At 42.1% G+C, this 144179-nt stretch overlaps 2 protein-coding genes across 2 annotated transcripts; one reads left to right on the forward strand and one right to left on the reverse strand.

Moving 5' to 3' along the window:
* The first annotated feature begins 18092 nt into the window (after positions 1-18092).
* On the forward strand, positions 18093-56076 carry FRMD7 (FERM domain containing 7). Its single transcript, XM_078064886.1, has 12 exons — positions 18093-18158; positions 33861-33965; positions 34767-34809; positions 37612-37645; positions 40509-40606; positions 48092-48206; positions 48397-48544; positions 51054-51149; positions 52495-52658; positions 53672-53740; positions 53860-53935; positions 54994-56076. The coding sequence occupies exons 1-12, from the start codon at positions 18093-18095 to the stop codon at positions 56074-56076; spliced, it is 2097 nt and encodes a 698-aa protein (XP_077921012.1).
* Positions 56077-57980: 1904 nt separating this feature from the next.
* STK26 (serine/threonine kinase 26) lies at positions 57981-110048 on the reverse strand. Its single transcript, XM_036123053.2, has 12 exons — positions 109886-110048; positions 109630-109780; positions 79471-79701; positions 70687-70743; positions 66241-66349; positions 65999-66156; positions 64604-64789; positions 63305-63453; positions 61921-62014; positions 61418-61480; positions 61199-61335; positions 57981-59793 (listed from the first exon to the last, which is right to left on the reverse strand). Exons 2-12 carry the CDS (start codon positions 109669-109671, stop codon positions 59769-59771), a joined length of 1251 nt encoding a protein of 416 aa, XP_035978946.1. The 5' UTR covers positions 109672-109780; positions 109886-110048; the 3' UTR covers positions 57981-59768.
* Positions 110049-144179: the final 34131 nt, after the last annotated feature.

Here is a 144179-nt window from a genome sequence, read left to right on the forward strand (position 1 = left end):
CATCATACTCAATAGTTAATGTTTGAAAGTTTTTCCTCTAAGATCAAGAACAAGACAAGTGGGGATGCCTGGGTGGCTCAGTCGTTAAGCATCTGCTTTCAGCTCAGGTCATGATCTCAGGGTCCTGGGATTGAGCCCCTGCATCAGGCTCCCTGCTCAGCGGGGAGCCTGCTTCTCCCTCTCCCACTCCCCCTGCTTGTGTTCCCTCTCTCACTGTCTCTATCTCTGTCAAATAAATAAATAAAATATTTTTTTAAAAAAAGAACAAGACAAGTGGTCCACTCTCATATTCTTAGTCAAAATCATACTGGAAGTCCCAGCCAGAGCAATCAGGCAAGAAAAAGGAATAAAGTGTCCAAATCAGAATGGAAAAAGTAAAATTGTCACTCTTTGCAGATGATATGATCTTATATTGAGAACTCCTAAAGACTCCAAAAAACTATTCAAACTAATGAACAAATTCAGTAAAGTTGCAAAATAGGAACTCAACATACAAAAAAAGTTGCATTTCGATACACTAACAATAAAATATCTAAAAAAAGAATAAAGAAAACAGTCACATTCACAATAGCACCTAAAACAATAAAATACTTAGGAATAAATTTAATAAGGAGGTGAATGCTCTATAAACATAAAACTATAAGACATTGAATAAAGAAATTGAAGAGGAAATTAATGGAAACATAGCCCATGTTCATGGATTAGAAGAATTAATATTGTTAAAATATCCATACTACCCCAAGCCATCTATAGATTCCATGCAATCCCTTTCAAAATTCCAATGGCATTTTTCCCAGAAAAAGAAAAAATAATCCTAAAATTTATATGGAACTACAAATGACCCTGAATAACACAAAGCAAGAGGCATCCCACTTCTTTACTTTAACTATACTGCAAAGTTATGGTGATCAAAGCAGTGTGATACTGGCATAAAAACAGACACATAAACCAATAAAACAGAATCAAAAGCCCAGAAATAATCTCTTGCCTGTAGAGTCAACTAATATTTGACAAAGGAGTTAAGAATACTCAATAGGGAAAGGATACCTTCTTTGATGGTGTTGTGAAAATTAGACAATCACATGCACAAGAATGAAATTGACCTTTATCCTACACCACTTATGAAAATTAACTTTAAATGGATTCAGGAATCAGGGGCACCTGGGTGCCTCAGTTGGTTGAGCATTCAACTCTTGAATTCTGCTCAGGTCATGATCTCAGGGTCCTGGGATCGAGCCTCACGTTGGGCTCCATGCTCAGCGGGAAGTCTGTTTGGGATTCTCTCTTACCCTCTCCCCTGCCCCTCCCCACACTTGTGCTGTCTCTCTAAGATAAATAAATTTTTTTAAAAAATAAAAAAAAATGGACTCAGGAATTAAAGACTGAAGCCATAAAACTCCTAGGAGAAAACATAGGGAAAAAGCTATTTGACATAGATCTTAGCAATGATTTTTTGCATATGACACCAAAAGCACAAACAAGACCAAAATAAATAAGTGAAACTACATCAAACTATAAAGTTCATACAGAGCAAAAGAAACAATTAACAAAACAAACAGACAACCTATGGAATGGAAGAAAATATTTATAAATCATATATCTGATAAGGGGTTGATATACAAACTATATAAGGAATTCATACAACTCGATAGCAAAACCCCTCCACTACACACACACACACACACACACACACACACACACACCAAAACAATTCAATTAAAAAATGGGCAAAGGAACTGAGTAGACATATTTCCAAATAAGATTTACGAATGGTCAACAGGTACATAAAAATATGCTTAATATCACTAGTCATCAGGGAAATGCACATCAAACCCACAGTGAGATATTATCCCACACTTATTAGAATGGTTATTATCAAAAAGACAAGAGATAAGTGTTGGTAGAAATGTGGGAAAAAGGGGAATCCTGATGCACTACTGGTGGAAATGTAAATCGGTACAGGCACTATGGAAAACAGTATGGTGGTTCCTCAAAAAATGAAAAGTAGACCTACCATATGGTCCAGCAATTCCATTTCTGGGTATATATCCAAAGGAAATGAAATCAATATCTCAAAGAGACACAGCACCTCCATGTTCACTGCAGCGTTATTCCTAATAGCCAAGTTATGGCTATACCAGTCTACAGATGGATGGGTAAAGAAGCTGTGTTTGTATATATATAATGGAATATTATTCAGCCATGGGAAAGAAGGAAATCCTGCCATTTGAGATAACTTGGATGGACATTGAGGACACTTTGCTAAGTGAAATAAGCCAGACAGAGAACGACGAATACTGTATAATATGGCTTATGTGTAGAATCTAAAAAAGCCAAATTCCCAGAAACAGAACAGAATGGTAGTTCCGAGGGGCTGGGGGGCACGGAGAATGGAGAGATGTTGGTCAAAAGGTACAAACCTCCAATTAAAAAATGATTAAGTTCTGGAAATCCAATGTACAGCATGGTGATTACAGCTAACAATGCTGTATTGTATACTTGAAAGTTACTAAGAGAGTGGATTTTAAATGTTCTCATTACAAAAAAATAAATGGTTATTAAGTGAGGTAATGGAGGTGTTAAATAAGGCTACTGAGGTAATCATTTCACAATATATAAGTGTATCAAATCATCACGTTGTACACCTTAAACTTACACAGTGGTAAATGTCAATTATATCTCAATAAACCTGGGAAAAAATAAGGGACTCCTGAAGAAGAATAACTTAACCCAAAAGAAATAAGGCACTAATGATGAAATGACAGGAACTGGGGCCATAATTTTGGTCAGAACTCTTAACTTTTATCCCTTAAGTTATGCCACAGATCACTGTTTGGATCTTAGGAGAAAACAGTTGGGTGGTGCTTTTTATTTTCGGTTTTGGTTTATTCTCGTTATTTCAACACGATAATGGTAAAAGCTACATCGTATAGTCTTCGATTTCCATCCTAGCTCACAAACCCTGGAGTCCATTCCCCAATCTCCGTTTGCTCCTATTCTGGCGCCCTGCCCAGCGTTCCCTCTCCCCCTCCCTATGTGTGGAGGAACTAAGTGAAGACAGACTGGCCAGGCTAATTTTTCCAAGGGTGAGCTCAATTTTGGATTTTTACTTTAAAGTAGAATCTGAAAATTTCCTTTAGGACAGTTTCCTGTTTTGGATCACAGTCTATTAGTAACACGTTGCCAGCAATAACTGAAGAAATCAAGTCTAGGTGGAAAAAGAGAGGAAAAGACAGAACTCCTTCTTCATTTACCATTTGAAACTTCAGCAAAGAGGATTTATTCATATTTATTTCCTTAATATTCACTCACTCAGCAAACATTTGTTGAGTGCCAACTGTGTACCAGGCACTTTCTCACAACCCTATGGATTAGAACTGGCACCTTATTTTATAGGTTAGGAAATTGAGGTGCAGGGAGCGGAAGTGACCTGCCTTGGGTCACATTGCTGGTAAGATTTAAAATAGATTCTTTGGTCACAAAGCTACTGCTTTTTCCACCAGCCTTGCAGCTGCCTCCCTACTTGGAGCTGTTGTCGAGGCTGTGCTGTGAGCTGTCAAAGTATTACCAAAGTTATATACTCTTGTCCATCAGATGACGGCTTTTCATTGGTCTACTTTTACCAGCCTATTTATTTAGTGACATCGGATAAGTTAGTTCAATATAGACAAAGGGTGGTGTTTTTGGGCTTCTTGCCTGATCAGGTTGAAATGTATGCTTTTAAATGTCTCCTTCAAAAGCCAGTGTTTTACCTAATGAGGAAACACTGGGAGCATTCCCACTGAAGTCAGGAGAAAGAAAAGGATGCTCACTATTGTCGCTACGATTTCACATTTCACTGGAGCTATTAGCCAATCCAATTAGAGAAAAGAAAGAAATTAATGTTGTAAGAATTGGAAAGGAAGAGGTAAACCATTTCTGTTCACATATAATTGTCTGATACCTTTTTTTAAATAAGATTGTATTTATTTGCCAGAGAGAGTGTGTGTACAAGCAGGGGGAGGGGCAGGCAGAGGGAGAGGGGAGAAGCAGACTCCCCACTGAGCAGGGAAGTTTAAAATTCAGTTAAACTTGAATTTTATTCTATTTTTTAAAAGATTTTATTTATTTATTTATTTGACAGAGAGAGCACAAGGAAGGGGAGAGGGAGAAGCAGGCTCCCCGCTGAGCGGGGAGCCCGATGCGGGGCTCGATCCCAGGACCCTGGGACCATGACCTGAGCCGAAGGCAGTCGCTTAACTGACTGAGCCACCCAGGTGTCCCTAATTGTCTGATATCTGAAAACTCAAGAATCAGATGAAAAACTACTACAAAGGTTTAAGAAAGTTCAGTATGTTAGCAAGATAGAAAATTCATATATAAAAATACCCTTCATATGTGCCAACAGCTTCCAGTTAGAAGATGGAACAGAAGAGAAGACCTCCATTTTAAAAAGCAACCACAAAGTGTAAATACCTAGGAGTGAATGTATAAGAAATGCACAAAACCTATGTGAGGAATGCTTTCAAACACTTGGATGTTCATTACTTAAACCCACTAATCAATCCTAGTCTCACTAGAAACGACCAGACATATGCCTTTCGATGAAGTACACAGTATCCACTATGAAGTCCTCTTACGAGGACAATTTGGATGTGAATCTCATCAAGCACTTATAGCTACCTTCCATTTATAAGGAATATGAGGAGTAGGGTGACAAATAAAATGACAACACAATGAAGCAAGCAGACAGATCCAGAACGTGGAACATTCCGTAGGACAATTGGCTAAGTTTCTTCAATCAAAGGCATTGAATGGGAGCAAGGGTACTGCTATAGATGAAAAGAAAATTAATAGATGTAACAACTAAATACAGCATACGGAACTTGTTTGGATCCTGATTCAAACCAACCAACTGTTAAAAAAAAAATTGAAACAATTGGGGAAATTTGAACATGGACTAGGTATAATATGACAACAAGAAAATTTTCTTAGTTGTGATAATGGTCTTGGGGTTATACAAGAAGATGCCCATATTTTTAAGAGATCAATAGTAAGCATATGAAGGGAGTGAAATGATATGACGTGATATCTGGGATTTGCTTTAAAATAATTCCTAAGAGAAGAGCCTGGCTGGCTCAGTGGGTAGAACATGTGACTCTTGATCTCAGGGTTGTGAGTTTAAGCCCTAGGTTGGGTATAGAGAGTACTTAAAAATAAAATCTTTAAAAAAAAGATTAACAATAATAATAATAATAATTCCTGGGAGGTAGAGAGAGAGAGAAAGAAATGGCAAAATCTTAATACTGTTTGTATTAGTTTTCTAGGGCTGCCATAAAAAAAATACCACAACGTAGGTGGCATAAACAACAGAAATTTATTTCTTACACTTCTCGGGGCTAGAAATCCAAGAGCAAGGTGTCAACAAGTTTGGTTTCTTCTGAGGCCTCTCTCTTTGGCTTGCAGATGGCTGCCCTCTCGTTATGTCCTCAAATAGTCTTTCTTCTGTGCATGCACATCTCTGGTACATGTGTGTAAAAATTTCCTTTTTTTATAAGGACACCAGTCAGATTGGATTAAGACCCACCCTAAAGGCCCAATTCTAACTTCACTATCTTTAAAGGCCCTATCTTCAAATACAGTCACATTCTGAGGAACCAGAGGTTAGAGCTTCAATATATGAATTGTGGAAGAATACAATTCATCTCATAACAATATTTAATCTGGATGATGAGTGTATGGGAGTTTATTGTACTAAAATTTTGGTTTTGTGTATGTTTGAGAAAATGTTTACTAAGTACAACATTCCAGAAGAGAAGGACATAAAAGTACAGTTGAGCAAATTGATATACATGCCCCATGAATAAGAAGACTCACCATCTGAGACAAACCAACTTTCCATAAGTAAATTTATCATTTTAACACATTTTACAAGCTTGTATAGAAAAATAAGTAAACAAGAAAAGCCAGGAAAACTCTGTAAATGAAGATCAATGTGGTGTGGAACACCCTTACTAGATATTAAAACATACTCTAGAAGGGCACCTGGTTGGCTCAGTTGGTAGAGTGTGTGACTCTTGGTCTCAGGGTCTGGAGTTCGAGCCCCAAGTTGGGTGTAGAGATTACTTAAAAATAAATTAATTAATTTAAAAAATTTTAAAAATAAAATAAAAATAAAATACACTCTAGAGCCTCAAAAATTAAAACAATGTGAAAAACATTAAAACAGTGTGGAATTGGTACATGAATAGAAGAGAATAAAAATCCCAAAACAGACCCAAATGCATATGGAAATTTAATATATGATAAAGGCATGGGGCACCTGGGTGGCACAGTCAGTTAAATATCCGACTCTTGATTTGGGCTCAGGTCCTGATATTAGGGGCTCGAGGTCAAGCCCCACGTCAAACTCCATGCTCAGCGCTGAGTCTGCTCCAGATTGTCTCTCCCTCTCCCTCTCTGCCCCTCCCTTTGTGCACTCTCTTTCTCTCTCAAATAAATAAATAAATAAATCTTTAAAAAATGTAGGATAAAGGCAGCTTCTCGCATCAATGGGTAGAAACGAACTTTCTAGTCAATGACATCAGGACAACTAGGTGTCCATTCGGAAAAAAGGTGAAAATTGATCCATAGGTCACATCATATATCAAGATAAAATGAAACCATAAAAGTACTAAAAGAAAACCTTGAAGTGAGGAAGACCTTTCTAACTATGATTCAAAGTCTAGAGGCCATTTAGAAAATGATAGACAAATTTCAGAACACAAAAATCAAAAACTTGCCATGGCAAATGACACCACACCTACACCATAAGCAAAGTTGAAAGACAAAGGACAAATAGGGGATAATATTTGTAACTCATATCATGGACAAAGTGCTAGTGTTAAAATAGTTGCTCGAGACTGAAGAGAAAAGGACAATAACCAATATTTTAAAGAGGGGCTGTGGAACATGAATATAGAGTTCACCAAAAAGAAATCTAAATGGCCCTTAAGCATCTGAAAAGATGCTGGACTTCTCTCATAAAATGAAAAATTAAAATTCAGACTTAGGACTGCGCTGAGAGGGGCACCTGGGTGGCTCAGTCAGTTGAGCATCCAGCTCATGATCTCAGCTCAGGTCTCGATCTCAGGGTTGTGAGTTCAAGCCCCATGTTGGGCTCTGCGCTGGGCATGGATCCTACTTAGAAAAAAACAAAACAAAAAAAGAACTGGACTGAGATTCTTTTTCTCACTTATCATTTTGACAGAAAGCCCAAAGTTTGACACCACACTCTGTCAGTGAGCCTGGAGAAAATAGGCCCTGTCATACATTGTTGGTGGGACTGCGCCCTGGTACAACACTTGTACTAGTCTGGTAGGTCTTCCGTCAGAGACAGGGTGGCTTACAACAACAGAAATTTATTTTCTCACAATCCCTGGAGGCTTGAAGTCTGAGATCGAGGTGCTGGCAGGGTTGGTTCCTTCTGAGGCCTCTCTCGTTGGCTCGTAGGTGGACGTCTTCTCTTCCCCGTGTCTTTACATGGTCTCCCTGTGCGTGTCTGTGTCTTCATCTTCCCTACTTAGAAGGACACCAGTCTTATTGGATTAGGGCCCACCCTAATGGCCTCATTTCAGTTCAATTATCTCTTTATAGACCCTATCTCCAAATACAGCCACATTCCAAGAAACTGGGGGTTAGGACTTCAACACATGAATTGGGGGGGGACACAATTCAACCCATAACAAGCTTTATGGAGGAAAACTTTGAAATCGCTATAAAATTACCAACATGTAACTCTTGGCCAGCAATCCTACTTCCAGAAATCTATCCGACTGCTAGGGCTGCACACATATAAGGTGACATACGGATGAGGATATTCATTTCAACCTTGTTTATAATAGCCAAAGGTTGGAAACAACCCACGTCCACCAATAGGGAACCACTTGAGCAAACTGTTTTACCTCCACGGTGCAAAATCACAGAGCTGCCAAAAGAAATGAGGAAGCATTCCATGCACAGCCAAAGTGATATACGAAGAAAAGGAAGGCATGAAACAGGGAAATAGCATGCTACCTGCATAAGAGAAATATGTTTGGATGTGCTCGTACAGTATTTGCTTAAAGAAACACTGAAGGCTAAATAACTAACAGCAACAGAACCCTAATAAAACTGGTACTGATAGGGGTGCATGGGGATCCCCCAGAACAGAGGGGGGCAAGCAAAAGTGAAGCTTTTCCTTATATTCCTTTTTACATAGTTTTCATTTCTAGATCATGTAAATTCAAAACAATTAAAATCATCCTACATAAAGCTTCCTAGTTCGGCCATGAGATTTCCAGTGCCATATGAGACTAATATGAGTACCTAATCCCTTTACTTTGGAGAAGAGCTGTTCTCAGTTTATCCAAGCTTCATCTCGGGATTTCAAATTGTGCTCTTGTGAAATAAAGAAAATCCCCAGAGGTTGCGAATGCTTTCTCTCTTTTTCTTTTCCTTTGAAGAAAGGAACTGGTTTAAGAGGGCTAGAGAGAGTCCAGTTGGATTTGACGTTGACCAAATAGGAGATTGGCCAGATGCTATTGATCACCAGCGCCGCGCAGCACAAACGCCCTGCTGAAGTGTGCCCTGCTGGGATGGGGGGGGCTGGGTGGGGGTGGGGGCCCCCAAGCGCACGGCATCCAGCTGGAGAAAGCCCCTCTTCCTGTCACAGCTCCCACAGCACTCCAAGCCTGCTTGCAGCCCAACGGCCTCTCCGAGAATGCTACATTTAAAAGTGCAGTTTTTGGATGATTCCCAGAAGATTTTTGTGGTTGATGTAAGTGGAAATCACATTGCTATTATTCCTTTATTATTCATTCAATAGTGGTCATTTGTGGACAGCCCATTAGCTGGCGATGTTATGTCTTCTTTAGGACCAAATGAAGGAGGGACTGTGGTTTTTAGCTTTGGAAAAAGAAATCTGTACTTAATATCACAGTGTAGCTCGTGTTTTCACGTTAACCTTTCTTCTAGAACAGGTTCTCTTTCCTCAAGGGACAACAAGAGCGAGTTTGGAAGAGACGCTAAATATTTGTAAAAAAACAAAGCAGCAGTAACTTATTCGTCCTACCCAGAAAGGTATTAGTGTTCATTGAAATAATTTGTGAGTCTCACCCCATGAACATTTGTGGGGAGAAAAGTATGGTTGTGAGGGAATGGAGAAGGGGAAGGCTACCCTCCTTTTCTGAAGGAAATCTGGGGTTTCGGCAAGGGGGTAGAATTACGCAGTCGTAATGAGAACTTGAGGAAGTAATGACAAGTATGAAGAGAAAAATAGGATAAGAGACTATTTAGTCTGATTTAGTACTTATAGCTCAGGGTTCTTAATATAATTCCTAGCTACGAGATGATTGCGTACAATTATACCTCATCTCTTCAAGGAAGAACAAATGTATTAAGCACATCATTTGGGGCTCATTTTCCAGAATCTTAAGATATGTACATTTTGATGTAAGGATTTATGTAGGAGCCGTTTTGAAATGTTCTATGATTTTATTGGAACAAAAGATGCTATTTGCTCTGATGTTTATATTAGCTACCAACAAGGAACAAGTAGTTCATGTTCTATGAAATTCATACAAAATGCTGGTTGTTTTCTTTTATACACAAACTAACAACGGCCGTTGGGTGTGTGGGTAACCCATTTTTCAAATGAGTATTTCATTTTTATTTGAATCATGTGCTTTGTGGGCGATGACTTCATGGCTTCAGCGGCTGTTTTGCTGTCTCTTTCTTTCACTTGTGATTTGCAAAAGGCATTTCTAGGTCCACGGACCTGAATGATTTGTTTTTGCAGCAAATAGCTTCCATTAGAGGTATGAGGCATTTCCTATTCTTTCTTGGAACTCTATTTAAAGGGTGGAAAATATCTTTTGAGTAGTTTATCCATTTGCAGGCGGGTGGTGTAGGCTCACAGTGCTCCGGTACCTGAATGAGTGAGCTGGGTATTCAAAAGACACTGCTTTAGGCTAAGTTTTAATAGAGAGTTCAAGCAACTCAAAGAGAAATCTTTGACCAAAAGTGACAGAAGAGCTTTCTGAATGTGTAGCTTAAACGCAGATCCAATTAAATGGTGGTGGTGGGGGGGGGAGGCAGAGCACCAGAGCTGTGTAAGATTCACCTTCTGAGGAGTCAGCTTGAAGCCAGCCTGATTTCGCTTCGAGTCGGTTTGTCTCTTTCCAGCTGCCGCGCATTGTGTTCCTTGGGAAGATAATGGGAGAGATCTGACACCCAGCAATTCGGGTGTCACAGCATCTGATCCCTTTTGCCCTGGGAAGTCTGCTCCGTAAGTAGCAATTGTGGTGTCACCCAGAGTGGGCAAGCGCACTGACGGCAACCCCCTGGGCAGCTTCGCCCCGAGGGGCGTGGGACCATAACTTAGCATCCATTCGTCCAACAGGATCTTCTCCTTAACGACAGGAGACTGACGAGGAAGAGGGCTCATGATGATGAAGATGATGGTGATGATGACAAGCAATAGCACGGAGTCACCAAGGGCTAACTATTTATTATTTTTTTTAAGGGCTAACGCTTTAAAATGGACAAAGCAAGCTCACATCCACTGGTTCCTTTGACCCTGCATTCCACTCTGTGAGGGAAGGGAGGGAAAAGGTTAATCTTTGCCCATTTTGCAAATTAAGAGGTAAAGGCTCAGGGAGCTGAAGTGACTTGTGCAACATTACGCAGCAGATCATTGCAGAGCTGGGACTTCCAATCCAGAAGTCTTCCCCACTGGGCCATGTACGACCGTATCCGGAAGACGCATCTGTCAGTAGCCTTCTAGTCCTGTATTATTGCTCATGCACATTATTTTCTGTTGCTCTCAAAGGGCATAGAATTTGGCATACAGTGAGCCTTTGATGACAATTGTAAACCAATTAGTAGATCCTTTCTTCCTTACCCATATGTGAGGAGCTATTAGACTGTGGTTTCTAGAGGCCAGGGAGACCCTGGTGTGAATTCTTTCATTGATTCAGAAGCTTAAAAAGGTCCCTCAGGGGGCACCTGGCTGGCTCAGTCGGTGGAGCGTGCGACTCTTGATCTCGGGGTTTTGAGTTCGAGCCCACATTAGATGTAGAGATTACTTAAAAATAAAATCTTAAAAAAAAAAATAAAGTCCCTCAGCCCTATTAATAATTCCTTAAAATGCACCCCAGCACCATACTTTGGGGGACTTTGAATGGGGAAAGGGAAAAAAAAGCAACCTAAACATCCTCTTCCATTAGTACTAATATCATTTTTTAAAAGATTTTATTTATTAATTTGAGAGAGAGAGTGCACGTGTGAGTGGGGGGCAGAGGGAGAGAAGCGGACTCCCCGCTGAGCGCAGATACCCCCCCAAGATCATGACCTGAGTGCAAATCAAGAGTTGGAGGCTTAGCAGTCTGAGCCCCCCCAGGTGCCCCCATTAGTACTAATATCTTAAACGGGATGAAGAAACGCTTGGACCCATAGCGAAGAGAACCATTAACAGTGACAAAAAGCCACACGGAAGGGCTTTTAATAGCAAAGTTGACTGAAGTCTCAAGAGGCATGGATCAGTCCTGGGGAGAATTGTTCTTTAAGATAAAATTTAAGGAAAGCATTGGCTGCACGGGGAGAAATAATGGAGTCTTGGGCATTGGTGTTGATTTTACAGAAAGTACGGTAGTAGAAATACCAAAAGGACACACGCTCAGATAGAATAATGTCTCCTGGGTGAGACTAATTGACATCCAGAACCCTCTGTATTTCCTGACTCAGGGCTCCAGACTCAGAAGGCTGATTTGTCAGCACTTCACAAGAACTGGAGTCAGAGACTGATATTTACAATCGGGATGCTAGTGGCACCATTTACAGTGGGACTGGGGACGCTAGGGGCCTCCCCTCAGTTACATCGGATGCCAAGTGTCAGAAGAGTCTGATTTAAAGGAATTAGACCCATGATGCTAATATTTGATGGGCTGATAATGCAGCCATTTCCACAAAGACCCTGTCACTGAGACCATCCAGTCACCCATTCATTCATTTAGTCTCTCTTCTGGGCACAGTAGACTCTACCATAGGGGGAAGTAAAGTTCTTGACCAAGGGCACACTCTCCCCTGGGCAGTGCTGGCTGGGAGCTACCAACTTGGGCTTCATTGATTCCTTTCACTCCCCCTGTATGATTGACAAACTCCCTCTGTTATTGACCTGTCTTTGACTTGTTAATGCCTTCAGTTAGCTTGCTGGGAAAAGTGGCTGGCCCGGGAGACATCCTGGCTCTTTGAAGTTTCTTTGCATATCTATACTCAGAGAGTCTATGTGTTGATTTTATAGATGAACTCTGAGTTCAGCCTTTTCCTTTATGCATTTCCAAGAGTATTTGGGGGATGCAGGGTAGACACGGGACATCAGAATGGCTGGGATATACCTACTAAATGTAGTCCAATGAGGAAAATGTGTTTAGTGAAAAAAAAAAACCTCATCTTACTTTTCAAGCTGTCATATTTATTGAACAAAATTGATCATTGTCCAATATCAACACCATCCCTAGTGTTGCACTGATCCTGGGCTGCATCCTTAAAAAACAGAGAAGGACTCTATCTACAGAATGATGATAGGAGTGGACAGGCAAGAGGAGAAATGAAATAAGGTCATTACTTTTTAAAAATAATTGCAGGGATGCCTGGGTGGCTCAGTCAGTTAAGTGTCTGCCTTCAGCTCAGGTCATGATCCCAGGGTCCTGGGATCGAGTCCCGCATCAGGCTCCCCGCCTGCTTTTCCCTCTGCCTGCTGCCCACCCCCCCGCTTGTGCTCTTTCTCTCTCTCTCTCTCTCCCCCTCTCTCTGACAAATAAATAAATACAATCTTTAAAAATAATAATAGTAATAATTGCAGATTTTAGTGTAAGTTCAGTTTTGCCTCTTCAGCATGAGGACCGGGACTCTTCGTGAGAGAAAAAGGGAGGATGAGACCAAAGCTAAGGCCTTCTGAGCTCTCAGAAAGAGTAGAGGCTCGAGGCTGAATCCTCCCAACACCCACAGGTGCCAGGAGCAGTTGTGTCCCTGGAGGGTGACCTTCCTTTAAGCCTAAACTGTTTGTTTATCTCCAGGTTAGACGGAGGTTTATCTCCAGGTTAGACGGAGAGTTTCAAGGCAATAATCCCATCACTATATCCGACACAGTTCTGTCTGCTACCCACCCCACAACCTGACACAGTTCTGCCTTGGTAGAAGCGTGACAGAGGGGAAGAGAAGCTCTTGGTGGTCAATTTCCAAAAGCACACTTCGTTTCGATGGTTTCTAGAGCCCAAAGTCAAAAGAAGAGGTTTGAAACCTCTCAGATCTTACATTTTACCTGATTGCTAAGTGACAGCATTGGCCACTGCAGTGGGTACCTCGTGGCTTACCCAGCGAGAGAACGTAATGAGTCAGCTCACCTCTTTCCCTTGGGAAGCCCTCAAAAGGCCACTGGGCCTCATTCTCTGCAAGAGTCACAAGGGAGGCGGTGCCAGGACTGAGCACTATTCAAGCTAAATAAGAAAGCAAAGAACTGCCCAGGGATTTTTTTTTGGGGGGGGGTAGTGGTATTTACCTTTGGGATGTTTGTCTAGGAGCTGGTTTTTCAATTTATAATGATGAGGGATCTTTTGTACCTCTGTCAACAGTGAAATAGAGATCCACCCCTTCATAAGGCAAAGGTTTTCAAACTCCAATGAGATGGAATTATTCAGGTAAAAGTAGAATGTACCTGGATTTAGGGCTACAAAAACTACATCGTTTTAGCTGTGTAAATCTTGCCAGTCACTTAACCCTTTAGCTCCCTGAGTTGTTGTGAGGTGTCATATAAATGATATAATGTGCATTTGGAATCTCATAAAGCAGGGTAAATTGGACTCTGCCACTTATAAGCTGTGTGGCCTTGGGCAAGCCACTTGGCCTGAGACTGAGTTCTGTCACCTCAAAAAACTTGGACTGGGGGGGCACCTGGGTGGCTCAGTCGGTTAAGCGTCTGCCTTCAGCTCAGGTCATGATCTCAGGGTCCTGGGATCCCGCCCTATGTTGGGCTGCCTGCTCAGTGGGGAGTCTGCTTCTCTCTCCCCCCTCCCTCTGCCCTTCCCCCCAATTGTGCTCGCTCTCTACGTGCCGGAGGTGCCAGGCAGAGTCTGGATGATAGTTTCAAGTTCAGTGGTGCCATTGTGAGATAGTCAGCCTCTCTCCTAACCCATGCTCCCCACTGTCAGTATTCCAGCCTGATAGGGAATGGTGGAGACAGGAAGGATGGATACAGAGATGCCAATGAGGTAGACTTTCTAGAAGCAATTGATGCTGGTCTGGATATGGAAGATGAGTGAGAAAGCTTCCAGATGACCCTCAAATTCCGGCCTTAGGTGACCGGTTGGGTGGTGGCCCCCATTCATCAAGACGGAGAACAGAATGAAAGGAGCACGTTTAGGGTGGGCAATAACGAGTTCTGTTTGGATTTATCGATGGGGTTATGGAGAGAGTTCTGGTCCCAGCCCTGGCAGTCTTAAGCAGGGGAACCTCAGGTGAATCCCCTCAGCTCTCTGAGCCTGTGCCCGTATCACTAAAATCGGGATAATCATAGCACCTACCTCATGAAGTCGCTGTGAAGATGAATGAAATGACCAGATTCCTGACCCAAAGTAGGTAGTCAAAGCATGTTAATTCCCTTCCCCCTTGCTTACAGACCTCTTTACTTCTACACTTGGCAAATCATCTTTCACCCTTAACTTGGAGTTTCTTTGGATCAACCCTGATTTTGCAGCCCACCTCCAGGCAAAGAGCTCTTTCCCCAGGTCTGCTTCCTCTGGGGCTTCCTGGGGTTAATTTATCCTGCCTTTCTAGCGGTTTGCCCTTTGCTTAGTCAGCAGCCCCGGGGGGATTTTGCTCTTCCCCCTGGAGCCATTAATCCTGGGAGGGTCCGTAACCGCCTAGAGTTACCTAAAATAATGCTGGGCTTCCTTTAAGGAAGCAGAGGGAAATGGCCAAACCCTTTGTGTTTACCTACATTTTAAATTAGTCTGTGGTAACTACTCATAGTAATGCTAAGGTAGTTAATAATAATGATAACAGTACCACTGACTAATAACCACAGATCGGATTTATCGACAGCCGATGTTATAGGTGTATTTTACTTGGACTATTGCGTGTAATTTTCACACAAATCAAAGAAGTAGCCCTGTCTAGGATAGTTACATAAGCTCTCTGTGCGGTGGGTTTTTTTCAGCTGTAAAAGGAGGAGAACATTAGTAGCCACTCCATAGGATTGCTACAAAGGTTGGATGAGTTAATATACATAAAACACTTAGAACAGCACCAGTAAGTGGTATAAAAGCGTTTGCCACACCGATGCCTTATGGAATCTGGCTCCAAATTTAGATGGTGAACACATGTCCTGATATTTACGTCCAAGCAGCAGCAAGGCCTGGAAGGAGGATGAGGCCTGGACTATTACTATAAAAATAATAAAAATCTCGAATTTACAAGCATGTAAAGTGAGGTGCAGAGAAGTCAACTTACCCAAGGTCACAGTGCTATTTAAGTTAATGGGTGAGCCGGGGTTCAAGCCCTGGTCTGTGTAGCTTGCAAACCTTGGCTGGTCATTCTTTCTTTAGGTGGCACGTTTACGGCTCAAGTGGGGTCGCAGTATGTGTGCATTATGGCTTAAGTGGGGTTGCTGTACATGTCGTGAAGCTTCCTGGTTTTCCAGAACCTCATGATGTACCCTCTAGTTCCGAGCAGCCTGCCCCACGCTAGGTGCTCCATCAGCGTCGGATGACAGACAGCCCATCTCAACCCATACCACCCCCTGCCTGTGCAAAGAACTCCGAGAAGGAGCTTCTAAACCACGTCCGAAAAAGCATCCTGCAATCGTCGTAGCATCCCAGTCTAGCCAATGGAGGCCGTTTCTTTGCCAGGGATTTATTTGTCATTGCAGGGGGCCCCAGCTGCCTGATGAATGCCTTTGTTTAAACTATTGAGTTTGCTTTGCCCCTCATAGCCTAAGGTTTGTTGGTTCAGAGAATAAATTGAACTGAAAAAGAAAGAAAGTGCTTGTGCTTTGTCTGGCCCGGGGCCAGGCTGAGCAGCAGGCCAAGTGTGGTTTAGGTGCTGCCCGGCCCACTCCTTTAGGGGTCCCGGACCTTCTGCTGTCACCTGGCTGCCAGCCTGCCCTCCGGATGCTCCATCTCAGAGGAGAGGCCCGGACTCAAGCCTTCCCACCCCCGCAGCTCCCCTGCCCCTCTCCCCCCATCCCTGCAGCTGAAAGGAGGAGGGAACCTGAACTCCAGAACATTGGAGGCGCTGGGGGTGGGAACAGGGAACTGTCTCTGGAGCTGGGTGGGTGGTGGTTAGGTGTTCGTTCAAGTCTGCACTCGTGGGAATCTCTGCAAAGAGTTTCAGTGAGTTGGGGCTTTGCCACCCCTTTACCTTTCATCAGGTGTAGAGCCCCAGCCCGCCGTCTGCCCCCTCAGCGCCCCCCGCGCCCCCCCCAGCTAAAGCCCTCCTCTGAGTGCAACTGGCTAAAGGGCAAGATTCCCCTGAATTCTATAGGATTTTCTCTCTTTCTTTCAAATGCCTTTACCCCGCAGTTGCATCATGGGCCTGTCACAAATAGGAACCCATCACACGAATAAGAGCTCAGTCCCCACTGATGCTTTAAGACAAGGCCGTTGTCAATTGCACCCTGGAGCCAGCGCGAGAAATTCTTCAAACTGAGCCGTTCGCCGTCTGGGGATCAAAAGGGGATGGCCTGAGGGGCAGAATCACCGGGGAGGTGGCCCGACTGAGCCAGCAATTTCCTAAAAGGACCCGGGGGCCTGCCATCCCAGCTGCTGAGAGCAGTGCTGGCCTTTGTGAGACCAGGTGCCACGAAGCACTTTTGTGCCAGACCATCAGAACTGGAAGAACATTCGGTGAGACCGGTTCTACCGCGGAGAGATCCACCCTTAACAGATCATTTGCACCTCAGGAGGTAGTGGGGGATTGGCCAATGAAGTGCCCAGGCGAGGCACCGAGGCGCACCGCAGGGAAGATCTGCAAAGCTCAGGAAGAATGGAAGGTGACAGGCATTCAGGGGGGCACTTCTCTGGGGGCTGTGGAACTCTCTGATGTAGAACTTGTCTGTTCTAAACACAGCTGCTCCACAGAAGCTGCAATTAGTTACCCCCACAGAATCTTATCCCAGCCCCCTTTGCTCTATTCCCTCTCTTCTCCTTTACCCACTTCCTCCTTCTCTTCTGGGTCCAAGGTGTGGGGCCAGAGAGGGGAGGTCTGTCTGGGTGAGCTGACCCCAGGCCCTGGAAGCATTTAGGCATGGCGCCTCACCACTAATCGTTGGGCTTAGCTGTCTTAAACAAAAGGTCCTTTGTCCTCTGCGATTCGTTCTATGATGACGAAATTCACCTTTCGACAGACTTCAGCAAAGACAAAGGTTCTCCAGAATTTTGCACCAGAACATTTTAAGTGATTGCAAGAGATCCGTCCCAAAGATACTGTCAACTGCCTTTAGTGCTCCGAGATACCATTTCCTGACCTGTGTTCCAGGAATTTCCACTTCCATTATGTCATTCAATTGTGAGTTAATAAGTGTGGTAAATAGGTATGATTACACGACTTCGTTCATTCATCAGTCAGTTGACAAGTTCTGGGGAGCCTTCCCTGCGTCCACGCGCCGTGTTGGCTACTGAGGATGAAGAGAAAAATAAGAAATAGTGCCTGACCTCCAAGACTCGTGGAAGAACCAGAAATGTACACTGCAGTGTAACACGGGCAAATGACAGCAGCTAGGATAGTTTTTAATGGCACAAAGAAGAGGGGCAACTAACCCGGACTGAAGCGTGCGTGTTGAGGGGTTGGTCAGAAAGCTTTCCTTAAGGGAGATGATGTCTATCTTAAGCCCTAATGATCAGTACTAATTACTGAGCTACAGGGAGGGAGTTGGACTAGAGTTTGAAGGTTGGGCCAGACCAAGGGAGAAACACAGGGAAAGGCCCGGGGAGTAGCTCTGTCTGACTGGATCTTGCAGTTGAGGGCAGAGGGTTCTCTGAGAGCCGTGAGAGACAGAGATGAGATAGGAGAGACAAGCATGGGCCAAGTCATAAAAAGGGATGTTTCATATGAAGAAACTAAGGTTCAACAAGGTTAAAAATGAGCCCAAGGTCATACAACTGCAAGTAAGTACTTGAGCCAGGAATTGAAGTCCATGTGTTGACTGCAGAGCCCGCCCCCCCCCTTCCCCTACTGCCTGCTGCCTCCAGACTTCCCAGGCCCAGCAGGAAGTCTGGGTTCACAAAGTGCTTTCACCGCTTTACCAAGCAAGGGCAATCCCTGCCATGAATCTTTTTCACGCTTTGTATTTGTATTTCGGTATTTAATTAAAATTTGACACAGAAGTTAAACTTTTTAGTATTTCATTAAAAGTCTCAGACAAAAATAAGACAACCAGCCAACAATGCAACCTAAATAAGCCAATAAGCTAATAACAATGCAACCTAAATAAGCCAGTAATAAATAAGCTAATAATGCTGGAGAAATGTCTCCTAAGGTAATGATTAAGGTTGATGTGCCAAGATGGGTGCACATCTTTGTGTGCTAAGAAGATGTCTATCTTCATGGTGTTTGCAATAGCTAAAAGGAGAAAACAAGGTATGTGTCCATCATGCAGGTGGTTTCCTATACAGTAACTAATGATGGTATTTTTTAAGATTTTATTTTTAAATAATCTCTACACCCAACGTGGGGCTCGAATTTACAACGCAGAGATCAAAAGTTGCCTGCTCTACTGAGCGAGCCAGCCAGGTGTCCCTACTAATGATGATATTTATAATATAATGCTACCTTTTTATTTTTATATATTTTTTAAAGATTTTATTTATTTATTTGACAGAGAGAGGGACAGCGAGAGAGGGAACACAAGCAGGGGGAGTGGGAGAGGGAGAAGCAGGCTTCCCGCGGAGCAGGGAGCCTGACGCGGGGCTTGATCCCAGGACCCTGGGATCATGACCTGAGCTGAAGGCAGCCACTTAACCGACTGAGCCACCCAGGCGCCCCATAATGCTAACTTTTTAAAAAGCTGGTCACCAGAAAGTGTTATTGTATCACATGCATTGAGAATTATCTGGAAAGCTGTACCCTAAGGTCCTCATACTGTCTGTCTTTTGATGGATGAGATTATAAACACTTTATTTCTTCCTCTTGCTTTTCTGCTTTTTACCCTGATTTTTTTAATGAGCATATTTTGCTTTCTGAATGGGGGGGGGGAAGCCTCAAAAACAATGAAAGAGGGACGCCTGGGTGGCTCAGTCAGTTAAGTGTCCGACTCTTGATCTCAGCTCAGGTCTCGATCTCAGGGTGGTGAGTTCAAGCCCCACGTTGGGCAGGGCATGGAGCCCACTTAAAAACAAAACAATGAAAGAAACGTCATTTCTATAATAGTGGTTGCTGTATAAGTTCCATTTCCTGCATAAGCAATCAAATTAGGGGACTCCTCTCAAAATGGCTGGGCCACGTGTTCCAATCTGCTCACACCCACACCTGCCTCCAAATATCAACCCCATTGTCACTAGCCCACAATTACTACTCAATTCCTTTCTGATCTAGAAAGTAGTGATGATAGCTAATATATATCACAGGAATGTTTATTACGTACTAGGTGCTAGTTATCAGTATTTTCCGTGTATTAGCTCATTGAAATCCTCAGTGAAGTAGGTTCTATTAATATCCCCATTTGACAGATGAGCAATCTGGGCAGAGAAGTGTAGCGAGTGGTTGAAACAGGATTTGCACGGGACCCTCTGGGTTAAGAACTCATTTAGTTGACCACCATATCCACTCTCAGACAGCTTGTCTTTCAAGAGTCACTGTGTTGGCGTTATCTTGGTATTGACATTCTCAGCAGTTAGGGCTTGTGTGTGTGTTCCGAGTGATGATGCAGAAAACCAGGTCAGCAGTTTCAGGGGAAACTGACTTGGGCTGAGCAGGACCTGACATAGCCATGAAGGGGCTTTCATGGGACAGATGGACAATGGAAATGGTTCAGACAAATGGACAGGGTTGGAGAGACAAGGTTTATGGTGTCTGAGAATTGCATGAGGCCAATAAGGATAGGTCATTCTTTGGGGCTCAATGGTGTGTGTGGGGGGGTATGCATCCAAAAGGGTACAGTGAGTTCTCTTAATTTGGTGAAGTCCGGGACTGTCCGGGGTATATAGTCAGCACTTTCCCAGAAACATAGTAGATGCTCAATAACTAGCTATTGAAGCAATGAAAGAATGAATTCTCTCCTTGTTCTCAGCTGCCAAGCAGGTCAAGTCTTAAGTTAGGGGAGATGTGGCACAAACATTTCATGGATTACAGTAACAAAATTTCCCTGGACCAAACCTGCACCCAGGTAAAACCGTGTGCTCACAGGAAACCCTCGATGACTGCCAGAGATGAGAAATACGTGACTCAGGCTCCCCCAAAGTTCAACAAAGGAGAGGTCATCTGTTCTCCTGATAGCCTACAAAGGCTCCCCAAGTCTGTTTGGAGATGCCACCGTGAACGTGTCTGTTCGATTCCGCATTTGTAGGAATGTAGGGTAGCGCCTCCTCAGCTGGGACAAGCAATTGTCAAATTCAACATTCAGAAGGGAGGAATATTTTTGGTTTTGATTTATAAACATGAATGAGTCAGCTTCGCCAGATCCTTCTGCACAGATAATTGCACCTAAGAAGTTAGGAGCAAGATATGGGGGTGTGGGATCTGGGAGTATGCAACTAATTTTAAGACCCAAAGGTTAGTATCTCTTGGGACCCCTGTTTCCCACTGAAGATTGCTAGGAAGTAACAATTCCTGCCACTACTCCCTTCCAATTCTGCATTTTGCAAGTGAAACCATGCTTTGTCTTTCTTTCCTGAATGCTAGAATTTTCGAGGTACAGTATTTAAAAATCCACATGAATACAAATTGTTTTGGGCTTGGCTGTGCTTGGCCCTGAGTACAGGAAGAGAATCCCAGACAACCGCTTTGAGTTACGCTGCACATCCTGACAATAGATCTGCCATATTGAAATAGCCTGGAGGAGGGAGGATGGCAGAGGTCTGCGAACCTGGTATTAGCCCCAGACTAAGCCAGACTGAGAAGAATATGTAACCACCAGGCTTTGGGGTGTTAGAGCCCAGGTCACCCAAGGCCCACCTGTGTGAGTCAGCACTCAGGACTTGGCTGGCTCTACTCAGGGTGGACTAGGAGGAAAGGGGCAGAATGCTGCCAGCAGGCCCCGGAGTTCGGCGATACTGCTAAGCCACACGCTCGGCAAATCTCACCTGTGTGGGAGACACAGGTGAAGATCAATCAAGAGGAGAGCAGAGCCTGGGGGAACCTAGCCAGCTGCTACTGTGAGAGCCAGAAGCGCACGGCAGGAGCCTAAGTAAAAAAACCAGGTGAATAAGGGTCAGGCACTCAGACAGATGTCTAGGTAGGGAAAGAGGAACAAAAGAATAGGTCCTTAGTGACTTCTTCAAGGGTGGAGCTTGGCAAGAAGCCAAGTTGGGTCTGAGTCAGGAGCCCCTTATAGGTTCCTTGCTGCGGGGCAGAGCTGGTCCCTTGGTGTAGTCTGCAGGTGTCGACAAGCCGGCACACCTGGCTAACGTGGGGGTGTTGACAGGATGCGGGAATGAGACACTTGGTGACAGGGAAATTAGCCTGAGTGATAGCTCACATGACCTCGCGTCTTGCTAATCAGTTAGAAGACCTTAGAAGTTCATTATTATTTTTCAATTTTCACATCCAGCTTTAATACGTGATAGCACATACATTCATTACGGAAAGATTAGAAAATTCTGGCAACAAAAAGAAAAAAGTAAAATGCAAATAAAATCCCATCGCCTAGATTTTAACATGTTGGTGTATATTTTATACACTGATATACTACGTTCTCATGGATCCCCAAACTTCACATGTGCCTCCCCCACTCCATTTAGTTTGGCAGAGTTTTCTGAATATATTTTAAAAAGATTCTCTGTTCAGTCAACACAGCTTCTCCACAGTAACCCTAATACGTTGTGTTTCATGGCCTCTTATTAAGTAGATGTTTTAAAAGGCATTATTCTTTAATGGCTTCTTTATAGAGTTTCTGTGAAATTCACAACCTGTCAGAACAGAGTGGCTTCCAACCAGCTCAGAGCCCCGCTGGGCAACATACTGAGCACTCCTTCTAAAGGCAATAAAACTAATTCTAGGAAGGAAGAGACAGGAATGGAGAGACATTGGAGTTGTAAGCAGCAAAGAAATAGAAGTCAACAGTACAGTCAAAAGGTGAGAAAAGATAGGGAAAAACAGAGTGACAATGAAAGGGAAGGGTGCTTCAAAGGAACGAGTTTTAGGTGTTTATCTTTCTTGCCCTTCATATACCTGGACGTCAGTTTTCTCTTTATATTCAAGGACAGCCTGGTGTACTGAAATGGGCTCAGTCCCGGCTCTGCTTTTATTATTCTTTTTTAAGATTTTATTTATTTACTTGAGAGAGAGAGCACAAGCAGGGGGAGCAGCAGAGGAAGAGGGAGAAGCAGGCTCCCCCCTGAGCAGGGAGCCCGATGCGGGGTTCGATCCCAGGACCCTGGGATCATGACCTGAGCTGAAGGCAGATGCTTAACAGACTGAGCCACCCAGGCGCCCCCTGCCCCAGCTCTGTTTTTAACCTGCTGAAAGCCTTTGGGGGAGTCTCTTCCTTGCACTGGATCCATATCTCCTCACTTATAAAATGAAGGGGCCGGACTACATGACATCTAATGGTCTCTCTTGTGTCCTGAGTGTCGCGTATTGCTAGATACATACAAAATGTTTTATCGACTTCAGGTTTAAAAGAAAACTCCAGCTACCATTTGGAATCTGGTTGTGCATCATGCACACCACATGGATTTAGTGCTAAAGCATTACACGGAAACAAACAATGATCATTGTTTTAATTACCCAGAGTAGCTAGCAATTTCGACAAGACTTGGGAGCACTGTCTTGAAAATGCTATTATTACCCTGTCACTTTTCAACAGCCTTTCCAATATAGGCATGGTAATTTCAGTGTCCCAGGAGTGGGGGCAAGATTGCTATTAGGGTGGTACTCTTGGGGTTTTTTTTCTTTTTACTCCTTTAGGATGAAGGGTAACTCTGAGCAATGAGACACCATCCAGCAAAGAGTGTGAATCAGATGCAACTTGTCTAGATCATCGCCAGGCCTCCATAAGGCCATCAATTCCCTTGTAGCCTCAAAAAGGTGTCTGCCAGAAAGTATCATCTATCAGGTACTAGACTAGGTCTCTGATTCCAGAGTTCTCTTCCGAACTTAGTTTGGTCAGTATCAATATGGCAGTCAGGCAGCTGCTCAGTTTGATTCTCCCGGACCGGGCCCTCCCCCCTCCCCCCACCCTCTCCCTCCTTCCCCCCCCCCACCCCGCCACTCCCCAGGACAGCCACGTGGGCTGGAAATCTTTCTGAGCAGTTAATCCTAAGCAACTTTAAGCCTCCCATCTATCACACACACAGTACTTTGAACTGCTTTGTGTTTTCAGAAATAAAATAAAAACCAGTTGTAACTTGGTGTGAATGTCACACATGCACAAGCAAATACAAGGGCTGTTCTCTCCACTTAGCTCCACCAGGAAATCTTAAGTACCCAGTTAAACTGTGCTTCCCTCCAGGGTTTATTGCTGAGCCTGTGAGCTCCTTGGAAAGGGCCTTAGTTGACTTCCTACTTATTCTTTGTTCTTTGATGTGTCTAACTGCACCTTGCTCTCCACCAGATGCTAAAAGACCAGACTGCCTGCAGAGATGGCTCCATTTTAGAATGAACTGCTGCTACCTGGTAATCAGCCTCTCAGTTGTTCTTTCTTTTTACAAGTTCAGCCCCCCAGAAGGGTTACAGCTTGGCCAATGATTTCTTCTGCCTTGCCCCGAAGGACCTCCATTTCCTAGGTTCCTGGGTGGTTTACCCAGTGCATACTCTGAAATCATGCTCAATTTCTTTCTTAGAAAACTAGTTGCGTCTGATTCCATTGGTAAATGTGTGAGACATGGGCCTATTTTTTTTTGCAATGTCAGGTTATTTGCATTTTTTAAAAAGGTTTTACTTATTTGACAGAGAGATAGAGAGCACAAGCGGGGGAACGGCAGGCAGAGGGAGAGGGAGCCAGACGGTGGGGGGGCTCCATCCCAGGACCCTGGGATCATGACCTGAGCTGAAGGCAGATGCTTAACCAACTGAGCCACCCAAGCGCCCCAGGATACTTGCATTTTTGGAAAGATTTTATTTATTTATTTGACAGAGAGAGACACAGCGAGAGAGGAAACACAAGCAGGGGGAGTGGGAGAGGGAGAAGCAGGCTTCCCTGCCGAGCAGGGAGCTCGAGGTGGGGCTCGATCCCAGGACCCTGGGATCATGACCTGAGCCGAAGGCAGACGCTTAACGACTGAGCCACCCAGGCGCCGCAGGATATTTGCATTTTTAATGAAAAGTGAAACAGCCTTTTAAAAGGGGCAGTCCCAGGGTTTAATCCCTAAGAGGTTCTGAGATTTCTGGATTTAGCCTGTGGATGACAGGGAAGCAAAAAGACTTACCTCCGGAGGGGTCCAAACTCTCTCTAAATGAGGTGTATGCCTGTTGCTGTTTATAAACAAAGAGCTAGACTGAGGTGAAGAAGGGTAGACCAAGAAGTAGAACAAGATTTTCCTACATGATTGAAATTAAATCAGCGTCACCGAAAACATTCTAACCCTGGAACTGTACCGAAGGGTTCCAAAATGCAGAAATACCTCCAGACTCTATTCTACTCAGAACAAATCAGATACTCTCACTAGAGTGCCCTTCATGGTTCTGGGTTCTGAAATGCCATTCGGAGTTCAGTATATGAAGACGGAAAGGAGAGATGGAAATTAGCCATCAGGTTGGCCAGAAGGAACTAGCTCACAGTCATCTACATAAAGATGCTGAGTGGCGATGTGCTTATACTATCCTGGACGGAACTGATTCTCGGCCAGTTCCAGAGTGGGTGACTGGGGCAAGTTGCAAATGGGATAATACACAGGAAAGCTCTCAGGGGCACCATAAAAGACCAGAAAGAATTCCAAGTGGGTGACTTTTAGAAGGAATCTGTGAGCAGATCAGAGACAGAGTGTCAGGGGCGCCTGGGTGGCTCATCCGTTAATCGTGTACCTTCGGCTCACGTCATGATCCCGGGGTCCTGGGATCGAGGCCCGTGTCAGGCTCACTGCTCCGCGGGAAGCCTGCTTCTCCCTCTCCCTCTGTCTGCCGCTCCCCGCTGCTTGTGCTCTCTCTCTCTCTCTGTCAAATAAATAAATATTAAGTCTTTAAAAAAGAGAGAGAGACGAAGCGTCAAGAAGATATTTTGTAAGTGTATGTCGGCAGAAAGTTTTTGATATGACAAGCCATGATTTTCTTTCCAGACTGACGCAAAGGGTAGGGAGTGTCTGAGGAGGGGCTCAAGTACGTGCAGACATTGGTGAGGAATGTTCCAAGCATCCCCACTCTCAGATAGGTGGGTATGGGAAGAATTCGAGAGCAAAGAGTGGTGGGAAGTGAGGGAGGCAAGCTGCCGGGGTAGCCCCTTATTGTACCTGTGGTCGGTGGGCCAACTGGTGAAGAAACAGATGTTGAGGATGAGCAGGGCGATGCAGAAGGGTGAATAAAAGGCAGCGGAATGTAGCCTAAGCTCGGCCGTGGTGGATGCAAGCCCCGGCCCTGGCCGAAAGCAAAAGCGGGGCAAGCGAAGGGGACACCAGGCCCTCCAGGCCTCTCACTCTCCCGTACCTGCCCCAGCCCCCTTGCACCGGCCATGGAGACGTGTCTCACACCTCACCTCCTCGTCTGCCAAAGTCCACGCCACCACCTGTCTTCTCTCCCCCAAGCTGCGAAGGAGCCTCACCTGCTCCACCTGTCGCCTATTTTGCCCCTGCTCCTTCTGTTCCTCACACCCTTGTCCCGCAAGGTGTAGGTGGCAAACCAGCAGCCAGACCAGTCTCACCTGGGAGCTTGCGAGAAATGCCAATTCTCAGGCCCCACCTCCCACCCAGCGAATCGGAATCTGTATTTTCACAAGATCTCCAGGTGATTCATATGCACTTTACAGTTTGGGAGCCTCTGCCCCAACCACTGCCCGGACGGCGCGCCTGAAACCCAGCTCGGACCAAGTCAATTCCCACTTAACATCATTCAGCGATCCCTACCTCAAACCCTGCCTTCAGGCTTATGGCCTCCCGTCTTGGTAAGGCTCCCGCCCACTTTTCCAGTCCCTGTATCTCATTTGCTTCCTTAGGAACACCTCATGGCAGTGTCGTTCACACCAGGCTCTCTAATCTCCGCCTCTGACATCCTTCTCTTAGCCTCCTCTTCACCTGGCTAACTCCAACTCTTGCTTCCTGTCTCGGGTTAGGTGTCCCCCGCCCCCCGCCCAAGCTGGAATCCATTGCACTATGCCCTTTCCCATCTTTCTGGGTTTGGGGCCCGTTGGATGTGATCTCATATTACCCCCTGCTTGCATGCTTCCACAAGAGCACTTAGCCCCAGCTACTGTGGTTACCTGTTGATGCACCTGCTTGGCCTGCCAGCCTGCTACATATTCCTTCATGGTAATGCCTGTGTCCAGTTCACTCCAGTAACCCTGGAGCCCGGGAAAGTACCTGGCACAGAGCACGTGCTCGGTAATGTGTATTGCATCAAAGAGAAGGGAGAAAGGTCACAGAAGAGTAAAGGCATACATAGAAGGACAAAGGCAAGGGCATCAGAAGTAAGCCCGGAGTTTGGGCCAGGGGAAGGGGGGGGTGGATTGCAATAGAAAAACAAAAAGAATTGGGTAAAGAGAATAAAGAATGGAGAAAAACATGCTAAAGGGGAGGTGAGGGATTAGCTTTTAAATGGTTTATTAAGGAGAAGGCTAAGACTGATGAAGGCGTTTTCCTGGTTTTTTTGTGTGTGGCTCTTAAATGTGGAGAGTGACCTACGAAAAAGTGGAGTCAGAGTGTTAACACGCCCCAAAGGCAACTCATTCACTTGCCAATGAAGGACTGATCCACACACACTGGTTTCTATGAGGGGACACTTACACTTATGTGTGTGATCCTTAATATTCCAGATCTTGAATATTCAAGTGAATGTTGCCCTCGTCCAAACAGACCCCTTGGGTGATCCGGATGCTAACAGCTAGATGACCATACATCAGGGTTCGTCCAGGACGGTCCTGGTTTACACCTGTTGTGACAATATAATAATTACTAGTACCCCTGTCAAGCCTCAAAAATGTGCCAGTTTGGACGATGGTCATCCTACAGTCAACACTTCTTTTTGAGCTCTTCCTATGGCCCTGACACTGTGTAAAGCCCTCGACATCAATATTCTCATTAGATGCTCTCTATGAATTTTTAAAAATTGAGACGAGATTCACATACCATAAGATTCATCCTTTTAAAGTGTACAATTCGGTGGTTTTTAGTATACTCACTGTGTCATGCAAACATCACAACTATCTAATTCTGGAATATTCCCATTCTTCCCAAAAGAAGCCCCCCCCAGTCTCTATGGATTTGCCTGTTCTGGACACTTCTTTTTTTTTCTTTTTAAAGATTTTATTTATTTATTTATTTGACAGAGAGAGAGACAGCGAGAGAGGGAACACAAGCAGGGGGAGAGGGAGAGGGAGAAGCAGGCCTCCCACTGAGCAGGGAGCCCGATGCAGGGCTCGACCCCAGGACCCCGGGACCATGACCTGAGCCGAAGGCAGACGCTCAACGACTGAGCCACCCAGGCGCCCCTGGACACTTCTTATCAATGGAATCATAGAACATATGGCCTTTCGTGTTTGGCTTCTGACAATCCTATTTTACAATTACGGAAATTGAAATTCAGAGAGATGAAATAGCCTGTCCAAGATCATCCCTCTAGCAGGTAGAGGGCAGACCTACAGCTGGCTGTGTCCCACTCCAGGGCCCGCTTTCTTAGCCACCTCCTCATATTTATTGCAGGTACTCGGCACAGTCTTGGAACTCTGTTTTGGCCTTCTGTAACCAGGCACATTCTTTCCAAAATGCCTCATAAATCTTCATTATTTGAGAGTGGATTTAATGTTTGGAAAGAGCCAAAGTCATAAAGAGCAGATATGGTAACTAAAGTGGGCCATCCAGCTGGGTAAATGCGGTGGACCGAATCGTGTCCCACCCAAATTTGTCTGTTGAGCCTCTAACCCCCAATGGGACTACTTGGTTGTGTTTGGAGATAGGGCTTTTAGGAAGTAATTAAGGTTAAATAGGATCATAAGGGTAGGGCTCCGATCCAATAGGTCCGGTGGCCGAAGAAAAAGAAGAAGAGGAGGAGGAAGAGGAGAGAGTTACCTTTCCGCTAGGTGAGGACACAGCAAGAAGGCAGCCATCTGCAAGCCAGGAAGAGGTCTCACAGAACCTGACCATGCTGGTACTCTGATCTCAAACTTCCAGTCTTCAGAACTAAATGAGAACTAAATGTTTGTTGTTTAAGCCATCCAGTCTATGGCATTTTGTGGTGGCAGCCGGGGCTAATCCAGTCATATTTTGGGATAAAAATAAGACATAGCCATAAAGTCAGGAGAACGAGTGATAACCATCTGTGACTTCAAGAACAGTTTCCTGCGGGGAACATGAGAAATATTTTCAATGTGGGAATCAGCACTGGAAACAGGAAAAGCATATATAAGACTTTTTGTATGGCACTATGCTTTTAGCTTTTATAGCGCCTATTGCATTTCTCTGAAAAATATAACAACTATAGGGAAAAAGTGAAAATAATCGATTATGCTATTATTAATAATATGCTGTATTTGGTTCCAGTTCATCCTTTCCCGAAACCTTAATGACAGTCTATATTTTTTTAAAGGACACAGTCAAGATGTAAATACATTAGAATCTCCTTTATCTAATGTGGTCAAAGGTGGTTGTTGGTCAGTTAATCCATAAAATTTGTTAAAGCAGAAAATCATAATAAGTACACACACATAGACACCTTAAACTTCTATTTTTTTGTCATCTCTACACCCAACGGGGGCTCGAGCCCACAACCCTGAGATCAAGAGTAGCACACTCTACGAATCGAGCCAGCTAAGTGCCCCTTAAACTTCTAATTTTGACATAAAACATGTACATTGTTATTCATTTGCCAGTCTTTTGCTATAGGGTCAAAGCTTTTTTTGAGTAAGGACTTCTGTCTGATTCCTTTTGTCTTTCTTCCATAAACCACACCCATAATGCATCCTCTATGATTTCCAGCATTTGCTTACTTAACGTGGAGAAAGAATGTGGGTGCTTGCAAAGCAATTTGAGTACAGAATCCTTCCGGAGTTTTCTCCCCCCACCCCGTATTTTGCTGCTGTCATATCCAAAGCTAATTTGATGGCACAGTTTTGGGGATTCCCCCCTACTGAGTTTTTGCAAAGTGATGAACTTAGTTTTCATAGAAACAATCCTTGCTTCTAGTGTTCATGATCCTTTGGTGTACATACAATTTAATTGTGTGATTACAATAACAAGTAGAATTATCAAAAATATTTTCCAGAAAATAATTATTATTGAGCATGGAACTCAGTTGATGGGTGTAGAAGTACACAACCATTAGAGTAGCCTACTGGTCATGGGCTTTCATCATGACATAGGCCCTGCCAGTACTTTAAAGAGGGAATGTAGGGGCGCCTGGCTGGCTCAGTCGGGGGAGCGTGGGACTCTTGATCTCAGGGTCGTGGTTTCGAGCCCCATGTTGGGTGTAGAGATTACTTAAAAATAAAAGCTTAAAAATAAATAAATTAAGAGGGAATGTAAAGCATTCTCTGTGCATGATTGAGTGGAATTTGGTTAAGAGAGTTTCTACTGTCCTTGCTCATTAAAAACATATCCAGCTATTCACAAAGTAAAAAGTTAAAGTTCCCCTTTAAATCTATCCTCCCTCCAGGGAGAATGCTATTAACATTTGCTGTGTATCTTTCCAGACTCTTCTATGCATTTATCTATACATGTGCATTGCTTAAGTCCTATGATGTGCCAGGCCCTGTACTAAAGGCTTTGATGTGAATTATCTTCTTTAATTCTCACAACTCTATGAGATAATACTACTATTATCTCCATTTTACAGATGAGTAAACTGAGGCTCAGAAAGAGTCAGTAATTTGCCCTAAGTCACACAGTGACTAATTTGTTCTTCCTCCTGAGAGAACTGTCTTACTAATGCACAGGAATCAAGTTAATTGTTTGGCTCCATCCATCCATTTATTCAGCAAACATTTATTGAATGTCCACTCTTTATCGGGCACTGTACATACTGCCAGGTATTCAAACACATGGTCTCTGTTTTCAGGTGCCTGGAAAAGGCAGGTCAATCCGTGAGCTAAAAGATTTTCCCCGATTCATCCAGTTAGTAAGTGGGTGGAGCAGGATTACAATTTGGGCTTGATTTAACAAATTGTTCTATGACGGCTCTAGCTGAGTAAAGGCTGTGGTAGATTGTTTTGTACAGGTAACCACCTTGAATATTTGTTGTTCCCATGAGAAGAGGGGTTTGGAGCCCCCAGAAATCAATGTTATGATTGAAACAGAGTTGGTAAATTGGAGATTATAAATAGAAGTTCTAAAAAGTTCTAAATTGTGTATATATATATATATATATATATATATATATATATAATACTTGAACAACACAAGAGTTAAGGGTGCTAACCCCTCACATGGTTGAAAATCCATGTATAACTTTTGACTCCTCCACAATTTAACCACTCTTAGTCTACTGTTGACTGGAAGTCTTACCAATAACACAATCGCTTAATACAGATTTTGTATGTTCTGTGTATTCTACACTGTATTCTTACAATAAAGCCAGAGAAAAGAAAGTGTTATTGAGAAAATCATAAGAAAGAGACAATACATTTGTAGTGAGATACTGCAGTACTATACTATATTTATCAAAACAAATCCACATATAAGTGTGCCCATGTGGTTCAAACCCGTGTTGCTTGAGGGTCAACTGTGTGTGTATGTGTGTATTTTTTTAAGGCAGACGTTGTTCTGTAATCCAAGGGAAAAGGTAAAACAAGATTCAGGATTGTGGTTCCAATTCCTTGAGTGGGAGGACTGGTAGTAAAGAATTTAGATCCACTAAAGAGCTTGATTAGAATGTTGACAGTGTGAGCTTAAACAAGAACTTGCAATGGAAAAGAGGATCAAAAGTCCAGAAAGGGGGAAAAAAAAAAGTCTAGAAAAGTTGTATGTAAAGAGTTATTATGAGAAAAATAACCTCAACCTAAAAATCGCGGGATTGGATTATAATGGTTAAAAAACACTAAAGCCTGCACGCTGAGACAGAACCAAGACCTTGCCTATTATGCAACACGTTCCACAAGGCTGGCCAATTTCGACGTACATTCTGGAGGGCTGAAGGGAAATGCCTCTCCCGAGGTGGGGGTGGAGAGCCCCAGCCACGTGAGCGCCTGACCTCTAAATGCATAAATGCCAAAGGCTTTAAGAGCCAGTTGGCAACATGTGCCGGGATAGAAGAATCAGGAGATTATTCTTATAAACATGGTATGGGCTCTTACGGAAGGGAGCAAAAAGGAAGCCTTGATTGGAATCCTTACAAGAATGGCTATATATTCTTTGGGACAGCAGAAACCTTTAAATATACAAACACATGGAATGTGGCAGCCTTGATGGGGAGGATTAAATACTCCGATGGAAAAAAAGAATCCAAAAATGAGGAGAAAGGAAAATCCTGAGTTTCTTAAATTGTTTGCAAAGAAACTGAAAATCTGTGACGGGATTTGGTCCTCATGACTGAAATGTTTCTTTGGTGTCGGAAAAAGTATTGCTGTCGTATCTCTCTTTAGAAATTCTTCTTCTTCTTCTTTTTTTTTTTTTTCTTATAATAAAAATCCCGTGGCAGCTCCTTGTCTGGAGGACTTTAAAAATAGGAGCGATTTCATCTGTCTGGAATGGTCTGTGTCAGCACTTGCCCTAGGCAAGGTTGCCACATAGGCAAAAACTCCCCCTTCCCTCCTCCTTCCCAGACGCCCCCTCCTCCACTGGCCCCCAATGCCCTTCATGCCCTTGCGCACCCCCCAACTCTGTGTGGGCTGACCCCCTTCTCCAGGACCACAGCTCCAATGTGACCTCGCACATAAAATCCAACCCCCTCCCCCCCCCCCCCCCCCCCGCTCTCTCCACGTGCTGGGGATGCAGGAGGTATCACCCCCCCCCCCGTGGCTTATTTGCATTTTAAAATAGGACCCCGGTTAACCCACATGCATCTCGAGTCGGTGGAGCTTTGGACGGTGTAACCAAGTGGAGCGAGGTCCAGGGGAGAGGGGAGGATTTGGGGTCGCTGGGGGAAGGGGGTGGGGTAGGCCGCCTTCCTGGAAGCTATTAAATCCCAGATGTGGGCCCCCCCGCCCCCACGCCCCCCCCCCCCCCCGTTCAGCCGTGGCACTGCCTTGAGGGAGAGGGTAGGGGGCGGGAGGAGGGTGGCTGGACTCTCTGACCTCTCAAGGTTGCCATAAATTCTATGGGTCGGTGATTTCCAGCTCCATTTCCCCTTGCTCGGCTTCCTGAGCGGCACCATGGGCACCGCGTGACTTGGCTTTAACTAGGGGTTCTCAGCGGCCTGTCTCTGTGCCTACCCGCCAGGGCCCAATTTTCCCATCACAGTCCTCCCTGCAACAGCTACCCTCGGGTTCAGCCACGCTGGCGGCTGGAGATCAGCCCCAGCCGCGCTCCGCTCGGAAAGAGATTTTCCGAGAGAGAGCTTCAAAGCTCAAGCCTAGAAAAGGGGCTGTTTTGTGCTCACCGTGTCCGTGGGCTTTGTGGGGGGGGGGAATGATGTGTGGCCTTATGTGAACGAATTGGTGGGAGATTTGGTGGGCAAGGCTGCAAAGTGAAGTCTACTCAAGGAACTCACGTGACCTAGTGGGCCAGTCTCATGTCAGAGCGACAGACATTCAAGAGTCCCTAGTAGGTGCCAGGCTCTGAGTTAGCCATGGTGAGTCACAAGAAAAATGAAGCGAGGTCCCTGCTATGAAGGGACTCAGTGGAATGGGGGAAGACAGACACCCTGGGTTAAGAGTGCCCTGTGTGGGGTAAGCGAGGGTGCTTGGGAGCCCGGAGGTTGCCCTTGACTCAACCTGTCGCTGATCGGGATCAGGGCAAGCTCTCCAGGAAGACGGCATCCGAGCTGAGGAGGAGTGAGCCAAGCCAAAGAAAGGTGGCAAGGGCGGTCTGTGGAGAAGGAATGACAGGGGCAGAAGCATGAGGTGTGAAACCACTTGACAGGTGTGGGGCAGAGCGGGCTGCGATTATTAGAAAGGAAAATGCCAGCGAGGGGCAGGGGCGAGAGAAGAGGATGGAGGGGCAGGCACGGCCACGGGAGGCAGAGAGGGCCCAGCCTCCCGAGCCAGAGTATAGACTTTATCCTGAGGGGAGCCACAGAAGGGGTTTTAAGCAGGTCAGATTTGCATCTTGATTAAACTGTCAGTTTGGGGGAAATCATTCAAATTGCCTGTGGGATGAATTGATTAAAGAATTCCATTGAAAGGGTAGATTTGCAGATCTTGCCATAGTTAAGTGCAAGGCTCTCTTTTTCCAAGAGGGTTTGTCATGAGTCTGAGGCTTTTCAGAGGGGGAGGGGGGGCGCCTAAAACAATCTACAGGTAGATGCCTGTATATTTAGCTGTAAAACATCGTCCTCTGAGAGGATGCAGGACCTCTAAACGGTGCTTACAGGAAACAGTGTCTGCAGCGAGTTGGGGGGCTCCTACCCTTCCTTCCACACTGCCTAACAGTATCAGGTTAGGAACGCAAACTGTGCTATGCTCTCTCTGTTTTGTTTAGCAAAAGTCATCCGGGAAGGCGCTGTTTAACCTGAGTTGCAGCCACCTAAATCTTGCTGAAAAGGAGTATTTCGGATTAGAATTCTGTAGCCATTCTGGAAATAATGTAAGTTGGTTTCATTATAGGGTTCTTTGTGTCTACAATTGCCTCTAAAATGCAGTTTGCGGCTAGGTACGTAGGGCTCAAACCTGACTGAAAAATGAAAAAGCATTCAAACCCTTGCAAGATGCCTGGATTTAATAACAAGTTTCCCTCCTTGCCTATCTAAAATCATCTCAGTTTACCGAACAAACTCTTCTCCCCTCTGCTCCTCTTCTGTCACCCCGAGAACAGCAACCTCTGCTTTATCTGTTCTGATTTCCCAGAGGCTGGACCTCAGCCTCCACAGTGAAGACTCTTAACCTCACCAGTGAGGATTCAGGGGGCTCTTTTTCTCCCCCTCTCTCAGCTCCCAACATTCTCTGTGTCCTGCGTTGGCATATCTGTTATCTGGCACCTTCCCAGAAAGGCTCATTAGATCTATTAAGCTGGCATTTGGGGGCTGCAGGATTCAAATGCAGAGCCAAATGCCTTCATTAGTCTTTGTAGTAACTAATGAGCCTTGGATGTGACACCTTTGTCACCCTACTTAGGCAGGGGAGCAGTGATTCAAATGTCAACAACAAAGAGTTTATAGATCAACAACGTTCACTGTCACTGGAAAAATACAAGGGAGTTGATTGAGTGTCGTGGAGGTATGTCATCTCTTTGACACTGCTGTTTCTATCTATCTTTAGAAGGGGGTCTAAATAGCCTTGGTATTTGTTTATTTTGTGTTGACTTTTATCTGTTACCAAAAAAAAAAAAAAAAAAAAAGCCGCACTCAATGCCATATTCTACCCATTTTTTTCATTAATGTTATCACAGGTCTGGTTGGAACTGCTGAAGCCCATCACAAAGCAAGTAAAAAGTAAGTATGGGAAATCACTGAAGGGATCTATTTCCCAGTTACAACTTGAAAACATTTCAGCGACACTGCGCTATTCCTCACCAAATATAAGGGGAGAAAAGGGGCTTTGGGGCATTATTTTAATCCTTCACAGTGTCAGTGAATGTAGCAATTAAAAAAATCATTTTAATTTTGCCCAAGATGAAAAAAAATCATGCTGCTGGATCTTCGGGTAGATTGGAAGAACTCGGGTAATGACAGCACTCTGGGGATTGGCTCAAGCCTTGGGGCATCCTTGATGTCCCCCGGGGAAGGAAGAATTTCCTCTGCCCTTCAAGGTCCTTCTAGCAGGACTAAGAATCAAATTGACACGAGACAGATGAACAGGGGAAATTCAAATTTAATCTCGTACGTATGGGGAGGCCACACAGACATGGAAATTACAGTCAGACAAAATGAGGCCAATGTGTCATCCTGAACGAAGGGGGTAGGGGTCTGGGACTTCAAAGGGAAAGAAAGCAATTCACAGGAAGAAGAAAAAGTAAATGTTTGGTAAACAAATGTTGGCTGGGCCCCCGCTCAGAAACAATGGGACATAGAGGACTTTGATCAAACAGGCCTTGGGAGGTCCCTCCCTGTCTACCACACCTAGTTCATATTAGAATGTAGTTATCTAAGGTGATAGCTCTCTTCCTGGTACAGGCTCTCCTTTCCAATCTAAGTTTAGCCAGTTGAGGGGGAGGTGAAGAGCATTTCCTGAATTGACTGGGTTTTGATTGCTTTTAATTCAAAACAATCTTTTTTAAAAAGATTTTATTTATTTATTTGAGAGAGAGAGAGAGAGAATGAGAAGGAGAGGGGAGCAAAGCAGAAGGGACAAGCAGACTTCCCACTGAGCAGGGAGCCCGACTAGGGGCTCGATCCCAGGACCCCTAGAACAGGACCTGAGCCAAAGACAGACACTTAACCCACTGAGCTCCTTAATAATCTAAGTGCCCAACTGGCCCATCTTAGGCAGCCTGACCTTGTTACTTATAATGTCAATCTTCAATGCCATTCACCTTCTGCCTGAAGATGTTTTAGTTTTATCATGCCCCAGACTTTGTCCATTTGTTTCAGTTCACATTCGGGTGCCTGCTATGTTTGAAATCTCCCCCACCCCCACCCCCACCCCGTATTTCACCACCTAGTGTGGCGGTTCTGAAATTGCAGTGTGTATTAGGATCACTTGTTCAAATGCAGATTCCCAGGCCCCGTTCCCGGGTTTGGGGGCAGGCAACCTCTATGTTAAATTCCACAGGTGTTTCTGAATGCAGGGGGAGTTCAGTCAACACTTTGAGAAATGCTGTCGTGTCTATTTGCTCTACCTGCCCTCTCCGTGTTGGTTCTGTCTGCTCCCACTGCATTTTATTTATTATTATTATTATTATGTTTTTAAAGACTTTATTTATTTATTTGAGACAGACAGACAGAGCACAAGCAGGGGGGAGCAGCAGAGGGAGAGGGAGAAGCGGGCTCCCCGCTCAGCGGGGAGCCCGATGCGGGGCTCCATCCCAGGACCCCGGGATCACGACCTGAGCCAAAGGCAGACGCCTAACCAACTGAGCCACCCAGGGGCCCCCTCCCACCGCATTTTAATCGTCTGTCACATTATTCCCAGGGCTTCTTACCTGATTCCCCCAATCCGTCCTCTACCTTACTTCCGAGGGGAACTGCTGAAAATACAAAGGTGACCACCTCACGCTCCGGCGTCACGTGCTTCCGCGGCTCCTTAATGCCCTTAGAATGGAGTCCGAACTCGTTGGCCCGCTCGGCGAAGCGCACCTGCCTGTCTAGCCGGCCCGCTGCCACTGACCCCTTCGTATTCCTACCTCTCCTGACGGTGGCAAACTCCCTTCAGGCGTAGGGCTCTCCGGGAAAAGAAAAGATGTCCACCTAAACCGGAATTTCAAATTAAGAAAGAAAGATTTTCTCTGTGTAAGGATGTCCTTGCGTTATCTTTGTTTATCTACAGTTCCGGTCTAACCGGAGCCCTCTGTCCTCCCTCTCGGGCTTGGCCGGTACTCAGTGCTCTGTACTCAGTGCTCGCAGCCGTCTGCGGGGCTGCCTCTTCTACCGGGCTATGAGGGCTTGCCCTTCCTAGGACAATGCTTGGCCTAGAATAGGCACTTGACAAATATTTGCTGAACGCATGCTGCGAATGGTGCACGGATGCGTTTGCTTTTGATGCAAAGAGTTTCTTTTCTTCTTTTCAAATGCGAGTAGGAGTGAAGGCAAGTAGATGTGTTTTCTTAAAGCAGATTTTAAGCAACAAAGAAGCAGCGGTCCATCCACTTCTAGTTCCCCTTATGAGATGCTTGATGCCAGATGATAATCACCTGCTTCTAAAGCTGGGCTCTTCTCTCAGCCAGGAATGCAGAATCCCAAGTGGCAAGTGGTATATATTTTTTAAATGGGACACTTCTTAGAGGACCCAGTAGGGCCCAGAAAGAGGCGCAGCTTTACAAAAAGAAACTCAGAGGGAGAGAGGGTAGAAAGGGGGGCAGGAGAACTTTCCCTATTGCTATCCACATAAAGACACAATCCAGAGATAGCACCATCTTAGAAATGTGAAAAATTGAAATTTAAAAGAAAAGTCTGAGGGAGGGAGTGATGGGGAGAGGGGGGAAGAGGACAGGGGAAGTGTGTGTGTGTGTGTGTGTGTGTGCGTGCGTGTAAAGACCTGTAACTGTTGTGATGGACATTTAAATAAAACTTATGGAGATATTGTGTTTTAAGATCCTAAGGAGGTTGTTTTCAAATTTATGGTGAAATTTTTCCCAGTGGACCCGGGACATCTTCGAGAAGAGCTTACAAGGTAGAGTAACTTCCCTGTGTGTCTGCTGCATGGTGTTACTTAAGAATCATTACTCTCCATTTATCAGAGAATGGGCTTCTAGCCTTCTTTGGAAAGCTTGGCTCTCAGTCACTCTCCAGGAGATGGTGAGGAGCTGGAGAGAAGATGGGCCTGGCTGGTCCCCAAAGTGTTAATCTTCCAAAGGGTGGGGACCTCAGGGAGAAGGAAGGGTGGCATCTAGCAGGGCACCCAGCTTGGGTGCCCGCTTGGGGGTTCTGCCATTAATTGCTACAACAGTAAGAGCGCTTGCCTTCATTGCATCTGTGTTCCAACCAGAGGGCTGCTTGATGGCACAAATGTGATACCAGCTAATTTCTGTGGATATTGAAAACCGGGCGTGCGCGCGTGTATGTGTGTGTGTGTGTGTGTGCGCATCCCATAGGTAGAGAGGGATGATGACGTATACTTATAAAAAATTTAAAAAGTAAAAAAATAAAGTTTAAAAAATGATTTATATAAATTATTTATCATGTATAATCTAAATCATTGATAATTTTATTATAATTCTTTAATAATTATAAATTATTCATAATTTTATATAATTTTAACAACTATTTCTAATTATACATTATTCATAATTTTAGATAGGTAAAATATTTTACACTCGTAAAAATGAAAAAGTTAAAAAGTCACCAGTATAAAACATTTTTTAAAAAGTATATTTATGCTTATATACAATGCCCTTCAAAATCAAAACGTAAACCTACTTCTCCAAAAATGCATTGTCAACCTAACACTCCTCCAAACCCGAATGTGCTTGCTAGACTCTAGAATCTTACCCTACAAGGGATATAGGCGATCATCTAGCCCAGCCCTCCTGGTTTACAGAGGAGGAAACGGTCCCGGGAGCTAGAGTGACTTGGCCGGGCCTTCCCCACCACAACAAGTCCAGTTCTTCTTTGCCCCTTTTGTACAGGGGGCCTTGTTTGCTGAAGGGTCTCTGCAGACGTCACTTTTCACAAGTCTGTCACTGGCTCGCCCCCTCTCTCCACATTTGTGAGTTGTAGGCCACTTTCCCAGATAACCTGATATCTTGGTATCTGTATCGGTTTGCACTTGCTAACCCATTTCAGTTGAGTCTCACATTATGACCAATTTTAATGGAGATAAACTTTCTCCCCCCACCGCCAAAAAAAAGAGAATGAGAAAATCAATGCGATGATAAATGATTCATCAGCTGTTCAGAGCGAGGATTTGGTATTTGTAGCAGGCAGCTGCCCTCTTAATAGCAAGGAACGTGTCAAATGACAAGAAGTTTCCTTTCTTGCTTGCTAGGAGCAAAATGAGATTCTCTCTCCCTTTAGCACTCGAGGCCTATTATTCTCAAAGCAGGCAATGGCAAAGGTGAGACTTCCTTTATTTTTTCCTCAGTTGAAGATACTTAACCATAGTTGACTTCACAAGGATGCCTTGTTTGGGGCCAATCCATGAGTTTCGGAGAGTGGTATGCAAATATAAATTTTCTAACTGAGTCATTTCTAGCCCATTAGGGGAGCTCATAATTTGAAGGTTTATAATGAAGAGCGCATTTATAAATTGAATAATCACCTCCTAATTTTACCTGTTTTTTCTAATCTAGATTTTTATCTATCACCTGCAATTAATTTTGATTTACCACATTGCCTTCAAGGCTTAATTGATTTAAATTAAAAAGTCCAGATAAAACGTTATTTAGAAAGGCACATCTTATATTGGGGAATGCCCACCGTAGATACTCCATGAATGTTTGAGTGTATAAAATAAAATATTGGAACCAATTTTGGACCACAGAAGAAAGCAGTCAATGATAGAATCTTCTTTTTACACATCTTTTCAAAAGTTGATTCTCTCCTGATAAGGGCTTAAAAGTGTGGGGCAGGGGTGGGAGGATGGGTTAGCCTGGTGATGGGTATTGAGGAGGGCACGTTCTGCATGGAGCACTGGGTGTTATGCACAAACAATGAATCATGGAACACTATATATAAAACTGATGATGTATGGGGATTAACATAACAATAAAAAAATTAAAAAAAAAATGAAAGAAATGATAAAAAAAAAAAAGTGTGGGGCAAATGCAATCGCTTTGGCAAAGCTCTGGTACCTACCTGCACTTTCTGGGTCCCTGACGAACCTTCCGTGGGCAAAAGGGCAGTGTGGCTTCATTCCATTCAGAACATAGGAATTTCCTGCCTGCTCTGTGCCAAGTGCTGGGCCGGGCTCTGGTGATATGGAGAAGGTGGTCCAGGTGAAGCGTGGCCTCACGTCCTTGATTTCTGCAACACAATCTTTTGGATAGGAGGAGGCCTCAGTTCAGTGTGTGACCTGACATCTGGCCACAGTTTCACTATCTTCGGGCAAAATGACCTTGCCAAAATCACCTAACCTCTGCCTTTCTATAATTGTAAAATGAGGGTGATTGTTCCTGCCCCACCAACCTAAGTTGTTTTGATAGGGAGTGCTTGATAGCGTTTGGTAAACAGCGGCCCGAGCGGGCTTGGTCTTGCTGAATCTCCCTTTCTCTCGGGCTGGGTATGTATGTGGCTTTGCTAAGTGGCAGAAGCCACGAGAGGATGATTGGCCAACTCCCTCAAGTTGGCGGGAGGATTTAGCCGGGGTGATTCCTAATGGCTGTGAGGCCTGCCAAAATGCTGGAGCAGCCGAGCTGTGGTCTGGGGCTGGTTTGGGGCTGAAGCAAAGCCTATGCATTAGTCACCATCCCAAAAAGGCATCTCACTGTCTGGGGGTGCCGTTTCTTTCTTGAAACATCTTGGATCTGGGAGAAAGGAAACGATTCTCTCTTGTTCCTGTTTCTTTCTCAAGAGATTTTTCCCCAACTTCTTTTCAGGTATCTTTTTACTCTTCAAATAAAGAAGGATTTGGCTCTAGGAAGGCTTCCATGCAGTGAGAACTGCACAGCGTTGATGGCATCTCACATCCTACAATGTAAGTAGCAAACGTCAGCTTCGGGGCCTGTCAGGCAGAAAGAGAACCGAGCAAAGGAGCGGAGCACCCCCCCCCCCCCTCCCCGCCGCCCTCCTGTGCCCATCCTGTGTTAGGACCTACGGAGGAAAGAAAGCCTGCGAAAGGTGTACGGAATCCGCATGGACCAGTAGAAAGAGGCTGGACATTATAATCACTCAGCTTTGGATTCCAAATCCAGTCCCTGCTATGTTCTAGCTGTTGTAGGCTTGGGTGAAGTCCCCTCACTTGTCTGTGCCTCAGGTTCCTAGTCTTTACGATAGTGACAAGAGTACCTTCTCACAGAGTGGTTACATAGATTAAAAGTAAATGCCGATTTTCTTGCTATCATGGTGTAACCTCCCCCACCCCACCCCACCCCCCTGCCTGGGGCTTGCTGTCCTGGAGCTGGGTTGGACTAATCTGTCCCAGCATGGATTTTGCCAGGCAAGCTCCCACTCTCTCTGCTTGCCCCAGGATGCATTTCTGGTACGTGCTTTCTGCAGCACATTGTCATGTTTGATGGGATTTTTGCGTTGCTCTTTATCATGAGTCTGGAGAACAAAGCACAGAGGACAGCAGGTGAAAGAGGCTAAAAGGGAAAAAGGCCCCAGGCGTCTATTAGAGTTCCCCATTTGCTGGCAGCCAAGTAGTTGGACTAGGGCTGAATAATGAAGGCAGGGACAAGGAGACCCGGGGAACGGTGGGGGCGTGCTTGGGAGGGGGTGAAGCTGGGCACGCCAGTCTTCTCCTGCGCCCCTAAGGCCGGGGTCGAGGCGGCTGGAGATAGTATTTCGTCTCCTATGGCCGGTGGACTCTCTCTCTCTCTCCTAGAGAGGCCTCCCAAGAATAGGCTGTTCTTAACCACTCTTGCGGGATCATAACGTCATTTTTTGGCTTGTTTCACAAGTTCGGTGTTGACCTCTGTCCCTGACCTTCCTGACAGGCCAGAGCTGGTAGACTTCTGATTTCACTGGGAACACCAGAATGAAGTGCTTGGATAGATAGAGACAGTATCTAAATCAGTGTTTACCAAGGGATGCCTGCCTGGGACAGGTGACAACAGCCCCAGGATATCAGGAATGCAGTGGACAGTGAGAGCAATAGTCATCAGGAAAGGCTTCTGGAGGGGGTGGCTTTTGTGCTGGACCTTAAAGGGGCACACAGGAATCGGATAGGTAGTGATGGGCAGAGACACAGCTTGGGTACAGCTCAAGCATAGGGTCCGTTTAGGAGAGGTGGCAGAAAACTACGCGTCATACTGATGGGCTTTGAATGCTTGGCCGGTGGGGGGCACGGGGTAAGGCGGATAGGCAAAACAATGTTGGGAGACTTATCCTTTTTCATTATCAGCCTGTTAATGACTTGGGCTCCCCAACAGCCAGGGGAGCCCAATTCATTCTTAATAGCTGAGCATTATGGATTTGGGCATTCCCTAGTGGCCATTTGAGGTATAGCACAGAGGGCTTCAGTTTTTCTAGAGGATGATTTGTCAATACAAGTTCTTTCCATAGGGAAAAATCTAAAGTTTCAGTGAGTCCCACTCCTCACAGTGCATGTCACTGGATGCTAAGGCAGTGTGCAGAACATCAGCAGGCGGCTCATTCATTTGCTCATTTATTCATTCGTCCGATATTTATGTCCTAGGCACTCAAGAATCTCCACATGCTGACCTCATCTGCCTAAGTCTCTCTTACACATCCTTTTTATGAACGCTTTTAGTAACTTCTTTGTCATTCATTCAACAAAAACTTATTGAGCACCTGCCACATGGCAGGTACTGTTATAGGCGCGGGGAACACGGCAGTGAAGTGAACAGACACAAAGCCTTGCTCTCATGGAGCTCATATCTTGGCAGTGGAGGACAATCAAGACAATAACCGAAATAAGGAAATATATCATGTACGTTAGAAGGTGGTAAGTGCATCAGAGAAAATCACATATGGAAGGAAGATGGGGAATCCTGGGGGTGGGGACTGAATTTTTCAATAAAGTAGTCAGGGTAGGCTTCACTGTGAACGTGACAGGTGAACAAAGACTTGGAGGAGGTGAGAGGGGCAAGCCTTGCAGAAATCGGCTGGAAGGTTGTTCCAGGCAGAGAGAACATCCTGTGCAAAGGGCCTGAGGTGGGAGTGTGCCAGGAGTGTTCAAGAAACATTTAAGCAGGCTTTGTGGCTGGCTGGAGCTGGGGGGTGGGGGAGAGTCACCGTGGAGGGCCTTAGAAGCCTACTAAAGACCTAGAACATAACTCCACATGAGATGGGAAACCACTGATGAATGTTAAGCAGAGGAATGAGATGATCTGAATTAGGTTTTAATGGGAACATGTTGGCTGCCAGGGTGAAAACCTTCCGAGGGAATGGTGGAAGTGGGGAGACCAGAGAAGAGGCCATTGCAGTAGAAAGAGGTGATGGTACTCTGGGCCAGGGTGGTAACAGTGAAGATGCTCAGAACACTTGCTACCTTCTTTGCTGATATTTACTCATTTGTGTTTTGTAGGTCTCCTAGATTGTCATAGTCTTGCATGGAGTGAAAAACCAGCAGTCTTATGCATTCTTGTGTTTTCCTAGGGTCAACATAGGGTCAGGGTCTTGTGCTTAATAAATAGTAGGGGTGATGTGTGTGTGCGTGTGTGTGTGTGAGTGTCTAATTTTTTTTTTAAGATTTTATTTTATTGGGAGAGAGAGAGAGAGCGAGGGAGCAAAAACAGCTCTGTTGAGGTATAATTTACTTATCATAAAATTCACCCTTTTAAAGACTACAACTCAGCAGTTTTTAGTAAATTTACAAAGTTGCACAACCATTACCACAATCCAGTTTTAGAACATTCCCATCACACCGAGAGACCTCTCGTGCTCATCTGCAGTGACTCTCTGTTCCCACACTCAGCCCCAGTAACCACTAATTTACTTTCTGTTTCTATAGATTTTGCCCTTTCTAGACATTTCAGTCAGAATGATAAAATATGTGGTCTTTTGCATCTATGTGGCTTTGTTTCACTCAGCATAAGATTTTTGAAATTCATGCATGTTCTAGCATGAATCGCAGCGGTTTCTTCCTTTCTTTTGCTGAGTAGTATTCTATTTTATGGACATGCCCCATATTGTTCATCTCTGTACTTGACTGTGGACATTTGGATTGTTTCCAGCTTAGCTAATATGAATAATGTTATGAACATTCATGTACAAGTCTTTGTTTGGACACATTCTCATTATCTCTTGAATAGATTCCTAAGAGGGTAATTGCCTCATCTTCAGGTAAATTTACGTTGAAAATGTTAAGAAACTGCCAAACTGTTTTCCAAATTGTAACGATAAAACCAGAAACGTATCACATTTCCAATTTCTCCACATCTTCACCAATAGTTGGTATTATCTACTTTTTTTTTTTTTTTTGGTTGTGGCCATTCTAGTGGATATGAAGAGATATCCTATTGCAATTATAATTCACATTTTCCTAGTGAGTAATGATGTGGAGCACCTTCTCATCTGTTTATTAACAGTCCCTATGTTTTTGTTGGCAAAATGCCTTTCAGATCTTTTGCCCATTTTAAAATGGATTGTTGTCTTCTTATTGAATTTTAAGAGATTTTTGTATATCCCTTTTTAAATTTTATTTATTTATTTTTTAAAGTGATCTCTACGTGGGGCTCAAACTCACGACCCTGAGATTAAGAGTCGCATGCTCTTCCAACTGAGCCAGCCAGATTTTTATATATTCTGATTAAAAATCATTTATGAGATAATGTAATTTGAAAAATTTTCCTCCAGCTTGGTGGCCTGACTTTCTGTTTCTTAATCCTGGCTTTTGGAGGAGAACAGTTTTTAATTTTGGCAGAATTCCCCTTTCTCAATATGTTTTAGTAGATCGTGCTTTTGGTGTACCTAAGAACTCTGCCTAACCTAAGGGCACAAAGATTTTCTCCTGTTTTCTTCCAGAGCCTTTGCAGGTTTGCCTCTTAGATTTAGATATATGACATTTTGAGTTATTTTTTTTTTTTTTGTCTGCTTGTATGATGTATGCTGTGAAGTAGGGATCCGACTTCATTTTTTTTTTTTTCATGTGGTTGTCCATTTTCTCCATTTGTTGAAAAGACTATCATTTCCCCCATTGAATTGTCTTGGCGTCTTTATAAAAAAACCAATTGACCATTAACGTAAGGGTTTATTTCTGGATTCTTAACTATGTTCCATTGATCTATATGTCCTTATGTCATCATTACACTGTCTTATTTATTGTAGCTTTGTATTAAGTTTTGAAATAGGAAAGTATATATCTTCCAATTTCATTCTTCTTTTTCTAAATTGTTTTGGCTATTTTGCATCCTATGCATTTCCATGTAAGTTTTAAGATCATCTATCAATTTATATTAAAAAAAAGTGGTGGGAATTGCATTGAATTTATAGATAAATTTTGGCACAATTACCAGCTTAACAATATTGAGTCTTATAATGCATGATCCTCAAATGTCTCTCCATTTATATAGATCTGTTAAAAAATTCTCTCAGCAATGTTTTGTAATCATCAGTATACAAGCCTTATACTTCTTTTTGTTAAATTTATTCCTGAGCATTTTATTTTTTTAGATGCTATTGTAAATAGAACTTTCTTAGTTTCATTTTTGGATTGCTTACTGCTAGTGTATGCAAATACAAGTACTTTTTGTATATTGATCTTCTATTTTGCTACCTTGATGAACTCCTATATTCTAGGAGTTTTTTGTGGATTTCCCAGGATTTTCCACACACATGACCAGGTTGACTACAAGTAAAGACAGTATTATCTCTTCCTTTTCAGTGCAAATTACTGATATTTTTTCTTGTTGATTAATTGCACTGGCTAGAACCACCAGTACAATGGTGGATAGAAGTGACAAGAACAGACGTCCTTGTCTTGTTTCTGGTCATAGGAGAAAGCATTCAGTTTCTCACCATTTAGTATGATTATGATGTTAGCTGTAGGTTTTTCATAGATAAACTTTATCAGGTTGAAGAAGTTCCCTTCTATTCCTTGTTTCTTGGATTTTTAAAACTTTTTTATTATTGTATTTTTTTTTTTGAAAGAGAGAGAGAGAGCAGGGGGTGGGTGAGGGTCAGAGAGAAAGAATCTTAAACAGGCTGCATGCCCAGTGTGGAGCTGGATGCGGGGTTCGACCTCATGACCCTGAAATCATGACCGGAGCTGAAATCAAAAGTCAGACGCTTAATCGACTGAGCCACCCAGGCATCCCTGCATGTTTTTGGTTTTTTTTTAATCATGAAATGGTGTTGGATTTTTTCCAAAGCTTTTCTGCATCATTTTGAAATGATAATGTATTTTGTTGTCCCTTATTCTATTGGAACAGTATATCACATTAATTAATCTTCACAAGTTGAACTGATCTTGCAATCCTGGGATAAATCCCACTAGGTCATGATGTATAATCCTTTTTTTATGTTTCTGGATTCAGTTTACTAGTATTTTGTTGAGGATTTTTGCCTCTGTATTCATGAGGTACATTGATCTGTAGTTTCCTTGTGATGACTTTGTCTGGTTTGGGTATCGGAGTAATACTGGCCTCATAGAATGAATTGGTAAATATTTCTTCTTCTATTTTCTGGAAGAGTTTGTGAAGAATTGGTCTTCATATCTTCTTTGAATATTTGATAGAATTAATCAGTGAAATCATATGGGCCTGATTGTGTTTTAATGAGATTTGTATGTTTATCAATTTTGGCAAAAAATAAATTAAAAAGCCATTGATTTGGCCTTTTTAAAAAAACCTAGTTACATGAGGATTTTCATTATAATGTGACTTTTATTTTTTCAATAATGTGACTTTTAAAAAATATACATTACATACCTCATTTGTCATGAGCATGTCAGTGAGCATGTCATCTGTCTAAAATGTAATAAAAAATCAAGAGAAAAGAGGAAGTAAGTTTCCAGCACTCAAAATCAGTGTCCCATGTCCATGTATTTTAGTTACAGGATTTCACGGAGAATGTATTTACTCTTACAATTCATAAAATTCATAAAAAATTTTGGATATCTAGGTTCTCAGTTAGAAGTCATAATTACAACCAAGTGTGGAGACCTTTCCGGGAGAAGTCAGTAACCAGGAAGTGATTCATATCAATCTGACAGAGAGGGAAAAGGCATAAAAATTATAAAGAAGACACAATAGTTCAAAAATCGAAACATTTTGAAGCCATTAACTGTAGGGGCAGATATTCCTGTATACCCCAATCACCTCTGTAGGTATTGTGCTATGCCAGATGTTTATAACAGTAAACTAGAGACATCTAGAAAAGAGTAGATTATGATCAGGGATAAGCAGCCAGTGATTTGGAAAAGCCAGAATGATTTCCAGAATGATTCATTTACTGGGGATTCCAGATAGCTGGGATTTTACTTGTTTCGTACAGAGTGATGAATGGCTGTGGCTGGCTCGCGCGGTAGTGGGCATTTATAGTCTCCTTTTCTGATAATGTACAGTCAGGGTGGAGTGAGATTAAGGGCCCGTATGAGTTTGCTAGGGTTGCTATAACAAAATACCAGAGACCAGAGGGCTTAAAGGGCCGAAATGTATTTTCTCACAGTTCTGGAGGCTAGAAATCCAAGCCTGAAGTGTCGCAGCTTTGGTATCTTCTGGGGCCTCTCTGCTTGGCTTGCAGATTGTTGCCCTCTGGATGCATCCTCACCTACCCTTTGCTCTGTGTACCCGCGTTCCTGGTGTCTCTCTGCAGGGGCAAATTTCCTCTTCTTATAAGGACACTAGTCAGATTGGATTAGGGCCCACCCTACCGACTCATTTTAACTTAATCCCTTCTTTATAGGCCCTATCTCTAAATACAGTCACATTCTGAGGTATGGGGTTTAGGACTTCCACATGAATTTGAGGCGAGCAGGGGGGGCGAGGGAGGGGCACCCAGTTCAACCCATAACAGGGACTGGTGAGAAGAAAAAGATCAGAAACAGAGTGTGGAGGAAGGAACTAATGAAATAGTCATCTGGGGGTGTCTGGGTGGCTCAGTCGTTAAGCGTCTGCCTTCGGCTCGGGTCATGGTCCCGGGGTCCTGGGATCGAGCCCCGCATCGGGCTCCCTACTCGGCGGGAAGCCTGCTTCTCTCTCTCCCACTTACCTTGCTTGTGTTCTCTCTCTGGCTGTCTCTCCCTGTCAAATAAATAAAAAAAAAAGAAAAGAAAAGAAATAGTCATCTGTGATCCTGGAGCCTGTAAGACATACACTGTGCCTGTGATCTACTATACTGAGACTTCAGAGCAACGCACTGCTTCTGATCTGAAAAAGACTCAGTTCCCCCCCATATCCTAAAATATAAATTGATATAAGGCATGGCGTGGGGGGGGCCTAGGGCCACATTGGCTGCAAAGAAAGGGCTGTTTGGGGGAGGCCAGAGGGTCTGCTGAGTGCTCCATTCCTAAACTCCTCAATGCTAATGTGAAAAATGTCATTTCTCTGTCATGCAGCAGAACTGGGAGACTTTCATGAAGAAACAGATAAGAAACATCTGGCACAAACCCGCTACTTACCGAACCAAGACTGTTTAGAGAGCAAGATCATGCACTTTCATCAGAAGCACGTGTGAGTACTTCAGCCAGCACCAGCTTCCACCAGCAGGGAACACGAAAGCTGGGGACGGACTCTTAAAAGCAAATCCTTAAGTCAGAGAAGCTTCGGGCTCAAGAATACACTGAGCTCCTCACGGAGCCCTTAGGGCGGAGGTGTCTTTCTTGCTGCATTTATTAGGCTCATAAATTATTTCCCTTTGCAGTGGCAGGAGCCCAGCTGAAGCTGACATTCTGCTACTGGATATAGCAAGGAAGCTGGATATGTACGGCATCAGGCCTCACCCCGCCAGTGACGGCGAAGGCATGCAGATCCACCTGGCTGTCGCTCACATGGGAGTACTGGTGTTACGGGTAACAACTCTTTCCTTTAAAGGCCTGCAGCTTTGGGGGTTATCTTGGCTCCAACGTGGGTGTCCGTTCCTGAGGTGACCTCGCCCCTCAGTCTTACCACCAGCCAGAAAGGGAGGGGATACTTGCGAGTATCTCCCCTCGATGTGCTTTGCTTCCCTTTGTGGTCTCTGACGGGCTGTTGTGACTCTGAGGAGCTCACCCGTTCGATCGGGCCAGCATGGTGGAGAGAGAAAGTCAAGAGGCCCTTTGGAACTTGTAGACCCTAAATACGAATATGGATTTTGGCATCTAAAAGCTTCAGCTGTGACACCAAGTGCACTCACCTTGTCCAAATCCACCAGAAACAACCCACAGGGACCAAATTAGAGCACCGAAGCAAGTCACCAACAGGTCAGGTGCAGACTCGGCTAGAAGAATCTTGGCCTTCTCATGTTTCGGGTTGTAAACTTTGCAGCACAAGAGTACACGGGTGGGCAAAAGACCCAATGGGCCACAGGCATAGCTGTTCCCCCAGGAAGGAATTTTACCCATTCCACTCTAACCGCCCCCCATCGGTCCTACTGCGTGGGAGAAAATGGGGAAGCGGAGGGGAGCAAGGCCGTCGTGTTAGTTGTGAGCTCTTCCGGCGGGAGTACTTCTGTGGACAGTGTGGAATGACGTAGCCAGTCTATTTTGTCCCACCCCAAATCCAGTCGAAGAATACTTGTGTACTGAGTACTCTGTATGTGTTCGGTGTTGCATTCTTCAAACAAAACCGGCTTTATTGAGGTATAATTTGCATACTATACAATTCATCTGGTTTAACTGTACAATTCAATGGGTTTGAGTATATTTACAGAGTCGGGCAGCAACTATTCCTTCATTCATCCTTCCGTCAGTACAGTTACTGTATAGCCCCCTGTGCCAGATGTTAGAGCTGCAGAGGGAAACAGGAGGGATCCTGACTTCGTGGACCTTGTATTCTACAAAGTCTTTTTTTTTTTTTAAAGATCTATTTATTTATTTATTTGAGAGAGAGAGAGAGAGAGAGAACGTGAGCAGGGGGAGGGGCAGAGGGAGAGGAAGAGGAAGAGAGACCCTCAAGCAGACTCCCTGCTGAGTGCAGAGCCCAACACGGGGCTCGATCCCAGCACCCTGAGATCATGACCTGAGCTGAAATCAAGAGTCTGACCCTCAACTGGCTGAGCCATCCAGGTGCCCCATGGACCTTGCATTCTAATAGGCGGAAGACGGACAATGAAACAAGTAATTTTAAACAAATGCCATGTTTTTGTGCTCGAAGAAGTGTGGGGTGCTAAGGTAACACGTGTGAAAGGGGTTTAACATTTAAGCTAAGGGGGTGCCTTGGCTGGCTCAGTTGGAAGAGCTTGCGACTCTCTTGATCTCGGGGTCATGAGTTCGAACCCCACGATCGGGGTAGAGATTACTAAAAATAAGTAAATGAATAAACTAAAAAATTTTAAGCCAAGACGTGAGGAAGTTGTCCAGATCAAAGAGATAGGGTTGGCAGGTGAGGGAGGGGATTCCAGACAAAGGGCACACAGACAAAGGCCCCAAGAAGGGTAAAGGATGGCACAGTCAACAAACTAACATTAAGCATGACCTATGGCTCCAGTCATTAAGATACTCACAATTTATTTGGAGAGACCAGAGAAATAGTGATCAATATCAGTCAATAAGTAATCAAAAGCTAATCTATCCTATCTACCTGAAGTTGCACGACAAGTATACATAACAAACTAATAAATGTGGTTACCCATAGAGAATGGATAGATGGGTACAGAGGGACAGATATAGGAGTGATGGTGGTGGGAGCGAGACTTCTCGATGTATATATTTTTTGTATACCTTTGATTTTTGGACCGTGTCAACAAACAAATATCAAGCAACCGACCAACCAACAAATGGATAGGTATAACTATATACAACATATATATATATACAGATATATATATATGTTGTACCTATATATAGGTATAACTATATATAACAGAATATTTTAGAGGGGATGCTACCAGACTGGCAAGACAGCTTGACTATGGAGAAGGCAATTCTGGGTAAGGAGAATGAGGAGCCCTCTGGGAAGGAAGGTACAGGGTTGGATGGAAGGGTGTTTTTTAGGATCAGTGGGATAGAAGGCTGGATGTTCAATACAGCTGAGGCAGGACACCCCAGCCAAACGTGTTTAGACTCGATGACACATGCAGTGAGGAGCTATGGAAGGTGTTTGAGTAAATGGGGTGGCAGTCATCCCTTCCTCCCATGATCTCCCTATCCTGGCTGGAAACCTTCCCCAGGCATACCCCTTCTTGCTTGCATTTCGGAGCAGCCTTATGTCTCCCTCGAATGCCTTCTTTGGCCACAGCTTCTACCTAGTACCACAGGATCAGTCTGTGCAAGAGGTAGGATGGTCCCATGCATGAAGTGCGTTTTCTAACGGGTTCTCATTGTCTTCCAAACCAGCTTGTGCTGACATTCACCTTGAAATCTGCCATGCCTGTCATTACAGGGAAATACAAAGATCAATACTTTCAACTGGGCTAAAATCCGCAAGTTGAGTTTTAAGAGAAAGCATTTTCTCATCAAACTTCATGCCAACATCTTGGTAAGTAGCTTTCTAATAAATTCTTTTACTTTCTGTTCACTTGGGATTTCTTGGTTGTTTCAGCAAATGGTCTGAATGTGAGTGGTGAAAGCTGAAGGGTGATGTACTCTCTCTTTTGCCTCTACATAAATAAACCAGAGCGTTAGTCATATTTTTACTAGAGGCAAAACACCAAGAAATCCTATTGGCAGTCCAGAATGAATAAACTAGTGGGAAAACGGGGTGGCTGGAATGAAAGACAAGTCTCCTTAAAAACCATTTTTTTTTTTCAGGGATTTGATAAGTCAAATGGAAGTGACCAGATCTAGGGCTATGGACATGTTTATTTGCTGTTATCTGCCCCATTTTATATTTTCATCTCCTTTCCTTAAACAAAAATAACTGAACACCGAGTACATGCCAAATAATTGAACACCTACTATTTGCCAAAGCAGGATGCGGCGGAGGTGGGATGGGGGTGGGGGTATAGATTAGGCAAAAGCAGCTCTTACTGGTCAAGGCTGCATTGTACAGGGTACGACAAAGATACTAGAAAGGATGTTCTTTTGTGACTCTAAAGGAAATGAAAAATGACCTACAGAAGATCCAGTAGTGTGGCCTTACACAAAAGTGTTCATTTGAGCAGTTCAGGAGACTGTCTCCAGTGTGAAGCTTGTGGAGTGTCCCAGGGCTGCATGTGGGAACCTGTAAAGGAATGAGGGAAGGGGGGCTCAGCAGAAAACAGGGCTGCATGCACGCATACACAAATGGGGGTCATAGAGTGGGTCGGGGGGATGGGGAAAACTTGAACTTTAGGTCTGAAAGGCTAAGCTCCCCTAGAGCAGATTAGGATATGCTAAGTGAGCAATGTAGAGCATCGTAGAACAAGGCAGCATAGGGACAACTAAATGTTTCTAGCTGGTATGTTAAAAAGACTCCTATACATGTAATTATCCTATAAAGCCTACCATCTGTAAGGAAATCGCCTCCTCCCCCTGTTTCCTGTTGGTCATTTATAACTTCTTGTCACCTTGAAAGGATGTCCTTTGATGTTCATTTTAACCTAATTTACAACTTCATAAAAATGTTCCTGGCAGAGAAGAGGGGGTAAAAATGTGTTTGAGGTACGGGGGCTCCAGAGCGAGATTGGCTTCTCAGAGAAGGCTCTGTTTTTGAGCAGTGGCCCTGTCTGTTCCTCGGAAGGTCGCCAATCATTTGGTTTTAGTAGGTGTGAAGCGTGTAGGGAGCCAAGTGGAAAATCAGAAGCTGCATGGGCCCCTGGACCAATAGTTTGGAAAGCACTGGGATTCGAAGTTCTTTGATAGTCTTGAAGGATGTTTGGCTTGATGGAAATTGGTTTACACAGGTGTTGTGCAAGGACACCTTGGAGTTCACCATGGCCAGCCGAGATGCCTGCAAGGCTTTCTGGAAGACCTGTGTGGAGTACCATGCTTTCTTCAGACTTTCTGAAGAGCCCAAATCCAAGCCCAAAACCCTACTGTGCAGCAAGGGTTCCAGTTTCCGCTATAGGTAATGAAATATTGCACATAGGTCAACTGTACACACAACTTCTTTTCAGTAACGTGGAAGGCAGTGGAAGGCGTTGAATTCTAGAAGCAATGAAGAATCACTTAAAGGGTGATCCCCTTTACTGCTCCTTCTCTGCGTGACACATGAGGTCCATATTTCCCAACAGGGAGACAGGAGGAGGGAAGCACCCTAGTTAAGGGGCTAGATCAGAATATTGGCAAGGATTGGGGGGGGTTCTTATGCTGTTTGAGAAGATGTATTTAATGAACCTGTTGTTTTCCTTATATCGCAACTTCTATGCAAGCCATGGAAAGGAAAGCTCAACAACATCTGTTTGGTGGTGGTTGGGTGAGAGACGGGTGGGGAGACAGGCTTGGAGGAGCTAAGGGAGGCAGAACGCTAAGCAGTACGGTAGTAGAGGCTCTTTGCGGCAGGGGACACTTTGGAGGAATGGAAGCAAGGTCAAAATATGATCTCGTTTTTACGTGAATGCACCAGCCTAGGAATTCTTTGGAAGAAGCCTTCAAAACTCTCAGCTAAGATTTAAAACAAAAACAAAAAACCCCAAAACAAAAAAAACCACCTTCTAATTGAATGTTTCCCATAGGGGATTTTCAAATAGTGGAAGCCCGCCTCAGTAAGAACTGAGATCTTAAAAACATACATATTTTTTGATGGAATCTTTCCAAAATGTATTTTACAAATCCCTGCCTTCTTAAACAGATGATACTGAGCATATTTTGCCCTTCTCTGAATGACCGGAGCTATTATAAACATCACTTATTATCCAGGGGAGGCGACGGTCTGGGGGTGGGGGGAGGCACGACAGTCCCTGCACCTCGGTGATAAATGGCTCAGCTGACGGCTGGGAGAAACGCAAGAGCCAAAAAAGAAATCAGGAAAAATAATAAAACCCAAAAAGTCTGACTCTTGACTCCAACAGTAAATGAAGCTTTGGAGTTTTAGTAGCCTGAGTGGTGTTAATAAAATGTCTATCTCATTCTTTATCACAGTGGAAGGACCCAACGGCAGCTTTTGGAATATGGAAAGAAAGGGAGGTTGAGGAGCTTGCCATTTGAGAGGTACATGGTTCTCTCTCTCTCTCTCTCTCATGTTGATTTTAAGCTGAATGTAGAGATTTCTATGTATTCTGTATGTGCCTGCAGACCATTTCAATTCCTTCTCTGTTTACGGATTGCAGGAAACATTACCCATCTCAGTACCATGAGCGACAATGCAGGTCCTCACCGGACCTCCTCTCTGATGTGTCAAAACAAGTAAGGTTTCTGAAAATCCCTTCTTTAGATAAATGTACTGCATCTACATGTCAAATGCTTTTAAGAATTGATTCTGCCAGAATGTCCCGGTGTGTAAAAAGGCGACTCTGTTTGAGTTAGGCTAGCCTCCTCAGGAGGTCTGTCAGCTCAGTCTTTCCAGCCAATAGAAGACCATTTAATAAATCACCACTGGTGTGTACCTTATGGACTGAAAGGATCTGGCACATCTCTAAATTGCAACTTGTATTGCTAACATTGTGCAAAATGCAGATCCAAATGAATTTCTAAAACTAAAAAGCTCTTTTTTTTTTTTTTAACCTAATGAAAAATTTTAAGGCTTAGAGGAAGCGCTAAGGTCTTGGGTTAACGTTTTAAAGTACTCTTGCTGTGTAATTTTGTCACTTAATTCAAGAACAAAGTGCTATTCTCCTGGAATCGTGAGATGATGGCTTCATTTGAGTTTTATAAGCATTAACCATGGTAATTATTTTGCTTTTGCTCTCCCTAAAAAAAAAATAATTATAGGTCTCACAAACTCTCATGTCTTCATTCAAATCATAGGCAGTTTTTATTTCAAAGGCATCACAGAGGTACAATGCTGGAAGGTGCCATCTAACATGTGACCCTCTCGTGCATAGCCCTCCTTCCCACCATTTTACAGAGAATAGGGAGGAGGCTGGAGCAGGGAGGTTAGGAGACCCGCCTAAGGTCACACGGCAGAGCCAGAACCAGAAGGCAGAACCCTTGGCTCATTTATAAATGAGCTACTAAACCATACTGCCTGAAGTCCCACGCTGGCTGAAGAACATGGAGAACTCAGAGGCAGGGAGTGGGATGCAGTGAGAAAGGAGACTGTCATGTGTATTTTTTAGCACATGGATTGGGATATGGTACAAGGTATTTCCCATTCTGTATCCATTCACCAGCCTTGGAATAGAATATGGATCGAAATGACCTTGTGAAAAATACCTTTGTGAAATTCAAGGCGTTTAGATCCCTGCCCCCACCCCAACCAAATGGCTTTTCTCTTCTTTCACCAACATGTCCTCTCTTGCAAGGTGGAAGATTTGAGACTAGCGTACGGCGGTGGGTATTACCGAAATGTGAATGGAGTGCACGCATCGGAGCCAGTGCTAGACCGTAGGAGGAGAAACTCAGCAGTGGAGGTGACGTTTGCAGCCGAGCTGGAGCGTTCCAAACCAGAGGCGGATCCCACACTGTTACATCAGTCCCAAAGCAGTTCCTCTTTCCCTTTTATTTATACAGACCCTGTCTTTAGCACTGACCCGGATCCCAGAGACTACTTTGAGGAAAGGAGTCCTCTGAGCTCCTTCCAACCAAGCTGTAAGTTTGCTGACAATCACATGAGCGCATCTTCTGGCCTTGCAAGCAAAGTGAGTCCAGCAAGGCAGCTAACTTACACAGATGTGCCCTATATTCCTTGTACTGGTCAGCAGGTCGATATTATGCCTCCCCAAGTCTTTTTTTATGTGGACAGACCACCCCAGGTGCCCACATGGTCCCCAGTCATGGCAGAGGAAAGGGAAAGGCCAGACAGCTGTCTAGAGCCCGCTGCAATGAAGCCAGCCAAAAGAAGCCCAAGGAATGTCAGAATGAAGAGCTTTCAGCAAGACTTTCAAGAACTCCAAGAACCTACGGCCAGGACTAGTGGTAGGAGCAACATCAATGTAGATCTGGAAGCGGAAGACCCAAATTTAGAAGATGCATTTGCATATAGCATTCAAGAGCAAACCCCGAAACGATCCCAGAGCCAATCAGACATGAAAACGATCCGTTTTCCTTTTGGGTCCGAATTTAGACCTTTAGGGCCTTGTCCTACTCTGAGTCGTAAAGCTGACCTTTTTACATATATGTTTGCAGAGCAGGAGTTTCCAACAGTTTTAATGGATCAGGGAGCAGCAGAAAGGTACGTAACTAGTGAATCCAGTGATTCAGAATCAGAAATTCTTAAACCAGACTACTACTCTTTGTATGGCAAAGGAACAAGGTCACCCATGGCCAGAATCCGCTTATCTTCTGGTAGTCTACAGCTTGATGAAGAGGATGAAGGTGTTTCTTTCAATACGCCAACTGCTGAAGACAGGACTTTGCTAAAACCATGTAATTACTTTTTAGCTTAAAAGTGTGAAATCAGTGAACATTTCTGGGCCAGTTCCATGTTGCCAACTTAGGTAAAATATAAGGAACGTTCTGCACAAACCATTTTCTTAGTTATCATTCATTGGTATTAAGGGGATCTCCTACTTTTGGGCACCTAGCTTATTAAAGATCCAGCTGCTGCCTCGTTCCTCAAGCTCCCCTCCTCAGTTTCCTCTGAAGGGACTCTGGAACATACCCTTTCCTCACCAGCACCGTGGTCGGGCAAGGTGGCTACTTGTCACCTCCATTATACGTTTCCCCATAGAGACATTATCGATGAAGTTCAGGCTCTTCAACACTGAATAATGGTGACAGTATGGGTTGGCATAGCATTGGCCTCTGATGTCCTTTAGTGATTTAGTAGATTGTGACTGTGTTGTTCATTTTGTTCTTAAGCCATACTGTGACTAAAGGTTCCAGTAAAAATGGTCCTGTTGTGTGTTAAAGACTTCAATTTTTATAACATTTATTAGGGGGAGCATGGCCCTCCTATACCTCAGGAACAAGTTGGTGGCATAGATCCTCTCATCAGAATACAAGTTTTTAATGCATCTAGGACTTGGAAGAATTCTAAACCCTGGAAATTCATGAATTAATCAATTTCTAAAGCCAGATATATGCCCGATGAAGATATTATGACGTTTGACTTACTACTTCTGTACTCTTAACTATCTATTATATGTAGTGACAGATAAAAGTTAACATGTTGGTTTATCTACTTTCTCCTGCAAGACTATTTTTTTGCCATCTCTTGTTGCATGTATGTAGGCAAGGAAATGAGATGAATGGTATTTTAATAAAGAGTGATGGAAATCCATTTATTTAAAAAAATAAGTTGCAAGTATGATCTTCATTTTGTTTTAGTCAACTTCAGAAATGATTGGTTCTGGTCTATTACCAAGGGAAGGGACAGTTAGAGAATAAGAAAAAGGAAGGAGGCAGGGGAAAATGTAGAGTCAGGGAGGGAGAAGTGGTAGAATTGGGGTAGCTGATGAGAAGGATAGTGTTAAAACCAGACTGAGTTCATGAACCAAGAGTCTATTCTTGAGAGAATGAGTGAGAGAGCAGAAGCAGAGGGGGAGGGGCAAAGGGAGAGGGAGAAGCAGATACCCCATTGAGCAGGGAGCCCAACGACGTGGGGCTTGATCCCAGGACTCTGGGATCACGACTTGAGCCAAAGGCAGACACTTAACTGACTGAGCCACTCAGGTGCCCCATAAGTGTATGTGTATACACACACACACACACACACACACACACACACGTATATATAGCTTGCATCATGTTACTTTCTTAGTCCTTATATCAGAAAAATTCCTTTTAATATACCTTTCTCTAGCCTTTCCCACATTCTAGCACTTTCTTCCCTGCTCCTACCCAGTAACATGAATGTAAAAAAGCGATTTAATAATAATAATATATTGAAGCCCAGTCACCTATATGTTAATCCTATAGATCCTCAGAGCTATACTAAGTTCATCCTTGACCTTTTCTCTAGGACAAACTCAAATTCCTTTAGGCTTACATGCTCTTTCTCATCTCAATTTCTGGAAGTCTTTGTGAAATTTGTTCTCCCCAGAGAACTACAGGGTTCAAATCTGTATTTGATTTCCTAATAAAACTATAGTTAGGGTGACCACACAACGTATTGTCCAACCTAGGGCATTTCTGAGTGAAAGAGGACTCTACCAATACTTTTGTCAGGGCAGGGGGACAGATATGCATGGTAGCTATAATCAATGCTTAAATCTGAAGAACACCTTCTAGTTTCCAATGGAGACGTTGGTGTTAAAGTTCCAATAACAAATTAAAGAGCAGAGGAGACAAAATGTGAAACAATTAAAATTCCGCCCCATACCCCCACCTCGAGAAAACAAACACTGAGGACCATGAAATTTAAATATTTATTTTTCAATTCCCCCCACAACACTGGAGTATGCTTCGCCTAGAAACAGTTTACAGGACTAATAACTCTAATGAATAAGCAATATAATTCCTATCCATGATGCAGCTGTGTTGTAAAGTTTCAAATAATCCATTTATAAATTCGTTGCTTTTGCTTTTACAAAAATATTCATTCAACCCATGATACGAGTTGCAAAATTATTTCTAGACCTCTACAAATTATAAACTGTAATTGCATTTCAGTCACATATCAGGTGAAAATTTCAACTGAACCATTACTTCAAAATACAAGCGTTAAAAGTAATTGTTACAGTATAGGCACCAACGAAAAGAACTTTCTTGGCATATGACATGACCACGACTTATTCAAGTGTCTGTATTACTACAGAAAGAGAAGAGGTAATGGCCACTTTGACTAAAAACTGTATTCTTTACTTGAAGAACACCTTTCTTCTAATATTTGGCAATTATTCTGATTTTTAGAAATGACTTCTGTGCAAAAACCAAACTGTGCAGATCCAAACAACAAAACGTTAACTACCAAAACTAATTAATATCAATAATTCTACAACTACTGAAATACAGCCCCAGTTTGGAACTTAGGCAGGCATAATATATATACTGGGCTTAAAAGAAAAAAGGTATTTCCCATGTAACAGTACCATAAATATAACTGAAAATAACTGTACAGTCTAACTGAACTTTTGTACGGACACAGATCATCCTGTACTCTGGTTATTTTCATATGAACTAGAAAATGCTTATTTAAATACCCTTTCAAAAATGAACAGATGATGCTTATGTACTGGATAATTATGGAGAACAAAAATGTATAAATAGTTTATAGGACATCTCACTACCATGACGAAAATATGCTGGTGTAAGTTATATTCATACCTGTTGATCAGGTACTTAATCACACGATTATCAGCTTTTACTTAAGCTCCCCAAATCCAAGCAATATAATATGCTATATGAGTTGAAGATTTTAAAAACGAAGACTGATAAATTCCTCCAGTATTGCCAAAGACCCATCCTTGGCTAATTAGTATTGCTTTAAATTTCCAACCATGTTAAATAAGGGTTAACTGCCTCTTCTGCAAGAGAAGGTCAATACTGCACGCCAAGAGGTACCTCTGTTGCTACATGTTGCCTATAAATGCTTCAAACACAGGGCTCTCAAGTGGGATTGTCTTTGAGTTGCCTGGAAAATCATCCCAACTCGGTAGAGGGAGTCAATACTTTTCAGGTTTCATTTCCAAGAGCTTATTAAAAACTTCTGTTTTAAGAAGAAATGACTTATTTCTACCTCCCCACCAACAGTCATTTTTAGAATACGCTTGTGTTTTTTTTTGTTTTAAAAAAAGTGTTTTGAGGCTTGATGATTTACAAACATTCAATATTTAGGATGACTTTGAAAGACCTGTACGTTTCATGAGTGTACAGTTAACTAAGGATCAAAACATGAAAGGTATTCATCCCAGTAACTTAAGTAATAATGATACCTAAAAGCAAAACTGTATCTCAACATTTAGTAGAATACAGGTGAAACTATAGTATTAAAAGTTATTCCTTACAAAATAATCTCTTTAAAATATAAAATGATAAACACCATCACAAAATAGTTGAAGAGCTTCTTCCAAATCTTCAATGTTGCAAAGATCCAAAAGGCACATGGAGCTCATGAGTTAAGCATTGTTAAGCTTGAAGTAGCTTTGGTGGGTTTCTCTGGGTCCGTATGAAATAGAAGCCAGTAAGAAGAAGTTCCTTAGGGGGATTCATCTGCTGAACACCTATAAAATGAAGAAAAATTTAAACCCATATACAACTACACATGTTTATATTTCTCATCTGTATGAACTCTGCAATAAAGGTACTGATTCAGCAAACTAAATTCTTTTACTGAGTCTCATCAGGTAGACGTTAAAATATAAAGAAGTTCAAAAATCTCTTCTGTAGGAGTGCCTGGGTGGCTCAGTTGGTTTAAGTGTCTCTTGATCTCAGCTCAGGTCTTGATCTCAGGGTTGTGAGTTCAGGCTCCATGTGGGGCCCACTTAAAAACAAAATCCCTTCCAGGGTGCCTGGGTGGCTCAGTCGTTAAGCATCTGCCTTTGGCTCAGGTCATGATCCCGGGGTCCTGGGATCGAGCCCCGCATCGGGCTCCCCGCTCCCCAGGAAGCCTGCTTCTCCCTCTCCCACGCCCCCTGCTTGTGTTCCCTCTCTCGCTGTGTCTCTGTCTGTCAAATAAATAAAATCTTTAAAAAAAACAAAACAAAACAAAACAAAACAAAAAAACCAAAATCCCTTCCATATCTGATTTGACAACCTCCAGCTGACTTGTTTGCAAATTGGAAAAGAGCAGAAGTTGTCCATGAAAATCTAAGGGATTTTGAAGAGGGGTTAGTTTAGTGTATGAGGACAAATAGGCTTCATCAGATAGAAGATCTATCAGAGGGGTGATTTCATAGGCCGTATAGTTTGTTCCAACTGGATCCCAGTGGCATCACAAAGACGAACAAGTAGAAAGATGCACCCAGAAGCGATATATAACAGGATTGAGACTAGAATTAGTATTGCTTTATTCTGTTGGAGCTAAGGAGGTGTCTGTATGTTTGTGCATGCATACAAAAGTCTGGTTTCAAAAGAGAATGTAAAAATTAAATGTATGAACTTTATTGAATGGGAACAAAGTTAACCCAACAATTTGAGACAGTGTGGAAACTGAAGTCAATCATAAGGATCTTCTGTACTCTGTATTGACTTCCTCTACCTACAATCCTTCCCTTAACTTTTCTTATGGGGGCTAAACGTAAGAACTTCAGCACTGGAAACTATGTGAATAGTAGTGTGATGAGGGTAGTGGCAAGAATGAAAGCATTCCCAAATGGTATTTACAAGGGCCCAAATAAAAATACGCTCTGTAACCTTTCGTCTATACCCCCACTAGCAGGCGAAGGAGAAAAAAACAAAACAGGCCATTTCTTTCAGGGGGAAAAGTACCTTGTAATGCCCGAAGATAATTCCAAAAGCTCGTGTTTAAGATGGGCGACAAACAAAACAGTTTTAAGCATACAACTATTAAGAAGTGACTTAATAATTAGGAATAGTTGAAATGACTGAATCAAGGTAATCATATCGTATCATAAACATCCCACAGAAAATGTCAAAATAATTTCTTAAATGACATTTCAAGCTTACTTTTGAAATTTTTCAATTAATTTCTTCACCATTTTATCTGTGATGCCAGGACAGGCGGCTTCAGCCACAGCAATACTTTTCTCAAGTTCTTCAATTGCCTGATTCCTGCTAGCGTTATTCTCATCCTGCTGTTTAAGCTGAGAAAGATCAATAGCAATAACATTTAAAATTACCAGACTTCTTAACATAGATATCCAAAGCTAATGAATCCGTACTTACTTCAGCAAACGCAGGTGTGATTATCATAGACAAACAGCTCAGGGTTTGCACAAGATCTTGCTCCTTGGAACAAATAATATAGATTATGCCCATGAAATGAACATAATAAGTCATGGTGTTCTTATTCTATAACAAGCGAGCACTAATTTGAAACCTCCCTCCCAAAAGACCCAATATAAGGCACGTCTCCATGCTTCCTTCCCACCCATCCATCATCCAGAAGGCCTCTAACCTCTAGGATTACATCAGATATCCACGATTCCACTGGGTGTACGCATGTCTAGGTAAATTGCATTTAAAAACATACCGATGGCCACTTAAACGACTTCCATGACCTTTACTTAATTAGCTCAAAACTAATGGCAAGTGAAGCATACTATGGACACAGTGAGACAGGCGGGCATTTAGGGGTATTAAATTCTAATAATTTTTGGCCATCATAATCTCACTCCATTAGTCCAAAAGAGTCTATCAAGAGGAAGTGATCACTGCCATGTACATACAGCCCCATTCTGTAGCTTCTTTGGATCAGGCTTCTTCCGCACAGTGGTAAAGCTCCATTCAGGATGAGTATTATTTTCTCTGCTGGTGGGTTCCCTAAAGAGATGGCCCAAAATACTAATATAAGTTCCTAAATAATTCAGCTTGGTGAAAATATCAAATCATTGATACCAAATCAATGCAGCCAGACTCTGAAGAGTTATTCTGATATATAAAAAAATCAGAGTATAAAAAAAGCATTTGGGGGGCGCCTGGGTGGCTCAGTTGGCTAAGTGACTGCCTTTGGCTCAGGTCATGATCTCGGGGTCCTGGGATCGAGCCCCGCATCGGGTTCCCTGCTTCGAGGGAAGCCTGCTTCTCCCTCTCCCACTCCCCCTGCTTGTGTTCCCTCTCTCACTGTCTCTCTCTATCAAATAAATAAATAAATAAAATCTTTAAAAAAAAAAAAAGCATTTGATCTTGGGTTTTGGGTGGATACTACAATTTACTGGAGAAGAGCAGTGGTCTTCAATTCCTAAGTGTGCATCAGAATCACAGGTGGAGACCTCTTACCATATAGATAAAGGCCTGCCCCCACCCCTCCTCACTGACTGGATCAGGATCTCTTGGGGCGTGGCTTTTGGTTCTTTTTTAAAGTTCCACGGGCTACTTTCATGGGCAGCCATGGCCAACAAACCGTTACAACAGGGCACAAAAATCATCCTGGTATTTTTTATTTTTTTCAAAAGTAGGGCAATTTCTCATAAATGCAGGACTCTGAGAGTATTATCAAAAGAAATTTTGTGTTGCCTTTGTGCCGATTCAGCCAGTGGAAGAGTAAATTCTGGTGTAACCTACAGACTTCCCTGGTCTACATTAAGTTATGGACTTAGAATCTCAGATATCAATGTCAATGCTGCAGTTAGAAAACTGGTGGAACTTTTTTAGGGAGGTAGAAATCATATATAGATGAATATTTAAATATATCAGTGTGATCACAGTTTAGTATGTGGCCAAGGGGTGGGAAAGGCCTGGAGGTCAGTTTTCCAGAAGGATTTTGCAGGTTTGCCCAAAGTATGAGAAGACACAGCCCCTTATCACTTTGGGCAAACTAATATAACACTTTTAATCGAATCTTGTTCCAAAATTTTGTAATATACTCAAGTATCCACTAGGGGTTAGACCGAGACCATTTAAAAATAGCGCAATTCACTTCTAAGAAAAAACCTGTTTCCAAATTCATTGTACTCCACAGACTATGATTTTAAAAGATTTCCACAGTTTCTACAGTAAAACTTTAAAATAAGGTTTATATTTTATGCTAGAGAAAGCATAGTGGATACTAGTTATAAGATAGGCAATATTAGAGTGGGCTACCCACATAAAAATTGAATGATTTGTACATACGAATCAGAGCCCTCAGAATCAGATTCATCATCACTGTGCCCTTCTGCCTTCCATCTCTTAAAGCGATCTATCAGTTCGGTCAGATAAGAAGTCTTCTTTGAATTTTTTACAATGAATTTGTGTTTCAGAAGTTCTTTAGCTGTAGGACGCTAGGGAAAAATAGGAAGGACACATGAATACTTCCAGGTTCTTTATGATTGCAAGGGGTAGTAAAAAATTATTTCAATGATTAAGCAGAAAAGGTACATCTGAAAAGTAGGTCTATAAACACGAGGACAACTAAAATGCTGTAGGGCAATAAACAGCTAATTCTACTTTTTGAAGTGGCTCAAGGCAACCAAATTGAATTTACTACCTTGGTACCAATTTGTTCAAGCCCAGGGGGCGAAAAGGTGGCCTACCTACCAGCAAACTGGCAGGCAGGGACCTCTCAAAAGCAGAGAAACACAGAACAGGATTTTGAAAATAAGTTAACATTTAAAAACATTTCAATATAGTGCTTTCAAATACTCTTATTATATTTACTGTAAGTTGGACAAATGGATGACAACTAGCAAGGCTGTAACTTTATTATCATCTGCACACATCGTATGATCCCCAGATTAATCCTTTCTCCATCACACATTAATTCATAGTGCATCTAAATGCAAATACCGGGTGCTGTGGGGGATATTTCTCCCCTAGGGTTTTGTTAATATCAGAATATTCATTCTCAATTTAAAAACAGTTACATCAAAACTTAGTTCTTGTACATTTCTAGCTTCTAGAAGTCACCAGGCAGCTTTATTTTAGAAAGAGTAAAGCAACTGTGATCAAACCTGCCAGGTAAACGAGTGGAGTTCATTAGACTTCAGTAAAAGCATACAACTTAATATGCTGGAATTTCTCAACATTAAATTTTTAAAGAAGTGAAATGCACACATCACTTTTCATGAAAAATGAAAACACAGTTGAATAAAAATCACTGTGGATAGTTACACGTGTACTTTAATAATGACTTCCTATAACAGGAACTTTATTTCTCAAATTTCTTTCCCTCTGAAATAAGAAATGATCAATAGAATAAGGAAGGAACTAGGGACCATGAGAAAGAGAAAAAGATACAGAGGAAGGAGAAAAGGAAGTAAGGATCTTGTTAAAGACTGAACAGAATTAGCAAGAGAGAAGGAAGAGCCAGGTTCCTAGAAGGATCTTAGACAATTTTCACATGCACCGTATTCCTCACTGTAGAAAAACCACATTTGCTCATATAGATTTAATAATCAAAAACAAATAGTAGTAATAGCAATATATACTCACAAACGACGGATCTTTGTTCAGGCAAGCATCAATAAACTCCTTAAAGGACTTAGTAAAGTCTCCAACAAGAGTTGGAGGATTGTTTTTTGGAATAAGAAACAGAACTCTCATCGGATGCATATCAGAGTTAGGTGGCTCTCCTTTGGCTAGCTCAATAGCAGTGATTCCCAATGACCAAATGTCAGCCTGGCATAAGAGAGAGAAAAAAGTATTAGCTCGAAATTCCATTCCAACAGACTGCCATGAAACAGCCTGTGTGTCACATGATATTAAAGTGTTTCAAGAGGGGCACCTGGCTGGCTCAGTCAGAAGAGCGTGTGACTCTTGATCTTGGGCTCGTGAGTTTGAGGCCCATGTTGGGGGTAGAGAGGAAATCAATCAATCAATCAATCAATCAATCTTAAAAAAAAATAAAGTGTCCCAAGAAATGTAATGTAAATGTAATAAATTTTTATTAATTAAATTCATTTATTTAAAAAAATTATCAAATTCCTTAACGTTTTGCCAGACACCACATTCTGGGCACTGAAGATTGAGGTGGTGAATAAAGCAGACAAAAATCCCTGCTGCCAAGGGGCTTGTGTTCCAACAGAAGAGATAGATAAGTAAATAAATAATATGATGTCAGATGGTGCTAGGTTCTGTGAAGAAAAGAATAAAATCAGGATAAGGGAATAATGAATGATGGGGTCAAGGGGCTGCAAATTTTACACAGGATGGCTAGGGAAGACTACTCTGTGAGGTAATGGGGTTTTTTTTTTTTAAAGATTTATTTATTTATTTTAGAGGGGAGGAACAGAGGGAGAGGGAGAGTATCTCAAGCAGACTCCACACTGAGCGCCGAGCCCAACATGGGGCTGATCCTACAACCCTGAGATCATGACCTGAGTGGAAACTAAGAGTTGGACGCCCAACTGACTGCACCACCCAGGCACCCCTACCGTGAAGTAATGTTTAAGCAGAGACCTGATTGGAAGGAAGGTTATTCCAGATAGAGGGAAGGGTGAGTGCAAAGATCCTGAGGCCAGAGTGATACTTGATATGTTTGAGGAACAGCAGTGAGGCCCCTGTGGTTGAAGGAGACAGAATATAGAGGAGAATAAAAGGAGATGAGGCTGGAGAGGCAGACAAGGGCCAGATCATAGACAGCTATGTATGTGATAGTAAGGACCTTGGATTTTATTCTAAGTGGGATGGAAGGCTATTGAAGGGAATAGGGTCAAAATATTATCGGCATCCTGGGAACTTATGATTTAGCAGGAACACCTGACATAACACTAGCTTTCAAAATACTTTTAAAAGGAGGAAAATTTGGGCAGTTTTTTTACATCGACTAGCATGCTATATAAAACCTATTATTAAAAACAAAACAGCTTTGTACAGGTAACACTTTACTTTTGAGTCATAAGCTGACTGTTGAATAACTTCAGGAGCCATCCAAAATGGTGTTCCCACAAAGGTATTTCTTTTGATTTGTGTATCTGTCAGCTGGCCAGCAACTCCAAAGTCAGCCAGTTTAACATCTCCTTGTTCCGACAGCAAGACGTTGGCAGCTGTGGGGAAAAAAGAAACAAAAACCCCTCAGCTTCCTCAGAATGCAGCTCTGTTTCCCAGGTTCATATAAGATTTCTGTATACCTTTTATGTCTCGGTGAATTTTCTTTTCTGAATGCAGATAGTCCAGACCTTTCAAAATTTCCTTCAGCATGGTAGCAATCTGGAACTCATCAAATGGACCAGCTCGAAGCTGAGGGGGGAAAACACACACACTTTTACACACGTCCGAACAATCTAGTTCAAACTTGATATTATCTTTGAAACAAGGGAATCACTTAAATATACGAAGCAATTCTGCTTATTGAGCCAATATTGAAACAAAGGGGAAAACAATTTAAAAGGTGAGGGAAGAGAGTAAACAAGTTAAGTCAAAGGGCTGAAAGGGTTTTTAAATGATTAGATTTAATCTCGAAAGATAATAGAAGCAGTGTGACCTCTGTACCAGCTCCAAGTCCCGAGGTTCCTAAATATTTACATCCAAGATTTAAGAAATATGCTTGAACAAGGCAGAATTAGCTTTCTTTTCTTTTTGGCTAGGAAAAAAGAAATCAGCTACTTAAATTTTGGCGTTGGCTATTTAAATGATTAACTATTTACACTAAACTGATTTTAGGGACAAAATTCAAGAAATGTTTGAGATCAGTCAGCCCACAGCATGGTTCGGTTCTTAGCATTCATTGGATCTCAATCTCTTTGGAAAGCAGAGAGCCTTTTTGAGGCCGAAATTTAAAAGTTAGCCAGGAATACGATAATTAATCTATTCAGACTTTCATTGTAAAAAAAAAAAAAAAAAAAAAAAAAAAATCAAATCTTGAAGGGATACGGTTTTTCAAATAAATGTAACACATTTCCCTTTCTTTCCCCATCCCTGTACCAAAGCCAATAGTTCCAACTGGAATACAAGGAAAGCAATGATTAGGTTTCAGGAGAACTTGTAATGGAATATCTGAAAATCTCTCTTTAAAATAAATGGTTATTTTAAAATTCTGGTACCTCATAAAGCACAAACAGTGGACTGTACAATATTACAGGAAAGGGTGGGAATCTAAAGTCAGAGCTGAGGTAGAGTTCTGTTTGCTGGAAGGAGGGAAGAGGTGGTGAAAATCAAACATGGCCCATTCTGCCTCACACTGGGAGGGATTCACAGCTCTTTGGCACCTTGTGTATTTCATCTTTCATGAATGCCGTAATTATTCTGAATAAAGGGCACTTTCATGTTGAAATTTAACAGCTTAAAATAGACCCCGTACTTCAGTCTCATCATTGACTATTAACTGTGGCCTGGACATACAGTATACTCTGGGGATGTCCGTAGTTCAATAGGTGCCTTTCCTAGGTAACATTATCTATTTACTTATAAATCTATCAACTTCCACCCCAAAAGTTTCTATTTAAACAGGAGTGATTAAAGTTGTTCTCAAAGGTGAAAATGGCATTTTATTGATTGCTGGCAATGAAATTCTGAGGGACTACCAAATAACTGAGAGACAAAGGTCATACTAAGGATTCGTAGTTGGTATCACTGATCATAACATGTTGACAGGGGCAGAGGAGGTATACCCTCAGTTACTTAAGAAATCGGGCAAGGTCTGTAAGGGATACTACTTGTCATTCTGAAGGACTTCCAAAAGTGGCCTGGATAAGCCAATATATTACGTAATACAGAATTTTTAAAAAGTATATTTCTGTAAAAACACACAAAAAAGGGGTTCTACAGACCCACTGGCTTATCGGGTATATTTAGGTCCAGTTTAAGATTCAGGAAAAGTACAATCTCGATGAACGGGGTACAGGGGGAGGATGAGAGGGGGAGGCTCCATGGCAGGGAAATGGGAATGGGGTGCTACAGCTGGGTTTTTCCTGGTTCATTATCAGACAGAAAACTATTTCAAGGCTTGTGGTTAAAATGTTTCCTTGGCCATGTTGACAAGAATGAGAAGATGAGAAAAAAAGGGAGCTGGAAAGAGAACGAAGGTAAAGTCGATGGAACAGAGACTGTTTTTTTATTTGCTGTACAACCTTGGGAGAGAGAATGCTGAAATCTTGGTCCATTGGCCTTGGAGTGCATAATTGAACCCCTCAATGACTGAGGACTATGCCAGCCAGTGTCTCTAATAGCTAATACCTCTGCCTCCAGGGCTGCCTACTGGCCTTGGGTAATTTGCCTCTATTGTCTACCGAGAGCATGCAAGAGAGGGACATCTGCTCTTTCACAGACTGTATACTTGTGGGCCTGGGGCTCTCCCCCCACTCCTTTGACTTTCAGCCGGTCCCAATCAGCCGGTCCTAATGCAGCACATTGCGTTAGGCCTTCTCTTATGGTTAGCATATTGTTTCCAACTTTTTTCTTTGGTGCCCCTATTTTATTCTATTAGCCTTACTGTATGAGTTTTTGTTGTAAGCCACCGCAATTCTTCCTGGAAAGAAGTCAGGGATGATCAATTCCATAAAATAACCTACAATATGCACAAAGTCTGTTCACACACAACTAAGTTTTTTTCAAGAATGGGAGAGAATCTTGAGGTATACACTCTAAAATGTTGATGTCAGTTACAAGTCATAATCACACTTCTTTAGTTGGGCACCAGTTTAAAGTGAGAAATACTCTCTGCCCAGCATCCTTCTTGTTTTCTCTTGTCCCTAATAGCAGTGCCCTCCCTCCAACCTAATCCTTTCTTAGATTCCCCAAATGCTAGCATTCTTTTGTATGGCACATTTTCTCATCATTGGCCCTCCTTACAAAGGCCAGTTACATGAACTTTATCATTCAATCACAGTGTTCTTGAATTTGTGAGCGAGAGAAACAAACCTCGAGCAATTACTAATCGAATTTCTTCACTCAATATTTGAGGAAATCAAGGCACAGAGGTTCAATGGCTTGTCCAATATTAGCCAGTTAGTCAATGGCAGAACTAGGACTAGGACCTAGGTCTCTTGATTTTCTGTGGAACAGGGAAGGGATATGGTGAGCACCTTGGGGGACCAGATAAGGGGAACTGTGATCAATTTGGAAAGGGCTCTTAATATTTAAAAAGTAGAAGAAGGAGGATCGTGGCGCAATTGGCAGGCTTCTTGTAGAGCTAATGAAAACACTATTGTGGAATAAAACTATGTGACAAGACAAATGGAAATGGGGTCATTTAACTTCAAAAGAATGAGATCTGACTCCATAAGCATGAAGGATTATTATACAAAGAAACACCAGTTGTGTTCTATCACTAGAGAGGAGAGAGAAAGAAAAAATGAACTCAAGCTTTAGGATATAAGAATTAGATTAGACACAAGGAAGGATTACCTAACTCAGCAACTGATTAAAATGAGATGAATTCCTAGAAGGAGATGAGACTCTCCATCAAGTTTAATTACCATTTCTTTAGAATGCTTTAAATATGGTTCTGTTTAAAGGAAAGAAAATCTCTTACAGTCATTTCTGTTCATAGGATTACTTGAAACTTTGCAGTCATTGGCAGGGAGGATTAAACCCTTTTAGAAATATTTAATCACTCACGGTTGGGAAAACTCATCTCCACTTGAAAATAAGAGTTAAAATATTATTTGATGATCTTAATCATCAAAACACTTTATTTTTAGAAACAGCATACTCTATAATTTCAAAAGCAGAAGCATCCTAAGAAAATATAAGTCATATAATATTGAAGACAGAAGGGAACTTAGCAGTAACTTCTTTGTTTTATAGGATATCCAAGTCTAAGGAATTTATGTGTCTGGTTCATAGGCACAGATTTAGTTATGAAGATAGCTAGCCCCATAACCTCAAACTCCTATAGGCCAGCCCAATGGCCATCCTACTACACAAAGTTGCCTCTAGTAATGAATGCATATTGAATTTTAAATACAATGTCATATTAATAAAGATTTAAAGAGGGGGGAAACAGCAATGATAGAATCACACCAACGTGGGGAAAAGAACCTGTGTTTCTCAAAGGGATTTTGTGTACAATCACTGCTTCATTGGGTGAAACTTCTGCCGGATTGCAGGATTTTAGTATCCTGATCTTTGCCCACTAAAATGGCCCTAGCAATTCCAAGTCATTATCACAACCAAAAATACCATCACATTTCCAAATGGCCTATGGTGGGGCAGAAAGAATTCTGTAGGGAACTGGGTCCATAGGCCTATTTGGTGAGAACCCAAGAACCAGTTTTAGTGACAGTTACCTGAATCACATATTTTAAAAAATCCAAGAACGCTCTGTCTTTTCAGGGAAACGCTTGCAAAGTAAAACTCTAAACTGATAGCAATTGTCACATACAGTCCTAATTTGCAGAGCTTTATTTCATTAAGCTATTTGCATTTCATACACACTCTAAGAATGTCAGCAATATGCCCAATCCTGCAATCTAGCTCAATCTACATGAGGGTAGTGGTCCTGAATAAAGAGTTTAATTTGAACATATTAACTAGAGCAACCATTCAGCTTGCCCAAAAGCCACTGCTTACTCCAGTTGAAAGAAAAAAGTTAAAGTATAGATGTGTACGTGTGTTAATTATTTAAAAATACTTACAAGATCCAGTGCTGAACCACCACCCAGGTATTCCATTATTATCCATAATTTTGAACCCTGTAAAAGCCATGAAACAATTTAATAATTATAAACCTGAGCCAAATAACATACTAGCATAAAATGTTAAATCTGACATACTAATGTACTGGTTCTAAAATACAAGTTTCAAATTAGTTGTTTGAAGCCCAGCATATGTTTTTCCATAGAACATTACAAATAAAAGTAAAGTTCTGAGTCTTTTTTTTTTCCTCCCAACCTATTTAGCCTGTGGTATAGCTAAATGAAGAACAAATTATTATTTTTTTTACCGTTGAACTATTAGCAATTTTTATAAAACCCAGAAAAAAAGAAACCATAGCCTTAAATTATTATTTTGGAAGATTTTGAAAGGAAAAGATAGTTACATTAAAGAATGAGGAGGTATATGGAGACTTGTAGAAATTTTAAATGTGATTTTAGAGTTTGAGTACACTGGATGGTTTGCCTTACTAGAGTTTTTGGCTCTTGTTCTCATGTACAGTACCACTTTTATCAGCCATGATTAATGGGCATTTTTGGTACACATGTGGAGCCTAGAAAGGATATTGTCCCTCCTCGCCCCCATACCCCTACTGCCAAGGTTCATGGCTAAGAGAAAGGGAGTGTGTAGCTTGAAAAGCATAGGATTACTTGATTACTCCAGAATTAACTTCACTGTTAAGCTGTACAGGAAGAAATGGGGCAAGTACATGTATATAAATTTCAAATCAGGTGCATACACACATGCATATAAATTCCAAATCAGGTGCACACACACACACACACACCATTCAGCAATGTCAGATAAAAATTGGAATAAACCATTAAGTCTTTTCTTCTTTCAGCTGTAGCCTCAAATACAGGGGACACTTCTATTTCTCTTGACTATGAGTGGAACAGTTGATTTTACTATCCTGGCAAGGAGCCAAGTTATGAATGGCTTGTGTTCTAAAAGTCCATTTTTAAGTAAGGTGTTTCAAATTTGGAAAGCAAGCATTTTTCCCATAAAAAATAATGTCAAGGTTCCTGGGGTAGTCCCCCACAAAAGACAGTTGAACACGAAGGTCTCCACAGTATAGCAGGAAGAAAGCCAGAGAAACAAACTACTATTTACACCCTCACAGTGTTTCCAGGGGAAAAACCCACTCAGTGTGGTGCTTCAACTTGGGATGTCAGGGACATATTTCTTACCTTTACAGCCCCAGCTGTGGGATGAAGATTCTCCAGCTACTGCCAGGAGCCGTCAAACTCTAAACTCCCCGGGAAGTACTCAGGAGTTCCAATCAAAATGTCCACGTGTCCCCATGAGGCTGGGGCTTCAGCATGGCAAGAGAATGGACCCCGGGAACATGTTGATGGGTGCCACGATAGTGTAGGGACTGGGAGGTGGCCTAGTGTTAGGGCCCACGGAGGAAGAGTTTGGTTAAATTAAGATGAAAGGATCCCTCCTTCCTTTCTGGATGCTGACACCATGTAGGATGCACTGCGGAGAGGGGGGCGGGGTAGAGGGAAACAATGTACCTTCCCCCCAGTCACTCCCCTATCACAGCCTGAACTGAAGAAAGAAAAGAGTGAGAGTCTTTGCCAGGGGCGGTATCTAGGGTAGGAAAGAGAGGAAATACATCCCCATAACAGTGGGGAGGGGAAAAAGTTCTGGGAGCGCTTCAGGTAACTTGTTTTTATGTCTCGAAATCAGGCCCTGGGAACCTGAGACTTGTCAACCTGATGTGTCTTTATCCTTCTTTCAAGAGAAGAAAAAAACGTTTCTCACAACGCCGCATATCCTGAGAATTTGTTCTTTTGCCCCAAGTTTGTTTCTAATAAGTCCTATGTTCTACCTTATGAACTCAGAATGCTTCCCATGCACCTGAGATTTAAAAGGCAAATGAAAAGATCTTATTAAACTCGTGTATCTGTTTTCTAGTTCTGCGTGAAGGAAAGCATCTGTTTTCCGAGTTTGAAACAATGTGTGTCCTTTTTTGGGGGGTACCGACTCAAAACAGAAACTTACCAACTGTCTGTTCTAGGCTAAAGCATATTCATGGACAGCTTAAAATGTTACTAAAGTTAGGAGCAAGCAACTTCCAGATCTGAAAAAGGCGGCTTCCTTCTTGCAAGCAAGCCATTGGGTGGGACCAGGACTCTTCGGAAACAGGGCAGGGAAGGAACCAGAGGTGCTGGAGAGATTTCCTGCCTGCTTCCTTCTGATCACCATTTCTGGAGACAAGCCTCACTGGAAGGCCTTCACTGGAAGGTGTGGGGGCTGAAGCCAGGCTGGTGGGGCTCCTCCCTGCTCAAGGAAGCTTCACCCACAGAGGCTCTTCTCACAGGCTCCTTTCCACAGCAGGTCTCAGGGAAAACACCAATCGCAAACAAAACAAAACCGAAAAGCCTAGACTCTATGTTTGTGTTCTTTTGGAGGACTACAACTTCTACCTTTGATTTCTGTGAAAAGATGTTTGTGTTGGAGAATGCAAATAAGTATGTTTGGCTTGCTTTTAAATAATTTAAAAGGCTGAGATGGTATCTACATACCGGTTTAAAATTCCAAAAGAGCCAGGGACTGCAAACCATAACCGTACATCCGGCACATTGAAGCGGAGGAAGTCCCCGAAGGAAAAACTCCACTTCTCCACTTACAAAGTGACCCACACAGTTTCACAACGGGTTGGAGGAGTAAGTTTAAAGTCCTGCATCAACATGGGTGGTCAGGGGTTAGGAACTGGCTCTCTGTTCCAAAATTCAGAACGCCTAAAGAGTAGGGACTCTAGAGTCGTACTATTTACTGGGGAGAACTTGAAGCCTAGTGTCAACAGATTACTGGTGCCCGCAGTATCACCTGTCACCCCACAGGAAGGCCACTGAACCCCACTGTTTGCTGCTAAACAGACACTTGGCCAAAGTGGGGAGAAAGGCTACTGTGGAATTTGGAATTCATTTGTTCATAGAAAAAAAAACCAAAACATTTAAAATACCCATTATCAGGGCGCCTGAGTGGCCCAGTCCATAAGCGTCTGCCTTTGGCTCAGGTCATGATCCCAGGGTCCTGGGATCGAGCCCCGCATCGGGCTCCCTGCTCAGTAGGAGGCCTGCTTCTCCCTCTCCCACTCCCCCTGCTTGTGTTCCTGCTCTCGCTATCTCTGTCAAATAAATAAATAAAATCTTAAAAATAAAATAAAATAAAATAAAATACCCATTATATCTATTTGAGAGATGATTATTGTACTATATATTAAATACATGTTGAATTAAATGGGCCGGTCTATGAATCGCCTAGCCAATCACGACATTGACCACATAATCCAACATGGACAACTAAAGTCAGCCAGTTACCAAAGGACAATTGCTGTCTGATTCCACTTATTTTTTTATTTTTTCAAGATTTTATTTATTTATTTATTTGACAGAGAGAGACACAGTGAGAGAGGGAACACAAGCAGGGGGAGTGGGAGAGAGAGAAGCAGGCCTCCCGCCTAGCAGGGAGCCTGATGCGGGAACCAGGACTCGATCCCAGGATCCTGAGATCATGACCCGAGCCGAAGGCACACGCCCAACGACTGAGCCACCCAGGAGCCCCTGATTCCACTTATATAAGGAACCCAGAGTTGTCAAATTCCCAGGGACAGAAAGTAGAATGGGAGTTACCAAGGACTGTGGAGAGGCGACAATGGGGAATCATAGTTTAATGGGTATAGAGTTTCAGTTGAGGAAGATGAAAAAGTTCCGGAGAGGGATGGTGGTGATGGTTGCACAGCAACATAAATGTCCTTTCTGCCACAGAACTGTACACTTAAAATGGTTAAAATGGTAAATTTTATGATGTATATTTTACCGCAATAAAAAAGAAACAGCACGTAAAATTTTATAGAACCACAAGGGAAAGGAGAGGAGAGATCATCTTGCCACATGCTTTACTACCCTTGAGTCATTTTCTTCCAAACTAGAATACCTTCTCTACACTCCACCCTCACCAAAATTATGCTCAAGTTCTTGTTCAAATGCTACTCCTTGTTAGGGTTATTGTACTTGATGTACCCACATTAAGTGGGTAATGCGAAGCAAGTTAGATATCTGGGGCTAAGGAGAGAGGCTAGAACCAAAGACATGAATTTAGAAGTTGTCATGATAGGGGCGCCTGGGTGGCTCAGTAGGTTAAGCGTCCAACTCGTGATTTCAGCTCAGGTCATGACCTCAGGGTTGTGGGACTGAGCCCCACATGGGGCTCGCAATCAGCATGGAGTCTGCTGGAGATTCTTTCCCTCTGCCCCTCCCCCCTTTCAAATCAATCAATCAATCTTAAAAAAAAAAAAAAGTTGTCATGATAGGGTGGATGAGACTGACCAGGGCAAATACGCAGAATGAAAGGAATATACATAGTAGGGCACTCAATAAGTAAATGTCAGCTAAACTGAATCTAATATGGGGCTCCTTAGAGTGTGTTATCTCAAGTTTAAAGCTATATTTGTTTTGAGGAAAAAACATTGTGAGGAGGAAAAAATTTTTCCCTCTTCAACTTCCTTCAAGTTTTATAAGAAAACTCCAAAACACAATTTTTAACTAAGGAACATTCCAGAAACATTCACCATACACTGGGAGTAAACACACACAAAAGTCTCAGGAAAAACAGTGAGAAGGTCACAAAACTTTACAGACTCTATTCTGGAATATTTTACTTCTGTCATTCAATTTTTTTTTTTTTTTTGATAAATATCAAGGTGGTGGTATGTGGAAGGGGGGCATATTTCCTTAACATAAACAGAAATCTAAAGGCGATTTTCAGCAGCAAAATAAAGGCATGATTCAAATTCTATTCAATGCCCGAGTGAGCTTCATTTTAAGATTTACATCGAACTAGAAAAATATTTAAAGATTATAAAAGATTTTTCCAATATTATGAGATCAGAAGGGAAGGGTTTGCTTATTTTAGCATTCTTCATAAAGACTAACTTTGTCTCTCAAGAAAATCTGCAGTGAACTAAAATTAAAGGAAAATACTGTGGTCATACTAATGTTTGTCTGGTTTTTACTCTTGTTTTTAAAAATGAAGTTATACAGTGAGCTCAGTCAAAATGAATACCTTGTACATTTTTGCATGTTTCAAGGAAATCACTACAACTACATACAGTTTCAGAGAGCATATAATTTTCTCTCAAATGCAATAACTTTTCCTCCAGCTTACAGTGAGGTCTTGGTTATGTATGACATGCTGCGTAAAGAGAACCTGAGAAAAACCCATATCCTACTATACTCAATTAACTTGACTCACAAAATCCCCCATGTCATCTGAAATGGAAGGATGCGCCACAATAAAAACATAAGTCGATTGATAATGCAGGTCCCTGATGGTACTTAGAGGATGTAGCCTTGAGTTATATTGACTGCATTAAACAGAACCCTGTTATATTTGATGCGATTTTAGTTTTAAAAAAAAAGCAAGCCTACAGAGTCTCACTACGTTTTAATATAAATGGAAAATATACAAGTTGGTCAATTTAAGTTGGTAATTTAAATAAATGATACTAAAAGGTTATAAAATCATAAGCTATTTCTGTGTGTATATATGCACATGTATACAGAGATAATACACATACATTTATTTACTCCAATGTAAATAGATTCAGGATACAAATAATCAATATCAGCCAGCTGTGAATTTCTACAATTTTATCAAGAAGTGACATGTTTTTCAAAGTAGTCTTTCATATCGTGGACTTTAATTAATGATGGTAAAGGAGATAAAAACAATTCAGTTTAATCCTTTAAGAAGACATCATGGATAATGGCCCTGATTCACTGACTAGTCTGAGAACATTCTATAATCAAGATTTGGACAAGACAATCTGTTTTATTTATTTAAATATTAAGTATTTATGGGTGACTGGTACATGAACACCATGAGGGGAATTTTTTAAAAACATGAAATCTTAGGAATAAATAATACAAACAGAGCTATTATAATTCATTTTCCATGCGAGTACTGAGTCTGAATCAACAAAGGCTATAAGCATCCAATGAAAACAGTCAATACCATGTTGATACCCATTTTCAATATAATATAGAATAACCCATTTGGAATAGGGCTTATTTAATATTTTAAGTCAGTTACCAAAAAGAGCTTATCTGTTGTTACAGATGCCTAAGAATAGCAAAGGTTTAGGTTTGCTCTAGAGTAGGTCTGGAATTACCAGGATTCAAGCCAGAAAGAGTAACCAGAATGCATAAACCACACACACAACAACAACAACAACAACAACAAATTCCTGAGGCTGCCTCAAACCAAGCCTGCTATGGGAATCAGGAGGGGGACCTAAATGTATTGAGACTGAGTGACCTCTCAGGATTCCTTAAAAAAGAGTCTGACCCGCTAAATAAGTTTTGTAGGAAAGAATTCAAAAGCAAAATATGCCACAAAGAATCAAATAATTGTGGGTACAACTAAAGAGAGTAATGGCTAACACTGAGAAGTAAATTGAACAGGAATTACCATCTCCTCTTGGAAGCCTTTCCTTCACACCACTGCCTTCCCCCTAAAATGAGAGAAGTGACTACTTGCCTATTTGTGCCCTATCTGTACTTTGTACATACTTAATCACAAAATCTGCACCCTTTTAGTACAATGTGGGACTGTGCACTCCTTAACGGCAGGGGTGAGTTATTCATTTTCTTTTTTTGGCATGAATTCTACCCTCTTTTTTAATTTTTTTATTATTTTTTTTATCATGTCATGTTAGTCACCATACAGTACATCATTAGTTTTTGATGTAGTGTTCCATGATTCATTGTTTGTGTATAACACCCAGTGCTCCATGCAATATGTGCCCTCCTTAATACCCATCACTGGGCTAACTCATCCCCCCACTCCCCTCCCCTCAAACTCTGTTTGTTTCCTGGAGTCCATAGTCTCTCGTGGTTTGTCTCCCCCTCTGATTTCCCCCCTTCATTTTTCCCTTCCTTCTCCTCATGTCCTCTATGCTATTCATTTTTTAAAAAGATTTATTTATTTATGAGAGGGCGGGAAGGAAGGAGCAGAGAGAGAGAATCACCAAGCAGACGCCTGCTGAGCGTGGAGCTCAATCAATGGGGCTCGATCCTACGACCCATGAGATCATGACCTGAGTCGAAACCAGGAGCTGGAGGCTCAACCGACTGAGCCACCCAGGTTATTCATTTTTATATCTCCAGCACCTAATACAGTGTATGACACATAGTGACAGGTGTTTAAGGATTTATTCTACTATACATTCATTCCACATTCATCTAATTCATGTAGTATTAGAATAAACAGGCTTTGAAAAAAGGCAGTGAAATTTATGATTTCTAAATCAGTAGTAACTAATATAGATAGATTATCCTAGGGTTTATTTGGTCAGCAGAATATAACAAGATAGCATTAATTCTTATGCAGGCCAATAGCTTGATGAGTTATAAACACACCCTTTTTGGCCTAGAGATAGATGAACAAAAAACCAACCAAACAAACAAAACTCTTTCCCGCCTTGTAAACCCTGAAAAGCAAAGACCTAACTAATACTGCCTTCCTTTGAAAAATTTCAACATGGGGATAAAAATTTTTAACTTTAGGGGCGCCTGGGTGGCTCAGTCGTTAAGCGTCTGCCTTCGACTCGGGTCATGATCCCAGGGTCCTGGGATCGAGCCCCGCATTGGGCTCCCTGCTCCACGGGAAGCCTGCTTCTCCTTCTCCCACTCCCCCTGCTTGTGTTCCCTGTCTTGCTGTGTCTTTCTCTGTCAAATAAATAAAATCTTTAAAAAAATTTTTTTAATTTTAAAATAATTGTAACTCTAACCTAAGCTAGATTTTTCTATTTATTCTTCACATTTCAATAGACAGATCCTAACTTCTTTTTTTTTTTTTAAGTTTTTATTTATTTATTTGAGACACAGAGAGAGAGCACAAGCAGGGGGAGCAGCAGAGGGAGAGGGAGAAGCAAACTCCCCACTGAGCAGGGAGCCTGAGGCGGGACTCGATCCCAGGACCCTGGGATCATGACCTGAGCCAAAGGCAGACGCTTAACCGACTGAGCCACTCAGGCACCCCAAGATCCTGACTTCTAACTTTGGAACTCAAGAACTCTTGGGTTTTACTAACCCAATCATATCTCCTTCTGCCATGACCTCAGGTGTCTGCTAATTCCACAATCCTGGAAACTAAAATTCCAACTTCTATTGGGGAGCGGGGAGGACAGATAGTATTCCATTTGACTCCACTTCAACAGATATTTATCATGGACTTAAGATGTGCCATGTCCTGTGCTAAGTGATGTAAAAACCCAGACTGGTTGAGCTAAACTCCCTGCCATCAAGGAGTTCATAATCTGGAGGGAGAGAAATATGTGTAAATAAGCACCGTAACTCAATGGAATACATGACATACTTACATATTCCATCAATTCTGAGGTCGAGACAGACTGGACCATTGAGAATAATGTGCGAAAGCCCAGGGGGAAAGCTCTTTCCTGACAAAGGATATGGCTCAAGGACCAGCTGCATTTCTGCTCCCCCGTCAATCCAAAGTTCAGGTGTGGAATAACGGTGCAGCCGAGTGCTGGGATGCATTCAGGATACAGCTGCTAAATCTAAAAACAGTCTATCTGGCACTATAAATGGAGCTGGATTCTGCCTGGAGGCCAAAGACTGCCAAATCCTAATTTAAGACATTGCCTTTCAAAAAATAGAATTAAAAAAAAAAGAAAGAAAAACTTATAATGAAAATACCTTATGACTTAAATAATACAACACACACATTACCTTTAAATATGATCCATAGTATTTTGTTACATATGAGCTGTCACACTGACTCAAAACAGTTATTTCTTGCTGAATGTCTTCAATTTCATCTTCGGCTTCCTCGAGGTCTATGATTTTAATAGCAACCACTTGCTGGGTACGGTTATCAATTCCTTTGAAAACTTCTCCAAAGGAGCCTTTCCCAATGCGTTCTAATTTTGTGAACAGTTCTTCTGGATCAGCTATGTTATTCTAAGGGGGGACCGGGGAGAGAAAGAAAGAAAAGAACACAAATGTTTTGCATCAAATTTTTTTTACTTGAAAGGAAAATAAATCACATAAGACAATAACACATATTTAAAGGCATACAAACTCCCTTGATTCTCCACATGTGCTTTGTTAGAGCAATTATAATCCCAAACAGCCAGCTAGTCCATATTCTACGGAATCACTCACACTAACTGGGCTTAGCTGATCCTGTTACTACAAACAATCCCATAGAGCAAATGTTGTCTCTGCTGCCTGCCAAAGGGCCAGGTACTTTTTACTTTGACAATGGCCTTAGCAACACTTTTTCTAGATATATTTCAAGGGAAATACCAACATAAAAAGCTTTTGCACAGTGAAAGAAACCATCAACAAAACGAAAAGGCAACCTATTGAACAGGAGAAGATATTTGCAAATGATATGCCTAATAAGGGGTTAATACCTAAATTATATAAAAAAAACCTTACACACTGAACACCAAAAAAACCAAATAATCTGATTTAAAAATGGGCAAAAGACCTGAGTAGACATTTTTCTTTTTTAAGATTTATTTATGAGAGAGAGAGAGACAGAGACCATGTGCGCACATGCGCGCAAACAGGTAGGAGGGGCAGAGGGAGAGGTAGAGCATCTCAACCAGACTCTCCACTGATTGGGCCCCGATCCCAGAACCCTGAGATGATGACTTGAGCCGAAATCAAGAGTCTGATGCTTAACTGACTGAGCCACCCAGGCGACCCCCGAGTAGACATTTTTCTAAAGGCATCCAGATGGCCAACAGACACATGAAAAGATGCTCAACATCACTAATCATCAGGGAAATGCAAATCAAAACCACAATGAGATATCACCTTACACCTGTCAGAATGGCTGACCAAAAAAATAACAAGTGTTGGCGAGGAGGTGGAGGAAAAGGAACCCTTGTGCACTGTTGGTGGGAATGTAAATTGGTGTAGCCACTGCGGAAAACAGTATGGAGGTTCCTCAAAAAATTAAAAATAGAAATATCATATGATCCAGTAATTCCACTACTGGTTTTTACCCAAAGAAAATGAAAACATTAATTCTAAAAGATATATGCACCCCTATGTTTATTGCAGCATTATTTACAATAGCCAAAATATGGAAGCAGCCCAAGTGTTCAGTGATAGATGAATGGATAAAGAAGATGTGGTATATATATGATAGAATATTATTCAGCCATAAAAAAAGAGCAAGATCTTGCCATCTGTGACGACACGGATGAAACTAGAGGGTATAATGCTAAGTGATATAAGCCAGACAGAGAAAGACAAATACCATGTGATTTCATTTATATGTGGAATCTAAACAAAACAAAACAAAACAGACTCTTAAATACAGAGAACAAACTGATGGTTGCCAGAGAAGAAGGGGTTTGGGGGGCAGTCGAAATAGACAAAGGGGATTAAGAGATACAAACTTCCAGTTATAAAATAAATAAGTTATAGAGATGAAAAGTCCAGCACAGGGAATATAGTCAACAACATTACAGTAACATTGTTTGGTGACCGATGGTGACTATACTTATTGTGGTGAGCATTAAGTAACGTATGAATCATTATGTTGTAAGCCTGAAACTAATATAACATTGTATGTGAGTTATACTCCAAAAAAGGGGGGGCAGGCACTTTTTAGTATAAAGCAGCTGACTAGACAGAGTTAGCACATTAATGCAAGGGTAGTGATGGTGAGAGACTGCCTAACCTAAGCTGTAAGTAGGTGAATTGTTTAAAATTCTAACATCCTGCCAGCGAAACATTACCTTTTCACTCTCCTCTTTCCAACTTTGACATTCCAATCACCCCACCTGTACTCCTAAACTACCATGCGGACACAGAACGCAAAAGAATCAAGAATCTATGAGTCTTTTTTTCCTTTACTTGGGATCCTATCTGTATGTAACGTTCTCATCAATGGCTGAAATAAGATCCTCCACCTTGATCATAATTGCTAGTGCTCATTTGGAAATGGTACTACGTTGAGCTTCCACAACTCATCACGCAGTAGGAATCCAGAATCAGTCAACATTTTGCTACAATAAAATCTGGAGTGAAGCATAGGTTTTTAGGTTAACAAATGCTTCAGATATTCATAAATTCACTGTCCCTTCCTGATTCAGAAATATCCTTTGCCTTATACAATTTTGAATTCAAACTTGCCTCCCACGAGACAATATTTATATCCTTAAAACTCATATTGCTGAATATGTACTACCAATCAAGTAGAAACACAAGATTTCCAGACCTCCCCAAAAAGGCACGTTATTAATTTGTACTTAAATGCTTCAAAAAATAGAAGGATGCTATCTAGTTCTGGTGAGCTGTATATGTTTAATCTGTCAATTGGACCTACATTATCTGTTCATTTACTACAATTTTACCTAACCAACAATTTCAGGAGACAATTATGGAGTTAGCATGTTCCCTTAGATTTTCTATTAGACAACAAAATCATTAAAGTTTACTTTTGTTTCTCATTAAGTTGTTTGCATCAGCGACAGCACCAAAGAGATCCACTAACAATTCCATTAAACTGCCGGCCTTTGAGCAGCTAAAAGCTTATAACCGATTTTGAAAAATTTCACCAATTTTTCTTTTTTCAACCTGCCCAAAATTCAGTTTGTACATGACCTGCTTAATTTGTAAGCTTCTCCATTCTCCTTGATTTTTTTCCATTTCTAAAAGATGTACTTTCCATGTAGTAATCTCTTTGATACTGCAAGCTACTTGTTATCCCCACCCATCTCCAGTACCCACATGGAACAAGTATATCTTGAGCTTCCCATACGGGCTTTTTTTGTTTTTTTAAATTTTTTATTTGACAGAGAGAGAGAGAGAGAGAGAGAGAGAGTACAAGCAGGGGAAGCGGCAGGCAGAGGGAGAAGGAGAAGCAGGCTCTCTGCTCAGCAGGGAACCTGATGTGGGGCTCGATCCCAGGACCCTGAGATCAAGACCTGAGCCGAAGGCAGACAGACGCTTAACCGTCTGAGCCACCCAGGCGCCCCCCATACGGGCTTTTAAAAATAATTTAGATTTCCAGTAGGCTGCAAATGCGTCTTGAATGCTTACATTTTATTATATACCTTCTCTAAAACTTGAGTACCATCATTATTGATTTCCTTGGTGTTCCCTTAGCAAGACACTATACTTTGTTGTGATTAGTATCACATAGTAGCTAACCCACCAGTTACCTCTTCCTACTTCTGGTGATGGTTCTTGTCTTTCTAGTACCTAGTGGCAAAAATACTCACCAAAGCTCGGTGATAGGTTCACCTCTCTGTAAGTTGCTAAATTCAGTGGATTTGGAAAAATAAAAGGAACAAATCTTTCCATTTTTCTGATATAAACACAAAACAAATCTGAAAGTTGTAAGTATACCATTGATTAAAAAACACATAGTATGCACTCTTTGATAACACATTCTGGACTAGGAAGTGTATTCGTTAACTTTATAACAAGATTTTTTGTTGTTGTAAGAAACAAAGATTAAATCCTAATCTCCTTAATTGATGTTTTAAAAGGATTTCACTGAAACAATCAACCCCTGGGAGAACACAGCTGTTCTATAATAAAATGGGTTCCTGAAAGTATGTAAACAAAGATTTAAACATCAAATCACACTTTGCATTTTAAACAAGCTCTGAAGTGAATCCTAACTCATGATAGTTTCTGATTTTAAATCAAGGAATACCAAGTCGGACAAAGGAAAAGAGAAAGCTTTTACACAATGTTTGCACTTCCCACTCCTTTACTTTGGGATGAAAACTTGTCATGCAGAACCCCAACATCTAGAGTGGGGGGAATCATGAAAACAACTTTTCCCGAGGAGAACCTCACCTCTCTGACTTCCGGAAGGCTAGAGATCCCTGCCCTGTTTACCAAGGCCTGAATCTTGGATAGATAATACTGAAGTTCTATCTTTCCCTTCACCGTCTCACTAGCTTCTTAAACTGAAGTACACTAAATCTTTATTAGGACAGGTATTCTTTCTGGTTTTTTTGTTTGTTTTTGTGCAAGGGCAAAATCAAGCAAATACATGGTAAGCATCTCAAGCAATGCACTAGGAAACAATCTATATGAAGAAACTGATTTGGCCACCTGTTCATATCACTCTTCTTCAGAGTCTCTAAGAAAATCAAGTCAGCTCCCTCTGCATCCCAATCAAATTTTAAGAATATTAAAATATTAGAGAATATTAAGAATTTCCAAAGAACATTAAAATCTCCTAATCTTCCTACCTTTACTGCAAAATCCCAGTTTACTACTAGATCCGTATTTGCATTGCCTTCTCAAAGCCCTGGCGCGGGATGGAGCTCTAAGTTCGATAGCAGCAAATGGGAGGAATGGCTACATTAACTTCACATGGATTTACAACTAACGGTAGATGATTTATACATGCCCCACAAAAGCAGGTCTGTACACGTGGGAACCTCACAGGTCCACCTCAGGACGTTCATCAGACTGTGCTTGGATTTGAACTCTTTGGCTCTAAGCACATTGTTACAAATTTAAGTCTTAGAAGTTACCATTACTACTAAAACATAACAGCAGCAACAAGCTTTCAGTGTGGAGATACTCTTAGCATGTCCAAAAGGGACATCTTACTGTGGAAAGTCAGGGGCAGATGCAAGAAGGCTTCTTACACACTTAAATCACAGAATCAGAGGGCTGGAAGGATTCTTAAGGGTTCTCTAAGGGCTCTCCGGTCCTGGCTACACATTAGAGTCACCAGTACAACTTTTAAAATGCAGATACCTAGTCCTCATCCCCCAAGTACTGATCCGGGACTTCTGAAATTAGGGCCCAGCAATAAGTTTTTGTTTTAAAGTACTCCAAACTACTTCCTATGTAGTCATTTTGGCACCAGACTTGACATTGGCATTGGGAACCACCGAGACGACATCTGAAATTTGTATCCTTGATTATAGGGAACTCATCACCCCTATTTTTCCCAGGCAAGCCTGTGGCTCTCTTCTAACTGTGCACACTAAAAGTGGACAACTCAGAGATTAAAAGTAAACTGAAGGCCACTTTGGTATTTATATATACATAGCTGTATTTAAAAAATTAAGTCTACAATACTTCTAAGGACACATCTCTAAAATTAGTGCCTACCCTCAAATAAGACCAGAAAAGTAATATTTACCAAAACACACACAATGTATCCCGTACTCTCTCTCACTCTTTTTTTTTTTTTTTTTTTTGGTAAATACTTCCGTTTATTCCTTCACTACCCGGAGGCCAGGACCCTAGGAAGTGCCACAAAACTGAGGCAGGATACTCTTTGTGTATGTATCTTTGAACACTTTTTTTAAAACACAATATGGTATATGTAATAATGGAGTACATAATAGGTTCAGATCTAATTGATGACAGTTTTCAGTTAACAGTCAACATTGGCAAAGAGTAAAAGTTTAGCTAGTAGAAAATGGGTACAAATTGTGGAGGGGGGTGGAGGGAAGGAAAAAAGGTTTCCTTGACCCTCTTAAGGTCCCTGGCTGGGTCTGAAAATTAAACTCACAAAGATGGATTAACAGAAGAAAAGCATATACATTTATTTAATCTAAGTTTTACATGATATCAGAGCCTCCATAAAGAAATGAAGACTCAGAAATGGCTACACTGGTGGGTTTTTAAAAAAAGAATGACTTTCTTTCTCTCTCTCTCTCTCTCTCTCTCTCTTTGAGAGAATATGAGCAGGAGAGGCGCAGAGGGGAGAGGGACAAGCAGACTCCGAGCTGAGCGTGGAACCTGATGTGGGGCTCAATCCCAGGACCCTGAGATCATGACCTGAGCCAAAACCAAAGTTGGATCTCAACCGACTGAACCACCCAGGCATCCCTAAACTGGTGTGTTTTAATGCTAGGTTTGACAAAGAGCAAAAAATTGTGGAAAAGGGCAAAGAGTATGAGCTAAATGTAGTAAACTGGGGGAAACATAGCAAGGCCTGTTTGTTCAGATTCTTCTTGGCATCCCTTTGTCTTTGGAGATAAGGACGCTCCTTTCTTTCCGGTACTATGAGAACACCTCCCACATGAGGGTCTTATGACCTGCTTCAGGGGAGAGGGGCAGTGAGGAAGGGAAGGGGGAGAGTCAGACAGAGTGACCTTCCTACTTCTATTTCCTCAAACTCCTTTAGCTTAAAATATTCAATATGCCAAGGTGCTATATTTTGGGGTAGCATATCCTGAACCCCATCAGGGGCATTAGGAATAACTGAATCAGGAGAAACAAGAAAATTGTAGACAGAATTAGAATTAGCCTTGAGGTTTTAACAGAATGGAGACCTGGAAAGCCAAAGGTGGTCAAAAACCAAAGGTACAAAATCTAGTTTCTTTGAATCTGAGGTAGTCAAAGTAAAACCTCCAGTCTGGAGCTGAGAGTAAAAACATACAGATTTAGGGAAGAGAAGGTAGATTTCTCAGAGAATTTGACCAGGAAGGGTTGAGCTCAAGTGAAAGAACCTGCAAGAACTAAGAACCCAGCTGAGCAAAGCTGACCTTAAGATAGGTTTTGCACTTGCCTCCCTACCTTAATAAAATCCAAACTATGGATGCTCTTGGCTATACAATACTTTTTGCACTTTACAAAGACTGATCTGTTTAGAGGCCTACCAGTGACTCACTCATGAAGAGGGGTATACAGGAAATGATGAGCAAAGAATGTGCTAATGATATCAGGCTGAGAAAGGAAGACCTCTTACTGTCCTCAAAGTCTCAAGTGGTAACACCAGGAGTGGCTTGCTGTGAACTCAGAATGCCCAGACAGTCACAGAGAGTAACTAAAAACTGTGGCCTAACAATATACTAAAGACTAGAGATTTACCCACTTAACTACCTGTTGAAATTGCTCAGATTAGTTCTCCCAAGCTAGAGAGGAAACACTTTTCTGGATTACTTCCATGTCTGTACTATTACCTGTCATCTAACAAGTAGAATGCATAGAAATCATTTTCTAGGGGCTCCATGAGCCTCAAATGCAATTAGTTCTATTATGACTGCCTATGTTAAGATTCGTCAACTGCCCTATAAACATTGCCTCAAAAGTTTGAGTGTCTCCTGATCAAGATGATGCCAGAAAAAATATATGTAATGATTTAAAATAAACAGCCATATACCTCTTAGCACTGCTTGTGTTCAAGACCACAGGACACTATCTATCTTTTTAAAGTGCTATATATGATCCAAGCACAATTGACTTCTCCCTGTATAGAACTATAACAGTCACAGGCTTTTATAGCTGGAAGGAAATGTGTAGGTCATTTAGACCAACTCCTTATCACCACCATCAGTAACAAGCATTTATTGTATGCCCACTGTGTCTAATGGCTAATACCACCAAATGGAAGCTATGAAATTTAAGGCCGTTTATGTCAAAATGATGGCAGAGGTAGGGAAAGGTTAAGAAGGGGAACAGAAATCCTGAAATTAAAAGAATTATAGGATCTTTGAGATGGATAGGAACTTAGCAAACATCTGATCCAAAATCTGTTTTTATAGGGGAAAAAACCCCAAATTGTTCAAGGATATAAGGTAGTTAACTAGCGGCAAAGCTCAAACTTGAACCCAGGTCCCCTGACTCCTAAGTATAAGGTTCTTTCACTACAGCTTGGATCAATTTGTAACTTAAATTATACTCTTTTGCTATAAAACCAAAGTTTTTTTCCATCACGAACAGAGCCCATAACTGTCCAATGTCTACTTAAGAATATCCCGACATTTAAAGAATCTGAAAACTTTTAAACCTAAAAGAATTTGAAAAACTTAAAATAGAATTTTCCTCTCCTCCAAATGATAGGATTTCTTACAATTTTGGAATCACTATGCAATTGACTGATCCCTGCATATATGCATGATTACCAAGTATTTTATACTACAATTCCACAGAGAAGTGACCTGTATGTAATCTTGACTTTCTGGCAAGGTTACTATATTTGGCCCATTTTTTTCCATGTCAATAATTAATCTGGAATGGGCTAGCCTCTGCAGTGTGGGAGGCAAGGTAGTGATGGTATTCCATACCATGATTCCCATAGGAGCCAATGTCCGGAAACCAAGAGCTCCAATTCCAGCTTTATCAGTGATTTATTGTAACCCTTAACACTTCCGTAACCCTCAACGCTAAGGCTTTCAGTTCTGTTCATTTAAAAAGACCCTCAAGTTGATGAAATTGTCCAAGAATAAAAATAATATTTTTGTGTTAGGTTTTATATGGGCAGAGAATTGTTCACATGACCATGTGAATACTCAGATTACTTTAATAGTGAGAAGAACAAGACAAACACAATTTTTTCTAAACTTTTGAAGGATGTGATGTTAGCAGAGTATTTTTCTCCTTTGTACAACCTCAGGTTCATATTACAAGTATCTGATAAAAATTGATGGAATTCTTAAGAGACCTCTGTGATTTAGATTTCTGAAGTAAAATACTTAGCTTCACTATATTTTGTATATGACAGAATAAGAACTAAGGTAAAGCTGGTATGTCTGTATGTGTTTCAAATTAAACATGGAGAGTTGGGCTTGAGGTCAATTTCCTTCAGGTGGTCAGTCGTCTGAGTTTGTATTTCCATGTCTGAGAGCTCAAAATATTTATCTAAGTGCATAAAGAAAATGTTCCTAGTTTGCCTATTGTTATGCCACATTTTTGTATCTCTCTCAAAGGTTATTATAATTTGCTTTTGCAACATACAGATGTCCAATTGCCCGGTTTTACATATATGCAATGAAATAAGTGAACTGTAGCCAAAAATGTAGTTACAGCAACCCTGGTCTTCCTTGTGGTCATCACACAGCATTTTATCAACTCACAGTGGAGTCCCCGTCTTTACTTACCACTTAAAAGGCAGTTTTGAGATGGATGAGGCAGCCCTGGTCTTAACCAGCAAAGCATGAAGTCAAAGGTCTCATACAGTAGTATTTTGTACTCTTAAGCAACAATTTAAACTTCCAGCAATTTTGTGCACAGCAACAAGAAGAAAAATGTGTTCATAAGGCAGAAATAAAATTAAGTTTATAAGTACTTTTTCATCTTTCCTTTATTATTCCTGTTTTTAAATGTACCTCATTAGCAAAAATACTTGGAAAATATTGTAGCAGAGGATAACTTCATTGAAATTATTATAAAAGGTTTTGACATAGCAGCATGAATAACACAGCAGTTTGAGGAGTTTCTCCTGCTTAATAACTGTGAGTCTACTTCACCTTTAAGAACAAAAGAATAATTGAAAATATTCCTTCATCTGAATTCCTCCTACTCAAGAGAGGATAAGGAAAGAGCTTCCTCTGGCCTCCTAACGTGCTTTCTTCTCTGTACTTAAGCTCAGAGCAGAGGGAAAGAACAATGGAGTAAGCAGGACACATTCTGGGATGTGAAGAATGCAGTTCTTTAAACATGTTGGTAAGACAGTTCAATTTACAGCCGGGTAAAGAAGAATGAAACATCTCTTTGATTCTATTGTCACTTTTCCACGTACCACATTTTTCGAAAGAAAAATTAAATGCAGAAAGCACAAGAAGAAATTTCACCATAACCTCCCCTCTCTTAGAAATCCTTAAGAAACAGATTCCTAGCTGGCGGCGCTTTTATTAGCTCTATTTCCTAGATAGATCTTGAAATTCCTGCCATTTTAATTGAAAGTAGAAATATCAGATTATTTTGTTCAGCCAGGTAAATCATCTTCAGGTCGAAGGCCTTTTAAATGGAAGGAAATAACTAATTTTGTCTTTTTGACTAACTTTCTGGGATTTGAAGTTCCCTTAAACCTTTAATTATAGCCGTGGGTAAGGGAAAGGAGACATCCTGCAAACAATCACATTCTTCTCTCAATAAACCAAAAAGTCTAAGGCTATCATCACAATAAATGCTGGATGCAGATGCCATTGCATCATTTAGCTCCTTTCTCTCTGACCTTACAGCCATTCCAGAGGAAAAAGGACGTCTGGTTTCTTGTAAGTATTACAGAGGTAAAGAAAGCAGAGAGGTCCGGCAAAATTGCCTTCATTTTGCTTATCCCGGAAATGACAAGCACTCAGCGATAAGATGTCAGCTTCACCACCTGTAAAATGAGGGAAAGAGGTGGGCTCCATGATCTCTAAATCCCTTCCTGTTTTGACACTGCAAATTTGTGGGGGATTAAAGCCAAGTCGCTTCGTTCCCCCTCCCTGTTGCCAACTCTAGTTTTGAAGCAATCATTAAGGTAGGGGATGAACTGGCACCGGCTACACGGCCAATTCTGTAGTGGTATACAATGGCTCAAATGGAAAGTTTACACTACCCCATTGTCGCAGCAAGCAATTCAGAATCTCTAGCAGACTGCATTCAAGTCCCAACTCTCTGATACTATAATGAAGCAGGCTGAGAAGCCAAGGACGGATAAAGAGCAACAGGGTAAGATACTGTCCAGACCATGGCCCAGTGTAGATGAGTGACTGCTCCAAGGAAGCCAAGGGGAGCCAGAAGTTCAGCTCACACAGGACCTAAGGTTCTATTGGTCTTCCTCTGCTTTCATTGTAAATTCATTCCTAAAGTAATATTCAGAAAGTAACGTAATTATCCTTGCCCATATACAGAACTAGAACACCCAACAAAACTAAGTGCCCAAAGGGAAAACTTCAGGAATACCTTATCATGTACCAAACACAACAATTCAGTGAGTAGGAGCTTGGACATACAAACTTGAAGGCAATGCTCCACTGGGGAACAATTTTACTTTCTTATTTTTGAGACTTTGAGTCCTGCCATTTTTTCTGTCAACAATACCCTCACTCTCCCCCATCTCTGGAATTACCACATCTCTTAAAAACAAAGAAACAAACAAACAAAACACCTTCCCAACTCCCCAGGGTAACCTGATCACCTGACACTCAATTGCTTCATTCCCTGCCCTCCCATAGCTCTTTGCTGGAGCCTCCGACACAGTACACATTTTACTATCTTTGCGTTCTCTTTCATTGTCATGATCGTTCTTTTCTCAAATGAATAAACACATTAAGGAGGGAGCTCTGTCTCAGTAAGCACCAGGTACCCTCACAGCACCAGTGCAATGCCTTGTATACTGGATGTAGTCCTTGGATGTTTGCAGGGTGTTTACAACTTACCTGCAATCTTCGGCATGAGGTTATCCTTTCATTTGTAGTTTGATTTCTGACTTTTGGTGCAAGGGAGATTACATTCAATAAACTGGAGAATGTTAAAATAGGTATGAAATTCTAAGTCAACCCCTATTCTCGCATGTGATTAACATAATAGAAACTTTCCTAAGTGACAACTTTGAGAGTTTTTTCTTTCTACTTGGAGAGCTCTTTAGGTTGCAAAATAGCAGTTCTTAATGTAATATGGAGCTATACCCAAAGGACAGTTGGTAGTAGCTATACCCACAAGGATGCAGATCACTAATCTATGCAAATATGATTCTGGAAGCACATCCGCAATCACTATTAACCAGAACCATATGACTGTGTGTCCTGGAGAGTCTAGGACAATTTCATACTCTAATGCAAAGACTAAAGGTCTCGAAGAGTGGCAGTCGGTATATCATTCTGCTGTACATTTCTTTTAATTTACTTAGGCTAAACACATATAGAAATACACAATTCAATTAGGGATCAGGTTTAACCATAAGCATTAATGTTAAAATAAAAGGATTATTACTGACTACACAGGATGTTATATAAATATGGCCTGGGATTGATAACAAGCTCTTACTATAAAATATTCATTTGGAAAGGGGGATGAGGCCATACAGTGAAAGGCAGACAAAGATCCTGCTAATATAGAAATGATAAAACAGGTATCCTAATTTATTCAGGCCATTATTTAATCAAACCCACACACAGGGCACTTTAACATGATAGACATTGAGAGCCTCATTTTATGCTATCCATCCTGGAGGTAAAATAAAAGGATGCCATTCAACTACTTTCAGAAATAAACATCTCTGGATAGAATCTAAGGCAGAGACACCTTATAGCAAATATCGAGCTATTGCAGATAATGTTACCGTGAATCATTAGCACACTTATTAAAATGCATCAGATTAAAACAAAATTGATTTGCTCGCTGCCTATCTTCCTTCTAGATGGGGAACTCCAATTAAAATCAATAGGTTTGAAGCTTGTAAGCACAGCACTAAATTATTAACACCATGAGTTCTTTTAGAAAATTAACACTGATTGAAAAAGTGGAATTTTACATAGACTTACCTTTTCATTCTTAATGAGAAAGTGGCTGCAGTATAATTTCCCTCCAACATTTCTCTTTAATCAAATCTATACTTTGAGCGGATTTAATCAAATTGTATTTGCAAGGAGTTACCCAGTGGAATCTTAGGACTAAGGAAAATTACTTCTTAGGTCCTGCTGGCTTTAACATTCTATGATCCCAAGAAAACGATACTGATGGCATGATGGTGTCAACAGCAAAGAATTTTAATCTTGGCAAATAAAAGACTAGAGGAGATTCTCAAATACTCAAAAGAATAGTCTTTAATATTTTCAACAATCCACTCTGTAGTTCCCCAAAGTGAAAAATATCATCAGAGTATCTGTTTATGTGTGTGTGTACGGGTGCACGGCTAAAAGAACAATGTTTGTTGTTATTTCTACATCTTATCTACTTCTTTAAAAGATTTGAAGCAGTGCATTCATAAACAAGAATACATTCAGGAATCAAGTAAAATGGGGTGTCTGTGTGGGTCATAGTTGTACCTGAAAACCTAAGGAAAGAAGAACTACTACAAATGAACATAAAAGTTAGCTCTGCGCTCAGCACCATGGTGCACCCAACATATATGAGAAATTAGCTTACAGGAACAGATTTGTTACACTAACAAAATGGGCTGAATTTCAACATCCTCACTGATGATTTTCTTACTGTTATTCCTTTTCCCTTGCATAGGGAGTACCACTTCATTTGCAAAAAAAAAAAAAAAAAAAAAGCCCTGATTATCCCCGTATTTTAATTTCCCCAAAGAATTCCAGCTTGGAGACCTCTTCTGCTTTTTGTTGTGAATTAATCTCCTCTTGAAGTTTACCAACTTTTCCCAAACTGAAATTTCTCAACCCATCCGCGTCCTACCCTACACTCCACTGTCAATAGCAAGTGTGAATATCCTAATCCCTATCCCTAAAGGTACAGATTCACCAGTTTGAACCCCCATTGATGTGTGCTGACATTGCTGAAATCTGTTCATGTTACCAAAGCACAACGTTGGACAAATTCAATATTCAAATAAAGGAGGGGAAATGCTACTGACATTATAAGATAGCTACTAATATGTGTTGAATCTTTTAATTTTTAACAAATACCATTATAAACATAAGGCTGTTTACGTGTTCTCGATACAGCTGGGGCTAGGATATTTTATTAGTTAAAATTTATAGTCTTTGTTGATTTATCAATCAACAAAACTGCGATTCTCCAACAAGGATCATCAATATCCAGTAACAAATTTTAATACATGTACAGAAAATCTTAATTTTTTTCCTCCAAAAAAATATGCTATATGGTCTCTTTGGGACTGTTAAAGGGTCATTTTATTTTAGAACTGGGAGGAACCCTTATAAAATATTTGGGCTTTTGATTTTATAATGAGTGATTTCTAGCTGGGGGTGGGGTGGGGAGGAGCAATAACAAACATATAACCTCAGGATGGAGACAAATAACAAAGTTCCTTAATTAGTTCTTGAACTGCCATAGCCAAAATAAGGTTGATGAGCAATTCAAAGTAATTAAAATGCTTTGAACAGTGTGCTACCCAAAAAGATCTGTGATCTACAACTTGAGCTGACTTGTACCCTATCATTTTACAGCCCTAACCAGAGAGAAAGTACCACTCACCAAACAAATCCTCACTGCCCACCCCGAAAGGACCCATAGAACATTCTGAAAAACACAACTTTGAAATCCCTTTGTCCTTTCTTGCCTTGGTGAATTTTTTCCCTTTCTTTCTCTTCTTCTCATCCAGTCTTAAAGCCAGCTCAGCTACCCAGTGATGCCTTTCCTGACCATCCCAGCAGGCTGGCTTGACTCATCTTTCCTAGGAATTTCTGGACAGGCCAGGAGGGAGCCACTGAAAGCTTTCAGCAGACGAGTGGAAAAATCAAGTCTGTATTTCAGGTAGCTCCCTCATGTCTGCACCTAGCCCCGAGCCTACTTAGTGACAAAGGCTAGAATGCCATGATAAAAGAAGAGATGATGTCTGACACTTTCAGACGGGGGGGGGCGGGGAGAACCCTCATAGATCTTCATGATTAACTGAATATGGAGATAAAAGAAATCAGTGGCAAATTACAAATAATGCCTGCTAGTCTTTTTCTCCCTTGATAATTTTGTGATTTACCAATATATGTTTTATGGCTGATAGCACCTCCCCCACTCAATCAAGTAGTTAAGCGGCATTTGGTAGAGCCTGATTATTTCATATGCTATGATCTAATAATTTTAATGCATTTTTGATTAAGTACTATTCTCCTTACTGCTGACAGACCTGAGACGTTAATTGTAGGGTGAAGGCGCTCATTCAGTACAAGGAGGAAACAAATGTGATTACGTCTGACACTTAGCACTCTATTCACCTTCCTTCTCTAATAGATATCACCCTTTAATTTAAAATAGTGATAAAAGCAATCAGTGCCTTCTACTGTGTTCCTATATAAAATTCTCCCACTTTTATTTTCTTGCTTTAGAAACTAAGAAAAATATTAAAATCTATCTGTATACACATAATTTATCATATTATCATTACCAATACAACTTTCCATATAATTCAACCACTAAACTTTCTGTCTAGGGAACAGACAAAAATGTCTACCTACTTAGCATCACAGTAATGGGACCAATATATAAGTCAGTTACTCTCATGAAGAGCAACTGTCCTATTATCTTACTGTATCCCTAACCTCAGAGCAAATACTATAAAACGTTTCCTTTATTTAGATCAGCAATTCTCAGTGTGGTCCCATACCCTAATACAGCGGTCCGCAAACTATTCTGTAAAGGGCCACATAGTAAAGGTCTTAAGCTTTGTGGGCCAGGTACATTTTGTGGCCCCTGTCACATATTCCTCTTCTTGTTCAGTGACTCTTTAAAAACACAGAAAATATTTTTTTAGCTTGCAGGCTACACACAAACAGGCTGCAGGCAGGGCTTAGCCCTTAGCTATAGTTTGCTGACAGTTGCTGTAAGGAATCCATTATATGTAACAAATAAACGCTGCTCTTACATATCTAGAATGGCCTTAGCTTGAGAAAACATTAACTTAAATCCTTTTCTCTGTTTTGTGGTTTAGATGACAACAGTGGTTGAGAAAGGCTGCAATAGATTAACAAGGGTCCAAAAACACTACTGGAAGAAGGTGATCATTATTATTTTAAAAAAACACAGGCATTCAAAAATATTTACTACGGAGAAGTTAAAATCTAAAATTTCCAGAAACTTTTGTCCAAAGCATAGGCTGAACATTATAGCCTCACTATAATTACACATAGTAGAGAAGTAATTATACATTAATCACCTCAGTAGAAAATTAATTACATCTAATTCAAAATTTGTTTGGAACAGGTACTTGATCCCTTCCATATATACATAGTCATACGTGCTTTATCTTTTGTAAACAATAACCTAGTCCAGACTCCTGAGCAGAATCCCCCCCATTCACAGTTTCAGAGCTTACGGGTTACCCTCTACAATCTCCTCATTTTACATTTGAGGAGAGGCATGCAGGCATGATTTTATAGTATAGAGGAATAGAATACACTACATTCTTCATTCTAGTAGCTAGGAGGAAATGATTTAGTGTCCTACCAGAAAAAAAATTAATTAAATTCTCAAGCTCTGGAACCACTTGTCCATATTAAATAAAACTATTCCTTCACAATATACAGATCATCTTTCCGGTTAGAGGAGTTTTTAAAAAAATCGTCTAAAACTGTGCTTCATCTTTCAATCAGGATCATACTTACACTATCACTGCATGACACATTGTGCTCAAAAAACAGACACACGGGAAATGAAAATGCTTCTAGTTATGCAGACGGACTCTCCCAAAGAACCCTGGCATGTGGGTGAACAAGGGAACCTAGGGTGGGGGCTGTAATCCCTGAGCAGAAAACAATCTTCGTTGGGTTTTCAGGTATGAAGACATTTATACCTCTTAAACTCCTGAAAAGTTAAAAGCCAACAGTATTTAGTAGTATTTAGTACCCGTAAGTGTTCTTAGAAAAAAGCAATTGGACTACCTACCACTTAGGACTCTTCTCTCAGCCAAGACAGAATCAAGTGGTGCTAAAAAGTCATTAAGCAAACTTATTTTAAAGTAAATCTGAGATGCTACTCAGCCTTGCAATGCTCCAAAGAACTGTTTTAATCATTCCCTGAAGGAGACTTTTAAGGCCAGTACCCACTGGAAAAGTAACAATAATATTAAACCCAGTCGTTTGAAAGAAAGATTCCTTCTCCTTAGCCTCGCAAATAACAGTCCAAATTAGCCAAATATAATCCAGTGATACCCTAGCGCTTTTCCTTGTTAATGAAAGGTATTCATTTCACCTACAGAAGGAAAAAAATAAAAAGCCATGCAAAATGACTCCAGGTGTCTAGAAACAATTTATTGGCCCAGTACACACGCCACCAAAACTGCACATCTTAAACAGAAAAAGCAGCTGAAATCCCCATCCCAATGATGTCAGCTCTTCCCCCAGATCTTTCACAAGCTTTCTCCCAACCCAAAAGACTCTTTACATACGGTCCCTTGCCATAGCAAATCAATTATGTAAATGCAACTTTTATCACAGAATTCATAAGCAACAAGAAAGAAATGAATGACTATTACCTCCCCAATTTCCTTTTCTGTTAGCTTTTTCTCCTCTCTGCAGAAAGTAGAGACATTTCCCATTCTCAAAAATAGAGAGAGAATTCTCAATCTTTAAAGCAAGAGGCTACTTTTTTTCCCTTCCTTGGAAATACTGTCTTTCTCTTCTTCCAGAGTCCAACACCTTTTCCCTCACCTACATTTTCTGTTTGCTCATGAGGCAGCAGGAATCCTCTGGTATTATGAAATTCTACCTTCCCTAAGCAGGGTTTACACTGCAGCCTCCAAAAGGATGCCCGAACCTCAGCAGACAGAAGATCCATAGCAACAGCGGTAATAGTTTTTTTTTTTCACTTGCTATTACCAGAAATCACGGTCCAAAAAGACGACCATCGAGGTGTCACCTATGCTAAAACCTCCAAGTTGATTCATTATTTAACTAGTCAAATCCCATGTTTTCATTTTATGTGCCCTTTGGAAAGCCTGTGACAGAGGAAAAAAGATCTTTCAGTGACAGTCACATTTTTCATGAAGAGATAAATAGCTAAAAAAAAAAAAAAAAAGCAGCTCTCTGGGTACAAGATTTTGTTTGTCACTGAAACAGGATCCGATGCCCCGTCTCCTCCATTCCCTATCCCCTCAGAATCATAGTGTAAAGTACCTATAGCAATTTTAGCTTCAAAATAAGAGCTTGCACACAATGATTGCAAGTTTCTGTTAACCAGAAGTCATTTGTATACTACCCACATGCCTCTGATTTCACTCACAGGTAAACCAATTTATATTTATCCAAAGCAATTCCTTTGATGCAATGATGCTCTGTAAAACTGTTCTATGGGAGAAATTAAGCAGAGAATTAAGAATCTTGATAAATATAATCCTTTGTAATGTTCAATTCAATTCTAATTCACTAAAAAAGCTTAACACTGGTATTGGATTTCATTAAAAATCATTTCCCATGATCTGTATCCTATATGGAATAGACTGCTGTGAGCCCAATTTCTTCAGGAATAATAATAGTTTAAGTAGTAAAGGCAGAAAGAAGAACTAGCCATGATAAAAATATAACATGTGTTACATCCTGATAAGCCTGTTTTGTATTTAGACACAGGCACATATATACATACATATTTACCTTAGAGTAAATATTTGTAAAGATGGTAAAGAATTCTATATATTTTCTATCTAATAAAAATACTTAGCAAAATCCATGGATATCATGTTTACCGAGCATAGTTTTTACATATATTTTACTGAATTATTTTTTAAAAAAGATTTTATTTATTTATATGAAAGAGAGAGCATGAACAGGGGGAGGGGCAGAGGGAGAGGGAGAGGGAGAAGCAGATCCCCTGCTGAGCAGGGAGTCCAACACAGGGCTCAATCCCAGGACCCCGAGATCATGACCTGAGCTGAAGTCAGATGCTTAACGGACTGAGCCACCCAGGTGCCCCACTTTTCTACTTTCTAAAAACAATTATGTCTAAAACTGATACCGCTGATTAAACATTCCATGGCAAACGTTGAGCCTTATCTTCTTGAATAGAGTAAAAGTGTTTTCAAACACAAAATATACTTTGTGCACAATATACACTGTGAACGCATATATATATATATATATATATATATATATATATATATATATATACACACACACACCCTCTATCAATTTTCTTCAACAAAAAGCTAATCTACCACCCAGAATAATGAAAAAATGGGTCACAAGAGTAACTGAGTATCCTGGAAAAGAGACAGTTACCACATAAGAGGTAAGAAGTATAAGGTAAAAATATCAGACTTTTTACACCCAAAGAAATTGAATTCCCTCAAGGGGGAGCAAGTTACCTAGGGATCCAAGGAATTTATCCTCATGACAATCATTGCTTTAAATGTGTTCAGAGGTACACTTCTGTACATGCTTTTGAACATGCTCATTGGGGGCAAATCTTTGATTCTGAAGGATAATTTTGTTTCTGTTGGTCTTGTGTTCATTTTAGAAATTGAAAAGTGATTTAAGATCCAAGGCCGGAGCATGAGGTGAGCAATCAAGTTTGCTCACATTGTTTGGTGTTGGCAAACTCATTAAGTAGGGCCCTATTTGCTTCTCTTATTTTCATTCCTAATCCCTTGTTTGAACTAAGCTCTGCGCTTTTCTACATGGTACCTGTTGGCAAATGGGAATATATTAATCTGACAGGTAGAGAGAACATTTTAGAGAGCAATAGCTGGATCCAGAAAGGCCATTTAGGAATTTATATTTCCTTAAGGATTCAGAAGTAACTTTCTCTCTCCTCCAGGAACTTACATACGTAAACACAAGTTGGCTTTGGACTGTCATGACCAGGAATGGGCATTTTTGGACATAATAGCAGCCCAGAGTTATTAAGTCCAGCAGGTTTTTTGGGGGAGGGGGTAATAGCAGGATGAAAAAAAAAAAGGGATTTTGAACAATCAAAATTGATATAATTCATCAAAATTCTTAAGATTATCAATCTTTGGGGGGAAATACTGCCATTTGCTGGCATTTAGGATACTGGCATTTTATTTCACTTCAGCCAAGTTTTATTTTCACAACTATAGGCATAAATAGGTTTCATGTTCTTGATAAATGTATTTGCATTTGAAGATAAGAGCATTTACTGAGAGGTCAAACCTATCTGGATCAAGGAAAACAGAAGTGACGGGCGACGGTGAGATTTTGGAAGTTGTAGAACTTCCAACACAAAGTTGCATTCAGCTCCTCCCATAGTGTTTCTCTCCTTTCCATAGCAAATTACTCACCAAGGTCTGTTAGTCTTCCTTGAGTGGTGCTCAGAGTGGTCGCCAGATCAACAGAGCAGCTAGGAATGCATTAGAAATGCAAATACACAGGCCCCAGTGCAGACCTAAAGAATCAGAAATTCTGGCGATGGGGCCTGGCAGTCTAGCAAACCCTCCAGGTGGTTCTGATGCATGCTCAAGTTGGATCATCACTGCCCAAAATCAAACCCTTGCTAATGAAAGCCTGGGCTATTTCAACATCTGCTTATTATATCCAGCCTTCCCCTTCTCTACATGCTGTTGGGCTGGAAGCTTAATGCAACTTTCCCAAAACAAAGAGAACAAACGAAATAACCACTGCTTTCATCAGTTCACTTTCTTGCTGAAAAAGTCCTTGTTGTAGACGGATTTAAAAAAATAAATAAATGTCTCGGTCTGGCATTCAAGGCCTTTCACTATTTGGCCCTCAGAGTTCGAGCCAGTGAGCACCTACCTCAAATCTCTGTGATAGAGGGAACCTGGTGCATATCCCTTTGTACCTTTTCCCTTGCATGTCTCCCGCTCTCCTTGAATGTCAGTGTCTCTCTCCTTTGCGATTCATCGTCACTGCTCTGCATTGTGCTAGATTTCTAAATGTGTAGGCGTCTAGTCTTTCCAGGTACAGCAAAAACTTCTTGAGGCCAGGGACTCTTTTTTATACTTTTTGTACCTCAAAGATAGGCTTCAAGTACCATGTCCTACACAAAGTAGGCCTTCCAAACTTGGTTGCTGATAATTTTCGAATTTAAATCACACCCAGTTGTTTCATGACAACTAAGGGCGGAAAAACAGTAAACCTGGATCGCCCCCAGTGTCCAACTTGGGAAAGTCGTTACCATTTACTGACTAGCACAGAGGAAAGCTCAGAGTTAAGTTCGAACAAAGGATTTGAACTAAAACTACAGAAGCAAACAGGACCCTAATTAATGAGCTTGCTAACTGTTCTTCCCATGGGGTCAGTAGCACTTTAAAAGCATACATTTGAAAAATGCTTCTTTCCCTGAGGCTGCCAGACACACTGACTGTAGTCTCCTTAACCACAAGAGGTCAAAGTTCTATTTTCTGTCACCATACTTAGTAGCATGTGTGCATGCTCTGCTGATTGGTTTCTTTTGTGTTTCTGCTCAGAGTGAAGGCAGGCAGCAGGAAATTGAGACCAGGGAGTCTAGAAACTTTCCCAGGTCTAGTGGGCAGCGATACAGAGCAGGCAGAGGCTTTGGGAAGAAATAATGACTTTATGGTTTCTATTGGCTCGGCTCCCCCAAATTTTCTTGCATTTATAAAAACAACTTATGCTCCACCTGATGATCTATGTCGTCCATCCCTTCCCCGTCACCCACTGCTGTGTTATTTATACCATACTGCATCAAGCAGTGAAGTCCTAGCTTAATATAACATACTGTAAAGTGATACGTTGCAAAGCCAAAGGTTTAATGGAAAGCTGGGAGGAGGGGGATAAAAAGGCACTAACAGAGCAATTCAAAAATGCATTTTCAAAGAAAAATCTGGATGCATCTAGATGTCCTTGAAGTATTTCTTCCACCTGCCAAAAATTCACTCCTAGGATTGTGTTACCAGGCACTACTGAAACCTGGTAGAGTAATTCACTAGTATGCTTAGAAATTCCCTAACATATCTAGTGTGGTATGGATTTCAAATCCAGTAAAACTTCGTTAAGCAGATACTGGTAAGCTGTTTCTATAATTCAAAGCAACTGTTCCTCTTCAGCTAGACACTCTATTGTTCTGTAATGAACAAACTGAAAATCCAATGGTGGTTGATTTGAACACTACTTTTCTCTGTCCTCTGCACTTTAAATTGATAGGGTTTTACAGATTTCTTTTCCCTACTTATTTTTTAAACAGGTGAAAGGAGGAGAGGGCAAAAAAACACCACAAAGAACACATAATCTGTTACCAGGATCGCAAAGAAGGATTGAAAAGTTTTTCTGTAAACATTTTTTGTGAGTAAAAGACAAAAACATAATGTCTTCCATTTCCTTAGCAGCACATTTTCGAAGTGACTTGACCAAAGAGGAGGAAAGTAGCCACTTAAAAAAAGAATATTTTCGGGCGCCTGGGTGGCTCAGATGGTTGAGCATCTGCCTTCGGCTCAGGTCATGATCTCTAGGTCCAGGGATCGAGTCCCGCATTGGGCTCCCACCTCAGCGGGGAGTCTGCTTCTCCTTCTCCCTCCGCCTCTCCCCCTGCTTGTGCTCTGTCTCTCTGTCTCTCCCAAATGAATAAATACAATCTTAAAAAAAAGAATATTTTCAACTCTTTCACCTAAAGCTGTCTACAATTTTGCTTACGCTAGTTCTCAGGAAGTATGAACCACAATTCTGTTCTAATTCTGCTAGAAGAGCCGGAGCTTTGCCATACCAATGACTAATCTGATATTTTAGGACACGGATCATTCTAATCCATGATGGTATGATAAATGAAGGAAAAGAAAGGCCAGCAGGGTGCAGTCAGGGAAATGCTGGAACAAGTCCAGAACAGGCTGAGGGGGTGTGTAGCTCCATCCCCAGTTAGGTAAATGCTGGTGACAGGTGGTGGGGAGAGACAGGCAGGAATAGAGGAGAAGGATGAGATCAGGCTGCACTAGGTTTCCTGGCTTCTCTGAATGGGCATGTCAACTAAACCGCCTGAATTACATGGGATTTGGGGGAGTGACATCAAAGAGGATGGTGGGTAGAGTTGGCTAGCAATGTGTTTTGTTTTAAAATCCAAATGTAAAGGCATTTTCCAGTTGGATAGCTCTTCCTAGTTCATAGGACGGTTGAGAGGAATTAGTCAATATATATATATATATATATATATATATATATATATATATATATATATATATTTAAATCTTTTAAAAAAGATTTTATTTATTTATTTGAGAGAGAGACAGAGAGAGCACAAGCGGGGGGGGGAGGGGGAGAGGCAGAGGGAAAGGGAGAAGCAGACACCCCGTTGAGCAGGGAGCCCGACACGGGGGGCTCTATCCCAGGACCCCAAGAGCATGACCTGAGCCGAAGGCAGACGCTTAACTGACTGAGCCACCCAGGCGCCCTGAATTAGTCAATATTTTTTAAAAAAATATTTGATTTCACAAGCATTAATTCAAAGATGTGATCCCTCCTGACCATATAACATCGTAGTCTAAAACGGCAGATGACAAAATGAGAAACGTACGTAAGATGGAGTCCAAATTTAATTGTGCCTATTTTATTGATTTTTGTTCTCTGAAAAGCGAGTTACCTCATGGCATTCTTCCAGAGACATTTCTTTACATGTCCCTGTGGTGAAAATTGTTTGGGTCTTAATGACAAGAAATGAAAAGGAATTTGCTGCTGTTAACTCTGTTCTCCTAATTCCATTTTCTAGCAACAAATAAAATGAGTAAAACCACCACTCATTCAGAAGACACAGTTCAGTCAAAAACAATCACCAAGCCATCTAAAGTTCCACTACTGGATTTCCTTTTTTTATTTTTCAGACATTATTCCCTGTAAAATGTGAACATCCGTGGGAGAGGTCACTCACTGAGCCATTAATCAAAAACATCTTAATATGAATGAAATTTATCAGATTCTTTCTAATGTGACAGTTGGGACAGAGAAGTAAAACAGTTTCTTTTATTTATTTGTATTGGCTTCTGGGGGGGGTGGGGTGGGGATGGGAACAGAGGGAAGGGACAAGAGGTTATTTCTCACAAAGACACAAATTTGTCTGCAATCAGCCCTAGTTACAAGGAAAGCAATGAGTCTCTTTTTTCTCTCAAAGGCCCCTGGAAGGTAAAGAGAATGAGAGCTTCCTTGTGTGGACAGCTGATTAGTTACAAGTATAGATTGTTAGACGTGTTACATATAATGTATTAAAATCTTTTTAGTAAGTATAAAAAGTCTACATTGTGCACACATAAATCAGCCTCCATGATCTGTAAGAATTCAAGCATTACACAATATATTTAGAGAAACAGAATGGAAAAAAAAAAGTTAGAAAAGTCTAGTCTATATGGGACTCATTAGCCAACACTTTTACATGTAATTCATGCCTAGTGGTATAAAGAAAAGTAAAGTACATGGTCCCCGCCTTCAAGAAATTTACAACCTCGTTTGGAAGACAAGTATGTTAGAGAAAATCTAAGGCAATGTATGAATCAAGGACTGTCAGTCTACTACTGACAAGAGATGTAATGGGTGCTTGGAAATACGAGAGATTTCTGTAGCCTGGACCACTCAGGGAAAGTTCACGGAGAAAGTAAGTTTGCAGACCTTGAAAATCAGGTAGGATCTGGTCAGCCAGTGATTGCTAAATTGTAACTGGCATGGTAGAACAGAAGGGATTTCTTGCTGGGAAATAGTGATAATGTAAAGTTTGCATCTGTAGACCAGAGCCAGATAACAGAAAAGTCTGGAAAGCTGAGCAGAGGACTTTGGGTATGGTACTGGTAGTGTGGAGAAGAGGAGAGGAAGACAGGATTTCAATAGAAAAATGTGGGTTATCAAGTAGCAGAGAGATGAGATAATGAGAGTGTTTTCATGTGATTAGCCTAGCATTGTTTTGCAGGATGAACTGCCCATATATATCATAACACCTTTTATAAAGGGGCTCGAAATATACTCCACAGATGATGGTTAATTCATCCTAATAACATCTCACTGAAGCAAAGGAAATGCAGCTTTTATTATTCCCCATTTTGGAGATGATTTGCTCAAGGTCACTGAATAAATGAAAGGCAGAATAAAAAACCACAGTATCATGATGTTCATCGGTTCCTAAGTACCAGCTAAATTATGTTCTCTTATTGTCTATGACTCAAGCAAGGGAGATACATGATGGACCTTTGTCCTCAAGTGCCATTTCCAGACCCTCATTAGTGTTCAAGGCACACGTCCTACCATGCCCCATTCCTGTTTACTTTCCCTGTAGCCCCTAGCCCTCTAACCCCATACCTTTCAACTACCTCCAACTCTCCCAGCTAACAGTTGTTTCTGATTAGTCTGTTCCAGTTGGTCTTCTGCCATTATCATTAGCATATTCAACATCCCTGTATCAACCACTCACCAATGAGGACAATGGTTCGGCTTTATCAGTGCAAGACAATGCTTTCAAACCTCTTTCCACCTCAAATTGCAAAGCTTCAGAAGGTGTGAGGGAGGTAAGAACTCCACATACTAGATTGTGGCACCAAACTGAATTCCCTCTCCAATTGTTTTCATGATCAGAGTTAGTTAAAGGATTGCCCCCAGTTAACCCCTTCTTGGTGCTGACACATTTTCTCATCTTCCCATGCATCTTGAAGTCGCCCTTCCTTTTCTTACAAGCTAGTCCTCCACTTAGGCTTCCTGTCTCGCGAGGGCCCACACCTCCACATACTCTCTCTGGTATTAGCAACTTCTCCCTTCTCGGTGGCTCCTCTTCAGTTTCAAGTAAAGAGACTGGCATATAGTAAATGCTCAGTATATGCCTGATGAATGACTAAAGCTCCAGATCTATGTCTTCAAATATTTTTTGGACATTTAAAAAAAAAGATTGATTTATTTATTTTGAGGGGAGGAGGGGCAGAGGGAGAGGGAGAGAGAACATCTCAAGCAGACTCTCTGCTGGGCGTGGAGCCAGATGCGGGGTTCATTCCCAGGACCCTGAGATCATGACCTGAGCTGAAATCAAGAGTCGGCTGCTTAACCAACTAAGCCACCCAGGCACCCCTGGACATTTTTTAAAACAGCCTTATTGAGGCATATTGTTACACACACAAAAAAATTGTACATATTTAATGCATACAATTTGATGAGTTTGGACATACATATATGCCTGTGAAACCATCACCACAATCAAGGTAATAGACTACTGTTCCACATTTTCACTTCATCAGCTCATTGTTACCTCAAATTTCACAATTCTAGAACAGAAATCATTAACTTCCCACCAGATCTGGCTCTTCCCCATGATTTTCCAATTTCTTTCATATGAACCATAACTCCCAGTTTCCCATATTCAACACCACAAAACCTTTGAGTCCTCCTTCTGTAATTAGCTAATTATTAAGTCTAATAATCATATTTTTTCTTCTTCACAGTACTGGGCACATGGAAAGCAATCAGTCAATGAAAGGTCGACTGCCTCTGTACAGATATGATTATCCCATTGAAATAGCCTCAGTAGATTCAACTGCCTCAAGGCTTCTCAATCCTCCAGGTCGTCAGTTCATCCAATCTTGAGATTTCCCTTGCTATATATAACTGTTCATTGAGCCTCCTTTACTCAGAAATGTTTCATGGCTAGTCGAAAGGCCAAAGTCCTTCCTCAGCATTCAAGAACCACCATGATCTAGACCCAATCATGTTTTCCAATTTTACCTCTTATTACTTTAGAGGAATTCATCATAATCCAAATGATTTTATCTCACAAAAATTGTGTGTGCATGCACACTTGTGGGGGGTGTGCCTGTCCTCGTCTACATGCCTTTGCTCAGGGTACATCCCTGCCTGGAAATGCCCTCCCCCATATGGACCCCAATAATCCTTAGCAGTTAGTTTACCTTCTGTAAGCCTTCAACTCCTCCAGTCAGAAAGTTCTATTCTAGAATAAGCCCTACATATTTTTGCATTATTTTATATTTCACGTACTAGATTTAACTCCCCAACATTTTAAGACCTTCAAGGGCTAGAGATCATGTAGTATAATTCTGTATCCTTCCCAGAATCCAATAACGAGGTTCACCAATGCAAGGCACTGTTTTCCACCTCTTAGATAAAAGTCTTTAATAAAGTATTCATTAATTCTTAAACTTCATTTCCATTTCACATCTCAAATAACAACCACTTAAAAACTATACCACCTAGGGGTGCCTGGGTGGTTCAGTCGATTAAGCATCTGACTCTTGATCTCAGCTCAGGTCTTGATCTGAGGGTCGTGAGTTCAAGCCCTGCATTGGACTCCACGCTGGGTGTGGAGATGACTTAAAACAAACAAACAAACAAAAAAACCCAAAAAACAAAAAAACAAAACCAACTGTACCACCTTTATCATACTTAAGGATACATGAATACTACTTTTTAAATTCTTTAATAGAAACTTAAAAAACTTTCACAAGAGACCTAACATAAAGCATAATGTAATACCACTTAGTACTCCAATTCAACATTTAACTTTATTCTCCCACCTACATTTTATGAAAGAATTAACAACCAATTTAGAATACTTGTCTTAATAAATACTAATGCAGGTTCTAAGGGAAAATATCTTAAACTTAAGTATAACTTATAACTGAAAACTTCAAAGAAAAAATATGTTTTAAATCATTAAAGAGTAAATATTTGAGTGGAAAGAAACAGGTTTATTGGTTTATTATTTTTTTAAAGTTGTGCTTTATATATTTTTCAAGAGTTTAGCTCCTGGTATGGAAAATTCCTTTAGGTATACACTAACAAAGTAAGCACAAATTAAGTACAAAACAAATTCATACCCTCAACATTTGGTGTAATAGGGCAAAAATGTTCATTCCCACAATATTAAGAAACATCAACAATATGAGTTTGAATAACTAATTCATAAGGAAGAGTTTGAACTGGACCAAATCCTGGGTTTTCTTTCATCACTCCAAGTTTCTTTTCTATTTTAAACTAGTGGCAACAGAAATTTCTTTGTTCGAAAGTCAGGAATGCTGGAAGTCTTAAGTGATAGAACAGGTAGCTCGGCTTCTACTTCACGTCTCTCCTCAGGGGGAAAAAACACTGTGGATAAAGTAATTTTGTTTTTATTTCTGGAAAAATCATTTTTTCCATCAATCTTCATAATTCTCTAAAATAAACTGTTAAAAAGTTATAGGCTGGTCGACCACTTCACCCTGATTTGTGGAAAACTACACATTAATTTCAAGAACACATGGCTAACTCAAGTTTTCTTACTACTCTAAGGGTTTAAAAGTTGCTCCTAACTCTTGAATAAAAGTCTAGGAGAATTTTACAAGCTCGTGATATATTTCTGCATCTCATCTGCAATATTTTTGAACAAAAGAATAGTAAAAGTAGTCTAGGCTCAAGAGTCACACTGCATGCCATCAAATTTATTTTTAGGGTGCTGTACAATTTTAACAGTGGAAAACTTTTGTGTTGCATCAAATGCTTAAGAACCACATCTACAAATAAAGTGGAAATAAGCAGCTAAGAATTTGCCATTTCATTAAGATGGAGAAAGTGACAAATATCCCTCTCTTCTTTGCTAATATGGAGTTTATTGCCCTCCCCAAATTATGTGGGACAAAGTAACCACAACTTTGGGAAGGCATACAGTGAAAGGCAGAACTTGTAAATTAAAAGATGTGCTTCACATTCTAAACCACCTTAATTAAGATTTTAAAATTCAAGAGATAGGGAACTCCGATAATTAAACAAAGCAGGGAGCAGTAAGAAATACTGAACAGCAAGCAGGTCCTAAACCATATAAATCAAATAAAGACAAATCAAATAAGGACCAGAAACCATATAAATCAAATAAAGACTAACCAAATAAGGACCAGAAACCATTTTCTCCTCAGCACAGAGTTCCTCAGAATCACAAACTTGATGAACGCGAGGCACACACTCTCTCTCTCTCTCTCTCTCTCTCTCTCTCTCTCTCTGCTGACGCACGCGCACACAATGGAGACAGAAGCATGGAGACCCTCAGAGACAAACTTTCCATCTGTACCGTTCTACTTTCCACATAATGGAAAGGAGAGCACGGTGAGTCGTTTTTCGCACTTCTTTGCACATCAGAGGGAGCAAAATTGGAGTTAGTATTGCAAACTACTAATCTCTTGCTACAATCAAAGGCAGACTGAATGAATGGGGTATGGGGCAGGGTGGATGGGGGAATGAGCCAGGGAGGGGGGGGTGGTCTGAGAAAAAAGTTTGAGGCATTCTGTAAAGCCTGAATGGATTAACCTTTTAAAAAGCCCTAACATTTCTCATTTCCCTTTTTCTTCCTCTCTTTTTTTTTATTAAATACACACCGACTTCCTGGGACTCAACACAGATGTGCCCTATAGGCAGCTAAAAGGCCTGGTGCTTAGTACACACGGGAGTCCTAGGATTGATATATGTTCAACACAAATAGTCCTTTTGTGGGAAAGTATTTTTAAAGTTACTTTTTTGTGACCATGCATAAAATATGACCCTTTGCTAACAAAAAGGATGAATTCCACGCATCAATTAGTAAATTGAGGCCCCAATCCACAGCGCTTTGATTTTTACTAGAAACACAAGCTGTCTATTTACTACTCTAAACGTTTTTTCTTAACTTGAAAAAGTCTGCTTTCACATTTTTAGAAGATAATGAGGGACTGAGGCTTTAGTGTTTCTAGTCTCTGATTTGTTCATAAATGGGTTGTTTAGACTCACTAGCAAAGGAAAAAAAAGTGAATACTTGAAAGTTAGTAGACCTGGATAACATTTAGTAGACAGCTTGAAATGCACCAATTTAAAAGCCTAACCGCCTAAAAAGCGTAGGCACACATCGCTTATTTCTTCTTGAATAAAATGAAAATATAACGGGGGGAGGGGCCTGGGTAAATCTGGAGTAAGAAGATGGGTCCCAAGCAGTAGTCCCTTGTCCAGGACAAAAAGCTTCCTTTAACCACATGCAACAGTCGTCTTGTGGGAAAGGCAGGGGGAGGGGGCTGGGGAGTCATCACCTCGGCCACTCTGACACAGGACCCTGCATTTCTCACGCCACACTATGGGCTGGGCCAGGTGGGGGGGAGCGAGACAGAACTTCGCCCTTAAGAAGCAACACCAAAAGGGGAAAAGAAGCCACCTCGCTCTTCGATCTACGCACACAGGAAGAGCCCAATTCAATGCCGCCGCCACCGACACCCCCTTGTCTTGCTCCGCCCCAACTTGTGTGTGTGCGGGGCGGGGGGGGGGGAGGGCACGACTTGCGTTTTACCCCACAAATTCCGAGACACCTCCATCTCCCCCAAGTTAAGACCTCCCACCTCCAGTCCCCAGCGGGACCACGCTCCGCAGGCGCAGGTGTCTGGATCTGGCCTATTTTTACGCTCCCTCGCCCCCCTCCCCCGCACCTCGCCGCGCGCCCGGTCCCTCCCCGCCCTCCCCACCCTCCCCGCGCAGTGCACCAGCTAGCCTAAACGCCGGGTAACGCTTCGAGCCCGACTCCCGGGTCACCTGGCCCCTGCGCCCGGCCCTGCCTTCAGGGCAGTCCCGGGGCCGCCTCTGGTCGCCGGGGACCGCGCACCGGGCTCCGGGGCAGTCACGTGGTCGGCGGAGGCGGCCTGGGCTTCCTCACCTGCATCCCGGGAACTTGGACCGCCACCGGTGAGTGGGCCATGAAGGCGACGGCTGCTCCGCACTGCTCCTGCGGCGGTGGCGCCTTGGGCTCGGACTGGCTCCTCCTCCGGGGGTAGCTCGGCGGCCCTCCCAGGCTTTTCGACCGGGGCCTGGAAGGACACACAGAAGTGAGGTGACGGGGCTGGTGGTGCGTCGCCCCGGGCTGGGGGGAGGGGGGGGCGGTCGGCGGCGCAGCTGCCTGGGACTCAGTCTACCTTTCTGGCGCCCGCCCGCCGCTGTTGCCGCCGCCTCCGCCGCCGCTCCTCCTCCCGAACGCGGGGCGCAGCGTGTGGCGGTGGCCGGGACCTGGGCTCGAGTGATGCCGCTCGTCTGCGCCTCGCCGCTTTAGGAAGAGGAGGTGGAGGCGCCCCAGCAACCCGCCCGCCCGCTCGCCGGGCCCGGGAGGCGGTTGGGGGCGGTTCTGCCGTTGGCCCTGCCCCCGCCCTGCCGCCGGGCGGTGTCAGGAGCGCCGAGGCTCCTCGCCGTGCAGGGCTGTGGCTGGGCTCGCCCGAGCCGGCGAAGGGGCGGGCTACCCCCCCCCCGCACGCGGAGAGGAGAAGCCGGGGACTGGGGGACCCGGCACACGGCCCGGCCTGGGGAGGGAATGGAGGAGTTTGGGTGACCCCGGGGGTAGGAGGGCGTCCCAGACGCGGCCACGTTGCAGGCAGGCGTTCGAAGCTGGGGCACACGCAGCTTCAGAGACGACTTGAGTTGAAACTTGGGGAGTGTTGGAAGTCCTTCTTGGTTCCCCGATCTAGTCGAGGGTGGGGGCACGGAGAGCCGCCGAGTCGGTAGCCGACTCATTCCCGCGGTCGGGTCCCCCCTGGGTGGGGCGGCGCCTCTGGGCGGATCCGTAGCCACTCGCCTGCTTTCCGGATTCCCCGCCCCCAGACCTACTTCAGGTGACTTGAACCTGAGGCTACCCCTGCCTTTTGGGCTGTCAGTTGGTGGAGGGCGGCCAGACTGGGGCTTCTCTTCACAAGTTTGCACGGGGAAGAGACAGAGAGAGAGAGAGAGAGAGAGAGAAATTGGAAAACAGTACATCAGAAAAATTAATGAGGATGATAGAGGCATGGAAAATGAGACTGGATCATTAGCAGTACGCCTTATTTAACTCAGCATATAGGCAGCCGTGGTTTCAGCATTCCCTGCCTCCGCTCCCTCTAAAGTTCCACTCCAGCAGGGAGACAAGTTCTTTTGAGAATACCCTAATGATAACAGCAGTAACAATGATAATAGTAACAATTACAGAAATCCCATCATGAAGGCACCTTTAGGGACCAACAGGGTTAATTACATTTAAAAATGTCATATCCAAGTGCCAATTTAAGATGAGGATGAAGTTCCTTACATTGCAGGTTGTTACAGGTCTATACCCAACACAGTGTTGGGGCTCTAGTAGACACTAAAAGTTTCTTTTGTTTCCTTTGCTGGTTTTGAATCTTTCTCAAAAGATAGCATTTTATTGTTATCAATATAATTATTATTAATGGTGTCATTTTCTTTGTGCCCGAACTGCCAAGTCCTAGATATATGTTAGCTGATTGAATCTTTACAAGGGCCCTCTGAGGTCATATTGCCTCCCTGCATGCCCCCCACCCCCTGCCATTTTACAGGGGATAAAAAGCCTTGGTGGGGTTAAATAATTTGGCCCAAATGTCACACAGTTAAGAAGTGGTAGAGCTGGGAATCCAAACCCAAGTCCCTCTAACTTTTAAGATCTACTCTCTTAGCAACTGTCAAGGATACAATATAGTATTGTGAACTATAGCCACCATGCTGTACATTACATCCCCAGAGCTTACTCATCTTTTAACTGGAAGTTTGTACCCTTAGACCACCTTCACCTGTGTCCCCTCTCACCTGCCCCTGCCAACTACCAGTCTACTCTCTGTTTCTATAAGTTTGGTAGTTTTTAGATCATACGGTATTTAGTCTCTCTCTCTCTGACTTCTTTCCCTCAGCACAGTGCCCTCAAAGTCCATCCATATTGTCACAAATGGCAGGATTTCCTTATTTTTCATGGTTGAATAATATTCCATTGCATGTATAGCCATCACATTTCATTATCCATTCAGATGATAAAGGATATAATTGCATTCTCCTTACTCCTAGTTCCCCACCTCCAGGTCCTCACAACCTCTAACCTGATGGTAGGCCCCAATCCAGTTTTTATTTCCCACCAGCCCAGCTCATACTTAACAATGCCAGCCTGGCCAGAAACCTGCAGGGCCACCTAAACTTTAATGTCCTTAGAAGTTCCCTAGAATTCTTGGGGCACCTGGGTGGCTCAGTTGGTGAAGCATCTGCCTTTCGCTCAGGTCATGATCTCAGGGTCCTGGGATTGAGCCCCTGCATCCCACTCCCTACTCAGTGGGGAGTCTGCTTCTCCCTCTCCCTCTGCACCACCCCCCCCAGCTTGTCTCTCTCTCTCTCTCTCTCTCTGTCACAAATAAATAAATAAAATCTTAAAGAAAAAAAAGAGAGAAGTTCCTTAGGATTCTTTTTAAAGTGCAGAGTTTGATTTAGCACATCTGGAATGGGCCCAAGATTCTGCATTGCTAACAGTTTCCCACGTGGTGCCAATACTGGTGATTCTCAGACGACACTTTGAGTAGCAAGGGTCTAAATCTCAAGTCCCAGCCCCATTGAACCTTCCTCATTGCTCCAAACCCTCCTTCAATACTCCTCCTCTTGCATGTTGGTGGAAGTAGTGCTCAACATTGTAGTTCTTTCTTATTTCATGGATTTCATTTGTTCGGTCTGCCCAACAAGATGATTAACTCCCTGAGGCCAGAGATCCAGCTTCTCTTATCTAAGAATTATTCAGGTAGAATGCCAGCTTTCTGCGGGCAAGATTTTTGTCTGGTTTGTTCACTGCTGTATCCTCAGAGCCTAGAAGAGTGTGTGGCACATAGTAAGCCCTTGGTAGGTATTTGTTGAATGAATGAATGAATGAATGAATTTCCTTTGAATTGCTCACTGAGGTTAGTATAGTGCTAGGCAAGTAATGGGTACACTGTATGTTTTATTGATGCCTGGCTAAACTCCTGGGCACTGCTCTTGTTGAATCTTTAAGTTGTTCACTTTACTATATGTTACACTGTTAATTTTTTTGTGTCCTAAATTCTTTCCAGTTACTTTAATTTCCCAACTACCCAAGAGTGAGTTGTGTAATTTTAATAAATAAGTAAATTATGCCTATCTGAGAAGTGACTTTCCCTGACATCCTTCTGAGCCAGAGTTATGTAAGAATGTGGAAGAGTGAATGCTAGATTTTGAGACCTGAACTATTGAGACATTTCCTTAAAAACACCGTTTTTGAGATCTTAGTAAATTTTCCGACCCTTGTTTAGGTCTGCTGCTATTAAATAAACTATCTGTTGTAATTATATTTGATAGAGATCACTTGAGTTGTAACATGGAGTTACTTGTGGTTTGATTATGATTTTTCATATATATATATATATATATATATTTCTTAATTTAAATCAATTCATGTGTGCTTTTGTTACTCCCCACCAAAAAGGACACTTGAATATTTTACTTCAAAATGTCAGCCCAGAGTCCAATAATATGTTACCGTATATTCCCACAACTTGATGGAAAAAGTTCCTTGAGGGGAGACACCACATCTTATGCTCTTTGGTAGCCCCATAGAGTGCAAGATTGTGCCTCAGATTGGATTTGGTACCTGCTTGATCGATGTGACCTGAGTGGCTATGAATATTTAATAACTGTATAAATAAAGTAAGATCATATACAGATTAAGCAAAGTCAGTGAATTTCAAGTTAGACATTGTCTTTGAGCCCAACAAAACTTGATAATTTAAATTTACAATCTGTAATTCCAATTTCCTGACATGTGTCATACCCTCAATATTAAATATTTAACTTTACCCATGTTTATAAATATTTACTGAGGGGACTGGTTCATAGCTAAAGTGTAGGTAGATAGAAATGGCCAAACTTTGATGTAGGCAATAGTGAGGTAATAATGTATTAGGGTCCTGGTTCTCAATGAGGGGCAATTTCACCACCTGGAGATATTTTGGTTGTCAGAAATGGGGAAGAAAGGATGTTATCAGGAGTGGGTAGAGGCCAGGGATGCTGCTAATCATTCTCCAGGGCACAAGACAGGCCTCACCACAAAGGACTGCCCAGCCCAAAATGCTAATGGTGGCAAGGTTTGAGAAATCATGCTCCGTACTCTTTGCATTAAGGGTTACTAACCAAGAAACAGACTTGAGAAACACTGTTCCCTGAGGATTTCAGTTCAATGTGGTGGCTGGGGCAAAAAACAAAAAAAAAAAAAGCAAAAGAACCAACCCCAAAAGCCACCACCAACAAAAAACACTCCCAAAGATATTGGGCCACATCAAGGGAGGTACTGGAAACAAAGCAGTATTTTTATTTTACCTTTATATGAAACCATAGATCATCTTCCTCCAAAGAGTGAATACTACCTAATGAAAAATAATATTGAACAGAGAATAACTTTGAGAAAAATTTAATGATTGGCTTAAAAATATTTAATCATGGAGCAGGTTGTAATGTACTAGGCATTACCTAGGAGCCTTTATATATGTGACCTTGTTGAGGTAAATTTGACCTCTTACTCCACTTGACAAAATTTAGAGGTAGGGTTTCACATTTTGGACTTTTAACAATTTGAGCCTTATTTAATAACTACATTGAAATGTGTAATGTGGGCGCCTGGGTGGCTCAGTTGGTTAAGCGACTGCCTTCGGCTCAGGTCATGATCCTGGAGTCCCGGGATCGAGTCCCGCATCGGGCTCCCTGCTCGGCAGGGAGCCTGCTTCTCCCTCTGACCCTCCCCCATCTCATGTGCTCTCTCTCTCTCATTCTCTCTGTCTCAAATAAATAAATAAAATCTTTAAAAAAAAAAAAAAGAAATGTGTAATGTGTATAAATGTATGAAGTGCAAGGACAAATTGATCCAGTTACCTGAATTTCTTTCAATTATCTGAATATTGGGAACGAAAGGGAATGATTTTGGTAATTTCAGAAGCTCACCATCCAGGGATAGAAAGATTTTGATTCAAGCTGCTAGACTCTGGACTGATATTTGGAAGGACGACGTTCAGGGGTCCCTTTTTTTAAAAACATGTAAAAACATATGTGATACCTCAAATCTCCTCTTTACTCTCTGTGGGTATCAAATTGGAAATCAGGACATAATAGTTCTTGCAGATGTTGCATCCTCACTATTGTTCCAGCAAAGTATCTCGAGAAAAACCTATAGAATCAGTTCTCGGTCAAGGAGCATTAAGCCTTTGGGGGCTTGCACAGGACTCTACCATAGTATCACTTATAACAAAAACTAGTGTCTAAGACTCAGCCTGGCTGAATTTTCTTGCTAGCTTTACTTCCTGATGCTACTGAGGGGAATAGAGCCACAGAGGAGGTGGGTGGAAGCAGATGCTGCTTAAGTGGTTTCCTGCTTATAATATTTCTTTACATGTGTGCTTACTCACTTCGAAATATTTGCATTTAGGTACCAAAAGCATCGAGCTCATTACCTCTTGCCCTCACTGATGAGTTAGAGAACTGAGAGAGGTAAATGCAGCTCAGACAATGTCATTCCCATGTCGAGGTAGGAGTCAAAAGATGGAACGTTAAGAGGTTTCCTCTTGGTTCCAGTTGTGCTGCCTGCCTAAATTGTTCCAAAATTCCCCTGGGGATCTTTACAGTTGGACGTAAGGCGAAGGCTCTCAGAACCCTGCATGCCCTTACTCCCAACCTCCTTGGTGGTGACGGACACACTGCTTTTGGCACCAGTCATCCCATAATGATAGTTTTGTGTTGCCATTGGGAACATGAAGACTGGGGAGTTTCTTAGGAGAGATTCTTTGGGAGACTGGGCTCTTTGTAATGAAGTCAGGTAACTTCTTTGTACTCTCCAGAGTGCAGGTTTTAGCCACAGGAGAACCCTTCCTGTGTTACCATGAAATGATGCTGAACAACCAGTCGGGGTGATACTTTCCCCCTCTGAATTAACTTTTTAGGATGGATTGAATTGACCCCTTGTTCTTTAATTTGTAGGCTCCTCAAGAAAACAGTTCTAGTCAAAGGTGGCAGTTAAAACCGGAAAAAAACTGGCAGTTGAGACCAAATAGGAAGTGACTATGCCATCAGCTCGCACTGAGGAAAAGGAAGTCGTTGCCAGGACCTCTAAGAAAGGCAGTTGTGTAAAATTACCACGCTTCAACTTGCTTGCTGGGGTTCTGTCACCCTGTGGTAAAAGCTCCCATAGTCTTGTTGCTGCTGTTCTCAAGAGGACATGAACAGAGCAGGGTAGTAACAGGCAGCCCTTGCAGGATGATTATCAGGGACTACCAGAAGTTTCTGCGGGCAGAAACTCAACACTGTGGACAAGCAAAGCTTCCACCCTACTCATTTTTTTTTTCCTGTGCCAAATGGAAAGTTTAAGATTAGTAAAAAGTCAGTATGTTATCCCATGAGGCCCACCACAAGGGTCCAACTGTAGACTGTAGCAGGGGGGTTTTGCTGAGAAATAGAAGACAGGATGTCTTTTTATACTTGCACTTGGGCTCCAGAGACAGCCGAGGCCACACCACCCTTCCCTTTTTTCTTTTCTTTCTCCTCCATTCTTTTCTTTCTCACATATTTCTTGAGTACAGTGCTAGGAACTGTGCTAAGTGCTGGGAATACAAAGAAATGCAAGGAGTGTGCTTTCTTGCAGGAGAACACCATAAAAAACAAGGAACACTCAGAGTGATACATGATTATCATAGCACTACGTTTAAAAATGCTACAGCAACAGGCACCAGAGAGAAATACATTTGAGCTGTGTAGATCCTGGAAGGCTTCACAGAAGAGGTGACATTTGAACTAAGCCTTGAAAAGTGGGTAGGAGGTAGCCAGGAAAAGTCATGGGAGAGGGAGTAGAGAGAGCATTCCAGATAGAAAGAACAGCACAAACAAATGCCTAAGCCAGGCATGCGTATCCCCCATCACCTGATGATCCAGTTGAAATCTACATACTGTGCTCCATTTTGTAGAGATTCTGATTTTATAGATCTGAGGCGGAGAAAGGGCATGTGTGTTTTATTAAAAAAACAAACAACAACAAAAAACCCCCCAAAAACAGGGCGCCTGGGTGGCTCAGTCAGTTGAGCATACAACTCTTGGTTTCGGCTCAGGTCATGATCTCATGGGTTGTGGGATGGAGCCCTGTGACGAGTCTGCCTGAAAGATTCTCTTCCTCTGCCCCCCCATAAATAAACAAATCTTAAAAAAAAAGAACAACTCCTTGGGTGATTATGATGTGTCCCTCTTGGTTATGAATCACTAGCTTAGAGAAATGACAAGCTTTCTTGGAGGACTAGCTGGTAGTTTGGTTTAACAGGCAAAAATACAGAGTACATGAGGCATCCTAGTAATGAGGTTGGAAGGGGAAGTGAGGGGCAGATGGTGAGCCTTGTGTGCCTTGTTAAAGACTTTGGACTTGATCCTGTAAGCTCCTAGGAGTACTGAGTGGTTTTAAGGAAGAGAGGAATTTGCTCCAGATTGGTATGTTCAAAAAACAAAAACAAAACGCCTCTCTGGTTAGTACATAAAGGATAGATTTGATATGGGAGAGGCTGGAGGCAGAGGGACCTATTAAGAGGCCATTAGGAGGCCATTGTAATAGTACAGGAGAAGGACGGAGTTAAATTTATGGCTATGAGAATGAAGAAGGGGATAGATTCCAGAAGCAATTTGGGGGTGGAATCAACAGCATTCAATTGATTGGAAGTGGCCAGGACCAGGAGAGGTTTAAATTGCCAGAGACCTCTAGCTTAGGGAAATGGGTAAATGTCGATGCCTGGAGCTGAGCCAGGGAATATGGGAGGAGGACCAGGTTTGGGGAAAAGATAAGGAGTTCAGTTTGGATGCACTGAGTTTGAAGTGTCTGTCCGATACGCAAGCGCAGATGTCCAGAAGCTAGTTAAAAATAACAAGAGGGCAGATTGCAAATATAGATTGAGAATTGCAGAGAAGAATCCTTTGTAACCTGATGGCAAAGTCATCAATAAAGGACATAAAAAATAGAAAGCAAGTTGGAACCGTTCACTTCCTATTTAGAGAGTCACTTCTTGAATAATTGTCCCATGTTTTGGTCCAGTGAGAGGCTGCCTGTGCCCACTGACTTCATATCTATCTGCAGAAAGCATACCATTTTCTTCAAAGTAGTGATTATTAATCTCATCTCTATAATATTATATCTCTAAATATTTCTGCTGTGTCCCTGCATACATAGATTGCCCTTTCAGTGCGCGATAATGACAGCCAAGAAAAGAGTGGAGTAAAGGACAGGAGTGACGTGAAGAGATCTGAATGCTACGTTCCCAGGTTTTCTGGGATGGTTTTCTTGCATGCAACTGTAAAATAGATTATTGTGCACCAGAGCAGTTTGTATTATATTTCCCCTCCTACACTCAAAAGAAAATGAGGTGGGAGATGACATGCATGCCTGGTTTCATGAAGCCAACTTAGTGTCTTCTACAGTGGAAAGAAAAACAGGAAGAATTTATTGCAATCTAAAGCACAGATTACTGGCAAAGCCATGTTATTTGCCTGCTGTGAAAGTGCACAGCAACTTTAGTTAATATTTCTCCCAATTTTTCAGAACCATTCATACTATTCTGGTTCTCCCATTCTTTCTGTGCTATTGACCTTTTATGAAACTTCACACATCCCTGTAGTTTACCATATGTGAAGGTAAGCATTCAAGTGGCTAAATGCCAACTTGAAATTAACATAGATAAATCATGCTTTTCATATAAATTGGGAAAATAGCGGTAGACATTTACAATCTGAAATCATGAAAGCAGATACAAACAGATTATATTCTAAATGTTTTGTACAATGCATTTTATTATGTGTTTGGGTTTTTCTCAGGTGTTGCAAGAAACTGAAACATACCAGCTCTTAAATTTTAATGTTACTTTTGCATCTGACAATATACAGATTCCTGCTATGCAAATATAGAGAAATGAGTGCTTACTATGTTGTGAAGGATGAATTTAGTTCATGAAATATATACTAAAAAAAAAGATATTTTCTTATTTTTTTCCAGACCCTCAAAGCATAAAAAGGTTATTGCTGTATGGAAAGGTCATTTATATGAACAATAACAGATGAAACGGTGTCTGGGTTGTAAAATGTTGAGTTATTGAATATGTTTCCTAGTAAAAAAGTAAGGTATTCCATGTGAGTATGCATAACAACACACTTCAGTATTGCTCTTCCACTCCAGTTCTGCACCTAGTAAATGAGATATAAAGTAATTCTTTCGTTGTCCTTTTTAAAGCAGGAGCCCAAGCCCAACTTGTATTAATGTAACTAGAAAATTAGGTAATTATAAGAGCTATCATTCATGTAATGCTTGCTCTGTGTCGGGCATGGTTGCAATTTACATATATTTCCATGTCATTTTCACCACAACTCCATGGGCTTGGTACTACTATCATATCATTCCCATTTTATAGGTGACAAAACTGAGGCACAGAGAGACAAAGTATCTCATCCAAGGTAGGATTGCCAGATAAAATATAGGATGCCCAGTTAAACTTGAATTTTATTTTTTTAAAAGATTTCATTTATTTATTTGACAGCGAGAGCACAAGCAGGGGTAGCAGCAGAGGGAGAGGGAGAAGCAGGCTCCCTGCTGAGCAGGGAGCCCAATGTGGGGCTTGATCCCAAGTCCCCAGGATCATGACCTGAGCCAAAGGCAGACGCTCAACCCACTGAGCCACCTAGGCTCCCCCTAAACTTGGATTTTAGATAAGTGATGAATAATCCTGCATGAGACATACTTATACTGAAAAACATTATCTAAAATTCAAATTTAACTGGCTGTCCTGTATTTTTACTTGCTCAATCTGACAACTCTTCAAGCCAAGGTCATTTAGTTCTTAAGGAGTAGAGCTGGAATTTGAACCAAGGGAGTGTGACATCAGAATTTATGCTTTTAACCACTATGCTTCTACTGATTATAAGAAATGGAGGGTAGAGAGCTTCATTTTCTCTATGTGGAATATTGAAAAAAATCATGACTAATGAATACCTCATGGGCAAGATCACAGGTCTACAAGTTTGAATTTCTTTTAATTTACTCTGATTGTTAATATCATTTGGGTGCAGCATTTTTAGTGAGAATTTTTGTTCTAAAAGTAAAAAGATCTGTAACATTTTGAACTAATTTTTCCTTCCGTGCTCTCCAATAGTAGAGGTTAAAGAAAAATTGTGCTTCACTATAACGAATGGAATTAACTGATAAGTACTGTTGTTCAAAACACATTTTTCTTCCTTCACAAAGCAGCTTTGTGTTGTTTGTAAAGAGTAAGGGCTTTCCTTCAGGAAGAGCTTTCTAAAAGAAAAATATAAGATCTGTTTACTCACACCATTTTCTTCTTACTTTGAAATTTTTACTCTAAAACAGGCTAAGGGGCATCTACTTTTTGAAAGGTAGTACAATTTAATGGGGACAAAATAAACACGGGCTTTGGAGCCAGACAGACCTTATTAGCTTTGTGAACTTGATGTCTGAGCCTCCTTTTCTTCATCTGCAAAATGGGAGTTATTAATGCCTCCTTCGAATGCTGACAGGAAGGATTAAATGAAATGATGAACATAAACTGCTCTACTGTGCTGTCTGGTACAGAACTGACCGTTCATGAAGAGTGGCACTTCCCATCCCCTGTCCATTTGCCTCCTCCCCAGAGCCTCCACTGTGCTCAGCAACCCCTGTGAATCTTTGAAAATCTAACGCTTCTTTACGAAACCATCTTCACTTGCTCAGAAGTTACATAGCAATCAGGGGTCGAGTCAGTTGGAATCCTAAAAATCCTTGCAATTAATCTCTAAGGGCAGAAACCACACTGTAGGGGCGCCTGGGTGGCTCAGTCAGTTGGGCAACAGACTCTAAAGTGCCTAAAATGTTTTCCTTCATTCCGTGATTTTTTTTTTTTTTTGAATCCCTAACATGTTTAGGTTACAACAAAAAATTACAGTGTGATTTTTTTTAAAAGATTTTATTTATTTATTTAGAAAGACTGAGAACACAAGCAGGGGGAGGGGCAGAGGGAGATGGAGAGAATCTCAAGCAGACTCCAGTGCCCCTCGAGGGTCTCCATTCTACAACCCTGAGATCACGACCTGAGCCAAAGTCAAGAGTCTGTTGCCCAACCGACTGAGCCACCCAGGCGCCCCTACAGTGTGGTTTCTGCCCTTAGAGATTAATTGCAAGGATTTTTAGGGTGTTTTTTTTTCTTTAATAATGAGAATATTCTTAGAGTTTCAGGTTAGGGTTTATATACTTTAGTCTCATGGGGAAACTCACCATGGACACCTCTGAGGGACACAGAGGGGCATAAAAAGAGATGGCAAGGGCAGGGAAATTATGTCATCAAAGCCTTTTCCTGTGTATACGTGCGTGCCTGTGCATATGCATCGGAGCAAGGAGTGGTGATATATAACGAGGGGAAAATACAAAAATAAGTGCAGTTAGGGTCAAGTACAAAGTCGCCATCAGATTAGGAAACAGGTAACATTGCTATTGAAAAAAATCTATTCTGAGGGGTGGTATATAGTGTGCTTATTAAGAACATGGACTGTGGAGGTGCTCCTGGGTGGTGTAGTCAGTTAAGCGATGGACTCTTGGTTTTGGCTCCGGTCGTGAGATTGAGCCCCACGTGTGATCATGCCCCGCGTATGATCGAGCCCCAAACATATTAGCATGAGCCAAAATAAGAATTGTACTCAAATTGTTAAGAGACCAAGAAATGGAAAATGCATTTGGCAGAAACTTTTTTAGGCCTCAGTTTCCTCATTGTAAAAGGAAGAGAATTGGGCCATCTGTAAGGTTCTTTCCAGCACTGACATTTAATGATTATATAAAAAAAATTCTTAAAAAGCAAAATCTGGAACTCTCTGAACAATTGCTTTATAGCTAAATAATAAATCTAAAGTCATAGTCAAACATGACCTTTCAGAAGGAAGGCAGCAGGGTTTCTGTGAGGGAAAATCACGTCTGACTAATCTATTAGCGCTCCTCAAGAGAGTAAATAACATATGGATGAGGAAGAACCAGGGGATATAATTTACATAGACTTAAGGGCGCCTGGGTGGCTCAGTCATTAAGCATCTGCCTTCGGCTCAGGTCATGATCCCAGGGTCCTGGGATCGAGTCCCACATCGGGCTCCCTGCTCGGCGGGAAGCCTGCTGCTCCCTCTCCCACTCCCCCTGCTTGTGTTCCCTCTCTCGCTGTGTCTCTGTCTGTCAAATAAATAAATAAAATCTTTAAAAAAAAAAAAAAAAAACCCTTGACAAGCTTCCATCCTGTTGACTTTTTTGTTGTTGTTAAATGAGTCCCTGTGGGATCCCGGGAAACATTTTGTCATGGAAGGCAAGCAAACTTACAGAATGAACTGGAGGGCAAGAGGGATGCCTGGGTGGCTCAGTCAGTTAAGCGTCTGCCTTCGGCTCAGGTTATGATCTCAGGGTCCTGGGAACGAGTCCTACATTGGGCTCCCTGCTCAGCAGGGAGCCTGCTTCTCCCTCTCCCTCCCCCTGCTTGTGCTCTCTGATAAATAAATAAAATTTAAAAAAAAAAGAAATGGAGGGTAAGAAAAAGTGGGTGCTTCTGTGGACGGAGAAGTGTCAGCGTTAAGACTCCTCTGGTCCCAGATTTATATGTGTTACAAGTGGTATAACATAAGGTATACACAGTGGTATTTCTGTGTTTGTAGCTGGCACTAAGCTCTTCTCAGTTGTGAAATGCCAAGCTGACATAGCATAAATGGCAAGAAAGTCTCTCAAAATTGGGGGAGTGGGAAAAAATGAACAGTAGATTATCTCAGCAAGGTAAAGCGTTCTACAGGAAAAAAAAAAAAAAACCCTAACTGTGTCATACAAATGATAAGACTGTTGTCATTCATGGCTCAGGGAAGAGATCTAGGAGTCACAGATATTTCTGGAACAATTTCAGCTCACTGCACCATTTTGGCCAGAAAGGTCAACAAAATTCTGTGTGTCCATAGAAAACAGACTAGAAACAGAATGATACATTATCCTGTTTTTGAAAAAAAAAATTAAGAACCTGGGGCAGGAACACAATGTTTAATTCAGGGGGCTATAAATCAAGAAAGGCAAAATGGAACCCAGGAGTTGGGCAGGCAGAACAACGGAATGAGAAGACTCAAAGTATTAGGAGTTTTTAACCCAAAAAGATAAAGATTTGAGGCAATGGCCAAAGTCCATACTAATACTGGCACTACTAATAATAACTGCTTATTTAGTACTTCCTGTGTGACTTGACATGTCCTGAATCATTCAATACCTATTACCCCTATGAGGTGGGTCCCCCTATTATCCACACTATAAAAGCATCATGAAGGGTATGTACAGAGTAAATAATGATCAAAGCTCTTTACTGGATAGAACTCAGCACAGACCTTAAAACTCAGAAGAATCAAGTTCAAGACAAACAAAAGGCAGTGAGACTCCATGCAGTGGGCAGTAAAACCTAGGGAACTCGCCACCTCAAGCAACAAGTTGAGGTGAAAACAGATTCAGGAAGGATTTAGGCTATATTTGTAGAAGATAAAACCATGATAGCTTACTAAGAGAATCTTGTGAAATGTCTTTAGCCTTTGAGGTTGTCATTAAGGAGGCCAACCACACCCTCTCCACTCCTGCTGCCAACAAGTTTCTGAGTCCTCCTATAAAAATTCGGGGCTCGATGGACCAGAAATTTGGTCAAGTGTGGCTTTTCCTTTTTAATTATGACCTAAGTAGGGGAATGGCATGTGAATTCCTTGTGGGTATTTCATGATGGTTGTACTTTAGCCTATACTTGAGCCTGTTTTCATTGATAGCCTAACATGCACTGAATCTTATTGAAAGCAAAGCTTTGCCATGTAGAAATGGAATCTTTTTTTTAAAAAAAATTACTTGCAGAAGAATAATTTGCCCGAAAGAGAGTAGGTGGAGAGTTTTCCTTTAACACCCATTCTCCAGCCAGCATTCATTTGGGGTATTTCATGCCCATTATTTCTTTAGGAAATTCCATTTCAGAGAAAATACATTTCACACAAGGAAAAACAGAAAAATAGCTTAAAAGAGTATCCCTGTATAAAAACCCTCCCATGGGGCGCCTGGTTGGTTCAGTCAGAGGAACATGCAACTCTTGATCTCGGAGTTGTGAGTTTGAGCCCCGTGTTGGGTATAGAGATTACTTAACAAAACAAAAGCAAAAACAAAAAACAAAAAACAAAAAAACAAGAAAGCCCTCCCGTGAAAACTTACACAGTATCTTCTCTGTCACACCAGTGCTCCAAAAACCCAAGGACGGAGCCATCCAGGCCTGCTCGGGGCTTCTTCTGTCTTCATGGTGTAACATGGGTAGTTTCCACAAAAGGCACCCATGTCCTCGGTTGGCTTGGTGACCTCTACCTTATTGAAATACTGTATGTGCTACAGGCACACCATGAAAAAGAAATGGGGAAGAGAAGAAAGCCTAAGAGTGAACATCTAGTTCACAGAGAACTCACCTCATCTGTGGGAAAGAAGTATGAAAAGAAAAAAGAAAACTGGAAAGCGGAGAAACAGAGAAAGGGCAAAGGACAAATGAAAAGATAGGATTGTTCTGAAGTCAATGGAAATCATTTCAAAAGCGAGAGAGGACGACATGTGGATTTCAATTCTAATATGGATAATTGGGCCATAGCAAAATGCTGAAGGTGTGTAATCCTTTGAGCTCTCCTACTTCTCACAGCAGAGTCTCTGCGCTCTGGCCACTCCCCTGACCCTGACCCTGTGTCCCCTGGCTGCCCAAAAGCCCATTTCGGCAGCTAGTGGCTGAGCCAGTACTCCCCCAGGCTGTGCCCTGGTTCTGGGCTTTTCTCACCTCTCTGGATCCAGATGTATCTGTGTTTTGCCCATTTCGTTATCCTGCTGGAGAACATCTTCATCTTAATAGAGACTACTACTTATTAAATACGGCTCTCTACTTGCAAGTGCAAGTAGAGAGAGAGATTCGGGGAGCAGCGCCCTCCCCACACCCTCAAATAACAGGTGAAAAGCCAACAGCCTTTTGTCTCCCAGGTAACCACACTGACCATAGGTTTCCTCATCTGTAGAAAGGAGACAATTAGGCCTTTTGTTTCTGTTACAGTTGACAACACTTTCACATACATTTACCTGTTGGATCCTCCCGGCCACCCTCTGAGGTTGAGGATTATTTCTCCATTCGACAGACGAGGGAACTGAAGCTCAGTGAGGTTAAGTGACTTGTCCTGGGATGATATGTGAAAGGGCCAGTGCATGAGGAGGAGGCTCACGGTTACAGAAGCCGCTCAGCCATGTGGAGGCAGTGTGATATCAAGGTTGTGCGCGTGGGCTTTGCAGTCAGACACCTAGGTGTGAATCCTGGCCTGTCCCTTATGATGTGGCATCCCTTTGGCAACTCCCTTCTCTGACTCTACATTTCTTCTTTTGGAAGATGCAGCTAAGAATGTTACGAGGATTAAATGTAACGCTGAGTGTAATGCACTTAGGACAGGGTAGAGCACGTGAGCAACAGGCAAAAGATGTGGAAGCTCCTGAAATGATGGTTAGTAGTAGTAATACTTGGCGCACATGCTAGCCCAGAACATGGAGTCCACTGGCCCAAATGTAGAGTTAGCCACTAGAGACGAGGCCATAGGCAAACAGAACCAAACATGGCTGATGCAAGGAGAGAAAGCGGAGGCTGTGTGCTCTGCATGGGGGACTGGTCAAGGCTACCCAGGACTAGGTTGCGGTTTCCTTAGAACAGCGGTTCTCAAACTTGAGCCGGGGTTAGAATCACCTGAAGGCTTTCTTAAACGACGGATGGCTGGGCCTCACTCCCAGAGTTGCTGATTCAGAAGGTCTGGGATGGGGCCTGAGAATTTGCATTTCTAATGAGTTCCTTGGTGTTGCTGATGCTGACCTCCGGAGCCCACTTTGAGAATCACTGTCTTAAAATAGAGAATCCTGTCCAGTTCTAGGCATCAGAGTTTCCTTGCTTTTGTCTCCTTTTCTCAGTAAAAATCCACTTGAAAAATGCCTCCCCTGTTCTGGCAGAAGAAAGGGAATTGCCCATCACCGGTCCAGGAGGGCCAGCATAGTGAGAGGACTACTGGAAAGCAAGGATGACGGTGTCAGTGGTGGCCCTGGCTAGAAGGCTGGGGGCAGCCTTAGAGTAGAACAAAGGTCAAAACTCAGATGGGAAAGAGTCAGAGACAGCTGTGATTACGGAACCTTTCACAGCTTGGATTTTCCCTCACAAGCTTTTTCTTACTTAAGCTTTTTATCCCTTTTATAACTACTACTATATTTGGGCTGGGGGGTGGGGGGTGGGGAGAAGGGGGGGGTGGTGGGAGAAGGATTCACTATAGTTTCTTCTTGCACTTTTCCTACTTCCTTGTTTTACTCTTTGTCAACCACAAGGCCAGTACGAACTTCTTGCAGAGCCTAAAGCAGCGTGCACAGATGATGGCAGCCTGAGCAAAAAGTTTAACAAAATTAGACATCTCTCTTAAGGCAAAATATGTGCTCTGTGCTCTGTATCATGTTACAGCAAATTCGAAAAACCAAGGGCTGGATTCCAAGTCACCGCCTGGCAGTTGTCAGTAACTAAGCCTCTGCTACCTGTTAAACACAGTTAATGAAGCAGTCTGTGTTTATAGATTAGAGGATTTGTCTTTGAAAATAGTAACCCAATAGAATAAGAAAGATGGATAGCCTTGTATTTAGATTTTGGGATTAGAAATCATCTGTCCCATGAATTCCAAGGGGGCAAAAGAGCTTGTGGCCTCACTTACCGAGAATGTCTATTTCTAGTGCAAATCTTCAGAAACTGAAACACAAATAGGAAACTCTGCTATAATTATAAGAATGTAAGTTTCTTTAGCTCTTGAGGCAGAGATACTTTAGATTAGGGATTCCATATAAGGTGTCTGGGCCTGTTCAGTGCCTTTAAGCTATCAGGTATTTGCCTGTACCAACCTGCCCACATTACATGAAAACAGGCCTCCCTCATTCTTTCAGAATTCATGGCTTCTGTCCTGAACCATTCACCCCAGCTTATCTCACATTCATTCCTAACCCTTCCTCAGTCTGTTCTCATTTCTGACCTCGTGACTCATTTTTCCTCTTACCGCCTTGCCTCACCCTGGGACCTGGCACTTGCTATTACTTCTTCGACTTGAGCCTTTTGCAGTCCTCTTTGGCCAATAATCAGATTCTCCACTTGGCTAGACTGTGGGTGGCATCCATGAATGAGTGCCTTGAACTGGGGACCAGTCCACTTCCTGGGACTTTTACACGGGCCCCCATAGAAGGTACCCCTGCCTGAGAGCAGAACACAGACTTGAGAGATTTGTGGCTCCTTGATAATGCTCTCAGAAGGAACAGAAAACAAATGGAAAGGAAGGAATTTGATTGCCCAACCACTATCTACCGATGAGCCAACTGAATTTCTATATTGCCTAAAGTAAATGAGGAAGAAAAGTGATGGTTTATAGCATCTACTCTTTAGTAGTTCTTGCTTCTCAGATGTGAAGAATTATTATTTATTTTTTCCTCTCCTTCATATCCGCCTGCCCCCAGCATCCCACCCATCAATCGATTGCCAAGACTCATTAAGTCTACTCTCCATAATGTCTCTTGAATTCATCATCTCTTGCCTGAACTGTCTGCAGTAGTGTCCTAATAATTGGCCTCCCTATGGCCAGTGTCTCTTTCTCCCCATCCCACTTTTTTTTTTTTTTTAAAGATTTTATTTATTTATTTGACAGAGAGAGAGAGATAGCGAGAGCAGGAACACAAGGAGGGGGAGTGGGAAAGGGAGAAGCAGGCCTCCCGCCGAGCAGGGAGCCTGATGTGGGACTCGATCCCAGGACCCTGGGATCATGACCTGAGCCGAAGGCAGACGCTTAACGACTGAGCCACCCAGGCGCCCTCCCCATCCCACTTTTCCATGCTTCTCATCCCCTGCCTACCCATTCTTCACACTTCTGCCAAAGTCATCTTTGTAAAACACAGATTTGATCATGTTACTCCTCCTCTTAATACTTTTCATTCCCGTGTATGTGTCGGATTGTTATTATATATATGATTCTGGTTTTCTAGAAAACAGACTCTTCTAATTATGAAATAGTATTGATCTATATCTGTACTGTGTTTTAGAGTGTTTTCACAGCTAAAACATTAATCCTGTGACTCAGCTCTTATTTTCTCTCTATATTTGAGGAGAGAGTATAACTTTTATGTATAGTGAATGGTACATAGCATGCGGCAGGTATTTACAAATTATGTATTGGATCTGTTTGGCTAAGTGAGTAGGTTAGGTCCTCCTGAAAAAAAGTCGAACTTTCAGTTCCAGAGAGTGAATTTGTTAAATCTTATTCGGATGCTGGCAAATCTCAGTTGTTTAGAGCATGTAATTACTGAGGTCAAAGTTGGTGGTTCAATTCCCATTTGTTTAAGTTAGCCTCATTCGGTTTCATGGACATAGTTTGTAACCCTAACCTCAGCCAGCTATTTCACAATTGCAGGTCCCAGTGGAACATGGGTAACAGAATATGGATAAATCTACACCATGACTACATCCCTGTTACTTGAAAACTCAAATATAATGCTAACTCCTTAGTGTTATATAGGGCTTTGTATATTCAGTTACACAAAGAAGTTTTAGTAATAATCATCTAGACAAAGAGACAATATGATTCTCCAAAATGGTACTTCGAGGACCCCAAAGAAAGCTTAGGAAATATCTCTTCCAATAGTAGTTTCCTAAATATACAATTCCTGTCCAATAATGCTAATGCCACCTCGAATGATGACTTGGACAATAATTTTTAACATGGCTTCAGATAAATCCTGTAGTAATCCCACATATGATTTTCTACATTTTCTCTCTCTCTCTTTTTTTTTCTAAAGATTTTGTTTATTTGACAGAGAGAGAGACAGCGAGAGAGGGAACACAAGCAGGGGGAGTGGGAGAGGGAGCAGCAGGCTTCCCGCTGAGCAGGGAGCCCGATGCGGGGCTCGATCCCAGGACCCTGGGATCATGACCTGAGCCGAAGGCAGACGCTTAACGACTGAGCCACCCAGGCGCTCCTACATTTTCTCTTGAATGACTAACAAACTAGTGTACTGCTTATACTAGCTTTCTCATTCAGAGATGTGATGAGCAGCATGCTCAGCCCATGTCCAGATGGCATGACAAATATGGTAGCACCAAGAAGACCCTGACTTGAAATTTTCGGGTCCCCTCTTATTGACTCTGGGTTAAGGTAAGATTCCTTTGTGCAAATGCAGATATCTCTGAAAGGAGTAATAAATCATTGTCAGTCATTAGCATCCAGGTATAAATTAATTTTATCAGATCCTTTCCATCGAACACCTAACTGAAAGAGGTGCCTTAAGAAAGATACCCGTCTGGTATATATCAGTGGGAATATAGTGGAGGCTGAGGTTCATATTCCCAAAGAACAGACTTAGGTCCGATCCTGAGGCACTATGAAGACACAGGATAGGACATGTGGGGATGAAGTAGGGAGGTTCCTAGAAGAGAGAAGCAGAACAGTACCAGAAGACAAGCTTCTCTTGCAGATCTATTTGGCTTTCAGCCAGTGGTAATAAGAATACATGAAATGGTATCATATAAACAGCATTCTATAACGGTTAAGAAACCAAGTTCTGGCATCAGACAGACTTGGGTTCAAGTTATAGATCTGCCACTTTCTAGCTATGTGGACTTGGGCAAATTTCTAATTGTTCTGAGCCTGGATTTGCTGATCTTTAAAGGTAATAATAGTACATACCATGCAGGGTTGTCTTGAGAATTAAATGGGATAGTTCATGTAAAGCACTTAGTGGAATGTCTGGGATGCCATAAGTGATCAAGAAATGTTAGCTATTACTATATAAATAAAAATTTAAGGTTGTATTTTATTCTCAAATATATATAATATATTCTTTGTGGACTACTATTTCAGTGTATTTAGATTTATGCCACCTCAACATAAAAACTCTAGCAAATTTCTTTGATGCTGGAAAGAAATAAACCTGAAATAACATAAGAAATAAGCCCAACAAATACATGAGGACGGGAGGGTCCCTGTATTCCAACAGAGACCCAAAAGCCATACTTTGGGAAGATGAGGTCTAATCAAATGTGTGTAGTTGACAACTGAATTGGTACCATGAGAACTCAGAGCAGTGTAGAAGGCCAACAGATGAAACAGAGCTAGAGGCAGAAGCACACATTACCTATTCACATAGAAACTGTGTGTGTGATCTCTGGTCAACTGTACAAACAAGATGTGGTTTCCTTCACAAAAACCATTTAGAGGAAGGCAGTGGAAGTGCAACCCCTTTTCAAGATAGGAGTTTAGGGGCAAGACATCACTGGTGACCAACTCAAAGGTCATGTTTATTATTATTCATGTAGACTTTTAATTGACAGTTCAGAGAAAATAACATTTGTGTTCGTGTCCTCCTTGGGCCTGAGGACATTCTTCTTGTTCAGAATCCACTGATTAGCTGGTATAAACAAATCTCAAATCACCAAGTTAACAACTGTTGCTCTTTTAGGACATAAACAACGAGTTCTTACCTATGTGACTGAAAGCAGGCCAAAGCAGTAGGTTTGAGGGAATGTTAAAAGTATGGCTGTTAACTGTCACCTGCACAATAACCCCTGACAGCCATTTCCTGCCTGGCAGCATAGGGGAGAGGGCTGGGGGGTGTGGGTGATTGACTTGTCATCTTGACTCGTCATTATGCCTTGAATAAACCCTTCTGCCTACCTGTCCTGCACAAGCAACATTTTCTTTAATTATGAGAGACATAGTGTCAGGAACTGGTTCTAAGGAAAAAGGTCAGGGTTTGTCTCTGCTAGATTCAAAAAGTGAGTTTTCAAGTCAACGGGATAACAATTAACATTTGTATGTAGCCCCTTCCAGCATGTAAAGCACATTTTCCTGCATGATTTCATTTAACTCCTACAACAGATCTGTGCGGTAAGTCATAGCTATTTTTGCTTCTCCTGTGAGGAAACCGAGTTTCCAGGGAGAGAAGACTTGCCCCAGACCTCACAGCTAAGTGACAAACATTCTAGCATTGACTCCAAATTCTGGGCTCTTGACTTCACAGCTGATCTCGATGAACACTATCACTGTCTACCGGGGTTCCCTGTCTGACCTCTCCTTCTACTAGTCATGAGATGCTATTCATTTTACCCCCGTAATACTTCTCAAATCTATCCACTATTGAGCTTCCTGTCCCCACTTCCATGGCCCTAGCCTAAGGCATCATTGTTACTCACCTGGATGATTGTAGTAGTCTCCTAACTGGTCTGCTCATAATTGTCTGATCTGTCCTACCTGTTGCTGCTAAAGTGGGCTATTTAACAGTGCAGATCGGAACACAACACTCACTTGATTGTAAACCCATTGATGGCTCCTCAACACCTAATTCCTTAGCATGGCCCTGCCTCATCTCTTCCTTCTTCTCCTTCTTATACACTGTATGCTCTGGCTAGAACTAGCTCTCTTCTCCTCCTTGAACCTCTCAGGACCTCTCTTGTTCTGTGCTTTTCACAGAGGGGAACATTTCTACAGGTTGTGCTCTATTATCACAGGGAGTCGAAGCCATAAGCAGGAAAACCACGGGCATCACATTCTGTTTAAGTGCAAGGGGAGACTTGGCAGTGCTGACCTGGGAAAGGCAGCCCAATGGGCAGCACCAAATGTCCACCTTGATTTACTCAAACTTTGACAGGTTAAATGAAAAGCAAGGGTGCTTTCTTCTCCTCAATGAAAATAATGGATATGAATTCCCTTTAAGAATTCCAGATAAAGTATTCCAACCATGGGACACCCCAGCCAGGTAGAGTTCTTCCTCCTAACACTTGGAGGAATTTAGTTTCAGTTTCTGAAAATTCCAATTTCCAAAAAATTGGAAATTTTTTTTTTCTCCTGTTGTCTACCTTATTATATAGGAGCAGCCTTGAACAAATGTCTTCAATGATATATTCTAACCCTGATGTAGTGCTCCCATTCATCTTCATTTAAACTCTTGTTATGGCATTTAACAAGTTTGGCTGTAATTATTGATTTACATGTTCATCTGATCCACTGTACTCTGCAATAAGGGCCAAAGACTTGTCTGATGAAATATATACCCAGCCTTTCTGCCTACGACAACATTTGGAACATAGTAGGGAGTAAAAGCTGTTTATTACGTGAAACTCATAAGCAGTGATTCATTATCTGCCATATGCCCAACTCTGTGACATGTAGGGAGGTACTAGATCCAAGCCTCACTGAAAAGAGAATTATGCAATTCATTTTGCTAAGGAGCAACATACGACATTTTATAATTGAGATATTGTGTGGTGCCGACTGAAAGTCTATAGCAGTTCAGGAGAAGATTTGAAACTAGGGAGACACCTTTTCCCTTTAGAAACGATGATTACTTATGAAGGGCCAACAGCAATTGAATATTTGCCATCTGGCAACTGTCACAGTACTCATTGTAAATCAGATTTAATAAACCCAAGTCCTTTTAAAGGTGAAGGTGTTTTCTGTTATTTAGGAAGCAATATCATCCCCCAGGAGACTGACTCAAGGAAAGTACTTAGAAACTGAAACTAAATTCCTCCAAGTGTTAGGAGGAAGAACTCTACCTGGCTGGGGTGTCCCATGGTTGGAATACTTTATCTGGAATTCTTAAAGGGAATTCATATCCATTATTTTCATTGAGGAGAAGAAAGCACCCTTACCCTTGCTTTTCATTTAACCTGTCAAAGTTTGAGTAAATCAAGGTGGACATTTGGTGCTGCCCATTGGGCTGCCTTTCCCAGGTCAGCACTGCCAAGTCTCCCCTTGCACTTAAACAGAATGTGATGCCCGTGGTTTTCCTGCTTATGGCTTCGACTCCCTGTGATAATAGAGCACAACCTGTAGAAATGATCCCCTCCACTCTCAGCTAGCTGAATGGGAAGCTACGTGTCTTCCCTCAAAAGGGAGTTTGAACTGCTACCCAGCCACCACTCCAGAGAGCTGGAAGTAGTTGTTTTCATTCCTAAATGTGGGGCCTTAAGTATTTTCCCAGTAAAGTTGAAGTAAATCCGAATTGTCTTGAAAACACGGATGTGCTGTGGGAGATGCTAGGTGGGGGATGTCATTCAAGAAAACTGAATCAACAAATCTTTACTGAGTACTGGCTGTGCTTAAAGCCCTGTGCTTATTGTGGTGTGTGACATGTGGAAGCATAAGCCATGGTCCTTGCTCTTAAATTGTTTAATTAGGTGGCAGAGGGGTCCCTTTACCTGGAGCAGGGATGGGAGGAGAAAGTGAAGTTGACCCTCAGTTGGCGTGTGATGAAGAATTAACTGAGGCATTTTCAGAAAACTAAAAGAGCAGATAAGCTATGATAGGAAAATGTAGGCTGGGGGACAGGGATTGGTTGAAGAGTGAAGAAAGGAAAAAAGGAAGATCCAAAGCAAAGGATTCTAGATGCATGGTAGCGGGTAATGCCAGGCAGAACCTCCTAAGACAGAGAAGTACATAGGAAAGTTCATGGAGAGAGCAAGGCCTATGTCATAGGCTGGGGAAGGGAGGTAAAAAGAAGCATAATTCATAGAACAGAGTAGTCAGAATGTACCAGCTGTGTTGGTAATGAGGATGCAGACTGCATACATAGAAATGGGTTCTACCAGAAGCAAATGGGTTCCATCTAGGGTTCAAACAAAAAGTACCTTACTCCTCCAGAAACCAGAATGAGAACCAAAGATAATAGATCCAGTCTGGACCGGAGAGTAGAAGTAAAGTGAACCAATCAGAATCTCATCACTCTGAGAAAAGACCTGTGGATTAGAAAGGAATGCCAGCAGATGGATCCTGAGTAGAATCCACCCATGGCTTACATCCAAGCAAAATGAGTCACCTGACCTGTACCTGGAGAAATTTTACTGGTATAGTACATAGCTTGGAATTTCTTTACAATAGAGAGATACATAGTTATAAACTTAAATTACTTGTGTTGGTCCTCAGTGGATAATATGGAAGGAGAGGAATGCTGGTGGAAAATCTGGATGGCCTGGTGAAAATGGGGAATCTATAACTCTGAATAAAGAAATCTCTAGCCTCATCACACATGGTGTCTTAATAACCTGAAATATGGGGCACCTGGGTGGCTCAGTCATTAAGCGTCTGCCTTCGGCTCAGGTCCTGATCCCAGGGTGCTGGGATCGAGCCCCACATCGGGCTCCCTGCTTCGCGGGAAGCCTGCTTCTCCCTCTCCCACTCCCCCTGCTTGTGTTTCCTCTCTCGCTGTGTCTCTCTGTGTCAAATAAATAAATAAAATCTTTAAAAAAAAATAACCTGAAATATGTCCAAATGGGGTAACCATCCCTCAGGGTCTGAAATTCCCACTGTGAGATTCTATATTTCATGGCCTTGTGGCAACATAAGCTGTAATTGAACTAAGATGTTGTTACCTGGGAGGAATAACACCTTATCTGATTTGTTACTTTTGTCTCCATTTATTTAACAAATATTGAGGGTCTGGAGCAAAGCTACTGGATGCAGACATGTATAAAACCGAATCCCTCCCTTCAAGAAGCTCACAGTTTAGCTGAGCCCAGGGCCTTCCATGACAATGGTATAGGAACATTGGTCCTATGGGGAGGTATAGGTGGAATGAGGTTACACAGCAGAGAGAGAGAGAGAATTTGCAGGAGGCTAGAAAAAGTTCAGAGCCTAGAGATCTGTGGGGGATGACAACCTAAACTGAGGAGCCAGGAAGAGGCTGTAGCAAGAGAAGGGCTAGCATGGGAGGATGGCCAGTTCTATGGACTGGAAGATAGGTAATAAAGCCTGTAAGGAAGAGAGACGAAGAAGCCAAAACTAGAGGAAACTGAGTTTTCTGAGTCTAAGTTTATGATGGAAAGAATGTCTGTTGTTTCAGTGCCTCTAGGGTGTGAGTGTGTGTGTGTGTGTGTGTGTGTGTGACAGAGGCAGAGACAGAGTGAAACAGGCAAAGAGTGACAGAGGGAGAGAAAGAGTGAGAAAGAGCAGGAGAGCAAGAGTGAGTAAGCGAGAGAGCAAGAGAGAGAGAGAGAGAACTTGAGAGTCTGTCAACCCTTTTAACCATTGGTAACAGGGTGGAGACTGTAACCACTAAAACAAAAGCAACTAGATCAGTGAGTCTAAATTGAACTTTAAAAAAGAGGAAGTGAGGAAAGTTTGTTTGTGAGCTCTGGTGGCAGGAAATCCTGTGACTAACCTTATTTCACACATCTCAGATTATTCAAAAGGATCTTAACTTTCTTAAGAACAGTAACTTAAAATGGAAGGGGGTGTCTCAGAGGCACTGATGTCTGAGAAGAGCTGACACCCTTGCTAAATAAACTAATCCAATCTGGGTTGCCCTTTACTGTGTGAAGGGCCCCTTTAGGGAGCGTGACCCCCTGGTATTTCCAATCAATAGAATAAATAGCATTAACAAATGGATTCAACTCTATTGGGAAAAAAATGCCAACACGTTGGAAACAAAATCAACGGGTGAGCCTCTTCTTACTGGTAGAAATGTTTTCATAGAGCCGAAAGCAAGCATTATATATGTGCTCTAATAATTTTAAATAGCACGGGTGGAAGTATGGTGATGATGAGGACTTGCAGGGGGCTGAAGAGCTGGTGAGGAGGGGGAGGGATGGTGGTCAGTGTCGGGCAGTTACAAAGCAGCACGCGTCCAGGCAAGTAGGGACCTGTGCTCCCACATGGCACAGTAATGGCAAGGAGCCCCTGTGCTGGCCGAGGCTGGCCCATTAGCAGGGACAGTTAGGGTTCCAACCACCTGGAGCTTTCGTTTCCAGCTGAGCATGCAAGTTTGGCCAGAAAGAGTGGGGGGGGGGGTGTCTCAGACTTCTCTTTCATAACCGCGCGTGAAAATGTATCTCGGGCAAACACAGGAGTGCTTCGCTTTTCTGTTATTCTAGAAATACATCTAAAGCATGCTCAGTTGTCTGAAGGCAATAAAGGAAGAAAGTGGGGGAATTGTTTACAATGTATGCTGAGGGCTGGCACAGTTCAGGCCAAGTGACTGGATTTCCTAAATGGCCAGGGAGACCCTCTTAACAACACATCACTGCTCTCCTTGATGGAGTCAACAGGACTCTGAGCCTCATCTCCCTTTCAGATAAAATCCCCTATCTAAAGGTGCACAAACCATGTCAATACTCATCTTACCAGCTCCTGTCCGGCCATGCATCTCTGTGGGGGTGTGCTGTGGGGCTGCATGTCTCTACAGGCCGCGGAGCCAAGCTGTAGAAAAGGCCAAAATCCTATTTACAGGCCTGACTTGTCATTTCACTCCTGGACTGATGAGGGCAGGTTTCTCTCTGCACTGTCTGAAATCATTTGGGGGAACCTGCTGTGTTCAAAGAACTCAAACAAAAGGCAGGACGAGTAAATAAGTCAGATATTTGCAGGCGCAGGCTGGAAACTGGGCCTCCAGCTGACACACACACACGCTGGTGGTGACTTTTCAGGGTTCTTATCAGGCTCATGCTGGCCAACCACCAGATCTGAGGGGCCAGGTCAAGGTTGGAGACCCCAGTAGGCTGAAGTAAGTACTCCCAGCTGGTCTGGAGAGCTGGGACTGGAGACCGGGGCTGGAATTACATCTGTACCTGGTTCAGGCAAGGTTCGGGAATCTGAGACAAGAGCCAGGCAGAAGCCAAGACATGGGGGAGGGGGTATCTCAGGCCAAGGGAATTCTGCAAATAAAGGCAAAGAGGCAGGAAGGCACAGAGTACTTCTGAGGAGGAGGGGGGATGTATTGTTAGTGCCCAGGAACATGGGAGGACATAGAAACCTGAGGCCCTGGGAATCAAGCCTCAAGACCCGGGAGAAAACTGAAAATTGTTCAGTGCTGGGGAGGTGGGATCAAGGAAAGAGCTTCTCATCCTTGACTTCAGAAAGGGGAAAGCAGTTACCTCAAATCCCCGTGATCGGGTTGATTGTACTTGCAATCTTATTTGAGGGCCTTGGGGCTGGAAACCAGTCCAAAGAAGACTTGGGACTCAATTAAATGCATTTATCAAAAGCCTACTGTGCACAAAGCACTCTGCTCGGTTCTGAATCAGGAATGTGACGATTGGGAACATAAAAGCCCTATCAGGAGTGTAAACCATACCAGATTTGGTTCTGTCGAAAAGCCAAGTGTGTGGAATCCCCAGGCCTGATTGGACATATGATGTGCTGTAGACTCATTATGAGTATGGCAACTATAATTTACGAATCCCAGGTTAGATACATGATCCAACTAAGGATTTTTTTTCTCATTACTGAATTTATTTACATAGTTATTATAAGCTATTCTAAGATTCGAACATTAAATCGCATTCAGTTCTACATTTTATAACTGATCTTTATCGAAAATAAACACACATGAAGAGAAATACAGTAATAAAAATGTACATGAGCGAAAAGCAAAGAAGTAAATTAGAATATGCATACGCTTTGGAGTAGAAAAACATGATTTCAAATCTTATCTATACCCTTTACTAGCTGTGTGACTCAACCTTTCTGTGCCTTAGTTTTCTCATGTGTAAAATGAGGATAAAAAAATAATACCTTTGGGGCACCTGGGTGGCTCTGTCGGTTAAGCGGCTGCCTTCGGCTCAGGTCATGATCCCAGGGTCCTGGGATCGAGCCCCGCATTGGGCTCCCTGCTCAGCGGAGAGCCTGCTTCTCCCTTTCCCTCTGCCTGCTGCTCTGCCTACTTGTGCTCTCTATCTCTCTGTCAAATAAATAAATAAAAAATATCTTTAAAAAAAATAATACCTTTAAGAGTTTATTGTGAGGATTAAGTGAAATACTACACATAACACATTTAGCAAACTGCACGTAAGTGCTCAAAAAATGAGTTTGTATTTTTGTTGTTGATTTTGTCATTCGTTTGTTGTTGAAGCTGATAGCATATTCCATTTATACTTTGTTTTTAAATGGATTCAGCTTGTTCCAGAAATCTTTATCCATAATTTTTTCAAGCAACTTTTTCAAACAAATCTTGGCAAGCGTTTGTGTATTCATTTGGCTTATTCAGAGAAAGTTTACATTTTCTAGTGATCAGGAGTGGCTTTTCCTAATCCACTTAATTTGCCAATTTGTGAAAATGACCCTTGATCCCAACATTCCTACCTCATAGTAAAAGGATAATTCTCCACATCCCTTACATCTAGAAGATTGATATTCTCAAGAGGAAATTATTTAAGTATATTATACTATATCTGATCTATAGTTACTCTCTCTCTGTCCCATTTGACTAGCAAGTCCTTATTAGGCTAAGATTTAGGAACCAAAGGTTCATTAGACAGATCATTGTAAGACACAAAAGCAAAAATACTTTGGTAAAGACTGTCTCATTCAGGGCTCTTTATGGACTAACTCAAGGGTAATCATAGAATCTTAGCTTGGGTTCTCCAGGAATCAGACTCTGAGACAAGGATTTGAATGGATACGGTTTGTTTGGGAATTGCGGGTAACACCTGTAAGGGAATGGGATCGTTATAAAGGAATTGAAGGCACTCTATAAAGACTGTGCTATTAAGCCAGCTACCACAGTGATGGACTGACACCTAATCAGAGAGGGCAACTCTGGAAAATGGTGCAGCACACACCACACCGCAGAGTTATCCCACTAGAGAGAGGGGCCAGGCAGCTGAAGTATTCATACACCAACTTATGAGCCACATCTCACCGCTCTGGGGGGCGGCAGGGAGGTTAATTCACTGGCGTTTTTTGGATTGCTGCCCATGGAGACAGCATGGAGATCTGCAGTTCTGGGAAAGAGGTCTCAAGCAGTCATACAGATACTGGCAGTTGGAACTTGGCCTGAGGATGTGGAAAGGTCCATGGGACATTGGGGGAGCTCTGACAATACCTGTTATATCAGGAGAAGCTCAAACGGGCTTTTATCCTACGGGATGTCAGGCTACTGGGCTAAGGTTTGGGCTGAGCTCTGACTCTGGTTCTGGCTCTCTTACTGTTGCCTTAATCTTTTAATATACTTGCCACTGACTGACATGTACTTTCTTGCTACCAGAGTGGTAATATCTAACAATGAAGGATGATCTTGGGGGCAAAAACTGGAGAGAGAAATTCAGAGGATCAGAGCAAGGGCATTTTCCTTTATACCTAGAAACACTGGCCCATCTTTCTGCACCCCTGACCTCCTCCTATCGTCTTACCTCACGCAAGGAATCAAGCCAAAAGACTGAGAGTGAGAAGAGGGAGTCAAAGAGAACAGAGCTGTTACCTGCCTAACATCGTGGAAGCAAGAGATTGCCTGGAGAGGAAATCCCAAGACAGAGGCAGACCCTCAAAATCCTAGCACAATGGATCAGCGTCCTGGAATGTGATGACTCCCTTACTATGCTACTCTTCTTCCTGTGGATGGGTGGGTGTTAGGAAAACGGAGGAGTCGGCCAACATTTATTAAGCTTTGTCTTCAGAAGATCTGGGTCGGTAGTTTGCACACCACAGTCCCAGGTATAGTAGACATTTGCCATGCTTTGGCTGTCTACCACTGAATTCCTTAATAGTTCTCTAGTCTCCTGCTGAGGAATTGTCCATTGTGTATGGTCCTAGTGGGCGGCAGTGCTTACCTTTCATTACGGTAGCCCAAGGGCCAGTATCTTGCTCTCCACAGCTCTTTGCAGCCATGGGGCAGGCACGTAACCATCAGAAAAAATCCTGGAATTAATTTGCATAACTCTGAAAGACTTGGGGCATAGGATCGCAACTGAAATGAGATCAGAGGATGAAAGGAAGACATTTCTTTATTTCCATGGGTTTTACAAGTGGAATATTTCAGAGTTAAACAGAAGGAGCTTTCTGTGTAAGGGTCACCTGAACAGGTTTATCACACTGGGAGCAGGACTGATGATGATGGTGATGATGATGATGATGATGATGATGATGATGGTGATGATGATGGCGAGGACAACAAAGAAAATGGCTAATGCTTACCAAATGCCTACTCTGGGCCAGACATTTCACATGGGTGATATCATTTATCCTTACAATAATCCTGTGATTTCAGTGCTATCATGCTCTCCGTTTTTCAGAAAAGGAAGCTGAGGCTTGGAGAAGTTAAGTAACTTGCTAAAGCTCATACAGCTAGCAAGTGGTTTCAAATCCAGTTCCATCAGATTCCAGAGCCCGAACTCTTTACTGTCATGCTGGGCCGCAGCTTCTCATGGCCAGGAAGTCAAATAGTTGCAACAAGCTCAGCTGAAACTTAGGAACAGAAGGGAGTCCAAGTCCAAGGTAGTGAGGAGGGCACCATTAAACTAGCTGATCAGAGTGTGCAACCTGGGAAGGGAGGCTGCTGTGACCAGATCATGTGGTCATGATTCAAATGGAGTGGAAGGTACTGAGTGATGAGGTGCTGCAGGGAGGGCAGAGAACCGGTTCGGTGACTACAGGATGATGGAGACAGCAGGGGAGGATGATGCCATTCGAGTCCGAGATGCTGTGTGGGGAGTGGCATGTTCTGGTCTGTGGCTTCTGTGAGTTTAAAGGGGCTAGCTGCTCTATCTCGTGCTATCATCTTCTTCAATACTGTGTTGATTTCCTGATTTTTACAAAACCCATCAGAGTCTTGACTTCGCAGTTTTGTTCTCCTGGTCATCCAAGTACAATTTACATTAAGTTTAAATCTGCGTTTTTAAATATTCTCCCAAGCAGTTCTGGGTCCCATTGGGACAAAATTCAGGTAATGATTTGGAGGCGTGGGCGTATTTGTGCCCACGCAGGTCCCTGCTTATTTCCCTTTGGTTACATATATCTCTATTGATAGGGAAATTGTATTCAAGAATGTTCAGTTCAAGTATGTGTGATACTGCATGCTTGAGGGGTTTTAATAATGATGATTCACATATTTCAAACATTAAAAAGTGACTTTAAGGTTCTTTTTTCTTTTGCCTGAGAGTTTCGAAGGGTGTAGAGAAGCCGCTTCCGAGTACGGAAAGCGAAATCTGGCTTTATGCCAAGTTGTGCGTGCGTGCGTACGTGCGTGCGTGCTTGCGTACACGCATGCATGCGCTCTTGTGTGCATACACATGTGCCTGCTTGCTTCTACCCACCCCAGTGCTTTGCTATGATTGAAACACCACAGAGCAGCCCCCACCAGGCAGCTGGCAGGTACCCTGAGGGCTACTGGTAGTGTGATAGTCTCAGAGCTGTGAAAAAGAAACTTGAGAAATCATGTTGAAGAAATAATTTTTCATCTACTGGGGCCTTAAGGATATAATAATATGGATGGATATAAAATTCATGCAGGTATCTCTAGCCAGCATAAATTATAAAGGATGAGACATAGCACCCCTCCTCCACACATAACTCCTTACAAACAGTTCTCAAGACCCCTTGTTTACATTAGTTGTTGGGGAAATGTGCTTTCACATGGGGGGCAGAAAGGGTTAGAGGAGAAAGAGTGTGTGTTCAGGTGTCTCAACAGCTGTGTGAAGAACATACTTGCTTGTGGAAGTCAGCTGTTCGCCAAGGTCCAAGACCCCTGCATGTATCTAACTGTGCCTCCCCTCCTCTGCTGTTGTCAGACTCCAGACCCCGGAGAGTGAGCTGGGCAGCCTTACAGGCTGGCTAAGCCCCAAGTCAGAGGTTCATTATTGTTGAAAGGAACCATAGGGTTTATCCAAATTACTGAGACAAGGTCACAATGGGGACCAAATCCAGTTTTCTATTTTGGGAACTTTGTGATAAGGATAAGCTACCAGGAGTCTTATTTGTGTAAGGACAGGGCCCTCCTGGGATAAATGTGAAGGCTCTCAGCATAGCAGGATTGAAAACGTGAACAAAGAAGAGGAGACAGACTGTTCCAACATTGGGGGTTGACAGGAACTCACTTGAAAGTAGGAGAGAAAGTGCAGTCCCTGGGCTCTTTTCTGTGACACTAGTCTGGGAGCATTGAGAATTGCATTTAATGGGGCACTGGAGGGTGACCCTCATATGCCCTCTGGCCTGATCTTTTGGACCTTATTCTATAGCAAAGGAAAGAACAAAACCAAAATAGTCAGGATACCTCTCCTAAGACAAAGTGGTATGCCTATGAGAATAGATCACATTAGGCTGGCCAAGCGAATGTTACTGAAAGGAAGAGATGCTCCCCATTGGGACCCCAGTAGCAGTGGTGGTGGCAGCAACCTTGGTAATGAAGTGGTGACAATTGTATGAACGGCGCAGGAAGCAGTTAGCAGTGTGCCCCAAATACTGATTGTGATAATTACCACTTACTGAAGCTTATGTGTCAGGCCTCATTCATACGTTATGTTGATCCTATGGAGTAGGTACTGGCTTGCCTCCAATTTACATATGAGAAAACAGAATCAGAGAGGTGATGGCATGCTTCTAGTCACTCCTGCTACCATACAGCCCAGTGACTAAAAGGAAGGATCACTCTGGTGGGCCCCACTGAAAGGCTGCAGTGACCAGGCAAAAAAAGGGCCCTGTGATGTGATGCTTCCTTTCTCTGGGATCCAGTTTGTCCGTGTGGCAATTGAGGACAGGGCAGAACAATGGTCCTCAACAGGCTAGCACTGCCCGTCAGAAGAGGTTTTGGAAATTTCTTGGGGCATGTTTGTCTTCTCATGTATTTCTGCCCAAGCCTTTGCATGTAGAAATAAATATTGTTTTTGAATCATGGATCACTACATCAAAAGCTAATGATGTATTGTATGGTGACTAACATAACATAATAAAATTAAAAAAAGAAAGAAATATTGTTTTATAATAAATCACTTTCCCATTTTCCCCTCATTTACATCACAGGACATTATTTTTTTAATTTTTAATTACATGTGTAGACAGGTTGAATCATCAGTGGTTTTCATTTTGGGATAATGGGAGGAGTTAACTTTTTATTGAGAAGAAACATTAGGTTAAGAACCACGGTTCTGTAAGGTTTATAATAACCGCTCCAGTTGTGATAGTCTATGGTTCAAAATTAGTCCTGGGGCTAGTGAAGTGATGCAATGCCCAGTATGCAAAGTGTTGGGATGCCCTGACGGCCAGGGCCTGCCTCCCTGCCTCCCTGATATAGATGGATCTGGACGGCCTACACCCAGGGCACCCTGCAGCCTAAGGTTCTGTTGCCACCATGTCAGGTCACAGAGGTTCCTCCACAAAAGACCACATAGCTTTGGACTTTGGCCTCTTTATTTTCTTTCCAGTACTAGCCTGTCTGCATCATGAGGCTACAGGGAGGATGCTCTTCTTTGCTACTCTGGGCCAGAGGGATGAGGTAATGGAGGAAATCCATTAAGACAAGTTGTATGTCTCCTGACTTCCCTCACTTTAGCTCAGGTCATGCTAATGAGGTTCGAACCATAGATTTTTTTTCTGTTCTACTCACTCCTCTCCTCCCCTTCATACTGGTGAGCTGTTCCTTACTCCTGATTTAGAGGACTCTCCATCCTTTCTCCATAGGCCAGCCCCAGCCATAACCCTTGAGTTTCAGTCTGAGACCGCTCGTTAGGCTGGCAGCTAAACTCAGCTCCACGGCTGTGTCCTTCCAGAGCTTCTGCTAGCATCTCTTAACAAGTCTCTCCTTTGAGCCTTCCTCTTAGCCTGCCAGAGTTGCCTCCAGAAGCTACTTCCTCTTCTAAGGTCTTTCTAAACTACCCCTAACTCACTGCTTCCCCAGTCATCCCAGCCTGAATCAAGTCCTTGATGGTGTTACGTGACCTCAGTTTCTCTGCACGGCACGTTTTCTCTATGGCATGCTGTCCAGTGAGTTCACTCTTACCTCCGTCATTTTTTTTATTATGTTCCGTTAGCCAGCATATAGTACATCATAAGTTGATGTAGTGTTCAACGATTCATTAGTTGCGTATAACACCCAGTACTCATCACAATATGTGCCCTCCTTAATACCCATCAATGTGAGACAGGAATCCATCAAAATCCTAGAGGAGAACATAGGCAGTAACCTCTTTGACATTGGCTACCTCCATCATTTTATCTCCATCATCCTCCCAAGAAGGGGAGCTTCTCAGTTGTCTTAGTGGTGATAAACATGCCCTACAGGAAGTTCCATGAGGATAGGGGCACATCGGTAATATTCATTGTCATCTAACCTGATCCTATGAGCACAGATCCTGGCACCAAATGGGCACTCAGTAAATGTATTCTAAGTCCCTGACTGACTATGAAGCCCACTGTTCCACTTCCTGTTCAATATAACGGGGATCATGGTATCTCCTTGGTCCCTAAATAACTATTAAATCTCAGGATTTTCTATAAGGAGGCATGGATACTGATCCGCACTGAGACCTAGCCTGGTCCTCACCAGGATCCTAAAAATCTCATGGCCCAAATTCACGAAATCTTTGCCCTAGATCCATTTCTAGAAAGTTC

The sequence above is a fragment of the Halichoerus grypus genome, chromosome X, assembly GCF_964656455.1.
Source record: "Halichoerus grypus chromosome X, mHalGry1.hap1.1, whole genome shotgun sequence".
In the NCBI taxonomy this organism is placed as follows: Eukaryota; Metazoa; Chordata; class Mammalia; order Carnivora; family Phocidae; genus Halichoerus; species Halichoerus grypus.

What these genes read in the sequence shown, in the direction of transcription:
- FRMD7 (XM_078064886.1), top strand. Translation starts at nt 18,093, where the DNA reads ATGTTTCATATGAAGAAACTAAGGTTCAACAAGGTTAAAAATGAGCCC. An exon ending in CCAAGGTCATACAACTGCAA is followed by an intron (nt 18,159 to 33,860) that starts GTAAGTACTTGA and finishes TGTTTTGTTTAG; the next exon opens with CAAAAGTCATCCGGGAAGGC. An exon ending in CATCACAAAGCAAGTAAAAA is followed by an intron (nt 34,810 to 37,611) that starts GTAAGTATGGGA and finishes AATTTTTCCCAG; the next exon opens with TGGACCCGGGACATCTTCGA.
- STK26 (XM_036123053.2), bottom strand. Translation starts at nt 109,671, where the DNA reads ATGGCCCACTCACCGGTGGCGGTCCAAGTTCCCGGGATGCAG. An exon ending in GTGGTTCAGCACTGGATCTT is followed by an intron (nt 66,350 to 70,686) that starts GTAAGTATTTTT and finishes TTCCCCCCTCAG; the next exon opens with CTTCGAGCTGGTCCATTTGA. An exon ending in AATTCACCGAGACATAAAAG is followed by an intron (nt 66,157 to 66,240) that starts GTATACAGAAAT and finishes TTTTCCCCACAG; the next exon opens with CTGCCAACGTCTTGCTGTCG.